This window comes from Labrus bergylta, chromosome 7 (assembly GCF_963930695.1).
Source record: "Labrus bergylta chromosome 7, fLabBer1.1, whole genome shotgun sequence".
NCBI lineage: Eukaryota > Metazoa > Chordata > Actinopteri > Labriformes > Labridae > Labrus > Labrus bergylta.
Window position 1 is genome coordinate 2292363 of NC_089201.1, and position 144179 is coordinate 2436541.

The following is a 144179-nucleotide window of genomic DNA, read 5'->3' on the forward strand; positions in this document are numbered from 1 at the left end:
TTAAGTAAGCATGACTGTAGTCAAACCAATCTATGTTGAACTTGTCAGGAACAATAGCCAACAGACCAGCTGGCAAGGAGAGAGAGGAGGTGAGCGTGGAAAAAAAGACTGAGTTGGGTGAGGGAGAGGTTAGGGAGGGGAGCAAGAGTGGAAATATAGGTAAAAGAGGAATGGTAAAATAGAGGGAGAAGTCAGACAATAAATGTTAATACTTATATGCAAACATCATGTCTGGTTTTTATTTAGTCTCCTTGCATCATGAAACACTTTACACAACAAAACGCAGAACCAAAGTAGTAGAAAGTCCAAATGAACATACCCTCATTAAAGAGCATCTTTTAGTAAATAGTGCTGTAGAGACATTTTGCACATGGTTTACAAGCTTATAGGCAACTTATAGTGTGGCAAACTATCAGTTTAAACTATACTCTTATACTTAGAGACCACAATCCCTCATATTTTTATTTCTAATTGTAAACAAAGCAGAACAAAACTGTGTGGAATTGTGTTTGCCTTGAAACAAGGATATGAACCTCCTGATAAAGTAGTTACACTGAGTGCCAATAATCCCTCCAGGAGATGTGGCCAATGTCAATATTTGTTCTGGATTTGATTTCACAGTATTGTTTATCTTAACTTTGCCCTTTGTTACAGGAATTGTTGGTACCGTAAAACTTCAAATAAGAGCCCCCCCCCAATTTTTACTAGACTGGTGTTTCTGCAGGTTTTGAAATATAAGGGCAAGTCTCAATTGGAGGCCCCTCTGCATTGAGTGTTGAATAGTTTATTCATAAAAAACATACGTAACATCAAATCAGTGATTTGTAATTTGAATTGTTTATCGATATTGTTTTTTATACATTTACACATTATTTCTGGTGAAAAATTACAATTTTTCAGCCTTTCCCATCTTTGCTGTGCAGGCGTTTTGTTTGAAAATAATTAAAGGCCCATCTTGTATCGACCCCTGTCCCAAATAATGGCAGGGTAATTATTTATACTGAAGTAAATAAAAGGCTATTGAGACATTATATTACGGTATATAGACTCCACTGACCTGTCTGCTCTGTCTTTTATGATAGTCTCCTGCTTTTTTAACTTAAGCAAGAAGAATAGTTTACAGAACTCAGAACAAGAATTACATTTGGGAAGCATGAAAAAGCACATCAGTTTATAAAAAGAGATATCACATATTGAAACGACATTGACCAATTTACTTAACTGAGAAAATTGCCTCTTTTGTTGAAAAATGTGGGAATTAAGAGAAAAGGATGAGACATACATGGTTCCACAGCTTTTGATTTATACCAGTCACTATTCTGGTGAATCTCCTGTGGATGCAAGGAGATAAATTATATAAATTCTCAGCTAAATGGCGACGCGAGGCGTACTTTAATTTGTTTGGACATAACAGATGGAGTGGTATCTTCTTCTTTAGACCTGATTCAGACCGTTGTCTGTATCCCAGCATCAGTTCCTGACTGTGAAGCAGAAGGAGTACATTGACAGAGTATTTTATGAAAAGCCTAAGATCTGGATTGGTTTAGCTGCAAGTGTGTGTGTGTGTGTGTGTGTGTGTGTGTGCGTGTGCGTGCGCGTGTGCGTGTGCATGTTTGCTTCTTGGTGGCATTTACCTGGGACCTTCAAAAAGACAGGAACACACACACCCTATGCTGTATCTTCGGTGACTGTAACTTTATCCTGTAATGTGATCTGACTCTGTACTTGTATAGCTTGTTAGCAGGTTGTCACCGTGACTCTGTGTAACTCTAGTCTCCTGTAGCTAAGGTGGCGTCCTCTGAAGAGTAGTGCTTCACTGTTTTGTCCTGCTCTGTGTGCTTGACTGTCATTGTGGAGTTTGACCACCCTGCTAGCTTGTGTTAAGCCTTTTCTCAGTCAGTGGAAAACTGGTTCTCTTGAGACAGTATTCTGGATGGAGGCTAATGAGGATGCCAGTTGACTGCACTCACTAGATGGCTGGCCAGAATCCTTAAGCTCCATTTGAATCAGCAGGCAGACCACAAACAGGGCATGGTCTCATTATGTTAATTCCTTTGAGGTCCAGCAAGGGGGGGAAGTAGTATCCACCATTATTGCTAATCATTTAAAGAATCAAAATATGTTATGGACCAGGAAATGACTGCGTTAATGTTTCAGACTTAAACGCCACAAAGAAAAAGAAGGTCTTGCCTGGAAGTTGTTTAACGCTAACTGCTGGCTTCACAACAATCACAAAGAAATTCACATCAGTTCCCTAAGGATTGTGACATCCATCAGAAAATGATGGACAGTGATCGCCAATTGGTTCCAAGATAAGTTGTTGTTGTTGTACTTGGTTAATGATTTAATTAGATCAGAACATCACTTGTCATCATACACATTTCACTTGGAGAAATTTGACTCTATGTATTAAAACAGCCAAAACTTCCAAAGTCTACATTTGAGCATTAGCTTTTTAGTGTAACATACCGTTATACGGGTACACACACATCTGAATTGCCTCGATAGCATGTGTGCTTGTTACAACTATGATGCCTTGCTGTGTCATCTCATCAGCATAAACACATGGCAGAATGAGTCCACTATTGAACTGCCTAGTTCATTACTCACAGTTGGTTCCATTGGCTTTTCTGTTCCCAGCTAAATGCTGATTGGTTAGTCGTAGCTGCCACATGAGGTTGTGACTGTCTTGAATGTGGATGTATTAAGTGGTGTTGACATGTTTTTACAGCACTGGCTTGCTGACAAAAGTCTTTGAGCTCTCTGCTGGTTTCTATGCCCAAGGCCATGTCAGGGCCTCAGAATGAACTGGAAAGAGATGCATATGCATCTTTCAAAGCAGGTCCAGATTTAATCAGCAGCTCTTTTGAAAACACTAAACTGTATTTTGATTCCACATGTTGCTCTCAATTAATCCATTGTTTTTTTTTCCTTTTTTCCCTCAACCAACAGCTTTAAAGGGGAAAATAGACAAAGGGCAGAAATTTACAAGATTTGAAAGGGAACGTTTAAGAAAAAGCTAAAGAGCCAGCTTGTTTATGAACACCTAAGCTGTTTGTTTGCACTTACTGACTTTGCCCCCATCAACCCTCAACGTGGCCCTCAGGTCAATTTTTACATATCAATTAATTGGAAACATGAAGAAAACATGACAAAATCTGCCATGAAATCAAAATCAAAAAACATGTCCATAATAATATTTGATCACTAGTATATGTTGAGTTAAATTAAAATGATTGATTTTAATCATTTTTGTAGCCTACAATTTGGCCCTCTGGTAGTGAGAATTAAATTAATGTGGCCCTTGCTGTGACCAAAGTTGCCCATCCCTGCTATAGATCCTTGTTTGTGTTGTACTTACTCTCTGAGATGTTCAGTGCTTTGTTTTTGTTTTTTTTTGCTCTGTTATGAGGCCTATAAAGTAGTGTAATTTCTTCTTCAGGCAGGAATTCATGCAATGAGGCCGCTCTCCTGTGATTACAGTCCTGAAGCTGTAAAAGCTGGTCTGTACAAACGAGAGGTTTGGAAGGCAGGAGGACAAAAGCTTATTGTCTTTGAAAAGTAAAAAAAAAAAAACAGCACAACCTCTTGGGGTTTTTCACAAATATTGAATTGGTCACTCATCTCCTGTTTAAAAATACATGTTCATGAATAACTATTGTTGGTTTATTGCTTATGATTTTGCTGCTTTATTCATGAGTCCTTTCATATACTGGAACATTCTGGAGGCCATAACCTAAACAAAAAATACACTATACACTACACTGTTTTTAACACTCAAAAGCTCAATTTAAGTACCTTTTATTTCCATAAATCCACAGATATTGATGTATATTTTCCTGTTCCTATACAATAAAAGGAACTTTTTGTCTTTTGTCGTAAGAGTACCTGATCAAATTTTAAAAATTTAGAAAATTAAATTGACATGTCAATGATACAATTTCAAACATGATACAGGTTTCACTGGTTTGACTTGGTAAGCTATTGTTACAGCAACTTGCTCCCCCAGCAAGAGACTTTATCACAACTTGGGATGCAATGATTCAAGGTTTGATGGTACCATTACAGTCTGAGAAATAATCATGGTTTAATGATTATCACAATTATTTTTGCATTAATTATTTTCCAAACATTCCCAATAGGGCTGCACAATTTGGGGCAAAAATTATAATCGGGATTATTTTTATCAATATTGAGATCGTGTTAATTAATCATAAACATTTAATCATTTATACTACAATATTTTTTTATTGTATATACTGTAGATCATTTTAAAAACCTTCAGTATACAGTACTTGCTTACACCTAATTGCCATGGTCCACATCAACACCATACAATGAGCCAAACATGACCCAGCAGCAGCCCCCTAAATACACTCACTGTCACACTGTTACACATTATTCATACTCAAAAGTATGTAAGAAGTGTAAGAAATGTTCGATGCCACGCGGATCAACTGTTGTCAGAACAGAACTGCATTCAAACTGCTGCTGCGGTGAGCATAGCACGCACAAATCATCAGCGCTAAGTTACTAGTTGGGAAAAAAAATACTTTTTGGATGCAGAACAGTATACTATGTATTTGTTTATTAATCAGTAGAAAACCATGTCCTTTCTTCTGCAGAGGAGGAGGAGAAGAGCAGCAAAAAAAGAAGAGTGTGTTGTAGACGTGGGCCATCAAACAATTACGATAATCATTGCGATATAATCTTTGTTAATATAAATATATTAACCCTATTACACCAAAAGACATGTGAGGCTAAAACAAGCAACACCACACACCTGTTCCACCATTTAAAACAATATCACCTGTTAGAACACACTAAAAGAAAGAAATGACCAAACATCCCCAACGAGTGTTAGTGGACCCTCAGCAAGCAGTGGGCCAGTAAGTGTTACTGCCCAGCAGCAAACTGTCACATCAGCTTTTTTATAGAGCACAGGAAAGTGGGGCACAGTTTATTGGGATCTCATATTGGATGCACTGAGATGTCGTCCCGGAGCGCTGCAGCCAAGTAAAAAAAAAAAAAAAAAAGTATCTTGCATGGATGGCAAACGCGGCCTTGAGCTCAGCTCTGTGCGGCGCAGATACTCTCTCGCTCCTGGCTACACATAGACAATGAATGGAGTCACTGCATCCTATCTGAAAGGCCCCTGAGGCTTCTGTTTGTGTTGAGAAGAAGTACGAAGGGAAGCATGTTGAGATGATAAAAGACGTAGGCTATGTAAACAAACATTAAGTTAGAGGATACACCGAACATAGTTTAAAAATGCTCATTCATTTTGAATAACTCTCTGGTCATTCTTGGTGTACATGAAATGCCCCCCTTGTTTCTTTGACAAGTCAAATCTTTGCTTTACAGCTAGCTTCTGTGTTAGCATGGTACGTTAAGCTAGTGCACTCCATGTCTTACTTTGTATTTGATCCATGCAGGTAACAAAAAATATTTTACTGCTGGCCCCTTTTTTGAGAGAGAGAAATACCCTGTGTAGCGGATTAAATATGTGTAAGCTTTAAAGCACAGTTAATAGTGTAACCGTTTAACCACTGCATCCCTAATCACAACTTTGCTGAAACACATATTTTGAATAAATTGTGGGAAAGAAGTTTGCTATTGGATGTGTCAGAATACATTTACTGATTCACTCATCCCAATTTAGTTACTCTCAATTCTGTATTGCTGTCGCTGGGATTGCCAAGTACAAATGTCATAGGGCACCAGAACACCCAAAGATCTAGAAAGCTCGAGTATATGCACTTGAGGCTGTTATTTTGTTCTGCCTGACAAACTCGCTCTCACTACTGCCGCCCAGTACTCTGCTTCTGTGTGTGAATGTGTGTAACAAAGCTGTGCAACATCTCCTGTCAAAGTAATTTCACTCTTGTCATCACACACAGATGCACTAACACACATATCTACACACTCACACGCAGAAAAGCACACACAATCTCTATCTCTGCATTGTGTGAGACCTGACTAACGATCTTTGGTTAGCGTACTTGTGTGATGAGGTGGAAGACCTAAATATAGTCAAGTAGACTCAAGTCAATAATAGATTTATCCAAACCTTTTGGTATTGTTCTGTGAAATGTTCACAGTGTGAAATAAAGAAAGCATTGATGTCATTTCAGAGGCTGCATGTGTTTTTGATGAAAGACTTGGTTTAGATCAGGTGGTAGAGCAGGTTCCCTAATAAACAGACAGTCCTCCTCACACTGGGCACAGGTTTGACTCCCGATCCTGATGCAGTTTGGTGCTTACTATCAACCAGTTTCTATCTCCACATTCCTGTTCCTCTGTTTGTCTTATCTGATAAAGGTGAAGCATGAAAAAGACGGAAGTCAAAATAAGTTTTTAAAAATGTTTAAAGTTATGGTATGCCCTGAATACACCCCACCTTAAGCCTTTTTTTTATAGTTTCAGGACAGGCTGCCCATAAATCAGAATCAGAATCAGAAATACTTTATTAATCCCAGAGGGAAATTTGATTGTTACAGTTGCTCCAAAATATAAAATATAGCAGTAGAAATATAGAATAAAAATATCAATCAAATAGAATAGGAATGTAAGTAAGATATGAATAATAGGTACAAGAAATATTTACACGAATAAGAGTCAGATGGAATATATACACACATTTCAAGTTTTTTTCAATATTGTACTTTGTTATCATGGACATATTATTCGTTATTATTATATTGCAGTTTTAATAAATAATGAGTTAATAACTTCTTTACTAGCCTGTTCACACGCAGCTCACAGTGGCACATGGAAGTGGCAGTAGAAGAGCATCTGACGCTATGATGACAGTTGTTATTTAGCGTATGAAAAATAAAATATTATTATTGAAACACCTCCAAAAGGCTGTTTTGATACCTGAATTAGCTGACTTGACATCTATGGTGATCTCACACAAAACTCCTTGAACTCTCCAATATTTTCAGATTTGCTACATGTGTGAACAAAAAAGGACAATTTTCTTCACCCTAGCTCTATTGGGAATTTTCCTACAAGCCTCGAGTAAAATTTCTGTGTGAAGTCAAGATGAGCTGTTAAGCAAGAAGTATTCAGGAAAATTCATGGCTAGCAGTTGATGGTCATGCACTTAGTTAAGCTTCTTCCCACTTATTTCTACTTGCAAACTGTTCTTTACCATTCATTTATTTATTTATTTAGTTGCTGAGGAAGAGTTCAGGGGCAGATAATCCTGACATTTCAGGAGGAAATGTGTGCTGTAGATACAGGAGTACCAACCTGTCACCTGATTGTGTCAGCCCCAGTACAGTTGGTTTAAAAACAGAATTTGTCGACCAAATCTTTTTTGTACCAGGCTGTGAACATATTTAATTCTGATGTAAAAGGTATGCATTATACATCATGGCCTTATGGGGGCTGACTCCTTTTAGAGCCACCCTGCAGAAGCCCTCAAAGATGATCACAACTAAAAGTGAGAGAAATCTGACTTTTATCTATCTGCATGTACTGCACGCTAAACTAGTATGTTGGTCTAACATCAGTTGCCATAAAGCTACCAACATTGCCATGTGTTAAAAAATATTGAAACCCTACTACAGTAAAGAAGAGAGAGAGGAAGGAGAATACTTTTAGTTAACTAAAGGACATTAGAAGGAACATCCTCGTCTTAAATGTCAGTTCAATGTCACATTGAAGTTAACTGGTGAAGAATCTGGTGTTTCCTGTTGTATGCGTGCATCACACACACAGAGACACACACACAGACATACAGCCACACACAGTTGTATTTACCCTGTGTGACAGGAGGGCCTGCAGGGTTTAGGGCTGGCCTATAGCTGTTGACACTAATCCAAACAGGCTAAGCCAAATGAGGAGGAACGGTAAACTAACACACACACACGCCCCTCTCTCCCCCCTCACTTTGTCTCTCTCTCTCTTTCTCTCTCTTTGTTTGTGTATGAGTTTCTCTCTGTTAATGTTTGACCCCTCTTCTCAGCCTCAAAGGTTCACATCGCATTCTGGCATTTCCTGTTCTCACAGGCCGGTCCCAGTATTTGAACCTTGTGAAGGTTTTGGTGATGATGGAAAAGTAAATATCAAGGTGTCCCACTTTGCAAAACAATGACAGCTTTCCTTCAATGTTTGACAAGCATGTTCATGTAATAATTAACATGTAGACACCCCAGAGCCTCAGCTCGTGTGTTAATGAGTCAATCTGAAGGAATGTTTGTGGCATGAGTTTTGTTTAGTCCAATGCTAACTTTTTACCACTGATGATAGCATTTGGCATTTGCTTTGATGTGTGATGTAGTTCATCATTAACATTAGGGCCTGACTGGTGATAGGACAGTGGATAGAGTGGGAAATCAGGGAGAGAGAGAGTGGGGAATAACATGCGGGGAAAGGAGCCACAGGTCGGATTTGAACCTGGGCCGCCCGCTTGGAGGACAACAGCCTCCATACATAGGGCGCACGCATTAACCACTGCACCACCAGAGCCCCCCTAATGTTGGATTTTTGGGACCGATATCGATGTTAGGGAGAAAAAACATGCGATACCGATATATTGGCCGATATCCTTCTTAGATGTATCTTCGATCCTTAGAGATATGCACTTTTATTGCACACACTTAAAACTTCTGGGTTAAAAAAACAACAACTGGGATCCCAACGCTGGGTCAAATTTGGACCGACCCAGCGCTGGGTTGTTAAGGTTTGTCCCAGCACGTTGGGTTATATTTTCTACCCAAAAATGGGTCAAAATTACTATTTTGTTGGGTTACAGCTACCAAAAAATGGGTAAAAAAATGTACAACTAAATTAGGGTTTATCAGTTTCACATGGTTAAATTACTTATTGTAAACTCCTGGATTCAGAAATATTGACAAAATTAAGTTGCTATGAAATGAAGAAAAAAGCACATAATGTCCCAGACAATCATTTACTGCTACAAGCAAAAAATATAAATGTTCCAATACATAAAATAATGAAATACAATTGTTTTTCAATAATGTTAATGGAATAAAGATAAAAGATCAACTACACCAATACTGCAGTGATCCCTCAAATGCAGTTATCAAGCAAAACTGGAATGTAACTGCGCATGTACATGAAGCACTGCTTGACACTCTTGAGAGTGATAATAATGTTTGTTGTTATCCATGAAATAGCAGACTTTTCTGGTGACAGTCAGAAAGAGAACTGCTAGTGTTGCAACGATACTCAAATGAAATTTGACTGGTAAAAAAAAAAATCTACAAATATTGGTGCATATCTGCGATAAAATTAGCCGATACCGATATTCACTTGATAAGCTAATATCAGCCGATATTATCGGGCTCTAATCAATAGAGGTGGGGAAAAAATCGTGATATTTTGTGTGGTGATATTATATTGTCTCATGGTCGCCAAGTATCGATATTTTTATTATACTGTATTTATAGCAAATGTACTTTTTTTCTGCAATGTTTAATTGCTGAAGGGGTTGCATTGTTATAAATTCATCTTCAAATGTGATTAGACTGAAATACCAACAGTTCAGATTGTGAGGTGCATGCAGCCTTTTACAGAGTTTGACTTTGATCACAGTGTTGGTCAGTCTGTGGGCTCGACTCCTATCGTGTAGCAATAAAAAGACTGAAGTGAGATGAAGAGACTAAGAATTTTTTCTTATTTGACTAAACAGTTCTTGATTTAGTTCAACTTTGAGGACAAAATCTGCAGTTTTAAAAGCTTAATCGCAATTATATTGTTTTGGAATTCTCAGCATATCACAAAATGTTTTAAAATCTCAATAATATCGTGTCTCTGGTGATTCCCGGCCGTATTATTTAACATATATAATGTATGCATAACCAGATGTCTCAGAGAGATTATGTATGTATGCAACAGGCTGGAATAATGCCCTCAACCTTCTGTTCCTGTCAGGCAAGTTAGAAAACAAACTGCAGACAAATAACTGCAGATCTCGACTGTTACTGCCTCACTGCCTCCCTTCTCTACATTTCCTTGTTTGTCAAAATCAACAATGCACTGGTGGATGAACCCACCTTTTATATACGCAAGAAAAAGGAGAAAAATCTTGACATGCTTATTTATGCTGGTTCTGTTATTTGACTGAATTTACCATATTATGAATTAAATGATAAAAGACAAATACATCAAACAATGGCTTAAAGAATCCATATTAACTAAAACTCTTATATATATCTATATACTATCTATTACTGGTCTTCTTCATGTGTTTTGTCAACTTCTTTGTTTGTTGTTTGATAGTGATTCAGTTACAAGCAGGTTTCTGCCGCCTGGATTAGGCTGTGAATACTGCTATGTGTGATTGCCTTTTATCTCCACTTAGACATATCGTGTGACTGCAATGCACCAAACTTACAGTTAAGAGACATAACAACTATACAGGCATAGTTGATACTAGTCAAATTACAGTATGCTAAATTGATGTGGCTAACTTTTTGAGTTCATGCGCTCTAAACCAGGCTTGTTAGTTATCCTGCTGCTGAATAGATTATTGTCTTTATCTCAGACAAAGAGAGAACTATTTTCAGTGTGCTTTGTTCCAGTTGGCCTTACTTATAAGTAAAGTTCATTCCTTATTGCCTTCTTTGATTCATTGTTTAATTTCTGCCTCTGAGAAACGTTTATGAAACAAAACTGTAATCTGTACTGCACTTTCTGCCACAACATAATCTTTAAAAGCTGTTAATAACACTGATGAGTATGTTTCACCAGCTGTGTGTGCCTGTGTTCCTCCATCCTGTTCTGATTACAGTAAGCGAGCCTGATAATAAGTAATAAGCCATGTTTATGTTAACAGTCCAGAGGCTAAGTGTCGTACATCAATCCGCTCAGTGTCAGCTCATATCAGCTCTGCTGTTTGCCTTTGTTGGAGGAGCTCTGCCTTGGGTGAAATCTCTTTTTCCACTTTCTCTTTCAAGTTTATCTCTTCTTCACTTGGTTCATTATCTTTAACTTCTTCTGACTATATCTGTCTTTCAAACAGTGTGTTAAGTTGCATCATATTATGATATAATTGAATAATTTTGAGCAGCAGTAGCTCAGTCTGTAGGGACTTGGGTTGGGAATCGGAGGGTCACCGGTTCAAGTCCCGGCACGGACCAAGTCCAGAAGTTGGTCTGGAGAGGTGCAAGTCCACCTCCTGAGCACTGCCGAGGTGCTCTTGAGCAAGGCAACAAACCCCAAAATTGCCCTGGAGTGCTCGCTCCGATTCCCAACCCAAGTCCCTACAGACATGTCTGTAGGGACTATGTTTGTGTAGCATGTTCATTAGACAGAGTGTAAAACTGAATTTCCACTCACAGGATTAATAAAGGATTAAGGATTACACCACAACACTAAGTAACTATCTTGCCATAATATACTTATAGGTTCACTTGGGCAACAGTGTTGCAAATATACACACACAGCTCTCCTCTGGTGCATCTATTGATCGTATCTGTAGGTGCCCTTAGGCAGGTTGTTCCCCTGATGATTACTATAGTCATACAGAACCTGACATTACAAAAATGTGGTAGTACTGGATACCTGCCAGGTGTGAAGGTTTGTATCCGTTAACAGCAGTAACTCTGCACACTATCCTCCAGGCTGCTGTTAAAAGTTAAAGCTTTAAGTCAACCTGAGTGTTGATGCATCAAGTCAGTTATTTGTTTTATTAGAGCACACTTTTATAAAAAGAAAGGGAAGTTACATCATAAGGAATCATTATAGGTTACAAGTAAAGTTTCACATAAACTTTTTTATCTCCTCAAAGACTTCAAGCATTAGACCTCAAGTAGTGCCATGACAGGTTCTCTTTGCCATACTGAATCAACACTCACCGTCCCACCAGTGCAGAGACTCTGTATTTGTTTTATTTACGGGATAGTATCTTTAAAAAGACGATGAGGAATTACTCCTGCACACTGTCTCGTTTTGTGCTCACATGTTTTTTTAATCCCACAACGTTTCAGTCGACCTTCATCAGGTACAGTATGATGCCTTTTTTTCAGCCATCATATCTGATGAAGGTCAAAATGGGACAGCTATGACCTGCTGTGATATAATCAGTCTTCAAATGAGCCCTTCGAAGGATACAGCCCCTAAATTTGGAAATAAGAAGTTATGTTTTTAGTCTACATTTTTATTGCAGATTTTACATTCTGCTCATTTACTGCATAATATTGACCTTGCTCTTTTAAGCATTTCAAGCAATTTTTTCAACATTTTACTGAGTGAAGGTCTGCCATTCTCTTTTTGGGGAGTGGTCGGGCATCATCCTAGCACCCGCTATTGATCAGCTGCCAATGCACTTCTGCCAACTGGGACAACAGACATGGATATTGATCTGTTCGTCTGTAATTTCATTTTTAGATCTTCCCCAAATTCTCCCGATGATTTATTATGTAATTAACATCATGCTGATTACTTTTCTGGGGTCTATTATGAGAACTGTTTTTCTAAAGCAAGATGATTTTGAAGTAATGTTTCAATGTTCACATTTCTGTTTGTTACCCTCATGATGATCATTGACTGGCAGTCATGTGTTGTTGTGTGTAATGCTTCATTAGCCTCACTCTGAGGGCAAACCAGATTACATCAGAAATGAGAGAAGTCAACTGAAGTGGGCGGAGTAGGATAACAGTAAAGGAGAAAACAATCAGATATTATATAGAGTGGGCAGAAGACACAGCCGCATGTCTTTGACAGAAGTGAGCAGAGCAGAATCAAATGCACTATCGCAGGATTAAAATAATACAGTTAAGAATACAGCAGCACAGAGAAGTGCCATGAGTGCAGCGCAGGGAGCCTCGTGAAGCCACACATCAGCCACGGTTCACAGATCACACCCTCCCTACAGTCATACACTAGAACAGATAATCTAACCAGTGTTCAAGCCCACAGATTTAGCTTTGAGATGATACTTTTTATAGCTCATAGCTCTGTGAATGTGCGTTGGTCTGCTAGTGAGCATGAGGAGTAAAGTAGCCCACTAACTGAGAAATAAATCTAACAACATAAAAGCTATGCCTTGCCTCTTACAATCGTCACAATGCAAATTCTTCAACATGCAGTCAAGCTAAAGGGTCCAAGAGCAATTTAACGCTTAAATCTTAAGAACATAAACAATGGCAGGCTGAGTCCCGTGCTGTAAACAGTGGGTAGAATCACTATCATGTTGCAAGCAGTTTAAATTCCATTTTCATGCTACCTTATCTGCTGCTATCACACTTATAATTATATAGTAGATATTTTTCCTTTTACATTACGATGGCAAATATCAGAAATGAACATAGAACTTTTTAAAATGTGTGTGAGCATCCTTCATGAGATGTTGGCTCCGCCTGGCAAAATGCACAGACCAACCAGCGAACCGATGACAGTGAGGTAGCACATACACACGCATGCTGTAAACACAGAATAGCAGAGAACTGAGTTGTAGATCAACATGGATCAGCCTATTGTCACCAATATATGATCTAACTATTTGGGTCAGCATCGGATCGATATGCGATACCAGGAAGAGATCGGTGCCATACCTATTCCCAACACACCTCAGCACTGTACAGTGGACAGACACTAATACATGAACATATTGGAGCTTTGAGCAGCAGGACACTAAACCAGATCTGCCTGGAGAGTACAAAATGATTACATATGAGTGATCTGTTAATAGCAAAAAGGTTTGCTAATATATTAGCCCTAACAATTTAAAGGTTCTATGTGTAACTTTTTCAATTTATAAATTGTTTTTTATCACCCATTAATAAGTGAACGGTTAACTGATGTGAAAAAGTAGATGTTCACTGTCTATCTGTGTTGCCTGTATAAAAAGTTTGTATTTTCTGCGAAAGCTCCAGGAAGTGACATTTTATGCACGTTCTCGACGTCCTCCTCACTCCGCTCCGCTTACAGAGATCAACAGTACAAACTCATCACACACTCCTGCTCTTCACCTCCACAGCCAGAGGCCGTCTTCCACACACTTCTATCCGCTCTAGGAGCTTTCAAAGACGAGCCCTAGTACAGATAGGACAAACATGTTCTGTAGGATTCAGTCAAAGCAACTAGTGTTGATTTCTGAAAGTCAATGTGCTTGTACTGCAGGGTTCTGGATTTAAGGATCTGTAGTTAGTAGCTTATCCTTCACATTTCAGGCGGGAGGGAAAAGTAGGTGATTGTTTAGTGTGTGTGTGTGTGTGTGTGTGTGTGTGTGTGTGTATGTGTGTGTGTGTGTGTGTGTGTGTGTGTGTGTGTGTGTGTGTGTGTGTGTGTGTGTGCATCTTTTGTTGTCATTAAGCTGCTCTGTCAACATGTAATCAAGTTTGACCTGCTTGCTTGGATGACAGGTTGTAGAGTAGTAAGTAGCCAATCTGGTTGGTCATTGTAGAGCCTGACCAATAGATCTGTTGGCTGTTTGATTCAGGTAGATACAGGCTACAGATATACCTGTATCAGGATCAGTGTGCATGTTTTCTGACATGAAAAACTTTTTCCACTAAAAGTGTTTGGGTGATTTAAAAATTGTGCTCCCACTCCACAGTTTGTGATACTCCCAGTACAATCTGCAGCACACGTAGCATCTCAGTGGTCTGCACTAGAAGATAGATAGCAGTATCCTTTCAATGTCACACAAAGGGAAAATGGATGCACTGCACAATCATTGTATGGTGATATCAAAATCAATTTATCTTTAACTTCTTGTGTTGAAATAGAGGTAAACCTCTTAGACTGCTTTCAATATTGGACAAAATATGCCCATATTGGGCAGGCTAACGTTTTCTGATGTTGGTGTGTATTCATATTATTAGAGCTTTGGGCCCTTTAACATTTCAAACTTTGAGCGTTGTGTAACAGAAATACATTTATTCTTCACTGAATGAAAACTGTGGGTTCATGTCATTTCATTGAAATGTAGGCTCTTCGTGCTGAAAATAACTATCAAGACCAACATTTCTTGCTGCATCAAAAACATTTGATCCTTCATACATTTCTTTTGTCTTATCTCAGTGAAGCTAACAGTGTTAGCACAGCAGACAGAGTGCTAGCTTCCCTTTTCACCCAGGAGAGAGCTGTCACACTGAGGTGGGAGTAGTTGTTACAGAAACAGGTCCGGCATCGTCATGTTTAGACAAACTTGTTTTTCTGGAGTATTTCTCTCTTGCTGGGAAAAGGTGTGTCTGTTTCTACATCAACTGAGACATGAACTAGAAATCATGGCGCACAGACTGTTTGATAAAACCTCAGGAGAAGATCCAGCCCTTCAGTTTGGTATGTGATAGTAATTGATCATTACTTTTCAATGAAATAATTGACATGGATATTAAGTGGATATTTATTCTAATGTAATCTACAACAGTCAGCACTGGTGAACTGTCATAGCTCTCACATTGTAATTGTTCTCTAATCCTTTGACTTCACAATAACTGCATTATAATAATATTCTGTAATAGCTGCCTTAGTATGAACCCTCATGAGTTGAACTTTAATACGCTGTCACACAGTTATGAAAACTACAAATTACATTCCATTGGAAAAATTGTTGATAAAGGCCACACAAATTAATTCAACACAACTTCAGAAAATACACATGTAGTTTCAGAAAATACACATGTACACATGTAAAAAAGAGGTAAATAAGAAAATCTTTAAAAGTTTGACAACAGATAGACAGCCTTCAAAAGCTGCAAAATGAGAAAACAAAACACAGAAACATTCTGCAAATTAAAAAAAAAGACCAGTTACGTTTTGACCCAATGTACAAGACATCTTTTGACCAGTCTGCTTTCTCTGCAAAGGGGGCAAAACTTTCTCTGCTCTCTACCCACTGGCATAAAATTAGAGAGCAACATTAATGCTTTTAACAGAGGACTCAAATAATGGCTGAAATCAAAACAGCAGTGCTCACATGAATAGCTTCTGACTGGGTTATTGTTTGATCATGCTGCCTTTGCTCAACAGTTCATCTGTATTTATTTATTCTTTTTAGGGTTAACCCTATCTTAATTGTTTTCCTTTCCAAAGCCTCATGTGGACAAGTGTTAAGAACTAGCATGCTTGCTGAAACACTTGCATCTAACACACACTTAAACAATGCATCTGGTTCGTCCAATGTATCTGTGATATCCATGCCAAATAAAGTCTATTATTATTATAAGAAGTCCTTCGATGGGCAGAAACTGCATAAGACTGGGTAAAATTAAGTACTACCATCTAATATATTAGTATAAAAAACTTAGCAGAACCTCCTGAGAGCTTCTATATTGCACATTTAAAAAAATGTGTGACAGTTCAAATGTGTTGTCAGGAAACCTTACAAATTTAACATCAAGACAAATAAAAAAAAATCTGTTCCAAAGTAAAGTTTTTCAACTTGAATTGAATCTGAGCAAAGAAAATACAAAACTATTAAGTAACAGTTTCATTAAAAAGATTGCTTATGAAAAAGTTGGATAGAGATTATTATTTCACAAGATTCTTGTGAAATAATGAAGGACATTTGGAGAACTACAAGCACACACACACACACACACACACACACGCTCTGCTTTCTCTATCTTTCACACAACACACACACATAAATAAACCTTTCCACAAGCATAGCACAGATTGTGTAATAAAGGAGACACTGGAGAGAGTTGTTTCAGTTGTGTTGTCAGCGCTGGGCTGGAACAGGACTTATCTCTATATCAGCACCTTTACATACTCAACACACAGAGTCATGAAGCAACAACGACTTCCCTGCTCACACACACTGACCGTCTCTGAAACACACACATTAAGACAAAGGCGGTGTTGTCTGGTCGAGGTCAACTGTTTGTCACGCCGCTGTTTAACAGAATCCTTCTGTCACAGTGTGTGAATGGTACCGTCACCCTCAGTCTCAACAAGAGGAACACTGAGCCATTCACATTAATAATAACACAATTAACACACAAACATATTGTGGGCAGAGAAAATGATGGGATTGAAAGCTTTGTTAGTGGAAGGTTACTGGCTGTGTTTTATACAGATTGTCAGAGTCAGCTGTCATGATGAGTTGTGGCTGTGAAAGTTAGTGCTAATGTAGATGAGCATTAGGCTGCTCAGCAGGAGGGTTTGTTCTCCCGAGGCATCAGTAGATTACATCACTGTCCTTCCCGGTGATTTCCGCATGTTGATGTGTATTCATCCGTAAGTCAGCGTGACAGCGTGACAGCGGGATGAGAGCCTTGAAGGAGAGATGACAGAGAAGGGATGGGTGCCAGGCAAAGATGGGATGACAGGAGGGAGCATGAGTGCATCGGAAATCATGAAACAAGGATGACAGGAGATGGAGGGAAAGCCAGAGGCAGCAATGATGGAGAAAAGTTGATTTTTCTTTGAGGTATTGTGAGTCTGTGTGTGTAATATGGTTTTAGTTAATCGTTGCCAGTGGTGGTGTTTTTCAAAGACACGTGCATGCATGGGTTACATGCAAATGAAGTAAAAAGTAAATACACTTAATTTGAAAAATCATCAAGAAACTTAAGAAATAACATAACCTGACATAAACTTCTCTTAGCTTCTTTTATCGACTTCAGCAGCTTAAGAAGAGAGGCGTACAGACAAGTACAGTAAAGATTTACACTTTTATAATGCGTCCCGTTTGGAACGAGGTCAGCAGAAAGCATATGCATGGCATGAGTAGAGTTGTTAGAGCCGAAACATCTCCACAGATACTTGATCGTGTTTTCTTGCAGGATGCACAGACTGCATCACAAACTTAGTTTTTAAATGTTATACAAACATTTCTCATGTTTTAGGGTAGGTTTGACAGACATTGACTGTCACTACTCATCTCTCTATCATTGTACTATTCTTATCAAACCCAAACCCCAACCACCTTTTGCTAACTTCAGTTCTTTATTTTGTTCATCACTCCTGTATCAGCCTGTGTGACTCTTGTGTTTTATCCGTACCCTCTCTATTATATCCTGTAATTGTTTCTGTTTCTTTTTAAACTTTTTGAATATTCAAAAAGAGGTGATGTAAGTTGCATATAAGCTAAATGTTTATATTTTTTCTTTTTTTTTAACAGAACATCTGTGCACCTTAGATCTGATGCTTCCCGCCATCACCATGGAAACGGAGGCCAGCCACATGCTGGAGGCAGCTCTGGAGCAGATGGATGACATCATCGCAGGTAGGAGTTATAAAGAAGCTAGAGAGAACCCTGTGCTCAACTCATTGATCGTCAAAGCAAGTTTGATCCCAGTGGGGTTACACAGGGTTTGATCCCAGTGGGGTCACACAGGGTTTGATCCCAGTGGGGTCACACAGGGTTTGATCCCAGTGGGGTCACACAGGGTTTGATCCCAGTGGGGTCACACAGGGTTTGATCCCAGTGGGGTCACACAGGGTTTGATCCCAGAGGGGTCACACAGGGTTTGATCCCAGTGGGGTCACACAGGGTTTGATCCCAGTGGGGTCACACAGGGTTTGATCCCAGTGGGGTCACACAGGGTTTGATCCCAGTGGGGTCACACAGGGTTTGATCCCAGTGGGGTCACACAGGGTTTGATCCCAGTGGGGTCACACAGGGTTTGATCCCAGAGGGGTTACACAGGGTTACAAAGTTAGGATCGGTTCTTCAGGTTATTAAGAGTGAAAGAGTGAAATTAACATTTTACTTTAATCTAATAAAGTTGTTTCCCCTCAGTTCTCATCCCCCAACCCCCCTTTACACACACACACACACACACACACACACACACACACACACACACACACACACACACACACACACACACACACATACACACACACACACACACACACACTAAACAATCACCTACTTTTCTTTTCCCTCCCGCCTGAAATGTGAAGGATAAGCTACTGCTACAGCATTTCAGCTGTTGCTAATATCGTTGAGAATTAAACCCCTGCATTTAAAGCCACCAATCCCCCAAGATCCACCATCAGAGTCAGGGGCCACGTCAGATCCTGTCCAAGCTGCCTTCAACTATTCTGTTACCAGGGATGGTCTCCATGCCACTCCAGACCTCCCTCATGTAGTTCTGATGGAGTTTTTGCTTCAGCGTCCTTTTAATTGTCTTTAGCCTACCTGATTTTCATTTTCAGGTACCCCTGTTTTTTCATCCCCTCCTCCTGATTACATCTCTTAAAAGCCCTCGTCTTGAATCCCCATATAGGCCCCTCAGGTCTTCTGTTCCCCATACTTGTTTTAAAACAAGCTGTTGCTCCCAGTCTTTGGAATGCCCTCCCACTGTCTCTGCAGTGCTTAGACTCCTGCAACACTTTTATGAAGCAGCGGAAAACGTTTTTCTTCAGACAAGCATTTGATTAAACTAATTGAACTTTTCAAATTACTGCATCAATTCTCTTGTGGCCAGTGGCATTTTCTTTGTATGCATCACTGTAGTTATTTGTTTTATTATTTTATCTGTTCTTCCCTGCGCTTTTATTGTTCTCTGCTATTTTATCTTCTTTTATTGTTTACTTGTTTTAAAGCACTTTGTGATGTTTATCTGTGAAAGGTGCAATACAAATAAACTTTCCTTACTTAGTTACTAGTCTTCATGGTGGCCTTGATGTCTTCTGTTATCTTAAAGCTTGTTATTTGAATAACAATGGACAACCTTTGCTGAGACAGTACAGTTAAGACATAACTTGACGTAGTCGATGATTTTGTCATGGACAAAGTTATTAGTTTGGTGGTGTGAACAGTCAACAGGCCCACTGTATTTATTTTGATATGACTGCCTTCTAAATGCTTGTAATGATGAGTAATGAGTCTTAAAGCTTTGAAACGAAGGAAGACAGCAGTTTAAAAAAAAAAACAGCTGTTAATTAAATGGTCAACGTGTTTATTCTACTGGTGACATTTCGTCATGATAATTTTATTTGAAATTTCCATGCTGGATCAAAAAATCGCATATAAAGCCTTTAATACTACATGCACCTGTTAGTGGTGCATCATTTTTGTGCAAAAGGGGTCATGTTTGCTGCAGCCAGTTCATCCATTGTCAGCTAAATTCAACAGTGATCTGGGTAAATGTTTAATAAAAGTGTATGAAAATCACATTTTAGTGGTAAAAGAATCTCTCTGACTCTTTAATTGAACAATGTTAGAGAAATCATGAATGGGGTTAAGTCCTCTGCTCAAACGTATAACATGCTGTGTCATCTTTCTGATTGTCTGAACATACAGTACAACCTCATCCTTTACTACACTGTTAAATATAAGAGGGTCTAAACCTAGCATTTTGGAATCTGAAGCTCATCAAGTCCCTGCTGTTTGCCGAAAACGTGCTGATCACATTCAGTGCTCTCAGTTGCTGTTCCGGCTCTCAGTGACCACAAATAGAAATGCATTAAAAATCCCATTAGCGATAACATCAGCCAATCACTGGCAAGGAAATTAGAGACACTTATCAACAGAATTCAGATATGTTGGTCATATTGCATTCCATGATCAACATGTTTTTTTAACTTCCTTTTGGTTTACATGTGAGCCCTCCACCGCTTCATGACTTTTTGATCATGTTATTTTTTAGATGTGACTTTAATAACGCTCCAAATTATTTTGTTTCAGGGAGAGGAGTAACTATCAGACTTCCTTTATATTCCAGCACTGAACCCTTCTCTTATTACAAGGTTTTCCCTTTTCGTTTTACCTGGGGAAAAATAACTTTAATGAAGAAAAGGACACATCATGAGTGAGGAAAAAGTATCTAAAACAGACGGTAAAATGTAAAGATTAAACAGACCTTTGCAGGTTAAAAAAGTGCAGAATGATACAGACATTACTGGATTGTACCAACAATGCAAAATATACCTTCTTTGATGAAATATAAAGAAACATGTTGTATTTATTCATTGGTGCTTTGATATTTTAGATTTTTCGCTCGTGTCCTTCTGTTGAAGTTTCCAGGAACAGGTCATGAAAAAACAAATTGCTCTTATCAGACCAGCACCATCCATGTGAGTGTTTTGAGTATGTGTGAATAGGGGAATGTCAGAAATTTTATTAAACTTTGTGTATTATTTATAAAGCTCCAATTCATAACAGAAGTTGTCTCAAGACAGAACAAGAGCGTAGGTGTATGGAAAGTTCTTGATGCTTAAAAAATAAACAAATGTCCAAAATTAAATTACTGTCTGATGTTCCAGTTTATTGTCACTTATGAAGCAGACAAACCGTGATGACGACATGATGAGGTATTATTGCATTGATTATACTGTTTGTTGTCGTTCTTTTGTATGTTAAATATGTTGTGTTATGGTAAGAAGAACAGAAGAACAGTATGTTCCCACTACATATGCCCCTGTTTCCTGTTCACCCGTGACATATAAACAGTCAACCAACCACCTGACCAATTAATAATAATAACTTTATTTATATAGCACCTGTTAAAATCACAGGTTTACAAAGTGCTTTGACAAACAGCAAAAACAAGAACAAAGCAAACTAAACCAAACACAGAAGAACATAAACAACAGCAAGAACATAACAAATAATATTAATAATAATAAAAAGTATATATACATATAAAACATAAATAGACAAAGTAAGTAAGATAAAAAATTACCAAGTTAAAACATAAGAGGAGTTAAGGGAAAAGAAACAGTGATACGAGATAAGAGCATAAATAAAGAGAATAAATAAAAGGACAGTAATAAGTAAAAGAAGATAAAAATAGTAAAACCAGTAAGAAAAGACATTAAGAAGACGACATCACATAAAAGCAAGTCTGTATACCATCCAGTAAACAGTCAGTCCTTTTTCTTCTCGGCTCCCATTTGAACAAATAGTAAATCATTTGAATATTTCCTTTAATATGTAACAGTTGTCTAAAACTAAAACTCATTCTCAAAAAAATAACAACCCTGTCTGGTGATGATGTAGTTTTGTGTTCTGTCTGAGTTGACAGTGTGTAAAAAATGTCTCAGTGTTCTCTGGATTAAATTCAGTGAAGTGTACATGGGAGGATGGATGGAGAGATGATGCAAGAGTGGGTTTTTGTTCTAGTTGTTTTTTTTGTTCCTCTTGAACAAGCTTGAAGTTATTTGTGGGTTTAACAGGAAGCAGTGAGTTAAGTGCACAATGTACCAAATGTCACTGTTCACACTCATTCCTATGACACTGTACTTTCATCAGATGCAAACTATCTCTCCATCCTGTAGCCTTCATATCAACTCATACAAGGGTAAATATCAGTATTGCTTATATTTCAGTGTCTGTTAAGAAAAAATGAAAGTGGCATCGCTGAAGTGAAGTCATTTAATATATCAAAACAAATGGACCAGCTTTATGAAACTACTTCTTGAAAACTCCAAGGAAATGTCAATAACCAAAGTTTACACAGAGACTCTCCATGCCACTTTGTAAGCACCAACATATATATTGGCAATAGCGGATGGTATTTAACTCTTTTGTGGTCCCTGAGTTAGGTGTAGGTAGTCATTGCTTTCTTCACTATACACATACATTAATCGGTGAATGGCTTCTTGCACTTTGTGCGCCATATTCTGGTGTTTCCCAATCCCACACTTCCAGTAGCTGGTGAGCGACGTTGAGACCTCTGATTTAGGCGATGCAGAAATAAAACTACAGTTAAAAATGATTGTGTTGTAACTTTAAACACTTCACTTACTCTCATGCTCTGTTCTACAGAGGTATTCAAGGATCTTCTTTTCATTTTATGTTTTTCATTAATTAGGACTCAATGTACTATATGTACTATTGTAAGCAGATGTTTCAATGTGACCTACTGTGTGTGTTTGTGTGCGTGTGCGTGTGCTCTTAAAGGGGTTGCCAGGGAAACGTTCCAGGTGACACATGGACAATTTGGAAAGAGGGGAATATATGGCTGTGATTACATTTTCTTTCCTAGTATTCAAAGCGCTGTGTTCTCCTGTGCTGTATCACATACTCTGCAGGTTCAAAAGCAGCAGCGTCGGAGTTCTCTAACAGCGTGTATGACCTGGGTTCTCCCGTCAGTGCTGGTCCACTGCAGGTCGTTCAGTTAGCTGAGGACCTCAAACTCGCCCTGGAGCTCCAGCCCAGCCAGCAGGGGAAAGACAGCCTCAGAGCACAGCTTCCTACAGAGACGGCTCAGGCTCTCATAGAGTGGCTTCAGACGGGAACTGTGAGTACACTGAGCGCTGCTCTTCACATTATCTCTCATCTCAACATGACATGTTGCCTTTTGTGTTGTCTTAAGATCATGTTGGCTTTCTGTTCAACTTCCAACTCCACCCACGTCCATCCGGCATGTCACACTTAATATGTCTCATATAGAGACTCAAGTCTGTTATTAACATTCAGCCAGAATAAGACTCCAGTTTGTGTCATTATTTCAGCATAGTGTCATATCTGTGACCATCCTGGGTTTTCATTTGCATGAAAAAATGACATGAAAAATGGTCCAGACAGTAGACTCCTCCTGAATCATTTTGTTATGCTTGGCTTTTCAAGCATGCACAGGTTCCCATGAAGCATTGTTTTTTTGTTTTGGAGTTATCTCTTACAGATTGTGTTATCACTCTCACTGAACCACTGTTCTATTGAAAAAGTAAACTTAAAAAAAATCCAGAAATAACTTTAGTTTTAAGGCACCGGTTTGTTAAGTCACTGTGATTAAAGTTTGATTTCAATTTGTTGCACATGCACAAGTCTGAACAGTTTTCTAACTTAATGAAGTTGTGGCCTTTTCTGCTTAATGAGGTACAGCTGCTCATTTTGTCTGTAAAACATTTTTTTCTGATATTAGCAGAGGCACTTCTCGTGGACGTGGCAGAATAACCAAGTTGTTTAAAGTACTTTGGGATTACTTGAAATCATAATTGACAAACAATGTTATTACAAGCAAAAAGAGTTGTCTATGTTGAATTTAAAATTGGATGAAGGCACTGGGCCAAATTCACCAATATTGTCTAAAGATTTTTCTTAAACATGTTCCTAAGATAGTTCCTAAGAGATGTGCTGGTATCCGGGGTTAGTGCGTGTGCCCCATGTACCGAGGCTATAGTCCAAGCTATGGCTCCTTTTCCAGCAAGTCATTCCTCTCTTTCTCAGTGTCAGACTCTCTCCACTGTCCTATCTCTACAACAAATTAAAAGTCAGATTTATGACGTGTTCTTATATCTCTTAATTCTTTAAACCTGTGTTCTTAGATTGATGAATACCATGTCACGTCATACACAATTAAGTCCATGCCAACAAAGCCCAAGTCTCCCTAGCCCTTCCAGATAGGGAGCGTGGTCAGACACAGCTCATTTACATATTTAAAGCTACAAACACAGAAACAGCCTGTTCTGAGCAGGGCTGAAATAGAGGGGTTTATAGACATGATCAAATACAGGATCAGAGTGGATTTAGAACAACAAACTTCACACACATGTTTTGAGGAGCTCTGAAACTTATTTAAACTAGTTGAAGAGGAGGATAATATGTGACCTTTAAAGGCTTTATATGTGATTTTTTGATCCAGCAGATGTCGCCCTTAAGCAGCAGCATGAAACCAAAACAACTCACGCTGCATTGTTGTGTTAGCATGCTAATGCTAACAATCTTTATTATGCTCGTATCTTCACACTGCATGTAAATTTGCCTGAAATGAGCGTGATCTAGAAACACAGTTAAGCAGTGAGTACAGTATGTTATTCTTAATAATAAATTAAATAATAATAAATTAGATTTATATATTTATATATTTTCTAAATACTTAAAGACGCTTTGACAGGAAACAAAAAAACAAACAAAAAAAAAAAACTAAGAGAACAATACAAAATAGAAATAATGTCAAGGGAAGAGGATGAGAGTCAGTGGTTGTAGGCGGTGATGAAAAGATGAGTTTTGAGGGATTTCTTGTAGGAAGTGAGTGTGGGGGAGTCTCTGATGTCTTTAGGGAGTGAGTTCCAGAGGGTGGGAGCAGCAACAGAGAAGGCCCTGTCCCCCCAGGACTGATAGTTGGTCCTGCAGGGGGGGACAGGAGGTTTGCATCTGCAGACCTAAGAGTGCGGGTGGGAGTCTGTCGGTGGAGGAGGTGAGACAGGTAGGGGGAGCCAGGTTGTGAAGGGCTTTGTAAGTGAGGATGAGGAGTTTGAAGTTGATATGCTGAGGGATGAGGAGCCAGTGGAGGTCATGAAGAACGAGGGGTGATGTGGTCTCTGGTGCGGGAGTGTGTGAGGAGACGAGCAGCGGAGTTCTGGATGTATTGAAGTTTCTTGAGTGATTTGGATGGTGAACCACAGAGGAGACTGTTGCAGTAGTCTAATCTGGAGGGGATGAATGTGTGGGTGAGGGTCTTGGCAGCTGAGAATGAGAGTGATGGGCGGAGGCGGGCGATGTTTCTGAGGTGGAAAAAGGCTGTTTTGGTGATGTGTTTGATGTGTTTGTCGTAGGAGAGGGTTTGGTCCAAGATGACACCAAGGTTACGGATGTGGGGGTTAGGCTTGGGAGGGCGGTAGACAACAGCCATGACCAGCTGTGTGGTGCCAGAATGTTTAAAATCCAGTGATTCAAATGAGGGAGCAGGAGGAAGGGAGATGAGGCTAGTTTTTATGTCCTGTCTGTGTATGACTGCAATGCCGCCACCTCGATGTATGTGTATCCATTAGGTGTGGTCAGGTTGAGTGAGAGATAATCCAGGGACTGTTGCCAAGTTTCAGTGAGACAGAGGAAGTCCAGTTTATTGTCCAGTATGAATTCATTGAGAATGTCACTTTTGTTGTTAAGAGACCGGGTGTTAAACAGAGTGAATTTCATCTGGGTTTGCTTGGTGTTTGTGTCCAGGGTAGCTCGAGGCAGGGCTCGTAGACAGGGAGAGCGCGTCTGCTCATTGTTGTGATGATGACGTAGTGGGGGTGTGACAGTCTGCTCAGCTGACCAGAGTGATGGGATGGAGTGGCCATGCTGGCTAGACCAGGAGTAAACAAACTTGCGCCGGGAGCTTCTGAGGATGTGTCTGGGTCGTCGTAGTAGTCCAAAGGTTTTGATGGCGGAGATGCATGCAGGAGTGGAGTTATTGTTGAGTTTGAGCAGTTGGGAGATGGAGTACTTCACTGCCATGCAAGCCTGGGATGTTGGTTTGCTAATCCTGGAGTTGGTAGCCGGTAGCCGCAGGCTTGTCAACCAGAGTAACAGGCAGTGGGGCTGAAGTGGTGCCGAGTGAAGGATGTCCAGACGGAATGTAGAGGATGACTGGGTGGAGGCGGAAAGTAGAAGACGGGAGGCAGCCGAGTCGGTTGCTAACGATAGCTGCATTAGCCTCAGTGACCGGAGCGAAGGCTTCTTTTCTCTAGTCCCTCAATTAAACAACTTTTATACACGAGGGGAGGAGTCAGCCGGCAGTCCTGGCGATGTAAACAAAGTGAAGATAAGACTCTGAAAACTCTGAAAACATCACAGACAGTGGGACTCGGGTGTTACACCCATTGTAGACAGTCATGACTCACAGAGTTATTTTCAGAGGATATACTTGATTTATATTACATTTAAGAGTGAAAAATCACATAGAAAGCCTTGAAGTAAGTGCATGCACAAAGGGTTTGCTGTAACATGTTCACATATTGAAATGTCATTTGCCAGAGATGTATAGATCTGATCAATTTTAATTTGTGTTAAAACTTTCACTATCCTTAGAAATCACACAGCTGGGTACGATATTGCACCGTGTTCTCAGTAAACATGTCTCTGTGAATAACAGGAGTGTTCACCAGCACTCTGAACAGAATGTAACTCTTGGTGTTGCATAAGTGAGTTCAGTGTATTAATTGTGATGTTCTGGAAGTTGATGGAGAAAATGAGGCAAACATGCAACATACTGACCAAAAGAACCAGCTGTTTGATGTTGAAAGGCTTCTTTCAGATGGCATTTTTTTTCAGTTTATGGTGTAATGTGTTTTTCTTTTAACTCACATTTCAAGGTTTAGAGTGATTCCTAACAAATGAGACAAGGCGAACTGGGTCCATCTGTTCATTCAGTAATGGTAAGACAAGGCTAGTTACTGAGGAGTGATGGTCAAGCATCAAAAATAAAAATATGTTATTTTTATATACTATTGAAATATCTTATTCATTTGTTTCTCTTCAATTTTCATGCCAATCGTCGTCTCCAGATTACAGATTGCACACCAGGCTTTTGTGACTTCAGACATTTAATCATAAAGCACAAAGGTGGTCAAAGACATACTACTCTTGTTTTTACAAGAAGTCTTCATTTACTGATTTTAATCTGGAGATAAATACAAGGCTCACAGAGTAGCAGTGACAAACAAGCTTGTAAGATAAATATGAAACACTAAGTGATTTTTGCATTGAAGAAAGAGATCTAAAGCACTTCTCTGTTATCACAATCTATCGTCAGTGTTTTCTTCAGAAACAGTATCAGCAGGGTCAGCAGGGGGGGTCAGAGGGAGAGGAGAGGAATTTAGCTGCTGTGCTACAGAAGTGTTATTCTGTGCTGCACTGGCATTGCATATCACTGTGAAGATGACCTCAGGAAGCAGGTTGTCTCTCAACAGCTTCTTTCTTTATTTATTTATTGTGCTGTGTAAAAACAATAATATAAAAAAAGACAAAACAAAAAATAAATAAATAATGACAAAAAAAATAAGTTAAATGAAAATGTATTGAGTTTAATGATCAGCAGGAGTTTCTTGATTATTTAAGAGTGACAAAACAAACAAAAAAGCAAACAAAATGAGTATGTCATGACATAGTGTCAAACAAATATGTTGTATTAAATTAGAAAACAGATGTATTCATCAATTGATGGGAAAAGAAAAAAGGATGGGGTGGGGATGGATGTTCTTTTTTTCCTTTTAAATGCACAGTATGTAAATTCTGCTGTCAGGGGGCTCTCAATCAAAACAAGACAAATGATGACTTCAAGGCTGGCAGGGAATCATGGGAGTGTTCCTGTTCCCTTCTTCACCCCGCCCCTGATGATGAACTCCGAGTTGACTGTAGTCAAAATGAACTGGAGAAACAGACCTGAGAAAGGAAATGTGTTTTCTGACAAGCTAATGTATCCAAGTATAATCTACATGACGTTTTAATCATAACAGCACATACAGCAACAGTACGGCATCGTTCAGTAGCAGTTCCTGCTTCCTTATGTAGCAGTCTTTGACGTACCATCCAGTGTAACCACGGCAACGATAAACATGTCCGTCATGGCGGCCCCCAAAGACAAGGGAGACGTCAACAATAAAATCAAAGATTTCTCTGGTTTTGAGAAGTGTTTAAAATATTTCAGGTAATGTAAGTACTCAACAACAAATATATAACAGGTTTAGTCCATATTTAATTCATTCAGATATTTAATTTAAATAACCTCATCATTGCATGTTATTCACATAGAATAGGAAAAATAACTTAGCTTGCTTTCTGTAGTTTTCTCAATCTGCTTCTCTCCAATGAGCCTCATTAGAGGCCCGTTGACTTCGTATTAGGAGACATTCTGTGCGATCAGTGTTTTTTTGTGCTTGCATTTAGACAATGATGCTCATGGGGAGCAGCAGGTCTGCATGGGTAATAGCTCTTCTAGGCGTTGTATTAGTTGCCCTGTTAGTAATCCAGCTTGATTGTAGCTACAGGGGCTTCATGCAAAGGCTCTTAATGTGCCACTTGTGCAGAGCTGCAAACATGCCTGTTGTTATTATTATACTGAAATGGTATATTGTTGATTTGATCATGCACTAAGGACTAAGTTCTTTACACACAAAACTTTGAAGAAATTGGATCAGTCGACACATCGTGTATTCATTTCCATCCTTGTTGTATGACATGAAGCCTGTTGCATGCAGTGTTCCTCTTAGCAGGGTAAGGAGGGAAGAAAACAACAGAAGGGGTTTGGGACAGGTTCCAAAGGTTTCCTCCAGAGACACCATTACAACGGGACTATAATCAACTTCCTGTGCTGAACTCGTTCCCTCACACCCTCTGTCTGTCCTGCATGTCCGATCAGACTCTCTTACTTTTCTGTTTACTATTATACCTCTTTCTTTCTCATATCTTTCACTTCATACGGCTTGTCTGCATGTTTGGACATCCTCTTGACTTGAGTCTGTTTTTAAATGGGGTACTTGTGCAGCAGTGGACACACAAGGCTCTGGCAGGAGGAATGCATAGCTCAGGACTGTTAAGGTAAGATTGAAAAGAACATTCAAAGTGAAAGACATTACTTAGTCAGAAGGTTTATTTATTGTTTGCAAACCCATTGTTGAGATGTTTGTTTTCTACTCATCCACTTGTGGTTGCTGTATCTGAGTGTTGTCCTGCAGAGGCTGCTGTTTTCTGCTCAGGCGGTGTTTTACTCATGTACTCTGACCGTTAAAGCTGAAAAGGGAAAGTGAATGTTGGATCCATTTCAGCAGCTTTTAGAGCTCCTTCATTGTTTCAACAGCAGATGTCTCACATGTTGCACACTTTTAGTTGCCAAGAGAGAAACCCTCCCCTCCCCCCATCTCTACATTTATTTGGATTTTCTCTCTCTCCCCCCTTTCTTTCTCTTACCCCTCTGTTATTTACTCCTCACTTCCTCCACCATCATGTCCAGGTTTGTCTCCCCAGGTTCAGTTCTCTTGTGCTGCAGTCATAAAGATGCAGTATGTTGAATTTTTATTTTAAACCTGCTGAATGTTTTAAAGTGAGGCCATTCAGTGCTCATGTTTTTTTGTTTTTTTTTAAAGATTTATTTTGGGCTTTTTCGTGCCTTTAATGCAGAGAGAGAGGACAGTGGATAGAGTTGGAAACTAGGGAGAGAGAGCGGGGAATGACATGTGGAAAGAGGCCAAGGGTGGCCTGGGCCTACCACTCGAGACGAGAGTCTCAATACATGGGATGCGCGCCCTAACCATTGCGCCACCAGCGCGCCCCAGTGCTCATGTTTTTTCTCCTTAAAGCAACATTTCAAATGTAGTGAAACCTTCAAATACATAAACCTCTGAACTTTTTGTTTGATGATATAAGTGGGGCGGTCAGTGTTGACGCGTTAATCATGATGCAGTTAATTTCAGAAATTAACAAATTATTTTCTCTCTTTTTATAAATATTTGTGGGCTTTTTATGCTTTTATTTTTAAGATAGGACATTGGATAGTCGGAGATCAGAGAGAGAGAGTGAGTGGGGAATGACCTGATGGAAAGGAGCCACAGGTCAGATTTGAACCAGCCCGCTTCAAGGACTACAGCCTCTGTAACTGGGGCACGCTGCAGTTAAGCCATAGCAGAGTCCTCCTGCTGCAGTGTTGGAAACATTAATGACATCACTTTTTAAAGGCTCCTTCCACTTTAATAAATTCCCAGAGGCCCCAGTTCTAAATTCAAAAGTAATATGCAGCTTGTGTCGACCGAATTAAAAAATTACAGGAGTACTCGGACGTCCACATCACCAGAGCGCCATTTATGAAGTGTGCCAATCACCACAGACCTGTACATAAAACTAAATTGAAGAAGTTAATTACAGAATGGGCGGCAACAGACTGCAGCATTGTGGAAGACTCAGGTCTAAGGAGCGTCTTCAGGTTGGCTCGTTATGACCAGTTATACGCCTTTCCATTGGGGGGATAATTGGACGTCAGTGAGTCATTTTGTACATGCACTCCTACTTGTGTGTGTCTAACAGTGTTATCCTTTCAGAATGATGCACTGTGTTTCATGGAATGAGCACTTCGAAACTCTCTCTTTTTCATGGTTTTTGACCAAACTGGTGAATCTGGCTTTATCTGCATACTGGTAGTATAATGTTAGGTTAAATGTTGGCTTAGAGTTTTTTCCACCCTGGTGGTACGGCCTAAGTGCTTATCATGTTCTCTACATGCACAAGTCGTGTTTTCTGCAAAACACCTAAAGTGTCTCATCTGATACTGACCCAGTGACAGCAATTACAGGCATTAATGACTAAATTAAACAAATGAATCTAGTCGATGATGGTCTTATTTGCTTTTGTGTGCTATATAGAGACATCAGTGTCAATTTCAGTCTGTTTCATTACCAGTTAAAAATACCTTGCAGGGGCTTTTAGGTAATGGAAATGGTAAATAATGCATGGTTATGGTGAGGGAAAATAAAAGACATCTTCAGACCTTAAGTTTACTATTAATGTAAGTGTACGAGGATTGATCAGGGAGTTTGGAAAATCTCAACTGTGTCGTTTCCCAACTGAGACACGGTCCTGTATTGTATCCAGTTTTCAAAGATCTTTTTCTTTCAGTGCCTGTGAAATCTTTTCATGTGGTCTGTGATTTCTGTAGCAGATGTTCAAAAGCCTGGCAGACTATCAAGGAAGTTTATATGTAAGGTTGGCTGCTCCCACTTTTCCTCTTCTTGTCCACCTTCTCCTTCTTCCTGCTCCTCCCTGCTGACCTAGAGGAATTAGTCTGCACCCTGTGGGCTTCTCTCCAGGGATACTACGTTTTGAAAAAGACTCACAGTCACAGATACGCACATGTAAACACAGGAAGCATCATTAGTGTAACACTGGCAGGAAGTTGTTCTCATTACTGCTAAGTCGTGAGTGCATCGTCATATAATTATCTATTATTTCTAACTGACCATTTTAAGGTTCAGAATTTTCTCAAAACTAGTAAAAGAGAAGGTTAGAAACAGAAAAGAAGGACTTTACAGGACGTTTTTATGGAAACAAGCTACATAGTTACACTGAAGGGTCTGCCAAGTGAGGCGGTTTTAAATCTTACAAATATTGGCAACATTTTTCATGTAAATATATCTTCTTTTTTTAAACTATTTATTGTCTTTTTCAGACAAAGTTCATTGATAGAGCACAACAAAACTCCCAATAAACATCAACACACACACACATGTACAGTACAAATGTCATTTAAATATATCTTAAGGTAACTACACACAGCTGCTGTCTCTCTGCCTTTTCAGCTAGCTTCAGATCTTTTAGAGGCCTTGAACGAGCAAACTAACAGCCTTAACTGTATGTGTTTCAAACAGCTTATGAGAAAAATATCTGGTTCTAAGCTATAAAATTCATGAATATTTAACACTTATTATTTACAGTAACTAAACTTTTTTCAGTCTTGAAAGCTAAAGCTGTGCAGGTATTTCTCATATTCAGATTCAGATTAATAGAATCAAGGGAAACTGCAAAGGGAGGGGGGATCACTTCGAGGCATCTCATTCACATATCCTGTGATTATTTGATCAGTTGTTTATATAAACATAGTTATTCAATGTATGTAAAAAAAAAACATTTCAAAGATATATATTTCTAGTAGATATTTTATAGATTAGCTGAGATTTCAGTGACATGCAGACGTTGAATAAAATGTCTTAATTGGTTTAATAAGTATGTTAAAAGGCGACTTACTGCCAGGAGTGGAAATAACATTTACTCATAATTACTTTAATTAAGAAGCTTTTAGTGTACTTGTACTTTTTGAGTAGTTTTTCAAATAAGTATTTTTTTCTGTTGTGGGGAAAACATTCTTTGCTTATTTTTAAATAGCATTAGTTACTCATTATAAATAAAGGAACAAAAGGAGTCAGTCAATTGTGTGAAACCTGCCAGTTCGGTCGTAATAATTGGCTCACATGCACCACATGACGGTCAGTAGCGCAGAGCCGAAGAAGAGACCTCCTAATGCTCAAATAGTAAGAAGGATGAGTCAGGCCAAAAGTTAACCCAGATAAAAGCCAAAGTAATGTTGAGGAGGAAACCAAAGGAAATGAAGTGAATCCCTCACCACATTTAAGCTGCCTGTTCGCCTTTAAGTGCGTTATTTCTAATGGCTGTCTGAAAAGATCATCTTTCTTGAGTCGGGTATGGCTGCATCCTGGCGCTCTCTCGTCTGTGTGCTCTCGTCTCGTGCTCTGGCGCCCCGCTCCTCCAGAAATTTACAACGGCAAGTGCGCTGGGTCAAGAAGCAGTTTTACGAACTCGCGCATTAATTAATATTTACAGTGTATGATTACGTCAAGTCAAGTCAACTTTATTTATATAGCACATGTATAACAGCCGAGGCAGACCAAAGTGCTGTACAGTAAATTAAGCAAAATACATTACATCCAAAACATCATAAAGACACGTAAAAGCAAAAATGAAAAGTAATTAAAACACAAAACAATAGTAAAAGTTCTAGTCGACACTGCTGCTGGGATAAAACACTCAACTAGAAAGAAAAGCCAAGGAAATCCAATAATTCAAACATTACCATCGCGCCAAAAGAAGATAAGAGTGTAGAAGACGGTGAAGAAGATGGAGTCACTCGCCCGAGGTTTACAAGAAGCCCAAATGAATGAATGAATGAAAAGACATTCAAATGAGTCACACAGAGGGAGAGAGTTAGAGCGACGTTTGTTTCAACAGCTGAACCGGCGCTGCTGATTGAGCTGTGTGATTATATATAACTCAAAAAGCACATATACATATAGAATGGCGAAATTGCTTATTTTTTATTTAGTCTTTAGCACCTAGTGTGTTTGTAATATATCACATGTACACTACAGATATTTACGGAGCTTTATGTTGCAAATGAGAAGCTTCCAGGCGAGAGCACACAGACGAGAGAGCGCCAGGCTGCAGACATACAGTCTTGTCTTTCTTTACTTGAATTTCAACTGAAGAGCAATAATCCACATGTTGGCCTTCTTTGGAGTAAGATCATATTGAAGTAGAGCTCATACATGTTTTTCTTTATGCTAAGGATTATGGCGAGAGTGATGATTTCACAATACATCCCAAATAATCTGTTGCAGGCGTTCCTCTAGTTAAACAATCTGGTTGGAGATTCTTATCCTCTTCTTGTTTTTTACACTACGGAGGACAGATATCATATTTTGCTTTTCAATCCCACATCCAGGTATAAAAGTACAAACTCAGTAAGTAGACGTGTACATATATAGGTTCACGTTGACCTTTATCCATGTGCTGTGTGTGTGTGTGTGTGTGTGTGTGTGTGTGTGTGTGTGTGTGTGTGTGTGTGTGTGTGTGTGTGTGTGTGTGTGTGTGTGTGTGTGTGTGTGTGTGTGTGTGAAAGAGAGGGAGAGAGAGAGTAAGAGAGAACACAGGCCAAGACTCAGACATAAACAGATGACAGAGAAAGAAGAGAAACCTCCCACCACCCACCTCTTTTCTGGGCTCGGCCATTTGGCTGTCAGACCGGCCATAGCAAGAAGAGAGAAGAAAAGAGGGGGAGCAACTGAGAAGTAAAGAAGAGAGGAAGGGAGAGAGTCGAGAAAAGAGAGAAGTGATAGGAGTTAAAAGAGGAGAAAGAGAGAAAAGAATGTAACAACTCAACTCTGAACACAGAGAGAGAGAGAGGAGGTACAGAGAAACAAGAGAGTGTCTGAGTGAAGAAAAAAAAAAGAGGGTGAAAGTGAGGAAACATAAAGAGGAGAAAGAGTAGGAGAAGGAGAAGCACAAAGCAGCGACAGAAAAGGAAGGAGAGGAGTACTGTAGGAGGAGGGGGGACAATCCAGGGGGAGTTGTCTAACTTAGAAGGCAGGCATCGTAAAACGCCCTCCTCCACAGCTGTTACCATCGCAGTCACACACACACACACACACACAATCACACTCAGACTTTCATTACAGTGCTCACATGCTACAGCAGTCTGCAAACCAAAGACTCTCACTTTGCCCGGTGTTTGGGCCGTGCTCACACATCCTCACATGCACAGGGTGTGAGTGAGTCAGAAACACAGAGAGAGGCAGGGCAGCAATGGGCTGGGACCATGGAGACTCCCATTGACTTCTACCGGCACTTTTCTTGGCTTAAAAAGGTGAGCACATGTGACATTTTCACTCCTTTTTAATTATTTTTCATCACTCTCCTTGCATAACATTGATGCGGTTGGATTGGAGTACTGCTCTGATTGAGGAGGGGAACTCCTCTGTCCCTGTGAGAACTATCTCACCAGCACAGACTCATGTTATTGTCCTCTTCTTATTGTGTTTCTTCCTACCAGCAGACTGTTGAAAGCTGCTTTTTCCTTTAACTCAAGAGCTGGGCTGCATCCTCAACTTTTTGCGGTGTTGTTAGGCCATGTTGTGTGTGTGTTCGTGTGTGTGGAGGCATGCATCACAAGGACTGTGTTATCACATAAGAAGTTTTATCCATCGGCTGATTGTTGTTGACAAAGCAGTGTCTGATACTGCTAGATTCAATCAAAGACAGACTCTGTGCTGCTGTTTAGACCTGAACTTTTCAGGATTAAGAGGCTTCTGGCCGTGTTGTTGTGTTGTCTGGAGTCATGTAGGCAGACTGATGTAGATATAAATCAGTGCCTTCCTGTATATGTCTTTTTGTGAGTTTACTTTATACTTGGCTTAATACTTAACTTGAAGACCTTAGAAGATATATCGATGTAATTTTTATCTAATTATTTAATGGAATTTGCACAGTGACCTTTGAACTGAGCTTGACTGTATATTCAAATTGATGATGAAAAAAAAAAGTACTCTGAGCTCCAAATCTAACGTTAAAAATGCAATGGAGTCACCTTGATGCATCTTTGTGTTCTTATAGTTTGAACTTTCACTTGTGTTTAGAGAGTTGTTCATGTAGTGTGCAAAACCTTAATGACATAATGCAGGTGTGGGCTTGCACGATATTAGGAACATTGCCATATGCAATCACATATGTAGTGTATATTGACTGAGTCTTATGTGAAGTCAATATTGATCTCAATCTTTTATATGGATCTGGTTACTGTTTTACTCTCAATGTTTGCAAGAAACATAACTTCTAGACTATTGCGATGTTATTTTTTAAAATGCATCTAAATCTGACCTTTCTCACCGTATCACTGCTTATACTGTAAGGGACAACCAAGAACCATAGAGTTAGATTAGATTAGAAAAAGAGTTGTCCTTGGTTGTTGCTTCTTTTTTGGTTACATTTTGATGTCATGTCATTTTGATGTCATGTTGACCCCTTGAAAAAGAGATGGTACATCTCAAGGGGTTTATCCTAGTAAATGCATTTTTCAAAAATAACCAAAAACTTAAAAGTGCACACTAAAGCCATTACTCACAGTTTCTCTGTCTATGCCCTTCTTCATGTTTGTTAAATGTCCATGTGTGAACATCATGGTCCCTCTGAATTAAAAAAAAAACTCAACAAGCATTTTTTTTACAACACTACACGAGCATCAATTACCCTGAAGGAAGCAGATCGCTAGCTTAAGCTTTATTTGACTGCATGAAAAGGGTGTGAAAGCATGGTCATTATACCAACCCTCCATCAAATGGGTAGAATGTGCACATGTACTGAGAAAGCATTGCTTGTTTACATACAATTATTAGGCTTTTTTATCAGGATAAATACAGACTCTTATTGCGATAACAATGAAATTGCGATTAATTGTGCAGCCTAATGCAAACTTAGCAAAACTTTTTCTCTTAGCCATGTCAAGACGCATTTAAGATACTTACCAGCTGTGGCTCAGAAGGTAGAGTCAGTTGTCTCTCATCTGGAAGGTCAGGGGTTCAATTCCCAGCTCCTGCACCAACATGTCCGATGTCTCCTTCTGATGGTCACTTTACATAGCAGCCTCTACCATCAGTGTGTGAATGTGTAGGTGTGACCTGCGCTGTAAAAGAGCTTTCAGTGGTCAGAAGAATAGAAAATCGCTATACAAGCTCAAGTCCATTAAATTCATTAACCATTTCCAAAGATTCTTCTCTACTTCAGGTACATGGATGAAGTTGATAAACACGTGTGAGTATAGGAATAGTTGTGCTTGTAACAAAGGGACTAGAGGTCAGATAAAGTCATTCTTGGTGTCCCAGTGACTCAGTAGCAGTTCAGATGATGTTGAAGAGAGAATGTAAAATCTGTTCTGCATTCCTGCTTCAAGCAAGTTTCCTGTCCCGTGTTTTATTGTATCCAGCTCATCTTTAATCAGCAAATGATGTTTTATCATGTGATATCTGAGAGCTGAAAATCCTCTGTGTGGGCCTGTGCTTTCAAAAGCTTCTTGATCCCTGCTACTAAAAGCCTTAGTTTTTCTTGTAGTTAAAGCATACTGTAGGGAAGGGCAATATGGATAAAACATAATATTTTTTGAAAATAAAGACTTTTGACAAACATTTGCTGTGGTATTGGCTTACAAAATTTACAAACACATTTACAAAATTGCTAACAGAATCCTTCATGCATGCATCACATCAAATCCAGAGCCACCAATTACTCACAAATCTAAACAAACTCCTGCACACTGTGTCATTTGCAGTCAAGTCAGAAACATTTTGTTACAAATTTTTTTTTGCAATTCAGACATTGCTCACCCTCTTTCTCTTGTATCGGCTTTGGTTTAAAAATATGACTGAAGATCTGAAGGTTTTTTTAAGCTTTGGTACTTTTTGATACTATGGATCATTAAACCTTAAGATGTAGGATCAAAAAATATATAAGAACACGACACATTTTATAAGTTCTTGATGAAAAACAATTGATTAGATTTTTAGATATTTGTATCCCGGAGGATACAACGTCCAGATAGGGGTAAAAAAGTGGTACATTTTGTCACATTTATACTTTTTACTATTATTATATTATAAATAATACAAAAGTTTTAAATATTGATTACTCTTAATTTTACTTTAATTGTGTTTTACTGGTTAGTTAACTGATGTTTAATGGATGGACTCTGTCACTGGTCAAAATGTAATAAGTATACGGTCACCACATGGGTGGTAATATAAAAACAGAAAGATATTTAATTTAATTAATTTAATTTAATTTTAATTTTCTAATTTTTTTAAATTCAAAGATTAGATTTGTAACTACTGTTTACAACAATATATTTGAATAACCACAGTTCAGTTTTTTTCAGTTTGTTTTTATTTTATTTTATATGCAAAAATTGATTAAAAGATGCAAATAAATTATTTATAAAATGTTTTCAAAGTTGGTACATGAACTTTTAAACGAAGAGGGGGAAGTGTTGAAATGGTTCCCTCAACAGAAAATGTATCCTGGGAGGTGGAGAGAAAACAAACATGAAACTGTGTTCTTTCAGCCCAGATACAATAGAGAACAGAAATTCATTCATTTCACAAAATATTTAACCGTGTCTGCCCATTTAAGGGATAACAATATCAGGAATAATATTTCACTATCTAATTTCAAACCTGCACATACAGCTGATTGAAATTCGGTAATAATGTGGTAACTCTTATGTTACAAATAACTAAACATATTCAATGTAATGTGAAACAGATAGCAATTTTAAAATCCAAGTTTTGTAAAACTGTCATAGTCTAACATAACACACTAACAATATGCATTACTTTAACTTTGTGTGCAATCCTGTCAGTGGAGTCTGCATTTATAATTGTCAAAGTCCATGTGAGACCATCATTGCACTGTATGTGCAGGCTGAGAAAATGATAAAAGGAATTAACATTTTCCTATAATATCAAGACAATTAAACCATGTGTAGTTTAAGTATTTATTCTCAATCGAAAAAAATAATATGGCAGTATTGCACCCCTTAGAAATCCATACCACCAATCTTCCTTGGAATGCACTCTCCCAGTTCACAGGACTTGTTCATTGTCAAGCTGTGTTCAGTCAGTAATCTCTATGGCAGCGTCTTTAGATTCGATTTAGAGACACAGTGGTGTGACTCGAGAGAGACGAGCTAATGTGTTCCACACGCTCCAGGACCAAATCAAACTGACACACAGCGCTAAATAAGCACCAATGAATGTAACAATATGTTGTTTTCTACCACAGAACATGTTTGAGTGCCTCACTCACAACAAGAAATTCAGGTTGCAGAGAAATATTATAACAGAGATAGAAGGGGTTCGGCATAGTTACTGGATATAAGAATCTGATACAGTATATGATATCCTAAGTACTGCACATTTACAATAGAGAACGTGTTTGTGAGTCATTAAAAGTAGGCGCTGTCCTGTATGTTGTCATGGATTTATAGACAGTTGGATCATGAACAGTCGTGTATGTCATCAGGATCCCTCCCACTCCACTGGACTGAGCTCCAACACTTAAAAAACTGCCCGGCTTCAGAGACCTAAAAAATCCCCCCGTCCAGATGGCTTCTCTTAGAAAAAATGTTTACAGCTTCAACTTCTGCACTCTCATTATACCTTCTATAGCTGCAGGATGTCGACATTGTTGAAGAAAGAAGTTAATATTGTTTGACTCTAATTGTATGGTCATCAGTCTTTAAAAAATGTCCACAGCAGTGATTATCTGACCTGTGTTCTATCCGACTACATCTCATGGACTGTATGTAACAATATGTGTATAGTTTACACACTGTCTCCTTCCTCCCTGACCCGGGCAATCCACCAGACGATGACAGACAGATAGAACCAGCCTGGTCCCTTTTATCAACTCTTTTAAGTACCCTGCTTCTCTACAGTCTGATGGGAATATCTGTGATTACAACATATTTTCAAATACTTCTCTCTTCTCTTCTCCCACTGGAGTAACAAACTGAAAACCAGTGTAGCCATATTGCCAAAATAAATAATATGAGTTGAAGTTAACTTTCAGACAAACACTGCTCTTTTTGGTACATTTAGTGACAGCTAATCCAAACAGGATTAACTCTCTTTTAATCTCACACTTTCCTTCTCTCCTTCCCTCTCATTTTTACTTCAAGTGTACAGAATGTTAATATGTACAATGTGCCCATATGGTCTTTGTCTGCAGTATACAAACTCTGAACTTAATGACCCCAGCTATAGACAGAACATCAAGGATAACATGCTGACATGAATTTCAGGTCTTCTGTCTGTGTTCCTGGATAAACAGTTCTCAGTTAGTGTTACATTGTTCTTATACTTTGGGCTGACAAGCTAAGGTTGAAACTTCTACAAGAACATTGATAATTGCTTTTTGGTTATGTGTAATACTTTTAACCATGGCCACTGCGGTTGGTGTCTGACAGAGTGAGTTACGTCATGCTGCAGAAACAGCCTTTTGTTTTTATTTTCCACTGCAAATATTCACAGTGAGTGATATATTTACTGTAAAAAGACAGCACTATTAGTTGTTTAAGGCGTTGCTTTGTCCACAGGGGGTTGCCAGAATCTAAGCAAACTGAAAGTTCCTCACAGTAGCTTCAACATGGTATTCATAAAGTTGGTTGTCCACTTATTGTAAAATCTGCATTTCTATCCTATACTTCTTCATTTTGCATGTAAAAGTATTTTTGACCAAATTGCTCCCAAAGACAAGTCCTATAGTGTTTGAAGTTATGATGGTGCCTTATGAGGCATGTCAGAAGTGAATGAATAGTTAGCACCATGTAAGAGCAGTCCATTCTGTATTAACTTTTACTGTTCTTTCTAAATAAGATATGAGGAAAGGAAATATTTGTGAAATATCGCTTTAGGTGGTCTTGAACCTTGAACTTGAATCTTGCTCTACAATCTCCGCAGTTTTTTTTCTATGGTAAGCATCAGATAAGACTTTGAGTTAAAAGCTTTGAATACAGATGTTTACATTCTTGCTTTCAAAACTGGGTCATCATCTTGACAACAGGAAGGGCCTCTTATTCACACTTTGCAAATAGCACATGGACATGTTATCCTTTTCTGGACTCTCATAACCATAAACGCTGTGGGGTTCAGTGTCTTGCCCAAGGACACTTCAACATGGACTACAGGAGCTGGGGATCAAACCATGTGTTTATTTTTTCTGGACTCTGTTATTGTAATGCTCTTGATTCTGGCATTAGCAAGCGTAACATCTAAAGTCTGCAAAGAATTCAAAACACTGCTGCCAGGCTTTCAGCGCCTCGCAAGAGAACTGACCACATTACACCGTCCTTGCTTCCCTTTGCTGGCTACCTGTGAGGTTTGTTTGTTTTTGAAGCTTTAAATGGCCAGGCCTCACCCTATATCTGGGATTTGCAAACTCACTTTGAGCCTGACCGCTGCCTTGATCTTCCAGCACGACCATTCTAATGAAAATGTTCAACTTTTTTGAAGCCGAAAATTTTTCATGAAAATTTTCAACTTTTTTGAAGCAGAATTGTTTTCAACTTTTTTGAAGCCGAAAATTTTTCATGAAAATTTTCAACTTTTTTGAAGCCGAAAATTTTCTACTTTAAACTCGACTGGTCTCAACAAGTGACCAAGCCTTGCAGTTTGAGTCCCTCACCTCAGGGACTCCTTGCCTTGAGATGTCAGGCAGGCAGTGTCCTTTTTAAAATGTCTTCTTCAAACAAATGTCTTCTTCAAACTGATGTTCGGGTCTTATCTGTTTGATTTCCTTTATTTATTGGTAATTGGTAATATTGTTTTCACTATTTTGCCTTGTTTAAATTGTAAAGCACTTTGTAACTTGTTCTACTTGTTCAAGTCTATATACATATGGTTATTATTATTGTAACATGTTGATCAGGGTTATTCACTTTACCTGTCAGTGGTCACAATGTTATGGCTGATATGGTGTAACCCCATGACTCACTTCCATCAGTTCTGGTCTGATTTTTCAACACTTCCTGAGGGACACATCTGCCTTTTAAACTGCTAAATGCTCCACTTTGTTCACAAGCAAATCATTGACACAGCTGGGGGCAGAGCTGGTGGCATATAAAAGGTTATCAGAGCTTCCTTGGAAACAGCTTTTTGAAAACAAGGTGGATTCTCGAGAAAGATTCAACCGGAACAGTGAAGTTGCAGGCTGTAAAACCAATGAGCTGAAACATTTTCAAAGAGCTAATTTGAACTGCAGAGTTAGAGGATGACTTTAAGGGAGTCTTAATGGGCAACAGCTTTCAACAACTACAGTATATGCACATAGAGTATTTAGATCTGTTTTGCATGAGAACATAGAAACATGTGTTCATCTTAAAATATTCTTAAAATGTAAAAAAAAAAACGTGTTAAGATCTTCTTGACAATATGACTGTAATAAATGTGTCAACTGTATTCTGTTCCTTAAGGAAAGAAAACAAATGTCTTGGCCAAATCATCAGTCCAAGGAAGCCAGTCTGTTTGTCTGATGAATATTTAAGTTCTTAAGACTTGTATTTTTTTTTCATTTTATAATATGATGAACTACGCTTTGACTTAATGCATGTTGCACTGGAGATTTGTTGGTTTCTGATTTATGTGGCGACTGTTGAGCTTTTCGTCTGCTCTGCAGCTGAGAGAAGCAGAAACTATCCTCCTATAATGTCCAGGCTTCTCGACCAGATAATGTCTTCCTCTCTCTCTCTCTCTCAGTTTCCTTGTTAACAGCAGCAGCAGGCCGAGGAGTCAGCAGTTTTGGACACACACACACACACACTCAAAGACAGGATAATCTGACTCTGAAGAGAGAAATGGAAACTCAATTTACTACATCATCTAAGCTTAACATCATTTAAAGTAGTCTTGCTTGTTTTTTTTATTTTTTGCATCCTGAGCTGCAGTACACATTTTTCTGCCATATTCTTAAAAGCTGTATGAACCCCCAAACTGGCAAAATTACATCTGACCATCTGACCAAAAGAAATCAGTGCTTTGTCGTGCTGGTGCAATTTTATATAACATGAGGTTGCTATTCCTAGACAGAGCCTGACACAGCTCTTTCTCTTTCACTAGGACGTCTGGCTTTTAAAAAAGTTTCCATTTCAGCTTTTTTTTAGACATTTTTGTTGCCACTGTAGTGGACACAGTTGTTTGGTTTTGTGAAAATCATTTCACAAGCTGTGGAGAACATGTTGCCATTTCATGCTGTGGTAACAGTGGATAAGTGAGAGTCAGTAAAGTCAGATGATCGCTGATAACCCTTCATCATGTGCTTTCAGAGGAATCTCTCTATGTGAACAGCAGCATCTCTGTTCCTTAGTTGTGCAGGAGGAGTGTGTTAGCATTTTGTGCCCAGATTGGTCCTGCACATCAGTGGACCAACATCACATCTGCCTGTATAAATGTATTACACTCTATAACTGTATAACAGAAAAACAGGCAACGTCAGCTTGGACTACAATTGTCTTCCTTTGCATCCTGTACTTTGCAAAATGGCTACATAACCATTTTCTGAAAGGCTTCTAAGTGGCATTCAGTCATATTGGATTGGTGGATGCTACACATTAGGGATTGATTTTCTTCACACAACATGGCTTAAATTCCCTTTACAAATAGTAACACTCAGTTGTTTTAACTCATTTTCATTTCTGTGCCTTTAACCAGGTGAACCTCTGCACTCCGGCCAACAATGAGACCTACCAAGAAAGACTGCTTCGCCTAGAGGGAGACAAGGAGTCTCTGGTGCTACAGGTGTGTGTGTGTGTGTGTGTGTGTGTGTCATTGTTTTTGAGGCTGTTGCTGCTTCTTTCACAGTTTGTTTCTCTGAAGTGTAAATCATTAGTGCATGAATCGGTTCGAACAAGTTCTCTTTACTTAGATAGTCGCAGAAAATCAAAGCCCACATTCAAATTAAATGATAAATGATGACTTTATAGCGCATTTCTAAATTTCCCTCTACTCGAAGTGCTTTTACACCGCAGGTCACACCTACACATTCACACACTGATGGTAGAGGCTGCTTTATAAAGTGTCCATCAGTATTAACTCATCCATTCATACACCACCAATGAAGCAGTGTGAGCTGCTTTGTGTTAAGTGTCTTGCCCAAGGACACATCAGACATGTAGCTGCAGGAGCTGGGGATTGAACCCCAAACCTTATGATTGAGAAACATACAACTCTACCACCTGAGCCACCAAAGACAGTTTTCTAACATCAGAATCAGATGGCCAAGTATGGCCCACAAGGAATTTAACTTTGGTGAACTGTGCTCTCTTATGTACAGGTACAACATTAAATATCAACAGTAAACATAATAAGAAAAGACTAATATTTACATGACTAAATATGAAACAGTACAGTGGTGAATAGTGCAAAAGATGATGAAGTAACATGATAAGTAAAATGCAGTTATGTGACAGATGAGTCAATTAAGATGTCAATTACAGTATTTACATAAATAAGTGTGTGTACCGTATTTTCCGCACTATAAGGCGCACTTAAAAGCCTTTAATTTTCTCAAAAAACGACAGTGCGCCTTATAATCCGGAGCGCCTTATATATGGATCAGTTGGTTAATTGGTTGATCCATACTGGTTGTACACGGCGCTCAGCGACACTGACTCGGATAATGACGAGAGGGAGCCGGGCATGTTGGATGCCGTACTCGCCCAACTGTTCAATTCGGACACTGAAGAAGAAGAATTCGAGGGATTCGTGGACGGGGAATGAACTGAAAAAGTGAGCTTTACGTGTTATACGTAACTGAACATTGTTGAGTTATGCACTAACGTTTGAATTAGCGGTATCAGACTGTGTTTCTTTTACGTGTTTACAACTGAACAAGGCTGGGAGATATTGTGAATATGCACATTAACGTTTGAACAACGTTGAGTTATTGTGAATGCACTACGTATAAAACGTAGTTTTATACGTATTTATATTTATATATTCACAATATCTCCCAGCCTTGTTCAGTTGTAAACACGTTCTATTCTATGCGCCTTATAATCCGGTGCGCCCTATATATGAAAACAGTTCTAAAATAGGCCATTCATTGAAGGTGCGCCTTATAATCCGGTGCGCCTTATAGTGCGGAAAATACGGTATATTATCATTTAAATTAAATAATATATATATACATATATGTATATTCACAGTGATGGTTGGTTTAGAGTCATTGTCATACAAAACCAGTATCAGTGAATGCCTCTGTTAGAAACCTAAAACGCAGCATTGCATATGAGCTTGTACAGCCACCTGTGCATGACCTTTAATGTCCCTGGTTCACTTGTAACTGGGAACTTGTGATCATTTTTATTCCAATGTTTGTTGTCAACCTCATTTGTTATGGGTTTAAATAAAGGTAAAAAAAAGACAACTGTTTGAATTTAAAACAGCAGAGTTGTTTTTGTCTGGTTCCACTCCTGCCAAAACCAAGTGTAAACATCACAATCAACTGGAATCACATCTTCAATCACTTATGTTCAGTTAGTTGTGTTCTAAGATTATTTCTGTGTATTTTGACAATGTCATTTTCCATCCTTTCTGTGTGTAAATAAGCTCGTTACCTATCTCTTATCTTCGTACTTTTTCATGTTATTTCAAAACAAAACATGCCCCGACACCTCAGACTGTCTTTGCATGCGTTCACTGACGGCATATTGAGTAACTATCACCAACAGCTCTGCTGTGGAAAGCAGAAGATTATAACCCTGTACCCTGCATGGTGTCAACAGGCTCTCTGTGCTCTTAGATCATTTTAATAACTGCTTCATACAGCTGTGATTTCCACAATCAGCCTTCACATTCCTCCTCCTTCAAACACTGTTTTTAAACTGTCCCTCAGGCTCTCATCACCTGTGTGTTTGTGTGTTTGTTTTCCACTCTCAGTCTATGTGAGTTTATCTTACTTAAATGTTTAAGTGCATCACCCACCTGGTGGACGCTTTTTATGAAGTTGACAAAGAGTCCATATTTTATGTCTAACCTCCTCCAATGCTCACACACGCCTACTTGTTACACATTCCTCAACGGAGACCTGCTGTGATTGGCTGATATATAAGGTGACCGGGGCTTATTTTTCCTGACAGAAGATTTGACTGGTTGTTGAAAGGTTCCCATCTTCAAGTTTCTTTGCTTGCTATTTTCTCTCCACCTTTCAGAACTTGTTATTTAAGTTGTTAGCATGTGCTCACTCTGTCACGCAGTAAGGAACTTTCACTTTTTTTTGTGTGTGTGAAACTCAGTAGCAGAGCACAGAGAGGTAAGGGTATTTGTTTACAACAAAGTGAATTCCTACTGTTTAAAAGTCATGCATTGTCTTTAATGTTTGTGGTAGTACACCCTTATATAGCGTATTAGTAGTTTACTTTTTTTTTTCTGATGAAGCATTCTTACAGTTAATGTTACTCATTCATTTACTTGTTCATGGATCAGAGAGTCATTGCAAGGAATCTCTTGACACACTCTTCCTGATCATTCTCTTGTCTCCTCCCTGTGACCACACACGTCTCTGTTTTCTTTGAAATCTGGATCTTGATACATGTTGAGCCCTACACTTTAGAGGAGGTGCTTTATTGCCTGAGCACGGTGAGACAGGATGTGGCTACAAGGGTAAAAGTCGGGGAAGCTGAAGTGACAGAAAATCAGCTGCTGTCAAAGGGAGTTGGCAAAGTTTAGGAGAACAGGAGAACATCAAAAGCTGTTTGTGTGCGTGTGTTGAGAGAGAAAGTGAGAGAAAAGTTGTTTCACTTGACTTTGAGTGTGTTGTTAGGGAGATTTTAGTAAATGTGTAACACATTCCCGAGTGACATGCTGCTGAAAACAGTGTGTGCTTTAGAGTTTAGGTATGCCAGCATCATGAATGTGTTTGTGCTCAGTGTGAAGCAGAGCAGAGACATGATGATGATGATGATGCAGGAATAAAGTGACATTTGAATTTGTGTCTGTGTGAAGTTTGGTATTTGACAAAAGATAAATGATCCTGTATGTGTGAGTGTGTGTGTTCATTCATGCATGTGTGCGTTGGCTTCAGTATGTGATAACAATGGGGTGTTATTTTTGCTGTTGGACAGTTTAGCTCTGCTCAAGCAGTGTGTGACTTGATGATAATGAATGTGTCTCCCATTAGGTGAGCGTTCTGACTGACCAGGTGGAAGCTCAGGGAGAGAAGATCAGAGACCTGGAAAGTTCTCTGGAGGAGCACCGACAAAAACTGGCCTCCACAGAGGAGATGCTTCAACAGGTAATGCACACACACGCACGCACGCACGCACGCACACACACACACACACACACAAACCCTTATATATCGGTAAACCTGATGGTGTTGAACAACAACAGAAGCCTTTTAACAATTTCGACTCAAACTTAAGATGGCAGTATATTACTGGTTCTGTTAAATAAAACATGCATGGGATCATTCACAGACCTCCTGGTGATATAAAACATTCCTGATACTTTCTTGCTGCTTAAAAACAAATCCTGTTAAACTTTGACCATCATTTATTTTTATTTTTTTATTGCACAAAAAAACATAAACATAATAGATCAATGGAAAAACAGACAGTACATAATGATTAGTTAATTAACAAAATATACATTTTGAAAGAAATGTGCTGGAGGAGCCAAATAAACCCAGAGGGGCTTGTCGAGTGGCCCTCCTAATTTGAGAAGTACAGTCCACTTTGTGCTCAGTATTCAAGTTTGAAAGCACCATGAAAAGGAAACAGCGATGTACAAACCAAAAAACTAGTGTGTGGAAAAATAATGCTGGAAATACAAAGTAACTAAGACAGAGACCAAATATAGGAATCATTGTTTATTTGACAATGCATTGTTCTTGTATTTCTTAGACATTTTAATCAACAAAATCTGTATTTATCATTCACCAGTATTCAACTTATGTTGTTTCTGCCCTTTGTAAAGATGTCAGCAAAAATGCCAAGTTTCAGAAATATTTAACTCACCACTTGATGGTTGATTTCACAGGGACTCTTTGTCCTGAACACCCTTAAACGCGGCATTACTTTGTGAAATTATGTGATGAACAGAAATCAAAGAAGACAGAAATGATGCAGCAGCAGATATTTGGATGGTGCATATAGTATTATCCATCTGTCAGATGAGCAGGGGTCACTTTTATTTTATTATGCAGGTTCTGTTAAGACTGAAATTTAAGCAAATTGTTTGTTCAGGTAATTCACTAGACTCTCAGGTTCAAGTTTTAGATGCTTTTTTGGCATGAATGGTGACAACCGTTATTGCCAAAGACCTTTTGTCTCATAAAGTAACAACCAGTAAAGAGCTGCTAAATGTATACATTGTGGCTCTTATGCTAATCAAAGTCTCATTAGATCCTTGTGTGGCTCTGCTGCTGTCACCTGGCACAGGGAGCTTCATGCAGCGGGCAGATGAGGACAAAGTGGACCTCTATTTCTACTTGTTTTACAAATTCTTTCTTCTATAGGTTTCCAATTTTCTAGTTTATGATCGCCTCTCTCACACTGTGGACAAAACAACTTCATCTGGTGGTTTTTCTAGCCAACCCTAAAATTAGTCGGAGGTTTTAAACTGGGGGGGAAGAAATCAGGCCCAATCAAAAAAGTGCCTTTCCATCTTTACAAGAGATCACAGACTAATCAGGGCTCAGTTCACTGATCACAGTTTAGACTCAGTTTGAGTGGTTATTTAAACAACTAAACAATTTAATGTTTCCCATAATAATACAAACACATGTTCTGAAATGTTCCTCATTGAAAAACAATAAAAAAAGTTTAGAAGTCAAGAACTATATTTCCAGAGGTCAGACCCTCCCGTTTTGCATAAGGCATAGCATCTGATGGTCAAAGCCTGAACACAGCAGTTACCAACAGCGGCTTTACTTCTGAGGTCAATGAATGAGTTAATTTAACATTAAAGTAACAAGTTAAGATCAGAAAGGAACCAATCACACTACACACACTAACAGAGTGAGATGAGAGGAAGAACTACAAAACCTGAAGAAGAGGGACAAACAATAAATACATACATCCTCCGAAACACACACACCAACAAATAGTGCCTGTAGCACAGCAGCTATAAAAGTTAAATGTTGCTTCAGACATGATGTGATATATGTTCCTGTAACGGCATGAGCATGTTTCCTTTTTGTCAGCAGTCAGACAGGATGCACACAGTGTGACACAGACGAGCTGGTAGAAGTAAGGTGCTGCTGGAAATGAATAAATAAAGGAGTGGCCATGTTTAGGGCTCTCCTGTTTGACTTTATAATGTCGACCTGCTTTGAGTCCTCACCTGTCCTGATATGTCATGGGCTTTACACCAACAACAACAAATAGTAGCTGTAGGTCACAACACTACAACACACCGTCCTCTCTGGTCAAAACAGGATTAGACAAAAGTCTGTGATGGTCCCTTTTTCATCCAGTTCATGGTCATTCAAAGCTTGAGCCACAAGGAAACTAGACTTAGTTCAAGTTCTTGAAGAGGTTTCATTTGTAATCCAAAAGGTTTCTTCAGGTCCAGCCCATACGTCCAGCCTGACTGGAGGAGCCTCTGTGGGTCATTATTCTGCTAATGGTTGGAACAAATGGACATTTTTCATTTTAGTGCTTTTAAGCAAACTAGCTCAAACACTAAACTAAAAGTAAACTTTGGAAAAGGTGATACTATTAGCATTTAAATATCAACCTTTAAAATAACAGCATATGGTCTCCTCAGTTCCCAGAATGCATACAGTGTTGATACAGGAAGAGGTGATGCAACAGAGTTTGATACACGACACTGTCCAGACTCTTTTTGAAACGTTATGCTAGCATCAAATTTAGGATTGAAATATCATTTTCGAAAAAAAGAATCACATTTCTCAGTTTCAACAATAGATAAGTTGTATTTCTATGCTTTGAAAATCATCACACTGTGTTTTATTTACATTTTACACAACTTCCCAACTTTTTTTGGAACAGGGTTGTACTAAAGGGTTTAATAACAGCCTCACGCACAGGAGTGTTTTGAGCAAATCAACACCTTTTTAACTTGAGAACAAACTTGAACTTACTTGCAGGTTTAAGGAATTGAAAGTTTGAACATCTTCAAGACATTGGAGCTGTTTTACTTGATGTCAGTAATGAGGTCATGAGATCTGCCAGGCTGGGAACAACAAGAGCACATCTCTGTGTATCACAGAATCAACCCTCTGTTTGGACTCCTCAAAAGGCTCTTTGTACTCCCTGTTGTCAAGACATAAGGGGATAAAAGGCCAAAGACCCAAAATAAGTTTTACACCAGGATTGTGACGTTTATCTTCAGCTTTTGTAATCCACTAATCCATGATGTCTGTTCTGAACAAGAACGGCCATGAAAAGAAAATGCAGGAGTCACAAGTGGCTCTTGTTTATTTCTTTATTTATTGCACAATCCTGCTCTCTGTTTGTACCAGTTGTTACTGTAAAACATGATATATATATATATATATACCATGCTGCAGTTACAGTGAAATAGATGCAGTTTCCTTCCTTAATTTTTGCAATCATTGTTGTTTTCTCTGTATGCCACTTTAAACTGAAAGTAGATCTCCACTTTCCACTAAACCTGACCCTCCTTATGGTGACTGGAGGTCTGACTCTCTCTCAATCAATCAGTCTTTATTTGTTTAACTCCAATTCATAAGAAGTGTTATCTCCAGATGCTTTACAAAAGAGCAGGTAAAAGACCATGCTCTTTGTTAAGAAAAATGTGATAGGAGGAGACGGAATAAGACACAGGTAGGATTTCTCCTTTGAATTCCTCACGTTCCCATTGTCCACACTTCCTCGCCGCTGAGGTGGATGTCGGAGCAGGCCGTGCATGAATAAGGACGGCGGTGGTTTAGGGGATGAAACAGTCTGATGGTGGTGGCTGGGAGTCAGGGACGTTGGATGGTAGTGCCAGATCACTTCACTGATGGTCGGGGGAGCTCCGTCTACTGGAGAGTCCAGCCTATGATGGTTTGACCTCCTGGGCTTCTAAAAAAACAGACACAGAAAGGGGTGGGGGGGGGGGGTCCATAGCAGCAGGCTGCCCCTACCAACAATCCATCCATTCTGAAGGTTTTATTGGACTTATCTTTAGCTGTTGTCTCAGTTTGTGTTAGTGTGTGTGTGGGTGGGTGTCTTTCTGTCTGCTTGTTCCCTTTCAAAGCGAATGACAGCTGTCCAAATAACCGAGGTGATATGAGATGTTTGCTGACAGGGATGAAGGTACGATTGCTTTTTTACACATTTGTTATCTCCCAAATCTGCTACTCTTAATTATCCTCAATATAAAGAAAGGAAGTTTGAAGGATTTAAAAGGTGACATCATGTTAACGGCTTGATGCCCTCCGTCTGTGTCACTGTCACTTTCTAGTGTGTGTTTGATTGAGAGCGAAGGGGAAAAGAGAGATAGCTATGTAACGTCGTGTTCTTGTGCCGCAAGGCTACTACATGCTGTGGGAACCACAACTAATCTAATAAGAAATAGCCCTTAGTCAGCACTCTGTCTCTCTCTCTCTTTCTCTCTCTCTCTCTCTCTCTCTTCCTCTGTCTCTCTCTCTCTTTCTCTCTCTCTCTCTCTCTCTCTTCCTCTGTCTCGCTCTCTCTTTCTCTCTCTCTCTCTCTCTCTCTCTCTCTCTCTTCCTCTGTCTCTCTCTCTCTCTCTTCCTCTGTCTCTCTGTCTCTCTGTCTCTCTCTCTCTCTCTCTCTCTCTCTCTCCCTCTCTCTCTCTCTGTGTTCTCATGCTAGAGGGGATCCACCCACACATAAAGTCATACTCTGACTACATGTCCTCTTGGGACAGGCACAGAAGAAATGAATGTATAGATGCATAACGTTTTCTTCTTTTTGATTTCAATCATCAAAAAGAACCATTCATGTTACCATTAAATCAGGGCTGAACCTTTAACTCTTAACATTAGAAGACTGTCATCAAAATTAACTTTCTGAAAGACTTTCAGTCTCCAAAACTATGTATTATACATGTGTTCATTATTTTCCCAGCTGGCATTAGAAAACAGTTTGTATCTGCATATGCTATCTGATTAGCAAACAAATCTAGAAAAAAATCTTTAAGGATACCTTACTACGCCTCTTCCTGATAGCAAAGGCAACAGGTTAAGCTGTACCTTGTTTGACCTGATCATGAATATGCTAGGATTGAAAGAAAACAAAATTACTCGGAGAATTGCTGACCCTGATTTAATGGTAACATGAATGGTAAATAGACTGCACTGACTCCTTACCACTCAAAGTGATTTTTACACTCCATGTCACGTTCACCCATTCACACACTGATGGCAGGGGGCCGCTAATCAGAGGCCATCATTACTAACTAACCCCATTAACACACATTCAAACACTGCTGGCTGTGCCAAGAGGAGCAGTTAACGGTTCAGTGTCGTGCCCAAGGATACTTCAACATTTGTACTGCAGGAGCTGTGACAGAACCCCCCAACACTGATTTATAGACAAACGACTTCCACTGAGCCAAAGCTGCCCGGAGAAGTGAGAAAGGTTTCCAGAGTTCAGTTTCACAAATGGCTGCAGCCTCTTTAAAGAGATCTATAAATGCTCTGGAGAGGATGATAATTTGTCACATGCTGCTTCTCATGATTAAAGTAAAGCAGATGTCAGGCAGCTGAGCTGTGGGCCTTGGCCACAGAGTTCTGATAAATTACCTCTAAAGACTGCAGCTTATCCTGCTGTAAGTGACACTGGTGTTAGATTGCAAACTGACAGTCATCTGCCTTAACTAAGCAGATTGTGTGTGTGTGTGTGTGTGTGTGTGTGTGTGTGTGTGTGTGTATATGTGTTGGGCTGCTGAGCTGGAGTAATTATGGGGTTTTAGCTGTCTGTCTGTGGCTGTGGTGTTGACATATGTTATCTTTTCTTTAGTATGCTATACGTCTGTGGTCAAAAGGAGATGTCAGTGATATAATAAATGTGACACCTATAAACCTATTAACATACACTTCCTTCAGACAGAAAGATTTTAAAACAACAGGGATGGAAAATACTCATCAGTACAAGACAATACCAAACAAAAGTGTGTTCATATATTAGAATAATAAAAATGATTTAATTATAGTTTAAGATTAAAGCTATACACACATGGGGCCTAAAGGATGAATCTGAACTTTGGTGATCCACTTCATCATCAAGTCAAAATTTTAAACAAGTCAATTTCTTTAGTTCATGACCAAATAATGAAATCATACCTGAACACATCGAGTGTGAATCAGCATCTTCACAGAACCTGTTATCATGAATATACACACCTGTCTGTTTTATGAATCATAAAAAAGTGTCTGAAGCGATTTCATCTTTGTTATTCTATTATTCATGTTGATATATACCTCAGGGGGGGAAAAGATACAGGAAGTGTTTAAACTGTCACTGTATCAATCAAATGAAAAAGGACTTACATTTCTGGTTTGTTTCAAATACCAACAAGAAGAATGGATCATAGTCTCTCTGTACCACATAGATCTGGTTTATCTCACTCAGGGGAGACTATTCACAGGCTCAAGTTTTTCCCCCGTTTCCTTCTGACAAGTTTCATCTCAACAAGAATGATTTAAAACAGAAGGGTGTCAGAGGCTTAAAGAACAATCCAATGCAACTTAAGTTTTTCATTCAGAGTAGAGGAAGTGGGATTAGCTGCTCAGATGAGGAAATGAAAGCAACAGTGACGCTGAGGGTTGGCTAAGAGTTGTGTGTTTACTATGAGTCAGAGAGAAACACTTCTTCATGTTCGATGGCCTGTCTGTCTCTCTCTCTCTCTTTTAGATAGACTCTTTTTCCTCTCTCCCATACCAAAGAAGCACAGTGATATATTAATAGAGTCCCTGGTTCGCCTGTGTGAGTGTGTATATTTAGCTTTGAGGGGTCTGGGCCCCCAGCCTGGCCTGTTCTGTTAGTGTGGGAAGAACATTGTATGGAGTGGAGTTGTACGCTGACTTCTCGTTGACTTAACCTCTGATGTTTGTATTTTCTACAGTTGTGGTTTTCTAAAAGTGTTGTTTTTACTGTAAATAACCGAGTTGTGTGTGTGTGTGTGTTTCTTCCAAGGAGCTGATGAGCAGGACCTGTCTAGAGACTCAGAAGCTGGATCTCATGGATGAGGTGTCGTACCTCAAACTGAAGCTCGTCAGCATGGAGGAGACAAATACACAGACAAAAGAGCCCGCAGAGACAGAGCAGAATAAGGCTGAGGTATGGGAATTCAATAAACCTGTGTGTGTGTGTGTGTGTGTGTGTGTGTGTGTCTTTATATTAAACATGCATATACTGCTCAACTTACTGAGCAATAGCACGACTGAGGTTACTTGACCTGAATGGAAGTAAGCAGAAACATGCATACAGTATATAGTAGGCTCCACACTGAGAGGTAGGCAGAGAGAGAGAGAGAGAGAGAGAGAGAGCAAGAGTGATCAGCATGAATGGGTTTCTAGTTGAAAGCACTTGTTGCTTTGAAGTCTGTTTTTATTAGTGGTCTTTCATGAACTTAAGCAACACTATGTAGGAATAACTAATGATCATAAACGACAACATTTTTAATGCAGGAATCAGTCACATGGAAAAACTAAATCATCAAACCTTTGGGATGTAAACCAAGTTTTATAGAAGAGATTACAAACAACATTTATGCATGTATTACGATTCTGACTAAATACACTGAAGAATTGTTTAAAGGCCTTAAATGTGATTTTTCACACTTAAATATAATATAAATCAAGTATATCCTCTGAAAATAACTCTGTGAGTCATGACTGTCATGACAATGGGTGTGACACCCGAGTCCCACTGTCTGTGATGTTTTCAGAGTTTTCAGAGTCCTATCTATACTTTGTTTACATCGTCGGGACAGCCGGCTGACTCCTCCCCTCGTGTATAAAAGTTGTTTAATTGAGGGACTAGAGAAAAGAAGAATAACATACTGTACTCACTGCTTAACTGTGTTTCTAGATCACGCTCATTTCAGGTAAATTTACATGCAGTGTGAAGATACCAGCATAATAAAGATTGCTAGCATTAGCATGCTAACACAACAATGCAGCGCGAGTTGTTTTAGTTTCATGCTGGTGCTCAAGGGCGACATCTGCTGGATCAAAAAATCGCATATAAAGTCTTTAAGGGTAATATCGTCTGACCCTACAGAACTATACGTAACACTATACTCATGTTGTTTAACATTTTCTGTGAGAGAAGAATTGAACAGCATAGATGTAGGTTTAGTTCTGATCAGTCTGATGTTGTGTTTATCTCTTTTGTTCATAACCAGTCTATCTTGAATATGAAACATTGTGCCTCCATGAAATTTCCTGTCAAAATAGAAGTCAAATTTATCTTAATAAAATATATATGTGGTCTCTAGATAGCGTTTTAATGGATTGTCAGGAATGTTATACTTTAATCTTGTTCCTGGTGGTTTGCTTGTTTGGCATATCAATGGCATTAACACATTTGTCACTAAAAGTTTAGTCTCCAAAGAGAAGTTGATCCCCCCTACAATGCACGACTTTAAGAGGTGATTTATCATTTGTTATTTAAAAAAGCCTCAGTCCATTCCAAACACAGATTCTGAAGAAGATACTGCTTTCATATTTAGAGAAAATAAATCAAGGGATTATTTAGGGTCAAGTTGAGCTACTCTTATATCTCTTAGACATGCTGTTTGTCATTTGTTTGTCTGGTGTCAAAGTTTTCCCCCCGTCTCTGAGCCAAACCAAATATTAACAACATTGAACACAAGCTGCTGTGGTCAACAAATCCACAAGATGAATTTTTCCACTCTTTGCCAGCACAGGGTAAAAAAAAAATTAAATGACATCCAAAATCCAACAATTTGATGGAAGGTTGTCTTAACACTATATCTTAGTCAGATCTGTCACTATAGATAAACAAATTGTAAACAAATAGTAAGATCACACACCCCATTCAACTCCCCTGGCAGAGGAAAAGAATGAAATGTGTTTGGATGAGATTCAAGCTCCAGCGCTAAGTCTCTGAAACAAGCCAGATCACATCAACTGGCCTCTCCAGACAGTTACAACCCTGCAGCGAGCTGCCTGCCACATAAACAGCTTTCATAAAACAATAAAGTCAACACCTCAAAAAGTAACCATCCTCCTAAAAGTTATGCAGACATTTATAGAATAATGCTGAGTCAAATCTAATTTGCCTTGAAATTGAATATTGTCTCTAAAATGTCCTGAAAACAAGTCTGTTGTCTTCCTACATAAACACAATATTTACTTTATTGCTAAAGTAATGTGGTTTACTCTTTGAACCACATTTGAGTCAGGTCTGATGACAGTAGGGGGGCTGGTTGTTATTTAGACCTGATCAAGCCACATCCATTCACTCCAGATTAGGCCTGTTTGCCTCAATGGGAAAAATTGTCTCACATTGCATTAAAGCGTTCTCCACCAGAAGACAAACTACCACAGAGTGAAATAAATAAATGTAGCAACCCTGACCCATTGATTGGATGTCTGCTGTTGGGTGTTTTGGCTGTCAGCATCATGCCTCTGTAATGATCATATTTGAAAAAAAGGCAGAGATGGAGAAGATCCTGAGCTTTGCAATCATGAAGTTAGGAGCTAATACTAGTGCTAGCTTGGTTGGCAAGGTCCCTCTGTTATTTAAAGCCACACTGTCAGTCAATCAATCAATCAATCAATCAATCAATCAATCAATCAATCAATCAATCAATCAATCAATCAACTGTGATACTCTTTAAGTTTAATTGGCCAGCCCAAATCAGACTTCAAACTAATTTAATTATCAAAAAGTGGTGACCATATAAAGTTTATTTTGTACAACCAAACACAATGAAGAAGGCATTCAGCAGATTTGGCTTCATTTTTCAGGGGTGAGTCTGCATCCACTTCATATTTACATGTGAGTGTGTGCTCAGTGCATGTTGTTGTGATGCTGTGAATGTCAGAGCTATTTTATAATGTAATGCTTGGTGCTGCATCTTACTTAGAGTACAAACAGCTACATACATATATGTTTCTCGCTAACTTCACACACACACAAACACACACACACACACACACAGACACACACAGACACACACACACACACACACACACAGACACACACACACACACACACACACACACACACACACACACACACACACACACACACACAGACACACACACACACACACACAGACACACACACACACACAGACACACACACACACACACACACACACACACACACACACACACACACACACACACACACAAACACACACTTAAGAATGCTGCACACAAGCAGTAGACAGACAATGGTTGATTTGCCATGCTTGTCTTCAGTAGTTTCTTTGTGTAGACTTTGTTCATTGTTGTACCCAGCTGCTCCACACTGGCACCACAAGTTACAAACTCGACTTTAGTTTTATCCCTCTTTATTAGTGCATTTGTATGTGTGTGGTTTTTATTTTCTGACAGCATCCAGGACCAATGGTCTTCCTTTGATTAAAAAAAAAATCACATACAGTACACACAGAGGCCTATTTTCTGCACCCATCAGTGAAACGCACACACACACACACATAGATGGAGCGTGATAAGCATCAGCGGATGTAGACAGAGAGGGAGAGGTGGTGACAAGAAGGCTCGACATGCGGGAGAGGACCGAGGGGTGTGGGGAGAAATGGAAGAGAGGGAACGGTGGGACATGTTGAGAGACAATGATGGACACATGAAAAGATAAGGAATGACAGGATGTTTTGTGGAAATATTGTTGTCTGTCCTGCAAGGCACACCACACAAAGTGAACATGCAGGACATTCACACTACAAATCCTGCAGGATGGAACTGTCAGGGACAACCGCCTCTGAAATCCTTAATGTGATCCGTCTCCTCGTGTAACATTTTCTGCCACTGCAAAGCCAACATGCAACCAAGATTCTGATCCAAACAGAAAAGGGAAGATTGTTTTATTTTAAGTACTTTTTGTCCAGGACTCTATTAAAAGAAATAGGTTGTAATGGGTAAAGTCCTTGAATTGATCATTTTTAGTGTCTTGTTTCTGTAGGAAACTACAAATATTTGTAGTGCTGTTGTTTTGGCTTCCATGACCATAAATGTTGTACACACACACACACACACACACACACACACACACACACACACACACACACACACACACACACACACACACACTAAAACCTAAACACTAAAACCTAGTATAGTATAGCGTGGTGTTGTTGTCAAGACCAACTAAACCAAGTCCAGAGAGTATAGAGACCAAGACAGAACCAGGACTTTGAGGAATAGAGTCTCAGTCAAAGACAAAGGATGGGAGAAAATAAGTCAGTCCAACCACCCCTATTCACACACTGGATGACATGTGAAACTGTGAAACATGCCAACAATAGGCCCTCCTTATATTGTTCTGAAGGATTGATGTTCTAATAAAAATATCAAAGGAAATCATCAAAAATACATTTAAAAAAACACCAGGATTGAATTTACTTTCTGGACATTGAACCACATTAAGCAGTTGATTGCCTTACCATAATACAATTGGCTTCTGAAACAAACCAGTGGGAGGAGCTAACAGAGCTGGAAACCAACAAGCACTGGCATCTGATGACTTGTAATAAAGTCATTATTACCAGTCTTGAGGTAACGTACTGTTGCTGTCATGGCCAGGCAGAGCAACTTTTTTTTTTTTTTTTGCCAATTGTCTGTTCTTTTTTGCGACGAAGTAAGGTAGTGAGAGCATGACGAAAACACCAAACCATCAGAAAACATTATATTTGCATGTGCAGGTTCAGATCAGCAAAGAGATAAGACTGACTGCTCTTTAGCAACCAGTGAGACTAGTTTAACACAAACCAGAACTTCCATACAAGAACTTTAAAAAGGCAGCCATTAAAATGTAGAAATAAGTCGAGTTAACAGTTGAACTGATGCTTTAAATCAGACAATGCAGTGGCAGTTTAGTGCTTTCACTCTCTTTGTTTTGACTGGTCTCAAAATAAAATCCAGAGCTGTCTTTGTTGGAGACTGAGTAGAAAATGGGTCTTGAAAATGGTGTAGTGGTAGTGGTTAGTGAGCGCACCTCATATATGGAGGCAGTGGCCCTCAAGGTGGAGCGTCCTGGGTTCTGGTCCTACCTGTGGCTTCTTTCCCCTCTCTCTCTCTCTCCCTGGTTTCCTGCTCTGTCCACTGCCCTGTCTCTACAGTGAAGGCACAAAAGGCCCAAAAATAAAATCTAAAAAAGTAAAAAGGCTATTGTACCAAGACCTACAGTATCTTGTGTACTTCAACTTCTAACAGTAATGATAACTAACATCAGCATGCTATCAGTCTCACAATGATAAGCAGCTGCTAGGTTGATATGTTCTTCTTAGTAAAGTGTTGCCATGCTAGAATTTGCTAATGGGCATGAGAGACAAAGTTGTTAGTTTTTCAGGCTTCTCCTTTACTGACCAACAAACATTAGCCTCCCCAAGGCCTGAGCATGATGTCAGCCAGCCACTGTCTTTAATTGTTACCATACTGTAGGCGTCCATGCTAAAGTGGAGGATCAAGTGCAACAGGTAAAGTTTGAAAACAAATTAGGGATGATATTTGGTTACATTTCTTTTTAGGTGTGAATTTACAATATTCATTTTTTTGTGTACTCTTCTTCATAGTCAGACTTTGACAGATCTTTTACAACTCAAGGGAACTTCCAAACTGGTCTGATCCTCACATATTCTTTACCTTTTGTCTGATTGTCAGCTGTTCTCTGGGCCTGTATATCTTTGTCGATGGCCTCAACAACTAAAACTCAAAATCAGTTGTGCCTCTGGTGTCTAACAGAGCTGTTTAAACCTTGACAAGTTGATGCTAAGTTGGTGTAGTAATAAGATACAGTGTGTTATGCACATGCATCGTACCTAAATCCAAAATATCCGCTGTACTGATTTACAGAGGTAGTGTTTTTCTTGGTTACGATGGCAACTTGAGTGTGTGTGTGAGTGCGTGTGTGAGTGTGTGTGTGTGTGAGTGTGTGTGTGTGTGTGTGTGTGTGTGTGTGTGTGTGTGTGTGTGTGTGTGTGTGTGTGTGTGAGTGTGTGTGTGTGTGTGTGTGTGTGTGTGTGTGTGTGTGTGAGTGCGTGCGTGCGTGCGTGCGTGTGTGTGTGGTGAGTAACAGCTGCAAGGCTCCGGTCGGCTGGCAGGAGGAATGACAAGCATCCATGCTGAGCATTCCTGAGAGCCAAACACTTTCACCTCAGGAAACCAGTCCAAGACCAAACACATACTCACTGCTGTCTGCTGAACTCTTTGAATCACTAAAACAACAGCTTTTCAGGAACAAGGTGTTTCAATGGCTGACCGTGCACTTTGTCATTTATTTCACAAGCTGTAAGAAGGTTTCATAATAAGCCCTGGAAAGCTCCTAGGTTACAGACATGATGGTATGTTTCACATACACAAACACATTTAAAGTGTGTTCTTCTGTCACTTGATGTCTGTGTTTACTCTCTTTTTCAATGATCCACTGAAAGACGGGTCACATCAGTGAATGTTCTTTGTAAAAGAATAATGATAACAACAACAATAGTGCACCGTTCCATTCAAAAGAGTTTGTGTAGTTTTTTTTAAACTGACAGATGTTGATCTGTGTGCTTCTGAGTGTGACAAACAACAAGCCCCATAAAACTTTAGCTCCATCTCCACAAAACTAATCACAGAAGGTGTGATACTGTACAAGCTGCGAGGTGTGACAAAGCATTGAGAAAACATAAGATGCCGTGTTCAGTCAAAAACACATGCTGAGTTTTACGCTGCAGCTTGTCTCTCCTGCACCTCTGCATGTCGGGTCATCACTCACAATGCCCTACCTATATCTCTTTGTTGACATAATGCGCAGGACAAAAAGTGTATGTTTGTTATTAGGGGGAAGCAGACTTTTGATTCCTCAGAAGTGTTGTAACTGCAACATGTTTTTCCTCTTAATATAAGATTATTCTAACCCCTCCTCATCCACAAATTCAATAATGTCTTGAAAACACCATTTTCTCTCCTGGAATCATTTTTGCAATTGATTACGATAAAATCTGTTGATCACATTTTTGTTTGTTTTCTTTATTGTTTAGTCAGTTAGTCGTCCCGAATACTGACTAGCTTAACAGAGAACTTTATGTCTGTTCCTCCTCTCCTCTCCTCTCCTCTCCTCTCCTCTCCTCTCCTCTCCTCTTCTTACAACTTATTGTATGTCTTCCTCTTCTTTTCTCATTCTCACCACTTCATCTCCTTCACTGCCCTTCATTTGTCCTCCATGGTTCCATCCCTTCCAGTGTGTGGTTAACTTCATCAGTGAGCTCCAGGAGCAGATGTGCAAGTTTCAGGAGGAGATCAGCACGCGTATCCAGGAGAAACGAGCCTTGGAGGAGAGGGGGTCCCAGCAGGGGGAGCCCAGTGGCAGCCAAGCCCGGGGCCACAGCCCACAGGTCGGGTCAGCCGGCTCAGACCGGAGCCCGTCTGGCTCTGATGTCCGGATCCACAATGGAGGACAGACTGTACACGTAGGGAGACTTGATGGATGAACTCTTCCCCTCCCTCCCCCATCATTACTTCTCTCCTTCCCTTCTCCTCTTTTAACCAGTCCACAAACCACCCGGTATTTGGATCTTTCCACAGAATCAAACTAACAGCCTCTCTTGTAGTGTTTCTGAGTGTTTACTGCAGGAGTCTGGGGTCTTGCACTACTCTGGTTCTTGCAGATATGGAGACTTTTGAGTGGTGTTCCAAATACTTCAATGTCTTTGAGGGGTCAGTGTTATTAAAGCCGAGTGAGTAATAAGAAGAAGGAATATGGCCTACGATTCTGTAGATGCTGGAGTATAGCTACTTAGAAACAGCTTTCTATCTTAACCCCTCAAGTGTTTGAAGTATTTGTGAAAACACATTTCAGCCTCGATCAGAATTATCTCTTCATGAATCCTCTCAAATTGTATTCTGAGCAGGCTTTTGGGTTTATATTTGATCTGATGTGGTTTACTTGCATGACAATGGTTCCTCCCTCAACTAACAATGTTTACCTTTGTCTGTTTCCTCCCACACTGACCAGGTGGATGGGTCATGTAACTGTAATCATATGTAATGCTGTGGACTATGGAGAAGTGCGGCTTGCAGAAGTACAGCTTGTACGGCTGTCACTCTTGATCTGGGTCCTGAGGTTCATCCTTTTCCTAGTTGTTGATAACTGCACGCAGTTTCAGGAGGATGGTGTTTCTGATATTAACCACTGCTCTGTCCAGCCCTGCAGACCTTTATAACTGCACTGAATGTGAACCTCCATGTTTGAATACTCTCCCATATACAGTATACAAAGCATGTGTGCAGTGGGGTGATGTTGACAACTCTTTTGTTGGGATTTAGGTTATACCAATATTAATGGTTTTCCAGTAGGTGAACTCAACCACTTGACTGTTTGACCACTAAAGAGAGGCTGTGTTTTGTTTTGCTGCAGGATTTGATACAAGAAGTGAGGCAACTGAAGAGCAAAGTGGGGGAGCTGGAGGGAGAGAAGGGCCAGTATGAGAGGAAACTGAGAGGCACAAAGGTATCTCTATCAACTGGATGCACATACAAAATGTAACATGTAAATGATAAATTGTGTGTTTTACAACTAGCCTCTGTTGGAAAATAACTACAGTATAGTATTACTGTAATCTATGTTAGAGATTCCCACCCTGTGTGAATGGAAAAGTGACAGAGTTTGTAATGTGCAATGTACTGAGCATATCCAAAGAAAAGAAAAGAAATACAGCTGAAGGTAAACATGGTCTCATTATATTAGATCATTCTCACAGCTCACAGAGTCCTGTAAGCATAAATGACATCGCTACAGTCTTTGTCACTACATGCTGCATTAAATAACAAATTGTGTGCTTCACTCAAGCACTCAATCAAGCAGTCTTTATTTGTGTAATGTCGATTCATAACAAATGTTATCTCAAGACACTTTGAATGCATTTATGTCTGGACTGTACTCTTTATTATATTCTTTAAAATGCCACCATGAGCACAGCACTAAGCAACATTTAGCTAAGAAACAAACTGTGTTGTGTAACATACATGTAGTCAATGGTGGCTCAAACACTCATTCCATTGACCTTCAGCTGAAACACAAAGCTCAGAAGAAATGTCATGACTGGAGGGATAAACTGAGTAATTACAGGAACATAAAGTGAGGCAATACTACAGTATAATACTATGCAGTCATATTGCATAATGCCATACTGTTCATTTGTCATATAGATTTTTGGAACATTAAAAAAAGTCATGAATAGGAAAAGGACAAGCACGCGTTAAAGATCCTTTGATAAACAAAGAATTGCTTCTGACATAATATTTGTCATTGGTTGATTTAAAGGAGGTCAAACTGCCATTGCTTTCTCTGCTTACAGTGCTTCCTTCCTCCTCTCCCTCCTTCACTCTGAATCTGTATCCCCTCCGCTTCCTCTCCACTAACCCTTCTCTGCATCTCGCTCTCTTCACCTTTTTTCCGCTCATCTCCAAATCCCCCCCTGTCATTACTCTCTTCCTGTGTCTCTGCTCTCTCTAGCTCTCCATCTCTTATTCTCTCCATGTGTGTTACCAGTCACTCATGACCCAGCTGTCCAGCCTCAAGCTGACTGTGGAGCACACACAGCTGGAGAAGCAGCACTGGGAGGAGCGCTGGCGCGGCGCACAGGTGCCTCCTCTTTCTCTGTCTCATCCTTATCTGCTGCCTCTTGTCGCTCGTTTTTCTCTGCGTTTGTTCCCAGTCACTGAATAGATACTTAGTCTCTTTGCTAATGCTCTGCCTCCCTCTGCCCCTCCTTCCCCAACATTGTTGTCCTGTTGCCTCTTCGCCTTCTCCTTTCTTTTTTTCTTTTGCTGTGCTTGCAGTTTTTATTTCCTCACTGCTCCTGATCCTTTGTGTTTTGGTTCTGTTTGTCATATGACAGCTAAACAATTTATTTAAATCACTTCCTGTGAAAAAGTACCTGTATATACATCAAAATTTCATCATTTTGGTGTACCATGACTTTTTTCAGGTCCTCAAATCACAATGAATCTAAAAACTGCATTTCCCAGGGAGCACTATATGTGTGAAACATTCTAACCTGTTTGCTATTTCATCAGGAACTGTCTAAAAACATTAATTTACTACAATTTGGGCCTGGGTCCAAACACCAATTTAGGACGCCCCTGTGTCTACCAGTTATCAGGTCAACAGGTGTTGCAGCGATGGAAGCGAACTTGTATCTGATTCTACGTGACCTAAAAAGCCTCTGCATGTTTCTAATAAGCTCCACGAGCAGAAACACTGTAAAACTAGGATCAGTTTTGGAGATGCTTTTGAAAAATGGAGAGAGGTTAGAACACAGAGAGATCTGAAGACAGATGCAGAGTTGGCTAAACACTGAAGCTTCAGTTAACCCACATGTGCACAGACTCTATGGAAGAGGAGGGGGAGGGGGGGGACAGATCTCTACACATTTTTTTATTTGCACTACAGTACCAATTTTAAACGTTTCCTGTCAGAGTTACATATTGCTCCTTTAACTACACTGCTAGCTGGGATCATTTACTCTCACTTATTCATTGTTGAAGTTCAAAATTTAGGCTAATACTTGCTACATGTGTGAACACAAACAGACAGATTTTGCAATCCCATTTCACCCAGGATTTTTTCTGAAAGCCAACTAGGAAATTTTCCACACTTAGTCGGGTGAGCAAATGTACATCAGGAAAAAATCACCGCAAACAATTGGGAGGGGGTGATGACGTTTATATCCTGCAACAGGGGCATGACCATAGACTGTTTAGTGTGCAAACAATGCAATCTTGGACATAATGAAACTGCTCCGTTATGTTTTCTCTCTCTCAACAGGATGTTCTTCTCCACTCTTTTGTTGACATTATTAATAGGTCAAACTCTCAAAAAACTCTCATCAGTGTTGGACTCTGTTGCTTCGTACATGACCTCTGCATTGTTCTTTTTATGTTATGTCAGGAAGATTTCAGGAGCAGCCTGCCTGAATTTTTCTAGATGTGAAAACCTTACTAGATATAGTTTTTACTGCTCTCTCTTCAAGTCTGCTCCCAAACTGAATCATCACAGTGACAACCCAAACAGGCAGTAAAGTGCTACCATTAACAAATTCAAATATTTAATTTAGGTTATATTAAAATCTAATATGGATTCGATAACTCTTCACTCATCCCACTTATCTACTCTTTTTTGTTGTCAAGGCGACTTCAGCACACAGACTTTTATTGTGAGGCGGCTGCAGGAAGTGTTAAGTTTGAATTTATAGTCACCTGTTGTTTGACACCTGTTGTGTGCAAGTTGCAACTGTGCTACTTCACTAGCTGTGTCTCTTTATTTATTATGAATGTTTGTATCAACAACGGAGATTAGGTTGGTTGTCCAAAATAAATCTAGCCCTCTGTTTTCCAAAACTCAAAGAAGGCAATTTGTACAATATCCTTCTTACAACATGCTAGTAATGTGAAGCTCAACAAGCTGAGTTTTTACACGATGACCTAGCCCTCCTTGTTTGGGTGATGGACATCAGCTCCACGTGATCCTGGTGTACAGGTCTATGGTTTTGAAATATACACTTCCAATCGTCAACAGCTTCCAAAACCCTCTAAATCAAAACAAATGGTTTAACTACATTTTCCACCTCTTTTATTTTTAAGTGTACATGTGGCATGCAACATCAACATGCATACAAAGTCTACATTCTGAGACCCATCATCCAGTAAACCAGAACTAATATTCTGCTTATCTAGAGAACTCTGCCAGTCCCCTAAACCCCTTTTCCACTTGTAGATATCCAGTGACCTGGAAGACTGACATATCAGATGTATCCTCTGTCTTCCTCCACAGGCAGAAATCGCAGAGCTCCAGCAGATCCTTTCATCCAAAGACACTGAAATCGAATGCCTGCAGACCCAGCTGCTGACCAGAGGTGGCACAGCCAATGACAACGCAGAGAGAGGTACACGAAGCTGACAGTCAGACCAGTCACTTTGGATTTAAATGTGTCAGTGCGGATGTGTGCGAGCCAGCGATATGCATGTCTGTCAACTCTGATTACTGTAACATCTAATCAACATGTCCCTCTCTCCTCTGCTGAATACTTAACTCCTTTGACTCTCTGCTGGCCTCTGCTGTAGAGGAGGTGTATATCAAGCATCTGATTAACAAATGTAAGGCATGGTGGGCTGTCCTTTTGGGTCCAATTTTCAACCAAACTTCCCTGCTCTTAATATTTAAATATAGAAATATATTCTTCTGTTTTCTTGTCTCAAGATGTGTAACTCTGATTCTCTGATTCTGTCTTAAATCTTAACAAATCTGCAGCATCAAAACTGTAAGTGCTAACTTCGTTTGTTAAAGATAATGGGTCTCTCTTCTTTGGGAAGCAGATTGTTTGGTTTAAAATCGGACTACAGCGTCGCTTTCAGTTTGTGTTGGTTGTATGTAACATTCCAGCTTCACTTGACAAAAGTGTCATAAGACTCAACATCCTTTCAAAACTTCTGGCTAGCAGAGCAACATGTAATATAAATACTTAAAGGGTATTATTGTGATTATACCATAGCCACTTGAAACCATGATTACCATGATGTGAAATAAAATCAAGTCATTCTGTTCTTAAAAAGCTCATTTTATGTTTTGCATCAAGTATTAAAAAAACCAGGATTTTTGGAATCTGTAGAAAAACAAATGTAGCATTTGGCTCTTCATAATCAAACAGCTCCACATCCTTTCATCGATGTTATTGAAATGTTGTCTCCAGGTGAGATAATGTTGCTACTCTCTCTCACTCAGGCAGCATCCCTCTGTTACAGACACATTAAAAAAACAGTCGGACGCTCTATAATCCTCTCTACCTTACCAGCTGTAGTGTAGCTAACTTCATTTAGAAATCCTCTCATGCTTTTATATTAACAGGTTGTTTTTAGGTATACATGCTGCACTAGCTCCAAGCTTTGTAGCCAAAGCGATGCTGTCTTTATCTGCATTTTTATAATGCTGCAACATGCAAATATAAACCTGCGTCATACATTAGGTGTTGAGTTAAACTTCCTGGTTATTATTACTTTTAGCCAGTCAGAATTAAGAATTCTCAGTGGCTGTGATATCAGCTTGTTTAAACCTCTATGTATGTCAGTGCTGGCAAACATTTTAGCTTTTTTTCATGATTGCAATAAGTCAGACATCTTAAATGGTTTTCTAGCAATTGAAAAAAGGGATTTCTTAAAGCGTAACGGTGGACTTTACAGAGATAGAGTTAAGATTATGGACGCTTCACAAGCCAACATATCCTGACATTAAGTCCTAAAATATTGGTCAAGCTAAAGAAATACTGCTACCTAACATTTCCCACAATGCATCAAATATCATCCTTTGGTCTTTCCTACCTGATAAAATGTTTTTAGTTTTTTCTTTGAACTATTGTAATCTATGCTTTGGCTATAATAACATAAATGACAAGACAAGTACATAATTGATTTATTGTTCCAGACCTAGAGAAGCTCTCTTTTTACAGCTTGTATTATAATTTTAAAAAGTTTTCTTTGACCTTCATGTGTAAAATGAGTAGATTTACCCTTTAAGATAAGTATTTGTGTTTGAAAGGATATTGAATGATATCTGGTATAGGTTTGTGTTGTGTTTGTTTGTTAAAGTCTTATCTGTATACATTTGGTATTTGATGTACATAAGAAGATGTTGATTGTTTTATTTAACACAGTTCGAAGCATGATGAGCTGCAGGTGATGGTGTCTGCACAGCCACGCTGTCAGTGTGTGTTTGTTTTGCTTGTTTATTCATATTAGCATGGATGTCATGACTGTCGCCAACATTACATCAGGCAACCATCAGATTCCCTAAATGAACAAGACATGAAGTTACTGTGAGTCCAAGTGAATACTTTTCATAACTTTCTTTTTGCTTTCTTAGACCAAGAATACCAGAGGTTGAAGGTCGGGATGGAGTCTTTGTTAGCTTCAAATGATGAAAAGGTAAATTAAAGTTTCCTTTACTGTCCAGCTGGAGATCTGTTCAGATAGAAATAGGTACCTTGTTTTTATTTGTTTTATGTTTTCCTGCAAACAGGACCGACGTATTGAGGAGCTGACCGTTCTGCTTGGTCAGTACAGAAAGATGAGGGATGTCATGGCACTCACACAGGGTAAGAATGACATCCTTTTCTTTGTCTGTGTCGGTTCTCGGTCATCCAGGTTATGGTACATTTGAAGGTTGATCCAAAGGCAACAGGACGTGGATGAAGATCTTGAAGATGTTTCACCTCTCCTTCAAGATCTTCAACCAAGTCCAGTTGCCATTGGATCAAGCTTCCAATTTCCTGAAATTAGTTTTTTAGTTCGGAGGAAAGACCGGTCCAGTCACCTTTTTGTCCCTGTTCTGTTTTTTCTACCAACCAGGGAGTAGTGAAGAGGAGCTGAGTGGCAGTTTGGGACTCAGAGCCATCACACACAAAGCACACTCTGATATCCTCAGGTCAGAGGTAAGATGATAAAGTGTGAAATCTCTTTTTTTTTACAACAATCCTCACACCAGATTCAGTCCCAGAAATCTCTTTCCCAAAAACACGCAGAGTCATCACCTAAAGAACTTTAAAAAAACAAATGTGTTTTTTCTATTCACAGATATCATCCAGAGGATCTTCTCCACTTATGTTATCCTCGTCTCCGTACCAGAGAGAGCTGGACTTTAGGTATTCTCATTTGAAAGCACAGGAACATACACACAAACACATGTTATGACTTGATCACGTAACCCTTTGTTTGTGTTGTAGTATGCAGAACCCTTTGGACATATCCCTGGTGTCTGCTGGGGATCCAAGCTTCTTTAATGGCTCGTGGTAAATACATGTTTTTGTTTTGGTGACTTCAGTTGCATTAAAGTGTGAGCTGTCCTCAACACGGTGCAGACTCTATGAGGGCAGAGCCTTTCCTCTTTTTGTAACTCTACACTTCTTTATTCCTCAGGCATCAGCGCAGGTTGCTCTCCAGCAGTCTGGAAGAGCTGCAGAGTGGATCCTTACAAAAGGTTTGTTGATGTAAATATCATATCTGTTGTTTTTCTTATTACTGCCATCTAATACAAATATAATCCATACATGTCATTCAAAATGCTTCATCTGCTGTTGCTGATTAGCATGCATGCTAACTTTGTTTTCCCCCCAAATAAACTCTGATGTTCTTTAATCTGGTGAGTGAGTGCTAACCTGCTAATTCTGGGATGTATGTGTGTGTGTTTGTATGTGTGTGTTTGTTCTCTCTTCTCTCCGTTGTCTGTCTCGGCTATAGGCTGTACAGATCCAGCCAGTAGAAACAGAATCAGACGTAGGGGCAGAGGTACTGATCTTCTCTATAACCTAATACAACCTAACCTTTCCCTAATCCCCCCCAAAAAAACACAAAAACTTTCTACACTTGTGCATTATTGTTCTCAAGTTAGAAGGGGAGGGGTCCACTTGTTTTGAATTCAGTGTTCAGTATTCTGTTTTTCTTCTGTTACTTTAGCAAAGCTTGCATTCATGCATGTGGTATGCAAGGATTAATGGGACATTATTTGGCTTATTTAATTGCAGTTAAAATATTCAGTTATACAAAAAAAATAAATGAGCAGAGGGAGATTTACATTTATTGTATTCACTTTGTGCATATTAGGAATTATCTCAAAAATCTCTCCCTTTTCTTGTAAAAAAAATATTCTGGATGGAAAGAAATCTTCCTCTCGTTATTTGTCTTATGCTGGCCCCTGACACTACTCAATCATTTTGGGGGCCCAAGCTTGACGGTAACACTTAAATATGGCTCTTGTAACATGTTGTAAGCCTTTCTGTTGTATACAAGTCAAACTGATGTCATGCTCCGGGTGCACTTTGAGCTCCCGTTCTCTGTGTGACATCAAAGTTCACAGCTTGATTTTTCCCTCTGAGGAAAAAAAAAAAGAAAAAAGACTCCTACGCGTTCATAGACATGCACTTATCCACACACATATTCTTAGCTCGACAGATCATGCTGCACACATAGACACACACATAGTCATACTGTGTTTATACACACACACACACACACACACACACACACACACACACATACACACACACATAAAGGGCCAAGACCCACCTGAAGTGGCTGTCAGAAGTGCTCTGCGTCATGGATTCCTCCCAGCTGTTTCCTTCTGCTGGCCTTTCTCCTCTTATTTCTTGGGAGCCCCGGTGACTTTGATGCCTGCTCAGATATCAGACTCTCCAAAGGACACGTGTTACGTAACAGAGTAGAGGAGCAAACTCTCTCATCTAACCTTATGTAGATAAAGATGATGCTTTATTTACATGCAGATAAAACATGAAATACTACAATATACATCTCTAAAAGCACTCATTTTCAGTGTATTTAAGCTCTGAGTTCCCATATGGAGAACAATGTGTCCCACTTGAATTAAAGGAATAAATCTTGGTAGTTTTACTGGAAGTTTTGAGGAGAACACACAGAAAAAGTAACAGATAGTCTTGATTTCATACATTGTTCAGAGTCTGCACACCACTCACAAAAAGGTTACAGTTGTTTTGATTTGATGTACTCTGCAGAGTCCACACATGGAGCTGAGTAAGTACCAGACTCTGCCTGGGAAGCTGAGCAAAAGGAGCAAGCTGAGGGCTGAGCTGAACGGTGACGGAGAGGAGGACGGAGAGGAGGACGATCAGTATTTATCACCCGTCCGTCTCTCTCCTGTCCCTAACCACGACCAGGAACACAGACTCGGTGAGTTTCTACAGCACTTTAAACCTGATGTATATCATCTGCTGCTTCATCACTGCCTACAACCACTGACCCTCATCCTCTTCCCTCGACACTACTTCTATGTTGTATTGTTCTCTTAGTTTTTGCTTTGTTTTTTGAGTATTTAGAAAAGTGCTATATAAATCTAATTTATTATCATTATTATTATTATTATTATTGTTAATAATAAGTGTGAGCACATTCATTTTTAAGTGGCACTTTCAGTGTATTAAAGAAAACTTGTTGAGTTCAACAAATTTTATTAAAGAAGTCAAATGTCTTACTCTAAATTAACTTGGGTTGCAATGCAGGTCTACTCTTTATCATGTTAGAGAACACAGGAAACAGAAATCTATTCATGGATAATGAACAGCTGAGATGAATGTGGAAAATGGTGAGGTACATTAACTTTATTTGTGCTTTATGTACATTTGATTACACTGAGTGAGTCGACCTCCTTTTACATACAAACGACAGGACAGGACAAAACATGATAAAATTACAGCGGTGCTCAATACTAAAGAGAAGGGGCATTCAATTCTCCAAATCATCATCTGGCCAGTTTCTATTTGCATTTGTCAATATAAGGCTTCTGTGTGTGTCAGTGGGAGTTTTCTCAGGCCATTCCCAGACTGCAAGAATTTGATCATCTCTGAGTTAGCATGCTGCTCAAACCAGTAATGTTGTCATGTTAAGGTGATGGTTCACACACTTTACAACTGATCTCAGACCAGGTGAACTGAGTATAAAATTCATTTAGTTCATGACCTCATTGAAATAACATTAAATGTATAACCAGGAGATCTTCTGAAAGTAACAGTTGAACAGATTCCTGCCACCAGACAATAAGACATGTTTCATGTTTTATGTACACATAACGTTAGTTGGATTATTTATTAGTGTTGTCTATGTATTGTGTTTTTCCAGCTGCAGGCAAATTTCCCTATGGGGACATACCATTGACCTTTGACCTTTGAAAAATAAAGAGTTATAATAATAAAACCCAGTATGTTGGGTACTCTTGTTTGTGTTTTGACAAACTTTAATTAGAAGTCAATCTTTGTTGTGAATGACATTTAAAAAGGGCAGAACATGCAGATTTTGTTTGTGGTAAGAGTACATTTTGACACCAGCTGAATAATAAATCAGTTAAATAACCCCAAATCCTAACAAAACTTATCCTATAACATCTAACATAAAGTGCAGGTCTAGATCATACTCTTTTGATAGGATTTACAGAGACCCAACATTCATCCACAGGCACTTAAGCAGGACCAGAGTCATGTGTGAGCCATCTGCCCAACCAAGTTTGCAGAGAAAGGGGAATATAGAGGGATCATTTACCTCCCAGAAAACGTCTAAAATCAAATTAGAAAGTTGTAGGGTAACAAATATGAATATATGCACGAGACCACAAAGACACAGTCCTTTGCTGCTGTTTCCCTTATAAATGAACTTCCACTCACTTCTGGCATTTAGACTCAAACTGAAACTGTTTGCATGAAAATGTAATGTATGTCTCTAAGTGAACCTTTAATGAAGCTAACAACCCAATGCAATAATAATCATTTTCCATCTAACTTTGCTTCAACTGCTTGGTTCTCTGTGCCCTTCCTCCCTCTCTCTCTCCCCCTCTCGTCTGCTTTGCTGCCGGATTGCTCTTTTCTCTGTTTGTGCTCTGGCTGCAGTTCGCTGCAGGAGTGCCAGTGCTCCGGCTTTAGGTACTGTATGCTCACACAGAAATCCAAATGTCATCACATACCCTTTCAGAAGGACTGAGTCACTTTGCTTATGTTGTTTTGCTCCGACTCTAAGGTCACATAAACAAGTTTCTTCTGACAAACACAATATTCACAGCAGCTTTCCTGCAAATAAAACACGAGTGTCCCTGTCACTGCCCAAACCTCCGAGGTGAGCAGAGTCAGTGTGAGTAACTGTTTTGACCAAGGATCAAGCTACTCCAAAGCTGGGATTATTGGGACTCCCTCATGACTCAGAGAGCTGTCAAAAGATAATGCCTGACTTTCTCGCATCAGCACTCCCTGATACTCACAAACTCTTAAAGCAAACAGGCATATAAGCACACAGCCACCCATGTATCATCCCACACTTATCCAGAGCTTAAAGCAGGAGGCCTATCAGAGACTGAGAGGGCGAGGAGTGCAAGCTTAAGGATGTGTGCGCTTCAACGAGCTTAGACATCAAAAGTAAACAAACAAGGATGCAACCTGACACCCCCCCCCCCCTTTTGGCTCTCATTGCCTTCTGCAGCACTTGCTCTCTGACTATCTGAGGCTCAGCACATGCAGCTGAGAAAGATGAAGAAGAGCAAGTGTTCAAAGCACAGGTGTCAAATGATGCTCTTGATAATACAGAATTATTTACATGTGATGAGGTGTTTGTTCTGGCACCGCCTTGGTTAAACTTCAGTCTAGCCGGGTCCTTAAAGAGGGTGTTTCAGGTTTAAGAAGAAAAAAAGAAAATGGGTGTGGGATGACCTCATTCAGGTGACTTCTTCTCATATGTAGCTTGTAAAGGCTAACAAAGAGCCACTTAGTCTTGATATCTGTTGACAATGTTTGAACAAAGCAGACTTAATCCTGTCTAAGTTTCTCCACCAGCCTGAGGCTTGTTAATATGCATGTTGCAACTTTACACATTTGACATGTATAAAACACTTCATTTAGAGACACAGAGGCTGTAACTAACACCTGCTTCTGCTCTCTGTCTGCCTGGCTCTCTTCTCACTTCACTAACCTCCTCTGCCTCAGGATCACCTGGGAAACACGACCTCTATGATGTTGGTGGGTATCGGGTCTGAAGCACAGTGTGTAACTCTGCTACCATCCTGTCTCGATCAGCGAGCGTGGCATGAGATGTGTAAATAATAGAACTTACCCCGTGTGTAAAGGCAGCAGATGATTCCTTGTAGTCTTTATTATAGTTTTTAATGTATGATTTATTGTAGTTTAAATGCTTCGAGAATGAAAACTGTTTGCTCTAAATGTGTTTAAGTATAATTCTACGACACTATGAGACTGGGACAGGTCAGCAGTTGCTTCTTAAAATGTATTTTTACTGATCTGATACTCAATAAGGAAATTGTTGAATCTGCACTTACTGATTTATTCAGACAATAAGCAGATGAAAAAAGAAAAGACATACTCTATTCTCATATTAACAGGTCCATCGCACATTAGCAACATCAGCATTCATCAAATGTTTTCCTTTCCAGCTCATAGATGCATGTCCAATATTTATATTTTCCCACTCGGATTTGTCTCCAACAACTCATGAGGAGTATATCTTAAACTTCTTGTCTTTAATGTTGACTGTCTGCTGTTTGGGGGCTGACAAGTATTGAGCAGAGTTAAGGTCATCTCACTAGAAGAGCAAAACATTAACCTAAAAGTCTGAAAAGTTTAATAAAGCTGAGGACACCTGGAGAAAAGGTTGATCAAACTTTATCAATCTGTCTTAACAAGACCCCTTTTTACAATGGAAAATATGTTTGATTCACTGTTTAGTGCAGCTTTAAAATCATAGAAGCTATATATTCATGATTAGCCTTGTACAACATATGTGTTCAGAAACACGTCTAAATCTAAAAACCTGATCTAAAGGGCTGCTTCTTACTTTGATTTGGTGTCACACACACAGATTTACTCGGCTCTATCATTTCTCCACACTTAGCTGAACTTGTGCATCAGTGAAAGTCTTCCTCTCTTTGTTTCAATCAGAGCATTCAGAGAAGCTCGGGGAGAGTGTTCTCTCAGACCAGTCCCCTCTGTCCTCTGGAGTGGACTCAGGACAGCAGTCCCCGGTCTCACCAGAACACCGCAAGAATCACAGAGGCATTAAGAAACTCTGGGGAAAGTAAGATTTAAAGATCAACATTTGGAAACGTGCTGCACATAATTCTAACATTAACAACATGAACTTCATCCTTCAGTGTTGTGTCTGTCCACAGGATCCGTCGCAGCCAGTCAGGTAGTCCTTCCCAGGGTCATGACCCCGAGCTCGGAGAGTTCAAGAGGGGAGGCTTCAGAGCGACAGCTGGACCGAGACTGGCCCGTTCAGGACACACACGGTATAAAGAGACAGCTATACTCACACACATACTTCATATTTTCACATCCTGGTGTGCAAAAAAATCTCAAAGGGCCAGGCAGATAGACACTCTCCAAAAGATATGTTTCAGATTCCTGCTAAGCTCTTATTCTAGCAACTGAATGGCCAAACCAACGGCTCTGATCTTATATCCCTTTAAATCACAATGAGAATGTGAAGAGCTTTGACAGCCTAAACTGTGCACTTCCCTTCATGTGATGTAATGTGGATTGTGATACCTTGTACATAGAGCTCAACCCTGTAAGAATGAATAGTTTTTGGCAGAATCTTGTTTTAGTTGAAGCAAAACCATAACATGGGAGTCCCCACGATACGATATTATCGGGATACTCGAAACACGATACAATTCTTAACATTTTGCAATATACTGAGAATTGCCATACAATATATTGCTATTAAGCTTTTTAACTGCATATTATGTCCACTACACTAAACGAAATCAAGAACTGTTTTGTCAGTTCATCTCACTTCAGTCTTTTTATTTGTATTTCAGTCTAACTGAACTTTAACATGAATTCTTAAGGTCTTTCTATGTGATTTTTCACACTTAAATATAATATAAATCAAGTATATCCTCTGAAAATAACTCTGTGAGTCATGACTGTCTACAATGGGTGTAACACCCGAGTCCCACTGTCTGTGATGTTTTCAGAGTTTTCAGAGTCCTATCTTCACTTTGTTTACATCGCCGGGACGGCCGGCTGACTCCTCCCCTCGTGTATAAAAGTTGTTTAATTGAGGGACTAGAGAAAAGAAGAATAACATACTGTACTCACTGCTTAACTGTGTTTCTAGATCACGCTCATTTCAGGTAAATTTACATGCAGTGTGAAGATAGGAGCATCATAAAGATCGCTAGCATTAGCATGCTAACACAACAATGCACCGCGAGTTGTTTTGGTTTCATGCTGGTGCTCAAGGGCGACATCTGCTGGATCAAAAAAATCACATATAAAGCCTTTAAGAATGCAACTTGTTCAAAATGAATTGTGCAACCCCTTGAGCAGTTAAAATATCATATCTAAAATATCATATCTAAAATATCATATAAAAAATATCGATACTTGGCCGCCATGAGACAATATACTGTAGTATCGCCACTCAAAATATCTTGATACTATACTGTATCGATTTTTTACAACACCTCTAATAACATGTATAACTTACATACATTAAATGATTGTATAGATATGAATAATTTAAGGCTCCTCTGAGGAACTTTCGGTTTCTATTTTGGCGCCCAGTGTGGACAAAGTAGTACCTCTAGTCGCTGATTTGTTTCCTGTACATGTGCAAGAGGTGTTAACTGATGAAGTCTGAGTTAATCCACTCATGTGATACCTTCACCGCAGCCATCATTAAATGCATTGAAAATAAGTATATAGAAGTAATTCAACTTTAGTGCTGATGCCTAGCGGTTATGTCCTGCCCCATGTACAGAGGCTGCGGCTGTGGGTTTCAATCTGACCTTGGGCTTTTGCTGCATGTCATCCCCTACGCTCTCCTCCCAACATTTCTCTCCTCATCTAATTAATGCAAAAAGGCCCAAACAATAAGTTAAAATAATAATAATAACAATAGTTACACTTTTTAATTTGTTTTTGTATATTTGTATTTCAGTATGTTTCATAACCAGCTTCAAACTTTGAACAGGAGCTTCAAAGAAACCTCAGGAAAATACTTTATAAGCAAACAAAACATCTAGACACTGAGGGACCACAGCCACATTTTCACATGTTTAACAGTAACAGAACCAAATGTTGGCTTTTTCTTTTACACATGACTTCAAAATGATCCAGAGCCCACCTTTATAAAATCAAACTGTACGTGATTACACTCTCATTTAAAACATTTTTCTTTCTCTCTTTTTTTAGAGACATTAAGATTCCTTTTTCCAAATGGAGCACAGAGCAGGTGTGTGACTGGCTGGAGGAAATGGGACTCGGCCAGTACAGCATACTCGCTCACCACTGGGTCACCAGTGGTCAGACTCTGCAGTCTGCCAGCCTGCCGGACCTGGAGAGGGTACACACACACACACACACACACACACACACACACACAGACACACAGACACACAGACACACACACACACACACACACACAGACACACAGACACACACACACACACACACACACACACACAGACACACACACACACACACACACACACAGACACACACACACACACACACACACACACACACAGACACACAGACACACACACACACACACACACACACACACACACACAGACACACACACAGACACACACACACACACACACACACACACACACACACACACACATAGACACTAACTACTCTGTATGAAGAATGTTTCATAGATGATGCAGGTTAGGTTTTTATCTTTTTATCGGTTTTACCTGACATGATAATATTCCATTGATGTTCTTCAGTTCCACCTGTCTGTTCGGTGTAGCTGTGTGTCTGTCTATTTGGTATTCAGCAACGCCTGTCATGACTTCTCAACCTGCTTGTTAGTTTTGCCTTCCACACTGTGACAAACCTTTTCTGTCCCTCATCATCAGTGTGTAGCTCACTCTCAGGTGAACCTGTAATGTCATCTGTAAGATGAGAGAATCTTTTTTTTCAAATAAAGCAAGTCTGTTCTCTCACTTTGACTTCTTCAGGAGCTGGCAATGAAGAACACGCTCCACAGGAAGAAGCTTCAGCTCGCCATCAAGACGCTCAGCAGCAAGCATCCTGAGAAGTCTGCAGAGCTAGACTACATCTGGGTCACTCGTACGTTCTGAAAGAGAAACCTTAACAGACAGAGCTTTAATCCTGTATAAAATCTGTATTTTTTTTCTGTTCCAAAGGTTGGCTGGATGACATCGGCCTCCCTCAGTACAAGGACCAGTTTAATGATGGGAGGGTGGATGGGCAGATGCTGCAGTATCTGACTGTGGTGAGTAATAATCGATGATGTGTTTTAAAGGTCATATAGGGTTTATTCAACGCCAGACAAGTAAAGCAATAAGGAAGCTACTTTTCAGGATAAATATTCTAATTGAAAGGACTAAATATGCAGACACTTTCTTTATGTCATGGCCCTCACCTCTCTGTCTTCCCCACATCTCAGAATGACTTGTTAGTCCTAAAAGTAACCAGCCAGCTGCATCACCTCAGCATCAAGTGTGCCATTCATGTTCTCCATGTCAACAAGTTCCACCCTAACTGCCTCAAACGCAGGCCCAACAATGAGGTAAGCACAGGAGATGTGGGTGCGAGTTTATCTACTTTTGCTCTTCCACACAAAATGAAAATCTGTATTTATTTTTTAAGAAACATTCTGTTGGTGTATAATCCATCATGTCTTCATACTAAGACACAATAAAAAACATTTTCCGAATTCCAAACATGTTCCAAACTATCCGATGGTTTAAGTGTGTGTGTGTGTGCATGTGTGTGTGTATGCACCTCTTTTCCAGAACCAGTTCTCTCCCAGCGAGGTGGTCCAGTGGTCCAACCACAGAGTCATGGAGTGGCTGAGATCTGTGGATCTGGCAGAGTACGCACCAAACCTGAGAGGCAGTGGTGTTCATGGAGGGCTGATAGTGAGTAGAAAATTTCCATGGCACAACAGTATTAGTTTGAACATTTAATGTGAATTGTAAGATATATTGACAGATGTATGTGTATGAGAGGGGTGTAGGTGTGAGATGGCCATCGTCTTTCAGGCTGGTCTGGGAGGTTGATCGGGCGAGCGAGAGACTCATAGTAGGGGGTTCAGTCTTCAGAGGGAGAGGCGTATGTCGAGATGGATGGGAAGGGATGAGGAATGAGGGAAGGGGGGAGGGAAGGGATGAGGAAGGAGTGTGAATGGATGAGGAAGGAGGGAAGGGATGAGGAAGGAGGGAAGGCATGAGGAAGGAGTGTGATTGGATAAGGAAGGAGGGAAGGGATGAGGAAGGAGGGTGATTGGATAAGGAAGGAGGGAAGGGATGAGGGGGGAGGGAGGGAAGGGATGAGGAAGGAGGGTGAATGGATGAGAAGGAGGGAAGGGAGGGTGGGTAGAAGGATCTGAGACAAACGGGGTGTGGTCAGGTGACCAGGTGTTAAGTAGGCTGTCAGGTAAATGGAGGTGTGGTTTTACTTTATGACGTTAACTTAAAGATCTTTAGGTTTCTGGATTGATTAACAATAAAAAGAATCTGCAGGTTTAATAAAAACAATAAAGAAAGCATCTTGTGTTTCTGCATAGATACTGGAGCCTCGGTTCAACTCGGACACGATGGCCATGCTGCTGAACATCCCTACTCAGAAAACACTGCTGAGACGTCATTTAGCCACCAACTTCAACAACCTGGTGGGAGTACAAGCTCAGCAGGAGAAGAGGGAGTACATGGAGGCACCGGGGTACACACCACTCAGTATAACAGCTAAAGTCAAGGTAAGACGTTACAAGCACATGCATCAATATGCAGGTTCAGATAGAAAAGGAAGAACTCACAGGCAACAATGCTGCAAAGAGGAAACATACAGCTACAGTGCTGCGGCGTGCATATAGATGAGAGAAAGCACCTTAATCTGAGGTGAAACCCCGGTGTGTCAGCTCACTTTAAGCTCTGAGCCTTTCTGTGTTTAATAATGTGAGAGCAGAGAAAACCCAGACAGCTCTGGTCCTCCTCACAGAGGCAGCCCCGCTCTAAGTCCCTCTGTGCTTTGAGGATGAGAAATGGAAGAATAATCCATCCTGAATCACACTGCACACTCTCTAATGACCGATTCATGACCTTGGACTCTTCTTAGGGCTGTATTTTCTGAAGCTACTCTGTGACTTGTTCATACATTTGTGGATGATTGTGAGGAAAAGAAATTCAAGGAAGTCTTAAAAAAACTGTGGATCTTAAAGATATTCTCTCGGTGACTTTGTGAGTATGGTAAAGTGCTTTGTGATAACCTCACAGTGGCTTTACTCAGCAGGAGCAAACATGCTGTGGACACATTTCTATAAGCTGCTTTCTGGCTGTTGCCTGGTATCACTTACTCAAATGCATTGAGAGCAACACTAAAGCATCTATACTACATAAAACAAATGTGATGTTTAGAAGAGACAACAAACCAACTTCTTTCAACTGCAATAAAAAATATATATATATACATATATATATATATATATATATATATATATATATATATGTGTGAAGTTCAAGCTACATTTATTTTAAAAATTATATTGCATCAAGTTCTTAGCACAACATTCACTTATTCTACCCTGTTTATCATTGTTCGGGGAAACAGATGGCTACATACACTCTGGGCAGGAACTGAGCAACATGCTGTCCACCTAATGAACTATTCTCCAACATTGAGAGAAGAGAATCATCTCACTCTAAAGTAGTGTTGTAGTACTTAGCCCAGGACTTTGACTCGAGTCATGATTCCACGTTGACTCACACATTGATGACTCGGACTTGGACTTGGGACAACATCATTTATAATAAATGATAGTTTGGCTCTGTGATTAATAAAATCAGCCTCCACACACACATACCTAGCTACATATAAACAAGAATTCTTACAGATAATGTAGGATTAAAGCTCAGCTTGGAAGAATTTAACATAATTCAATACTCCACCCCCTTGCTCCCTATCCCTCTTCCTGCATTTTATCCCTGCTTTTTGTAACATAACAATGAGTAAGGTCTTTTACCTGCTTTTTGTAAAGTGTTTCAAGATAACACTTGTTTTGAGTTGACGCTATACAAATAAAAATTGATTGAATAAATTAATGAATGTGCCAAAGTGGAGAAGTGAAGCTTATCTTTTAACGGCTCAGATTCATTCTTAAGGATTCGACTCGTAGTGGGACTCAGGTAATGGGCACTCCACTCCGACTCTGATTCTTCTTCGATGACTCGGACTCAACTTGGACTTGAGCACTGGGAACTCAAGGCTTGAATGAGACTTGAGGTCTGGTGACTCGACCACAACACTGTTCTAAAGCTGATCAAAGCTCCACTATGCCACAACACCAGTGAGTGCAGTCAGTCCACAAGACTGAGCAAGTAAACAGCAAAGATGTGGGACCAAGAACAGTTGATCATTTCTTTTCAATCCAGTGAGATGTGTTTCTATTTATCATTTTAACAAGTCACACCCTTCCCTTTTTTATTTCTTATCATTGCAGCCGAAGAAGTTGGGTCTGTCTAACTTGACTCACCTCAGGAGGAGAAGGCCGGATGAGTCCACAGACTATGTTTGTCCCATCCAGACGTCCTCGCCACAGTCAGGACAGTCTGCGGCTAACGGTGTACAGGTTCGGCCGTACGCTGGCTTTAGAGGCCTGAGTCCCATTCTGGACCGAGAGCCCGACCGCCCCAGAGACCAGGTGGGGCACGATGACAGCAGAGCTGATCCATCTCCATGACAACAGCTTCAAGAACATTATGGCAATACTGTGTTGCCACGCTTCCCATAAGCCAATGGGCTCTGCTACTACTCTGCTTCCTTTGCTTGTGACCCATAATGCCTCATCCTCTCCCTGCTCCTCTAAACCCCGCCCATCAGCCCCACCCCGTGCCTTATGAGTGAAAAGATTCAGAGACGCCTCCATAACCCTTCTGTCAGTCATAGCTGCTGGTCATGAAGGGTGTACTGAGAACGTGAATCTAAACACTTGAAGTATTTAAATTGTGATTTCCTGTCAGATGTTTAACTGACCCGACCTCAAACCTGTGCCATGATCTAAGTTATCATGAGAGAACACAGCCTCTCTCTGGACTCCACTTCCTGTGACATCACTTCCTGTGATCCATACAGTCAAATATGGATACCTGTTTGTACAGTATTAAATATTTGTTCTAACATTTGTGCAAAATCATTAGAGGATTTTATATGCGTGTCAGTCTTTGATTTTCCATTTTAAGAGTTCTGTCTCATGGTTGAGATGAACTTGTGCAATATCTACATCTTATTAAGGAGGGTTTTTATTTAATATTTATGTTATTGCAGAAGAAAAGATGATATAGCATGTCAAGTTTGAACATGAGGTGATGATTTTGTACTGTTATTTTCATATTTACAGTATTGCTGTAATAGTATTTTTATAGTTAAGAAAACCCTGCTCTTCAGGAAGCTTTGTGCTCTTGATAATGTAAAAAAAAGATTTATCAAAACATTTAATAAACAAAATCATATGTGTGTTAAATGGATTTCTTCTTTATACTCTAAAGGCAGAAATGCCAAAGCAGAAGTCGACATGTAAAGCTTTAACATAACTTTATGTTTTCATACATTTATTTTGATATATTTTTTAAAAACAGCGAATAGGAGCCATGTCTTTTACTCATGGAGCGTCGTGTATATTTTTAAATAAACTCTCTTCCAAATCCCAAAGGTAAAGAACATGTGGTTACAATCTTTCTTTTCACTTTTGAACAAAAGATATGGAAAATATAAAGAAATAAACTTTGCTGTGTGGAGCCACAGTGGAGAGCATGCCTGAGTAATCCTCATCAACCACTAACCTGCTTTCATCTTTCATCATCATCATCCTCACCATCTTGGACGCCGCTGTCATGGCTCTTTATGACACCAGCTTCACCTTCCAGCAGACCAAGATGGCTGCCGACCATTACCATGGAAACCCGCATTAAGTTTCCTCATGGAGGGTGACTTCATGCCAGTAGAAAGTTCTCCTCTGCATACTTTCAAGATTGCAAATTGTACTAATTGCTATACAGCACAGCTTTAAAACTCATGGTTCCACTAAACGCATGTCTGTAATCGATCTTTTAATGGGTTCATTAGACTGTGTGTGTCGTGTGTGTTGCAGATGGCGATCACAGAGGGTACCATGTTGCAAATAGAAGCTCTGTCTGAAAGCATCAACAACCTTACAGTAAGCACCAACACACAAGCTGCTGCTAATGATGTGTGTAGCTGATTTGCTCAGCAAGTAACTGCTCCTTCTTGCTTGTAAAAGAAGTTTGGGTCAGTCAGATGGAAAGCTGCAGATATTATCTGAGGGAGAAACGACAGTTAAACCCCACGGGTCTTAAATAAAGTGACAGCATGACTTCTATAGAGAGCCTGCTCTCTGCAGCTACATGACTTTCTGTCATCAGGCAGATGCAGTCGAGGTTCTATAACTTCTGTTTGCTGAAGTCAATCATGTAATTAAACCCTGAGGCTTCTGATAACAGACGTAAAACCACCTCAAGCAACATCTCCATTAAACCAGTTGAGCGGAGATATCTATATTAAAATAAAACTCATGTTTACTGTGCAGGAAATTTCTTTAAACTGCAGTATTCAGCTCTTAAATTTTGAGTTATTTTTCAAGTTCTAAAACCAAATTTTGAAGACCTAACGTTGACTGTTGTGAATTCACTAATCCATTATTACAGCAACAGGTACAACGTTTCCTATCGTGCACCATTAAAGTCACACAAAAAGGAAAAATAGACCAGTAATACTTCATTTTAATGTCTATAACATTCAGATTACTAAGCAGGTACAATAAAATCTAAATCTAAATCCTGAGTTTTGTGGAGGATTAGTTGTTAGAGTCCTGTTTTGTACGTACTGATCCTACTGACACAATAATTAAATACATATATTGATCGACTTACTGTATATTGTTACGGGTTGAATGACATCAATACTGCGGCTATAAGGTTAACATGTAACTGGAACCAGCAGAGCATAGCTTGGCTATTAGCTTAGCATTGAAACAGGAAATATGCCTTGTTTACCATGTTATTGTCCAGTTTGATTTTATACACAGAAAAACAATACAAATTGTTATGAACTGGACAAAACGTCTCAGGATTGGTCAGTTACCTTGTTGGGTCTTATTGACTGAGATTAGGATTGATTAGGATTGTTGACAGCAAAGGCTAGCAGATTTCTTTTACCTTTGGACAGACAAGAAGAGTGCTAGGCTAATTGAAAAGGTTCAGCTAAATATTTATCATAAACGTATCAGAGTACCTTTTATCCTTTTATCAAAGCCAAAGTAATAAATTGAATTGTACCTTTAACTATAGAAAATACAAAGTCTTTCACGCAAATATAACAAAAAAAATAGTTTTAAAACTTTCTAGTAACATGAATTCAGTTGATACGAGCAATTACTTTGTTATCAATGTTACAACACACATTCTATTAAAAAAAAACAATATATAAGCATCCCTTTAAAATAGATTAGGCTATCTTTTATTTTTGCTTCTACATAGAGTTAGAGAGAAGAGGAAGGGAGGGAGGTGGGGGGAGAAAGTAAAAAAAAACAAGTGGAAGTATTGGAATTTCATACTTAATATGTTGAGCAAACCACATATATCAAAATGTCAAGAAACAGGAAATGTAAACACAATGAATATTTTTGTAATGAAAATGTAAAACCTAATCAAAATGCTGATTACAAAGCAGAATAATGGAAAAACATAAAATAATGTTGGAACAGTAAAGTATTTATAATAGTTGATCAATAAGATAAAAATGATATCCAGTAACAAAAGTTGGCAAATAATTTCCTCTAAAATATTATGGGATCAAATTATAAAGAGGTAGAAAAAAAACATTTGTTTCTGTCAAATACTTTCAGCTTCTGATAGCTACTTCAACTATCGTCTGTGGAAAAGGCTTCCACTTATTTAACTTTGCAGTGAATCTGGTTCTGCTCTGACCTGGGATAAGTTAACTTTCTCTTCCATTCAAAACAACTAACAGACATATTGAATAGCTTCTCTAGTTGTTTTCTCCTAAAGGACAGTGTTTCATAAACTTTGTCATATGCCTAAGGTGAACTCCAAAATCAAAGTTGTTTTATCTTTATTTTATCCATGCAGCAACATGACATAAAAAGAGTCTGTGGCGGTCTAATTGCTATATTTTTATATATTTACTATGTCTCAATACCAGAGTTAAAAACTTTGATACGATAATAGTTAAACACACAATGTCAGCACCTGTTTCAATACCACAGCAACAAAATTGGAAGTCCTAGCCACACAATATTGGGATTTGTTTTTTCATTTTATTACCAAAAAAATGTAAGCATAACCTGCACACTGTCTAAATTGCTCAAATACATTGGAAATACATTTGGTACAAAAACATTCCCAATGTATTTGAGCAATTTAGACAGTGTTTTAGATTCTACTGATCAAATAATTCAAATAACTGAGATTGTATCAGTTTAAAAGCTTTCTATGTGATTTTTCACACTTAAATATAATATAAATGAAGTATATCCTCTGAAAATAACTCTGTGAGTCATGACTGTCTACAATGGGTGTAACACCCGAGTCCCACTGTCTGTGATGTTTTCAGAGTTTTCAGAGTCCTATCTTCAGTTTGTTTACATCGCCCGGACGGCCGGCTGACTCCTCCCCTCATGTATAAAAGTTGTTTAATTGAGGGACTAGAGAAAAGAAGAATAACATACTGTACTCACTGCTTAACTGTGTTTCTAGATCACGCTCATTTCAGAAAAATTTACATGCAGTGTGAAGATACGAGCATAATAAAGATCACTAGCATTAGCATGCTAACACAACAATGCAGCGCAAGTTGTTTTGGTTTCATGCTGGTGCTCAAGAGCGACATCTGCTGGATTATAAAATCACATTTAAAGCCTTTAAATCTATCTAAAGGTAGAAAAGGTTGGAAACACCCAAACTGATCCCAGCTCAGTGGCAAACACCAAGTCCCAACCGCTCTAACCCATAACCAATCCCATGATGCTTTGCTTCCAGTACCTGCTCAGCCGAGACGAGCTGCGGAAGGAGATGAGACGGTCTCAGACAACGCTTATTTAAAGGACAATGATCCGGCGCTTCTTGCTTACTAATGCTGTCCATAAGTCTGACACCTGTACCGTACCTCGACCCCAGGCCTAACACTGCAGTGAGGCGGCCACGCCCACTTCTATAAGGCTCTGATACCTCATCTAAGAACTTCAGACCCTCTGAAGTCACACTGCAGATACAGTGGACCAAGAGACACATGGGGACATGCACAATGTGGAAAACAATCATCAAGGGTCCCTTGAAAACCTTTTCTACAATAATGAACTAAACTGTACCTAAAGCTCTGTGTGGCTTTTTTTTACTGCTTTACTTGTTTCCCTATGCAATGTATCCTAAAGATGACCAATGTGTTCTCTATACTCTGTGCTGGTTTATCAAAGAGGAGAACAGGCACACCTTAGCCATCTGTTGTCAAATGGTAATCATGAACAGCGTGTAATTTGTTTCATGGAGTCTGTGATGGAATAACACATGATGTTAGCCCAAACAGAGCCAGGTGAAAACACACTTTTACACTCTGAGAATTGTGTTGAGCCAAGTATATCAGCCTCACCATTTTACATTAAGACACACAAGAAATGCTACAACAAAGTGGTTATTTTGTCACATGAAGGGTCTCAGAGGCGGCATGATATCAAAGGGCTGAGTAGGACAAATACTCAGCCCTGACCACTGTTGCCTTGAAAGAAATTGTATTACATCAGTGGGGAAAGTTTTTTCCAGTCCAAGTCTCCAATAAAGCACTACCATACAATAAAAGCCCTTGAAATATCAGGGATTGAATGGACTTCCTCTGGTACAGTGATGGTGGTGGTAAAATGCCATCAGTGTCCTTCACAAAGTTTACTGAAAGCAAAGTGGTTTTTTTAAACAGGGAAATGTATCCTATAATTCTATATCAATGGTTTCAATATTTGACATATTAAAAAAGGGAGTTGAATTAAGTTACATTCTGTGGAACTGTGGGAGTAGGAGTCTGTAGTAACCAAATCATCCTACTCTGCTTTTAAGCATCTATTAGCTTATTGTTTTGTTTTTTTATTCCTGCAACTTTACTGATTTTGGGTTGCTTTCACCTCTCACAACATCCATGTTCCGGCAGCAGCAGCAGTTTGTTGTTGTGTGTGGTTTTGTGAAAAGTTGTATTAGAAGCACTCAAACCTTGAGCGTACAGCAGCCAAATGGAACTCCACTGAACGCTGATGTTAGTCCATGTCGGCTTGTCCTGGGCACATTTAAAGTTGACTGTGAGCCAACAATAATCATATGGTATTCGCTTTAAATGGTAAACAGTAGATGGACTTGGACTTTCTAGTCGTCTGACCCCTCAAAACACTTTTACAAAACATGTCTCTTTTACCCATTCACTCCACATTCACACACTGAAGGTGTGTGACGCTAACAGTACTATTCCATTCACACACACACTCAGACTGAATCTACCAAGGGGCAGCTGTGGCTCAGTTTGTTTGTAGACTCTCAACCAAAAGGTCAGGGGTTCGATCCCCAGCTCCTGCAGCTACAGTACATGTCCGATGTGTCCTTGGACAAGACAATTAACCCCAATGTGCTCCAGCTGCTTCAGCAGTGTGTGAATGTGTATGTATGGGATTAGTTACTTCTGATGGTATCTTTACATAGAAACTTCTGCCATCAGTGTGTGAACAGGTAGGTTGTAGGTGTGACCTACATTTACGTTTTACAAATGGTGACAATATGTCAACATGATTATTTTTAGTTGTTTCACTGCACCCAAGTTGTCATAAACATCAGCTAATGCTGCTTTAAGAATTTGTTTTGAAAATATACTGAACAAGCTGTGTGACTTATTCATTTGGAATAATTAACACTAACTGACGACAGGTTTTATTCTAAGCAGCTTCAAAAGGAGTTGTGTTGGTCAGATCTAATTTCTATAAACATGACAAGAAAAAGTGTCAGGTATCAGCTTAAGTTATTATGGTTCATTGTTTTTTTTCCCTTATTGTACTTAAATACAGTGCTGTGTTGGCAAAGGTGTAAAACTCTAACTTAATCTGACAAAATATAGAAATTACCAAACAAATGACCTCAGAAGCTAACTTTTGGTTGACATAATAAAAAAGAAGTTTAAATAAAGACTAGGCCCCCTGAGTTGTAAACAGCTTGAGGATCAGGAAGGACACTCACATACCAATAGATACAGTATGACTGCTTTTAGAAAACAATCAATGCCTTATGTATCTCCTTAAAACCATCCCCTTCTCCAACCCTACACTAAAAACAACAGTGACATTTAAAACTACTCATTTCACCTAATGTGACTTCTCAACAGTGTGCCAAACTCAAAGCTCCTGACCCTGACTCACATGTCCTCATTTGCGCTTCATAATAAAAGGAAGACAGTTAAGCATTTTGTTTACCCATCAAACCCTTCAGGCTTACCCCGGTCCTCAAGCTACTGTTCCTGCTGCTGCTGCTGCTGCCAGTAAACTTGTAAGATGAGTCTTTTGTTGACTTTCCTTAAATTTGACAAGTTCCAAACACCACACCCATGCTATGCGTGTCGGCAGAAACTCCCCCACCAAACCTGGGACAGGAAATTCTCTTTATTCTACTGAAAGTTCTGTACATATCAGGAGACTGAGCTTCATATAGAGCAGCACACACACACACACACACACACATGCACACACTTTGTATCTCAGCAGGACAGGAGACAGGAGCAGAGGGTGAATAGTGGACTCACTACAGAAACCTCCAGACACATCCTGGTGAGTATCTTGACATATTTGTAAAGCTTGTTTTTGAGAAGAAGACACAATTGTGGGGTTTGAAATGTGCCTCATGAACAAATCCTCCTTTAGTCATTGATAAAAGAAAGACTGGACAGTAGCAGTGTTTCTATGTTGTGGTATTAAGCTGCTCTTCTCTAACACTGTATGTTGATTTCAAGTATTGTTCTGTAATGTAACGATAGAAATGTATCTTTCCAGTGTATAAGAGAGACCAATCTCTGACCTCCGCCCCCCAACATCAGTCCACCATGGGCCAGACCATCCGCAAACACACTCCTAACCGCTTCCCGTCCTTTAAGCGTAGCTCTCAAAGACAAACGTCACATGCTCAAAACTTATCACCTCGACCGAGTATCTTCTCCACGTTAAGAAGGGCCCCTGTCCCCAAACCCAGTGATTTCATTCCACTGTTCAACGATTGCATCTCTGCCGCCTCATCCAGAACTCAAGAGTGCCTCCTCTTCAAAGACCCAGAGGACAAGTTCCGACTGATCCCCGAGGTGCTCACTCAGGTAGGTCACTTTGTGCAATCCAAATCCTGAAAAGTTCAGATGTTGTGTTAAATGTAAATTTGGACAAAATGTGATGATTTTCAAAAAATTTCCTTAAGCCTCCTTAATTTTTTAAAAAATAGCACCAACACAGCACATCAAAAGGTTGAAAATGAGAAGTGTCATGGAAAATGATATGTCCATTTTGAATTTGATCCCAGCAGTGTGTTTCAAACAAGTTGGGACAGGTTCATGGATTACCACTCTTTATTTTAACAACACTTTGTAAGCTTATTGGGAACTGAGGAGACCAATGTGATGGGGCCAGCTCCCTCTGCTTTGTCAGCGGCGTATGAATGTGTATAAATGGGATTAGTTACTGCTGATGGTCTGATGGTTCTGATAGAAGCCTCTACCATCAGTGTGTGAATGTGTAGGTGTGACCTGCGGTGTAAAAGTGCAAAGTGTACTAAGTGCTTTGAGTCGTCAGAAGACTAGAAAAGTGCTATACAAGTTGGATGCCATTCACCATTTATACATTCAGAGTGGGGTTTTGCAGGGTGGACCCTCTCCTCTTTTGCCAAGAGAATCCAGATCAAATCTAATCTCATCTGTTTAAATGCAAAACTGTGTGAGGACCCTAAGACCATGGCTATGGAAGATAGGTTTTTGGCCTTGTCCACCTCATACATAGATGTATTTAGATTTCAATAATATAACATACTGTAGACTGTGAAATCCCATGATTGTTTTTTACACTTTACACAACATCAGAACTTTTTTGGGAGATTGGGTTGTTCTCAAGAAAACATGAAGACAGCACCCGTCTAAAACGTTATGGTTTTTTTACCTTTTCTCCCATAGGTCTTCCTGATGACCTACATCTCTCAGAGTGTCTGCCTTAACTTGACAGACACCTTCAACTGCACAGCCATGACCCCTGAGCAGCGCATTCTCCTGGGGGCCGACTGGGTCTGGGCCCTGCTGGAGAAGCCCACCAAGAACCCTCAGATTCAGATTGCTGTGCAGGTCATACACCTGCCCGACAGGGAGGACTGCAAGGACAACTCCGCAGATGTCAGTGAGACGGTCCTGATTGCGCAGAAAGAGTCCAGCAACAAAACCATGTGTGAGAGGTTGGTGGACTTCTGCACCTCCATTGGAAAGGACTGCTACGCCCTCTTCTTGTTCATGGGGAAGAAAAATGACCCCGGAAATATTTACGGAGTTCTCAGCAACAACTTTGAGGCGGCCATCGGGAAGTGCAACAAGATTGACAGAGTTTTAATCGAGAACTTCTTCAAAGGCTCGAGGTACCTCCACACACCCACAGGAATGATGCAGGCTATCGTCACCAAGAAAAAGGGAGACCCTCTCACGCTCATGATTAAATTCAGCTGAACCAAAGGGACTCAAAATAACTGATGGCTAATAACATGTTCAATGTGATAGAAAGATACTAACTTTAACAACACAGAAGATCTTTAGAGAACACTCAGGTTCTTTTCAACCTGTTGATGATGTTACATTTAGTGAGTCAGTTCACTTTTCTCATGTTTACTTAAAGTCCTGTTTTCTTACAAACTAGCAAACTAAACAAGACTAAACATACTGCACTTATGTGTCTCTTCAAGAGCTTTAGGAGTTACTTTACCATTTAAGTTCACCCACTTCTCAACAACAGAGTAAGGGTAACTGGGAAGTTTTAATGATAGACAAAAACACGCTCAACTCCTTTTCAAAGACATGTGACATGTTTTTACCTTCTTTTTTTGGTGTTTCTGAAATAAATTGAGTGTGTATTTGATGCTATGGCTTTTTTCACTGTAATATTCAGTACACATAATTGTTATAATTGTACAACAAAGGAAATGTATTCCCAAAGTTGAATGTAGGCCGAACTATCACTAACTTTATCCTTTCATTTCCAACCTCAAGAAAAAATGTTTGGCCAAGGTTCGCCACTGAACGGAATGTGCTGGGGTGTGTTTTTTTTTTTTTTTTTGCATTTTTGCCTTTATTGGACATCTGACCAATCTCACCCCCCCCCCCCCCCCCCCATTACAATGTGCTGCTCTATTCAAGTGTCCCTGTAGGTCATGACAGCATGGAAATGAGACCGTGCAAAACGACCCTTAGGCTGAAGCAGCTAAATGAATGTAAATAAGTGAAGAATGTGTAAATAATGATATAGATGATAGCTTGATTCCATTGATGTGTTTACTCCTAGGATCACGTCATTGCAATTGGTGTGTTTCTTTTATGATTTGAAGCTACAACTTAAGGTAACAGTGTCATCATTATTGTTCGTAGTCACACCTTTCCTGCTCTGAAAAGTCAAACAATAAAAAGTCTGTGCTGTAAGACGTAGAGGACTTCATGTGTGCTGTAAGCTAACATGAGTGAATGTTAGAGTGTTACATGTGTGTCTGTGAAGAACCTGAAAATCAAAGCCTATATGAGTTGTCATCCATCCTGACACTAAAGAAAGCTCCAAACTCAGCTGGAAATTGAAGTTCAATCAGACCAGGTTCCTCTCTGACACATCACATACAAACAGTGGGAGTCTTGGTCAGTCTTCTCCATAAACAAATGATCATGTTCTTTAAATCTGCAAGGCACACAACAATGAACATAAATGTACACACTAGCAACAGAACACATGTTAGAAACCAGTTTTTGTGTTGTTTTCTATTTTACCATAAACTACAGGGTTTAGCACAACCTATGTTACAGTTAAGGTTTAGAAATGACTAGTTTAAACTGAAGAGAACTTTCTTGATTCTAATTAACAATTATCTCTCCTTGATTCTAAATAATTACTGTTTAATTGAAGGAAGAATGAACAGTTTCTACAGTGACTTTCTAGCGTGTTTGGTTCTATGTGTAGCTGCTCACAGACCACTTGATGAAGGTGACAGACGTGTCTTTTTCTTTTATCAGAGACTCTACCATGCATAAGGTATTACACACTTAAGGTGACGAGGGTAACTAAAGATCTTATATGTTCTCTTGCATATTAAAAAAGTCTTTGAATGCTAACATTGTATCATTATGCAGCCAGCAGGGATATAACATACTGTATTATATAGAATAGTTATAAAACTTAATTGTAACATGATTTTGTATATCTGCAGAAAATGTTTGTTAATTAACACAGATGTTTAAAATATTATAAATTGCTCTATATGTCACACAATACTTTTAAATTAAATACTAACATGCATCAAAATAGTGTATGTCGGGTTTCATTGCTGTGATCATCATTATATATATTATATACTATGCATTGATTTACTGCTGGGTCTCTAAGAATTTGAAATGAGAAATGCCAACTAAACTATCTGTTGACGTCATTGGTTAATGTTAACAGTCGTACCTACAGCAGGGCTGGGAATCTTTGGCCGTCGCACGATTCGTCTCAGAATCTATTTCTGATTCAAAGTCTATTTGTGAATTAGTCCATACTTCAGGATAAACTCCAGTCATCTGTGAGACTGGCTGAACTTCTTGCTGCTTCATTGTAATGAGTTAAAGAGCTAGCTTTAGCACTTAACAGGAAGTGACTGATGATGAGCGAAAAAAAAGATCCATTTTGTAAGTTATGAATCTATTTAAAATCTCAGAAGATAAGAATCTCCATTTTTACATAAATGTGTTTTTCCCCACCTCTATCACATCCTTGGAGAACAGAATAGACAAAATGTTTTGAGCCTCTGTACAAAAAATAGATTTCAAAGATCATGCCTGTTGTTTCTGGTTTATGCGCCTGTCTGTGTCTGTCTGTCTGTGTGTGTACCATCTGTGTGTACTGTCACTTATGTACCCGCAAAACACATCCAAACACACAACAGAAACAGTTACAGGTGGACCTGCAGAGACCAGAGAATCATGCTTAAGAGTACAGCAACAGATTAATACAAGATACTAAGACTCATAATGAGAAGAAAATACTAATAAAACATATTGTTATTGTACGACAGTGAAGGCAGTGAGTGATCAGGGCAGTGTATCTCAAACCTATGTTTTGTTTTCAAATTAAACTTAAAGCCCATCCAGGTCTACACTCCCTCCCGCCCACTACGCTCTGCCAATGAAAGGTGTCTGATCCAACCTGCACAACAGGGTCCTAAGTCTCTGACTAGACTCTTCTCCTCTGTCGCCCCCCGGTGGTGGAATGAACTTCCAAACTCCATTCGATCTGCAGAGTCCCTCTGCACTTTTAAGAAAAAGCTAAAGACCCAGCTCTTTCATGAATACCTACTAACTTAATGATGATGGTCTCCATATTATTGATGATGATGATGGTAATGACAATGGTTTTTGTTTGATGACGACGTATGTGTATGTATGTTAAGTCACTATCTTCTGTAATACAGGTTTGAAAAACTAAGTAAGATGTTCTAACTATAACTTAGATAGAACAACTGATTTTCAAGACACTCAGGTAGAATTTACTAGCACCCTTGGCAGATATTTTGACTCATTGGTATGCAGGCTTTATTACTTGAGTTTCATATCCTTGAAAGAAGACGTTTATCTGGACTTGTTGGAGGAATGTGGCTTAGAATATTAATTAAAAACTAGACAAACACGCTTGCTTAGATTTGAGTTTTTGCAGTGTTTGAAAACAGATTTAACAGACTTAACGCACAACAGACGATTCAGAGTATTTTACTATTAGGGGGTAAGACTCAGTTTGACCCTATGAGCACAATGACCTCTCCATAATCAAAGCAAAAGGCGTTAACAGTAGACGACAAAGAAGCAGAGCTGTGCTCATCAGGTAACTAACAAAAAAACAAATCCCTTCTCGATGCATTCAAATTCCATCTTAAGTAAAGCCTTATGAAGTGCTAAAGATAAGATCTATTTATTTTACTATAAAACCACTTACACATATCCAGGCATCCAATATGAAGGCACATTAACATTACAGTAAAAACACATTTTGTTTCTTGCATTACTAACTAGAGCTTTACTCAAGTACAAAAACACACAGTATAAAAGACAAAAAGGGACATCAACACGTTTGTTGACAACACTGTTGATGGACAGGAAAGTTTCACAGAAAAAAAAAAACAATGACTAAAGAATGAAGGCAGATTCCATCATAGTTCCTCCTTCTTGTTGGTTTCTTCTTTGTGGCTCTGACGCTCACACGTGCACACAGCAGTGGGGTCGTCTGGCTGAGGCACCAGCTCCATGTCCACATGGCGTGTAGGCTGTCCCGCCTGCCGCTCCGAGTACATGTGCAGCACTCTGTAGTAGTAACAGTACAGTCTGCCCGGCTGCAGCAGCTCTCTCGCTGCCGCCTGACCGGCTCGGGCGATCTTTTGTGCTTCAGCATCGTTCTCTTTGGCCCACTGGATTTTTTCCAAAAGGTCTGACAAGTTTCTCTTCACAGGAACGTAGTGACTTCCTGCTTTTAGGTGTGTGTAGAAATATTCATAATACTGAGAATCCTGCTTCAGAACCACACTGTTACCCAGCATCAGGTAAGGGAAGCGGTACGCTGCCACTGTTCCGTCCACATTCACCTGATACTTGTACTAGAGGAGGGAGAAATGTATCATTAACTAGGTCTTCATCATTTTGTGTTTCATTAGTTTTCTTAAGCTAAGGCTACATGTGACTGTAATTAAGGATTCACATCACAGTTACACACATAACCTGAATTATGATGAAATGTTCATGTATTTATCTTGTTCACTCACCTTGAAGAAGTCAAAGAATCCAACAAGCGGGGCTTTGCCTACATGCTTCTCCCTGTCCCTGAAGAAGAACCATCCAGTGATGCCGGCGTCCAGCAGCTCAGGGTTCTTCTTGGACAGAGAGGCCAGGTGAAGACGCTCCTCTCGACTGTCCCGACCACGGAAAAAGGCTTGATCTGTTTTGTTTATCCACGGAGGACCTGGAAGGTTAAAGTGATGAAAATGTCAACCACCCCCCCCAAAAAAACATTAACATTCAAACACGTTTGTTTACAAATGTTTTTATACATTTGAATATTTTATTCAGTTTTGCAGCTATATTTAAAAACTCAGAAAACAACTGAATCCTGTCACTGAACTAATCTGAGGATCTCAGGAATGAATTGCCACTTTACAAAAGATAAGGAGAAATATTACAGTCGTATATACATGTGAACCTTTAATGGTACATAGGTTTATGTTATGGCCCTGGAAGAGCTTAAATCCCCCTCACTCTCGGGTTACCTGCCACAGTGCCCGCCCTTAAATAAGAAAACAACTACAGACCATTCTCATACAAACATCAGGATCACAGGTGTTCATTGAAATGTAAACATTAACGGCCATTTGTATCATTTTAGTTTGAACCCAAGTGTTGATATTTTAAGCAACTCTCCCTGATTCTGTCAAACTTTTTTGAATTAGTCTCAAGGTGGCCTCATTTTTTTTTGTTTTTGTTGTTGTTGTTGTTGTTGTTGTTGTTGTTGTTGTTGTAATAACGTAAAAAGCTAAATCCATCACTTGTCAGTCTGTTCTTTAAAAGTTGCAGTCCATGTTATTAAAAGCCTTAAAATAATCACTGAAAAAGTGCTGCAGCCCTATTTTGACAACAAATAATATTCTTCATGACCAACAGGGAAACCCTGTGCACAGCCAACCTAAGTCCAGGTGCCGCTCAGTCTCAGGAACATACAATGAAAAAGAAATCAATTATCTGTGGCTCATTAAAAATGACTTTGTTATTGTGAGCAAACAACGTGTTTGGCCTCTAGCTTCCTCAGGTTTGACTGATTTATTATTGACGTAATATTCTTCACGATTTAGGAAGCCATCAATATATCTTATACTGTATCTTCTTTTTCATCTCAGACTAGAGATTAAAAAACAGTTATTTTTTTCAGTTTTGGAATTTGTCAGTCCCAGTGACTATGATGTGAAGATGACGGCTGACTTCCTCCATTACAGACCTATTTCCTGAAAGGTTTGGATGTTGTGTGAAATGTAAATTAGAACAGAGTCTAAAGATTGCAAAACATTGAACCCATATGTTTAATATGTATAGGGGTTCAATGTTATGCAAATCACAGCATTCTGTTTTGATTTACATATAACACAATGTCCCTACTCTTTAGTAAATGAAACACAGCTTCAGTGTCACTAGTGCGTGTGTGTGTGTGCGTGTGTGTGTGTGCGTGTGCCTCTGAGTGTTACCTGTGTTCCCCTGGACAGACAGCAGGTCAATGGTGACACCTCTCATGGACTCCAGCGTGGAGTGTGTCACCTCGTAGGTCGGGAGGACAACGTCGCGTGTTTCTGTAGAGCCGCACCACGACAGGATGGGAACAGCATCCGTCCTCTTCGTCTCTAATGGCCAGTCACCGACATTGATGTAAAACTCCACATCCGGCAACCTCACCTTCAAATAAGATAAGATAATCCTTTATTCATCCCACAACGGGGAAATGTACATTGTTACAGCAGCAAAGAGCAAAGATTGCAAACAAAAAGTGAACACAGTACAATTTAAAGAAAAAAAGAAAAATTAAGAATGTACAAAAAAAATAGATATCACAATATAGAATTTTAAAAATAGATTTAAAAAAAAGATCAGTTGAGAGCTGCAGTTTTGACAAAAATGGAGTCAGAATATTCAGTGTAACACAGACAGACATAAAGTGTAACATGTTATTGCACAAAGTGGTTTTGTAATTTGTTACGATAACATTAATATAACATTATTATTGCACAAGGTAACAAGTGTGTCAGAAGTGGGAAATAAAGTAAAGTAAGCATCAAAACAGACTGACATCACATGACGCCTTTGCAGTCTGTTTGCAGTTGTAACAAGATAATGAATAAAAAAAGACCTCACCTTTCTCATTAGAGAGAGCAGCATTTCATCAGAGAACATCTTGAAGTCGGTGTATTTTCCCAGAGTGCGGCGGTGCAGCTGGTTGTTGATGATGGCGTAGTGGATGAGACCTCCTCTGTTGCTGAATCTCTGAGGGACTTCCTGTCTGAGACGCTGCAGGTCGATCGTTGGAAACGACTTGAAGTCTGCTAGGATCTGAGGCTCCTCAGCAGGACACTGCATGATGCTCTGCCATACAGGGGCATCAGACTTTGGACAGTCACAGTACTCATGATAGATCGGACCTGAGCGGTACAGATAATACTCAGGGTTAAAGGAGGGAGGCAGACGACAGTCAAAGCAAGATTACATTTCTTGCATAGATCCTGTATCAAATGTTACTGCTTCCTCACTGGTCCATAACACTGGTCTGAAGCAATCAAGTTAATTTTGATAAACATCAAAGTAATGTGAATGCTGAAACTGTTCTTTATGTGTTACATTAACGCCCACTGGACTTTAAAAATGTATTTTCCTTCCATGCACTCTGTGAGTAGTTACATACACTAAGATTTGTTTTTCATAGTCCACTACACAGCTCCTACATTGCACTTTTTGTACATTTTATGTTTTTTATTTTAATTTTTTATATTTTACATTTATAAATTCTATTTTCTATATTGTAATATCTTCTTATACTGTATTATTGCAGTTGTTGCTAGTTCTGCGTTATTTCCTGTTCATGTGTAAATGTACTTGGCAATAAACAATGATTCTTAAGTTATTTTTGATATACTGTTTATGAATATGTATGCACAGTTGTCCACTTGTACGCGCTGTCACCACAGAAGAAGAAGGCTCCTGTTCTGATTCCCTACTGGACATTGCCTTTCTTAGTCGAGTTAGCATGTTCTCCCTGTGCATGTGTGGGTTCTCTCCGGGTGCTCCGTCTTCCTTCCACAGTCCAAAGACGTGCTCGTTAGGTTAAGTGGTGACTCTAAATTGTCAGTAGGTGTGAATTTGAGTGGGACTAGTTGTGTATCTGTGTGTGAGCTCTGTGGACCAGGCCTTTTAATGACAGGGCTCTTTATTGTATGTGTGCATGTTGGGAAGTCCCCACCCTCCTGTCTTGCTGTTATAAACCTGCTAAAGGGCATTAACAGGGAAATCTTTCCAAATAAGTATCACAGGTCAATAGGAACCAATGTCTGGTGTTTACAAATGCATGTCTGGACACAAACCTTGGAGGGTATAAGGTGACTTGGCGACAGCAGCATCTTGGTGTAGGACTTCAATCTGAAGGCCTTTGAGCACAGTGCCATAGAGCCGGTACCTGAGCAGGAAGGAGCCGTCTCCTCTGTCCAGAGGTGGAGGGACGTGGATCCGGATGTGCTCCTTCTTGTCCAGTGGACTTATCTTCACCTTGAATGTATCTTTACCTAAACAGCCATGTAAAGAACATTTCAGTGCCTTGTATAAATTGATTTAATCTTGCATGCGCCGGGTCCTAATCATAGACTGTAAAAATAAGAAAACACATATATATATATATATATATATAAGAAATAAATAACAAAATTAATTAATTAATTAATAAGAAAAAAAAAAAATATAAGAAATAAATAAGAAAATAAATGAATAAATAAGAAAAAAAAAAAAAAAAAAAAAAAAAAAATATATATATATATATATATATATATATAAGAAATAAATACATAAATAAGAATATATATATATATATATATATATATATATATATATATGAAATATAAGAAATAAATTAGAAAAAAATATATATATATATTAAATATAATAAATAAATAAGAAAAAAAAAAAATATATATATATAAGAAATATAATAAATAAATAAGAAAAAAAAGAAATATATATATATATAAATATATATATATATATATTAAATATAATAAATAAATAACTAAATATATAAATAAGAAATTATATATATAATATGCAAATGTAATAAAATAAGTCCTAATACATGCACCAGCTTTACGGTAGTTGACCAGAGACCTTTTGTTGCAGGAAGTGAGACATGAATTAGGCTACCCTGTGGTTATTAAACTGAATGTGTTTTATAGTCACAAGTCGTCGACACGAACAAAACACTCAAGAAGATAGTGACTTACTCTTTTAGAACATAGCGTCACATAATAAAGACTACAAAGTCAAATGTGTTAACATGATGCACCCTTAGCTTGCTAACAGCCGCTCTGTCGTTTCCTTGATGCCACATATTGCCCCTAATGACACTGAAATGACAAAGTGAGCTTGTGTTCAGCTCACCTGGAGACAGTGTCAGGTTGTCTCCCTTTGAATCCACCGCCTGAACAAAGAAGTGTCGGACTGGTAACACTGTGTCGGGGTTCAGCCCTGGACCCCAGATCATACATCTCCCTGAGTTGATTCCTTCACAGACAGAAACCGGGAAGTTCGTGCTGATAAATACCACGAATACAATTAATTTACAAAACGATCCACTCACAAAGGGTACACACAGATGCAGGCTGCGCTCAGACACCATATTCATCACACTGCTAACCTCTACACGTCTGAATGTTTTAATAATCACTGTAAAGTTTGACAGAAACTCCTATGCCGACATGTTGGTGAAAAAAAAACACGCCCATTATCCTGTGATGCCTTCATGAAATGTGGGGAATGTTAGCTGCCAGATTTGCAGTTCGTTGTGGTGTGACGCTCAAACAAAGAGGTCTGAACTTTGTAGGCTACTCATCATCAGTCCTGGATCTTTTGACTCTGTAATTAAATGCTGCAGTTAATGATGGAGATAAATGCAGGCTCTACTAACGTGTTTTAAAGACATGTATATGGTAGACTTCCTGATAATAATGAGTTTATTAGCTACTATAGATTGCTGGTAGGAAGGTCGGATAACTACGGAAGAGGATTAGGGCCACTGAACAAAAAAAATGTTGGTTCTGATTTTTTTTTTATACTGACTTTAGTCTCAGAATTCTTTTTTGTTTTGTTTTACTTTTTAGTGGCCCTAATCCTCTTCTGTATATAAGCTATATAAAATATAAATAATGGCCCACAGTATTTGTTGCCATGTTGTTCAGCAGCATATTGAAGCAAAAACAAACAAACCACAAAATAAAACAAGAGGCATGTGTTCCAAATTGATTGCTAATGTTTGTTCCAGTTTTTTTTTTTTTTTTTTGAAGGCCTACGTCTTGAGTGTCAGGGAATGTTTGAATTTTACAAGTGAAGTTCAAGACCTATAGTCCAGTGATGACCAGTAGGACTACTAGGCCTTAGTATAGAAAGTGTATTAAACATCATGCCATATGATCAGCCTTAACAAGAACTTATTTGGCTGAAAAGTGAGATTCATTTGAAAAGTTCTGTCTTGTATAAAAGGTAATCACATAGAATTATGATGATATAGCTTTCTCAATGTTAAAATCAAAATTAGTCCCTGTCATTTAAAAAAAAATGTTTTGGTCTGCCAATTTTATACAGGATGCAAAATTCTTTATTGTACTTGTGTTGTCACAGAGATGAAAAAGAAAAGGCTTACAGGTAAGACTATCAACAGTGTTCACATTTATTGTTTACAGATCTAAATAGTACAGGTCATAAACCATCAGAACTCTAGTATGCAAAAATGTTTTCTGTTTTGTGCCCCAGCTTGTCCAGATTTGGCAGACAGGCATACTGGATCATCGGCGGTGGACCACACAGGACAACAAGGACATCGCTGGACGGAGCGGGGAGGTGGTCCTTGATCATGTCATAGGTCACAAACCCTGAACTATAGTTCCAATCTAAAAGACAAAACAAGAGAGAGAGAGGAGAAAAGATCAGCCTTTAACTTTGGAGGAATGGATTCCTAAAAATGTGCAGCTTGATGTTTAAAGCTGTTCACAATATAACCATCATCCTTTAAAGAAAAACAGTTGTTTGGCATATTAACATCTGAATATGACAGGACTCCCATCCTGCTCCTGTGACAGCACAATGGGCAGGATTTACCCAACTGCTTCTGTTGACAAGGATAAACTGCGACCATGTGAGAGTTATAAGTGCCATTCCTCTTTTCACGTCAACTTCAACTGTGAAATATAAAAAAACACCCTGTTTATACCATTTAAAAAACATCTTTATTCCAGCAGTAGGATGCCTGATGGTGAAACAGGATCTTTTAATCTTGAGGCTAAGAGGTGAAACATTTAAAGAAATAATTAAATATGAAATTAAGTCAATTAAACAAATCATGAAAAACTTTATTTAACTTGAGCTTTCATCCATCATTTTTCTTTTCAACACGTAATGACACTTTTTACGAACAGCAGGAACACCTCCCCTACTGAATAACGATGTTTCTATTCTGTGTGAAACTAATGATATACAAGAAGGAATATGAGCAGCGTCCAAGGCCTTCACAACAGAGATTATGTAACAATATTATGCTCATTAATTTCCTCTCGCTTTAAGGATTATGCAAAGGGAGACATGAGTGTTTTGCTAAGCTACTGTAACACCTTGTTGGAAGTATCTCGCTCCTCGTCCTGCAGGGATTCTCCTTCAGCTGAGGAGTCTTTGTTTGGTTTCACTCTCTGAATATTCAGCAGGGAGCCAAAGGGCCGGGCTTTTAATCTGATTTATTCAGCTCCATTTAGTCATACTGCACTAATAACACTGACAATATTCTCTACACAATGTCCTCTATAATCCCACTTGATGAGAAGTAAGCATGATCACATTTATACTTTGTAGTGTTTTGTTCTATTTCTATTCCAAAATGATTTTAATCAGCACTGATGACACATGTAAATGTCATTTCAAGGACAGAAATCAATTGCAGTTTGAAGTTTTCTCTCTATGATAATAATAGCCTGGATGTGCAATAGTGACCCGGGATTTCCTAACCCTAAATAATGATAACGTCATTTTGTCTTTGAGACTTGAGGCCACATATCATACTGGTATCGTGTTATTTGGTTTATATGTTTGTAGTTTAAGCTCCTGTGAGGGTTTTTGTGTTGTGTCGATTTTGGCGCCCCCTGTAGACAAAGCAGGATGATTTATCACTTTGCAGTGGCTGTGGGTCAGTGGATAGGGTCGGTTGTCTCTCATTTGGAAGGTCGAGGGTTTGATCCCCAGCTCCTACAGCAACATGTCCGATGCATCCTTTGGCAAGACACCCAACCCTGAATTGCTTCCACTGCTTTGTCGGTGGCGTATGATTGTGTATGAATGGATGAGTTAATACTGATGGACTCTTTACAAAGCAGTCTCTACCATCAGTGTGTGAATGTGTAGGTGTGACATGTGGTGTAAAAGCACTTTGAGTAGTCAGAAGACTAGAAAAGCAAAATACAAGCTCAAGTTGGTCCATTTATCTTGTTTTGAATATACTTAAGTAGTATTATATGAAGAAAAAAAGTTGCAGACAAGGCAGCGGGAGCCACTTTGTGTTAAGTGTCTTGCCCCAGGACAAATCTAGCATGTTGCTGCAGGAGCTGGGGATCGAACCCCCAGTCTTCTGTTTGAGAGACGACCGACTCTACCAACTGAGCCTCAGCCGCCCCAGGCTGCTTCTGCATCAAGCTTTTAAATTCTACATTTTAAATTCCCACTCTTTATAGATGTGACAGACATGTACAATATCTATAAAGAAAGATCCATCTTGTCTTTGTTGGTCTCTTTTGCTCTTGTGTGTCATAAAGAGGCATCAGCATTCATTTCATTCTGTTTAATTAGCAGCCTCTCCTCTCTTTGACTTTCAGCTTTGACATGAATAATGCTATTGCTACAGTCTGCTGTGATGTGTTAACTGTTCATGTTTTACACTCTTGGTCCTGAAAGGTCCAGTGATCTCTTAAAGCTAGATTAATCCGCTGGTATTTAATGCCTATAGTGGGCAGAACTGCAGTTTGACAAAAACAACAATTGGCTAAGCAGTCAGCGAGCAATGAGCTTTCTCAAATTAAAGACATCCAGCAGCTAGAGAGCAAACTTAGCTCATATTTACAGTTTTGTTTTTTTGGTAATCTGATGAGTCAAAGCTCAAAGGTCTCCGGACTTTCTTTACAGACGGTGTCTTGTTCATGTGTAGGAGTTTTCTGACTTTAAATCTCATCCTGTTCACTTTTATCAATAAAATGTTTCACCCACTGTGAATATTTACTGTGTGATATTTAAAAAACCAAAGAAACAGTTCCTTCAGTGTGCTGTCATTGTAGCTGCAGTTGCAGGCATTAAACCATACAATATATAAATAGTTAATCTTAGTGCTATTACTTTAGAGACATAGGTCTTCATTTGAGTCTGTATCATAACCAGTTAAATTCTCCTCACAGGGGCATTAATTTTTTTGAAATCTTTTGTAAATTGAAGAAATGTCCTCCTTACCCTGCGGAGGTTTGTCCAGCGTGAACCAGATTTGAACTCTGTCAGGATGGTTCTTCTGCACCTCCTCCAGCTCCTCCCTCAGCAGGATATCCTTCTCAGTCTGAGAGGGAGTAGGGACAATGGATTTGATTTCTTTTGAGAATTTTATTAATGTACAATCATACACCGCAACAATAAGATTTCCCCACGGCATTATGCCACAAAGAACAAACCTGGTTGGCAAATATGAGGGAGCACTTGGTGTTGTCAGTGGGGTCTGCTGTGATGCTGCGGATTAACTGCAGCATAGGAGTGATACCTGTGATGGAAAAAGACAGTGAGGGTGGTCTCAGAGGATGGTTCTTGTCTTGAGTGGATTATTAAAATTAAAATAATATTCTCACATGACAACTATGGGTGCCATTTACATGATATCCTAAGTCATATAGTCAAACAATTGTATTATTTTACACAGTCTAGTTATACAGCAGGTACTGTGTGGTGTAAGGTATCAAGATTTATGGGTTGACTTAAAGAATGACCTCTATTCTCCCTCATAAGAGTTTTACTTCTGCTGAGATTTCAGCCTGCTGAGCTTCTGTGATGTTCCCCTGAATATGCACAAATGTACATTTGAGTGATTTAAAAGATAACAGAACCTGTTCCACCAGCAATCATCCCGAGGTGCTTGAATTTCCGAGCGTTTGGCTCTGACTTCTTGTCTGGTCGGATGGAAAACTGGCCTGATGAAGAGAGAGTGAATGTCAGTCAGAGTTATTGAAGCTAACACAACTCAGCTTATTTTGTACCACAGTGACATCTGCTGGCAAACGTCTTTCTTATTGGTTCAGACACAAACAACATACTATTCCCCTTATACACCAGCAGTCCATTGGGTCCTCTGAAGTTAATAGTTTCCCCTATAGCCATGTTGTCCAGGTACTGAGACATCTTTCCTCCCTCTGGGTAGGAGGGGTGGCTGTTCTTGTAGTACACCTGGAGGAGATAAAACCATTTTCTCTCTTATTTGATTGTTATTGCCTCAACTGCACCACCTTTTTCCCAGTAAGGAAATAAGGGACACTGACTTATTATCATAATATAACATGTCATAAGCCAATGTGTTGGCATATAGTGAAGAAACAGAGCATCATTGAATTTCAATTAGAGTCATGCTTCCTGGTTTTCATCAGTACAACTCTGGGGAAAATGATCTGGCTCTTTAGATACTAAATGCTCCAAGATGTTCACCGGCTGGTGTCTGCATTTGACTGTCTGCTGTTAAATACTCTGTAGGTGGATTTTAAACTCTAGTATTTATCTTTGAATGTCATGCACTTGAATCTACTCAATCAAGTTAGTCACAAGACATTGCAAAGTGTCTGGCTCACATGTGTGTTATGAATGATTATTAACATTTGTCCAGACAGATGTGATGGCCTTTTGGAAAGAAAGAAATTCATTACATTTTTATAAAGAAGTACAATACCATGAAGGAGTATTTGTAGTGACTGACATCTAACCTGTGAAGTTTAAGTGAAAGACTTATTAGCACTTTTTATAAACTCTCCCTGAATAGTTAATACCGATCTACAGCCTACAGCAACGTAAACATACAAAATAACCAATATGTATTTATGTGCTGTTTTTTCATGTTTATTATGATTAATGTTTATGTGTATTAAAAAAGAAAGAAAAAGTATGGAGCCCCTGAAGTTCCAAAAAGTGAAAAAGAAAAAAAGTCTTGTGTGCTAAACATAGTCACTTGTGGTAACAAGACTTCTTTTTTTTACTTTCAGGGACTTCAGGGGCTCCGTAAAAAAGTGTAATCTATTACTGACACATTCAAATGTTTTAATTTATGTGCTTTGAAAGGATGGAGATTATTTGTTTTCATGTGTTTTTGATGCTAATTACTTGTGATCAGATGGGTTTTTTTAATTACAGTATTTAATATACATTAATTTGATGTGTTTTTTGTGCTTCTGGTCAGTATTGTGAATTACCTTGACCACAAGGTCTACATAACCCTGGTCATCATCACAGGACACTGGGGTGTAGGCTCTGACCACCAGACTGCCGTTCACCTTGGCTGACAGGTACACATGCTGACCTGGTGCAGAGGACAGGGGAGAAAAGAGGTCGCGGGGTTGATTCAAGGAAATAAGAGAATGAAAAAATAAAGTGTGTAAGCATGAACAATAAGATACTGTGGAGTCAAATTATGGAACACACATCTTTATTTACTTAATGATTTTTTGTTTTTTTCAACATACAAATTGAGACTCAGAAATGCGTTGATGTCAGAAAGACTTTTAGTGAATAGTGAATTGTCCTGATTTTGTTATATTGTCTACATGTCCTGCTTTGCTCTATTTGTATGTTTTCAATGTTTATATGTAACTTTCAATTGGGAAATTTTTATTTGTGAAAGAAAATATTCATACTTTGTTATTTTTACTGTATTTTATTTTAACTGTTTAATCTCTTAAGGTGAGGTTTTGAGATAAGCCCTCATGTGTTTCTACCTCACCTGCACATGTGTTTTATTTTTTATTTGTTATAATTTTCTGTTTGACTCTTCTTTCAAAAATTTTTAAACTAAAATAAACTAAACTAAACTAAACTAAACTATGATAGATAACAAGCTGTAGATCTTTCACCACTTAAGTGGAGGAGCTTGAATTACTACTGAAGGGGAAGTTTGGGAATGACTCTCTGACAAACCAGCATCTGCTATATCTGGAGAAGAGGAATTGTAATTGCTCCGTTTCTTAGTTGTAGATGAATGAATGGATTTTTTAACAAATAGTATAGCGAGTAATCTCATCTCTCATTCCCATTTATTGCTTTACAACATCCTAAACATCATGGATAGGGTTAAGTCAGGTCAACACAAGGCCTGAGCGGCTGGTGATTCATCAGCGGTACAAAGTCACAAAAAAACTGCTGCTCATGCATAAGTTTGTAAATGAGTGCGTCACACCCATATACTTTTAAACACCTTAAAACACTAGAGAAAAGTCTTTCTAGATTGAACATATTTTATTGTGGAAGAAAAGAATAGAGATTGAAGATGTTTCATTACCTACTGGTAGTCCGAGGATACAATTTGCAGATGGAAGTCCAAACCGAAATTTCTTTGTGTCATGGCTGATTTCCTGAACATAAACAAGACATTTTCTTTTAGAATGGATTAATTATCTTCTGTGATAAAAAAAAACATCAACATACTCTAACTTGATGAAGTTTCAAGCTGGAGTGAGACTCTCCATACAGTGCAGCCCTGCAGGGTGTTAGAAACTAGATTAAAGGAACATTTGTAATTAATTGAGTTGGTTTTATTCAAGCAGTTTAAACAACACTATGCAAACATTTAATGAATGACTGTGTTCTTTGGATCATGTGTATCAGCAGAGACTATGTTTCTGTTGAGAGACGCTTGAGTTTGAATTAATCAATCGAAATGTGTTGCAGATCTCACTGCCCCTTTAAGCCTCCTCCTGACTTTAACTTGTCAGGCCACACATGAGCAATTAAGAGGCCTGCAGCATGCCATGCTCACCCCCTTTGTTTGCTGTAATATGCTGAGCTGCAGGACAGGTAACTGACAACTCAGAGTGTTGACTGTAGGGTGCATTTTTAGCTTTAAGTTTTGAACCTGTTTCCACACACACTTTCTACAAAATGTCATCAAACATTCAATGAAATCCAGTTCAGTTCACCTCTCCTGAACCTGCTGTAAACGCCAGATAAGACAAGAGGACATTCAGAGAAAGAGGATATAATATATGGGCTTCAGTGGTTAATGTGTCCAATGCTAAATGGTTCCTGTTGCTTTATTTGTCCACAATAACAGTAAAACGAATAGGGTTGAACTGTTAAACTTTTCATCATTTCAGTACAGGGTAAAAACACAAACATGACAACAGATGATGTCAGATCTCCTTTAGTCCAGCCCAATGTGTAGCATTGTTACTTTTGCAGCATTGTAACATATTGGTTGAATATGATGTTTGTTAACAGATTAAAATGTTAATGTGACTGCAAAACAAAAGGCTTTGTCAAGTGTGTGTCCTTATGCTGTGTACCTTTTTGTGTATGAGCGGCAGGGGATATTTGACAGTAGAATCCTGCAAAGTGACGGGCAGCTTCTTCTTCTTCTCTCCTGTAGCGCCTCGTAGCAGGAAGTACAGTGCAGACACAACCACCACAGAAACAGCTGCCACCACCGGGATCACCTGTAACACAAATACCATGTTCAGCTTGGACATTAAGAATATAAAAAGCAATAATTTATTATGAATTACTTATAATACATGACAGTTATACTACTTACTGAATACAAACTGTGTAGTGGAAATATTTAACAAGGAAGTCAATTCAAAGTTAATTCTTACCAAGCTCTGATCCATAGTTGTAGCATGTAACCACCACTACCTCAATAGACCAGAGTCCACACATGCAGTCCCTCTCTCTCTCTCTCTCCAACTCACACAGGGCCTCCAATAGGGGCGTGGCTTTCAGCTAGTGGAAAGGGGACACAAGGTCCGAAGCACCAATAGAAAGACAGGTCCTGTTATGACGCTGCATAGTACAGAGGTGGTGTTCATGCAGTGAGGAGCAGAGCACTGACATCACACCACTGAGAGAGGGGAGGGGAGATACAGCAGCAGTTAGATTACATAACAATTACAAAACATTGGCGCTGCAGGGCTCCTCCAAGAAAGACAATATTTGATTCATCAAATAGAATAGAAGAGAAAAATTGACAAGAGAGCATTCTCAAAATCCTGTTTGCATTTTAAAACATATTCTGTAATTATGTTTCTATTTCATTGTATATACGTTTTTTTGGTTTCTTTTTTGGGGTGTGTGGAGGTGGAAACAGTTGTAAGAGTGTTACAAGTATTACAGAACAATGTTGACGTCTAAAGAACTCAACCCATACACTGAAGAGATGAATTGGGGGTGACTGAGGTGGAGTTTTAATGACTAAATTTATGGTGTGAAACGTACTTCCTGCTTGAATTTGCACTGAGCTTCATTTTAAGTTAAAATCAGGCAACAGCCAAGATTGCTAACTCCTTCAAATACCTTGGTGTGACTATTACTTGGTCTATCTCTTCCTAACAGGCTTAAGAGCTGGAGCTGAGATCACAGTGGACAACTTTTCAAAAGCAGTTTTTTTCTGCTAAATGCAAGAGTTTTGATGAAATTGTCTCACATCAGCCACTCCATTGGACTTGAGCAAGTCAGCCCATATACTGCCACCCTCTGGCCAGCAGGTGTAAGTGTAGCAAACATTTTCAAGGAAAATCACAAAAGCCATGTCATTCAGTAAAGTCTTGCGAATCCTGTTATTCTAGAAAAGTCTTGCCTTGGTTACCTGTTCTCTAAATTGGACATAATGTATTGCTGGCTATAATAATAATAATTATAATCATAATTAAGCCTAATACTGAGACTTTGCTGATCTTAAAGATGCAAATCAAAGACCGTGCACAGTCCGCCATGTGTCATGTACACAACAGCTGTGCTGAAGCATGCTACATGCTCTATATCGCCAGAAGGATTTTTTGCTGTTCTTCCATAAATATAAACCATTTTAAGATTCAACCACCACAGCAACCACAATATAATCATCTATTAGACCAGCAACAAACAAACAAACAATTATAGAAGCAGGGCCGCCCCTGACCAAATTGGGGCCCTAAGCAGAATTTTATTTTGAGGCCCCCCCCCATTACAAAATGACTGTATCACGAAATGCCATTTAGGTTTACACCCTTTATTAGTAGGAACAAATCAAATGAACAGCCTCTATCAACAACGGAACAAGCCTTTTACAGATGCACACGTCTGCATTTTCTGGATGCAAAGTCATCAATGAGGTCGTCACATGACAGCTCCTGTGCCACTTCTGAGTTGATGCTTATGATAGCCAGGCCACTCAAGCGTTCTTGCGCCATTGATGAGCGGAGGTGTGTTTTGATGAGTGACGGGTGACGTGCTGGGTGAGGCTGCTTCAGTAGACGTGGTGCTTGATGGCCCTTGTGACGTACTGGGCGCTGGCTCCGTGTCACCCTTAGTAACAAACTTTAGCATTGACCCTGTTATGACAAGAAATCCATCATACAAGCAGATTATTAAGATTTGTTTTGGTCTTAATGGTAAATTACACAATGAAATGAATGTAAATACTAGCCTCACAAAGATTGAAATGCAATTAATGCAACTACAACTACAACTAATAATAATATTCATTATGATTTGATTTGATGATATTTCTATATTTAAATATTTTTATATACTTATTTTTACATTTTGTATTTAGGGTCTATAGTCCTACACTGCTGTTTGCTGCTGCAACGCTTTAAATGTCTCCATTGTGGGTCAAATAAAATATTATCTTAATTTATCTGATTTTATCTAATCTTATATGACTGTTATGAATTAAATTCATCGAGATGGCGACATTTTACCGCCATAAAAATAGCCCAAAACTTCGATTGATATCATAGATTGATAGGCTATAAACCTGAGCCAACATACGACCACCAACTGGTCAATGAACCACTCCTTTTTCAACAGAGGTAAATGTATATGCAGTTAACAAGACATTCAATAAATGATAATCAGGGCCGCTGGAACATTTAGTCTCCAGTCCACATCTAGACAGAATGATCCTCTCTTCTGTCTCATGATTAGCAGAATAGCAGCTGGGGTGTTGCCACAAAGTTTTCCTTTTTTATTTCAACAACATACCTTCAAGTGAAGCACGAGCCTCCTCTGGTTTTGACTTTTTCTTTCTTTTGCTTGCTCCCGATTCATATTGCCGTTTGGAGGCCATCTCTCCACCTGCATCCAACTGCCTGTTGGCGCATCTGACTGCCGATTGTCAGATGCTGCGTGCTGTCAATCATTGCGGCAACGCGTGCGGTGTCAGATTACTCGTCTCTTTTTTTTCTCTCCTGCCTACGGGCTGACTTTGTGCTCTACGCGCGCCTCACGGCAGCGATGCGCATCCTTTGCCCATTTGCAGAGAATGCGTCCCCTTGCGCAAAATGCCGCCCCCAATGAATGTTCTGCGTGTAGGGAGGGGCGGCGCTGTATAGAAGTGACGCAACTTACTTTCTGAAGTTGTAGTATAAATCTCTGATGATAATATCCCAATAGAAACGGTGCTGCTTTATCAGCAAGGGTCCACATTATTTAAATTCAGTGAAAAAAGTAGTCCAAACACATGATTACATCCATAAAAGTCCACAAGTTGCTGTAATATAATTTCATATATGTCGCGTCAGTTCACAATATTCCACGGTATTATCTGTAATACTTTACATATACAAGCGAAAATATGCTATTGTGATGTAGCAAACTGGAGACTGAAGTCTGACCTTTCGATTGACACCTCATTTAGCAAATAACAACCTTCCATTCAGTGCCTAGCCCCCTCAATAGCCAGAGGGCCGGGGTCAAAGAGAGGTACCTACCTCTCTTCTCATGTATACAGCCCCAGCCAATTACAAGCGATTATGCAAATAATTGACCAGTCTTGTAGCCAATAAAATTACGAAAAAGATAATATGCGGCTTCCATGGATAGCTCAGAAAACAAAACATATACCAACGTGCGCAAGTCGTGTTGTGTTTTATGCGCTCTCCGTGCGTATTAGTAGTTCTAGCGTCAGAAAGTCGGTTGTTGAATACTTTGAAGGATTTCGGGAAGAAATATGGCGAAAAGTAAGGAAAAAACTAAGTTTACACTATCACAGGCTGTGGAGGAATGCACTAGATGCCGTGATGAGTCAGGGGAAAAATGGTCAGAGGACAGCATTATCTCCGTTGATGACGCAGAAGCAATGTTTCTGGAAGGAGAAGACGTTACTCTGGACAAGTGAGTATCTTATTATATACAACTTACATGTCTTTAACTTTTGTAATTGTTGTAGTTATGTCAGGTTTAGTTTTTTTTTATTTGTATTTAGTATGATTTTGGATTTTTTTTATGGTTGTTTATTCCGTTGCACAGAGCTGTGTATTTATTTGCAATTTTGCCAAAGGCAAATTCCCCCTGGGGACAACAAAGTATCCTACAATTAATTTAACAGACACTTTTGTCCAAAGTGAGGTACATCTGAGAATATCTAATGTCATAATAGATTTATAAAATATCTATATAGTTTTAGCGTTTGAATTGTGAATACGCATTAGATTTTTTTTCACTGTGTACGTGCAGAGTCTTCCGAGCTATTTGAGGGAGGGAGTTGTTTGTGCCTCTTTCTCTCCTTTGAGTGTCTCAAGGTGTGATACTGTTGATCTGTGGGGGAGGGGTGTGTATCCTAAGTTGTTACCTTTGGTCCCTTACACTGGTCATCTGTACCGTGCTGTACATAACGTCGTAATACAACACATGCACGCTTTATGTATGGAGCGTGCTCAGTTTACAAACAGGCGGAGAGAGAGAGAGAGAGAGAGAAAGAGACGCGTCTGCATATCAGAGAAAAACACAGAAGATGACAGCTACTTTTCTGACTTTACAGCTTATTTTAAGCCATGTTAAGCCATTTTAATCAGACACAGCAATAAATAAATTAAAAAATAAAACAGACGCGCGGCCGAGTCCACAGGCGAGTCCGCAGCCGCACATCGGAGAACAACACAGAACATGACAGCTACTTTACTGACTTCACAGCTTATTTTAAGCCATTTTAATCAGACACAGCAGTAAATAAATTAATTGTTCTCCGATGTGCGGGCGTCCAAGCGGACTCACGCACGGACTTGGCTACGCGGACGCCCGCACATCGGAAAACAACACAGAACATGACAGCTACTTTGTGTCTTATACTGAGTCATGTTAGTCAGATACAGCCATGAAACTCTGGATTTCTCCATAATGAAGGCTGTCAGCGTTGTGTATCCGCGTGCTTGTGCTCGTCCATGAAGTGTACCGTGCCGAAGCACACCTCTCCGAAGTGTGCCAAAGCCAAGGAAGTGTGCCGTGGTCACACTGGCCAAACGAACTGGACTTTAGTGTTGAAGCGTGCTTGGGCACCGTACGGATGGCCAGTGAGACCGCACCCTAAGGGCACACTGGCCATCCATACCGTGCCCCCACTGCTGCACCAGCGTGGGAATGGTGCAGCAGGGGGGCAATCGTGCTTGAGTACAGCACGGTACAGATGACCAGTGTGACCGCGCCCTCAGGGAGGGGTGTGTATCTGGGTGACTCTGGGGTAACACAAAAAGTATGTGAAAGTTTGTCCAATTTTGTAATTACTAACTGTTATCTATTCATTTTCACAAGGGAGACACAAGGCTGTTTGAAAAATAAAAATCCTAAAGTCCTATAGATAATCATGTTTTGGTATATATTGCTCACAAAGTCCTCAACAGAATCCATAAGTGGTATAAAACCTTCTTTTCACATTTCATGGACATTGCAATTGTGAATGCCGTCTTCCTTCACAAGGAGATTGCAAAGGGTAAAGGAGGTACCTTTGCACCAAAAAGCATTCAGAGAGACCCTTGCAGTGGAGCTGGCAAAAGTGGGGTCTAGCTCCACAGCCAGAACCATACAAACTCCTCCTCCAAGTGGAACACACAATAGGCCAGTGCACATCAGCAGGGACCACAACATTGGTCGGCGAAAGTGCAAGTATTGTCACAAAAAGACCCCTTTGAAATGTGCCTCTTGTGATGACCCCTTGTGCCTTGTCCCTAAAAGAGACTGCTGTCATGGCTGGCATGTTGCCAATGACTTGTAAAATGGTACACACTAAAGATAGTGTGTAGCCTGTGTAAATAATGTAAATATGTGTGTTTTATAAAGTTTGCTGAGTTTTACTTTTTATATAAATAGTTTTCCACAATAATACTTGTTTCTACTCATTTTTTAAGCAGAACGGTAATGCACAAAGCTAGAAAAATGCACTTTAAATGTGTTTATGCTTCTGTAAATCTGTGTCAGTAATACTGATAGTGATTCTGGGTATTGTTACCTTTCCATAGAGCCCAGAATGATGCATGTACGTCAAAGCGCTCAGGAGTAGCAGCCTTTTTATCCCAGATATGTCATCATTTGTTACCAAGGGTCCTTTTGGAGTCTCCAAATGGCACAGTTTGGAAACGCCTTGACATACCCATAGAAAAACAGCTCTAAAACATTCATTTTTGTGCTTTTGTTATCAAATTTGGACTGGAACTAGGTAAGGCTTTATGACACAGCTTACACTGGCTTCAATTCAAGCTGATAGCGCCCAGCTGTAGTCATCTGCTGGTTTTTGTTTAGAGCTTTAAAAATGAAGTTACAGGGCGCGCTGGTGGCGCAATGGTTAGGGCCGCATATTGAGGCTGTCGTCTCAAGCGGGCAGCCCGGGTTCACATCCCACCTGTGGCGTCTTTCCTGCATGTCGTCTCTCTCCCTAGTTTACAACTCTATCCACTGTCTTGTCTCTCCATTAAAGGCACAAAAAGCCCCCCCAAAAAAAATCTTTAAAAAAAAAAATAATAATAATGAAGTTACAATATATCCGTAACCTCTGTAACAAAAATCAGAACATGATCAAATCTGATATTTACCTTTTTGCATGACTGTATACATCTAAGAAGAAAAGAGACAAAGGTTAAATATGACCAACACTTGCTCAACACTTACTCAACAAGTAACTAAACTAACTAAAGAACTTTTGGATGTATCGCAAGCAAAGCTGCAGTGCTACAAAGGGAATAAAATTCTTGGTTTCCTTTGTAATTTCGCCATCTTTAAATAAAGTTAATGTACGCAAATACAATCTTAATTTTTTGCTTCCTGCATGGCAATATGTCCAGTTAAATATCAGTGTTAAGAACTTTTGGGAAATATCTTTGATGATACTCCACTGTCCTAAAGAGAAGAAAAAAATGAAGTTACAATATATCCGGAACCTTGGTAACTAAAATCAAAACATGATGAAATCTGATATTTACCTTTTTACATGACAGTTTACATCTAAGGAGAAAAGAGACAAAGGTTAAATAAGACCAACACTTGCTCAATGAGTAACTAAAGTAATCCAAAAATGAAATGTGAAATTTGAATATTCACCTTTTTCAGAAGGAAATCTTCCTAAAATATGGCTTCAAAGTAAATTTCATCAGATGGCGCGCAAAAGAACTTTTGGATGTATTGCAAGCAACGCTGCAGTGCTGCAAAGAAAATAAAATTCTTGGTTTCATTTGTAATTTCGCCATCTTCAAATAAAGTTAATGTACGCAAATACAATCTTAATTTTTCGCATCCTGCATGGCAATATGTCCAGTTAAAAATCAGTGTTAAGAACTTTTGGTAAATATCTTTGATGATACTCCACTGTCCTAAAGAGAAGAAAAAAATGAAGTTACAATATATCCGTTACCTCGGTAACTAAAATCAAAACATGATGAAACCTGATATTTACCTTTTTACTTGACAGTTTACATCTAAGGAGAAAAGAGACAAAGGTTAAATAAGACCAACACTTGCTCAACAAGTAACTAAAGTAATCCAAAAATGAAATGTGAAATTTGAATATTCACCTTTTTCAGAAGGAAATCTTCCTGAAATACTGCTAAAAGGTAAATTTCATCAGATGGAGCGCAAAAGAACTTTTGGATGTATCGCAAGCAATGCTGCAGTGCTACAAAGGGAATCAAATTCTTGGTTTCATTTGTAATTTCGCCATCTTCAAATAAAGTTAATGTACCCAAACACAATCTTAATTTTTTGCATCCTGCATGGCAATATGTCCAGTTAAAAATCAGTGTTAAGAACTTTTGGTAAATATCTTTGATGATACTCCACTGTCCTAAAGAGAAGAAAAAAATGAAGTTACAATGTATCCGTAACCTCAGTAACTAAAATCAAAACATGATGAAATCTGATATTTACCTTTTTACTTGACAGTTTACATCTAAGGAGAAAAGAGACAAAGGTTAAATATGACCAACACTTGCTCAACAAGTAACTGAAGTAATCCAAAAATGAAATGTGAAATTTGAATATTCACCTTTTTCAGAAGGAAATCTTCCTGAAATACTGCTAAAAGGTAAATTTCATCAGATGGCGCGCAAAAGAACTTTTGGATGTATCGCAAGCAACGCTGCAGTGCTACAAAGGGAATAAAATTCTTGGTTTCATTTGTAATTTCGCCATCTTCAAATGATGTTAATGTACGCAAATACAATCTTAATTTTTCGCATCCTGCATGGCAATATGGCCAGTTAAAAATCAGTGTTAAGAACTTTTGGGAAATATCTTTGATGATACTCCACTGTCCTAAAGAGAAGAAAAAAATGAAGTTACAATATATCCGTAACCTCTGTAACAAAAATCAGAACATGATCAAATCTGATATTTACCTTTTTGCATGACTGTATACATCTAAGAAGAAAAGAGACAAAGGTTAAATATGACCAACACTTGCTCAACACTTACTCAACAAGTAACTAAACTAACTAAAGAACTTTTGGATGTATCGCAAGCAAAGCTGCAGTGCTACAAAGGGAATAAAATTCTTGGTTTCCTTTGTAATTTCGCCATCTTTAAATAAAGTTAATGTACGCAAATACAATCTTAATTTTTTGCTTCCTGCATGGCAATATGTCCAGTTAAATATCAGTGTTAAGAACTTTTGGGAAATATCTTTGATGATACTCCACTGTCCTAAAGAGAAGAAAAAAATGAAGTTACAATATATCCGGAACCTTGGTAACTAAAATCAAAACATGATGAAATCTGATATTTACCTTTTTACATGACAGTTTACATCTAAGGAGAAAAGAGACAAAGGTTAAATAAGACCAACACTTGCTCAATGAGTAACTAAAGTAATCCAAAAATGAAATGTGAAATTTGAATATTCACCTTTTTCAGAAGGAAATCTTCCTAAAATATGGCTTCAAAGTAAATTTCATCAGATGGCGCGCAAAAGAACTTTTGGATGTATTGCAAGCAACGCTGCAGTGCTGCAAAGAAAATAAAATTCTTGGTTTCATTTGTAATTTCGCCATCTTCAAATAAAGTTAATGTACGCAAATACAATCTTAATTTTTCGCATCCTGCATGGCAATATGTCCAGTTAAAAATCAGTGTTAAGAACTTTTGGTAAATATCTTTGATGATACTCCACTGTCCTAAAGAGAAGAAAAAAATGAAGTTACAATATATCCGTTACCTCGGTAACTAAAATCAAAACATGATGAAACCTGATATTTACCTTTTTACTTGACAGTTTACATCTAAGGAGAAAAGAGACAAAGGTTAAATAAGACCAACACTTGCTCAACAAGTAACTAAAGTAATCCAAAAATGAAATGTGAAATTTGAATATTCACCTTTTTCAGAAGGAAATCTTCCTGAAATACTGCTAAAAGGTAAATTTCATCAGATGGAGCGCAAAAGAACTTTTGGATGTATCGCAAGCAATGCTGCAGTGCTACAAAGGGAATCAAATTCTTGGTTTCATTTGTAATTTCGCCATCTTCAAATAAAGTTAATGTACCCAAACACAATCTTAATTTTTTGCATCCTGCATGGCAATATGTCCAGTTAAAAATCAGTGTTAAGAACTTTTGGTAAATATCTTTGATGATACTCCACTGTCCTAAAGAGAAGAAAAAAATGAAGTTACAATGTATCCGTAACCTCAGTAACTAAAATCAAAACATGATGAAATCTGATATTTACCTTTTTACTTGACAGTTTACATCTAAGGAGAAAAGAGACAAAGGTTAAATATGACCAACACTTGCTCAACAAGTAACTGAAGTAATCCAAAAATGAAATGTGAAATTTGAATATTCACCTTTTTCAGAAGGAAATCTTCCTGAAATACTGCTAAAAGGTAAATTTCATCAGATGGCGCGCAAAAGAACTTTTGGATGTATCGCAAGCAACGCTGCAGTGCTACAAAGGGAATAAAATTCTTGGTTTCATTTGTAATTTCGCCATCTTCAAATGATGTTAATGTACGCAAATACAATCTTAATTTTTCGCATCCTGCATGGCAATATGGCCAGTTAAAAATCAGTGTTAAGAACTTTTGGGAAATATCTTTGATGATACTCCACTGTCCTAAAGAGAAGAAAAAAATGAAGTTACAATATATCCGTAACCTCTGTAACAAAAATCAGAACATGATCAAATCTGATATTTACCTTTTTGCTTGACTGTATACATCTAAGAAGAAAAGAGACAAAGGTTAAATAAGACCAACACTTGCTCAACAAGTAACTAAAGTAATCCAAAAATGAAATGTGAAATTTGAATATTCACCTTTTTCAGAAGGAAATCTTCCTGAAATATGGCTGAAAAGCACATTTCATCAGATGGCGCGCAAAAGAACTTTTGGATGTATTGCAAGCAACGCTGCAGTGCTGCAAAGTGAATAAAATTCTTGGTTTCAATTGTAATTTCGCCATCTTCAAATAAAGTTAATGTACCCAAACACAATCTTAATTTTTCGCATCCTGCATGGCAATATGTCCAGTTAAAAATCAGTGTTAAGAACTTTTGGTAAATATCTTTGATGATACTCCACTGTCCTAAAGAGAAGAAAAAAATGAAGTTACAATATATCCGTAACCTCGGTAACTAAAATCAAAACATGATGAAATCTGATATTTACCTTTTTACTTGACAGTTTACATCTAAGGAGAAAAGAGACAAAGGTTAAATAAGACCAACACTTGCTCAACAAGTAACTAAAGTAATCCAGAAATGAAATGTGAAATTTGAATATTCACCTTTTTCAGAAGGAAATCTTCCTGAAATACTGCTAAAAGGTAAATTTCATCAGATGGCGCGCAAAAGAACTTTTGGATGTATCGCAAGCAACGCTGCAGTGCTACAAAGGGAATCAAATTCTTGGTTTCATTTGTAATTTCGCCATCTTCAAATGATGTTAATGTACGCAAATACAATGTTAATTTTTTCGCATCCTGCATGGCAATATGTCCAGTTAAATATCAGTGTTAAGAACTTTTGGGAAATATCTTTGATGATACTCCACTGTCCTAAAGAGAAGAAAAAAATGAAGTTACAATATATCCGTAACCTCGGTAACAAAAACTAAAACATGATGAAATCTGATATTTACCTTTTTACTTGACAGTTTACATCTAAGGAGAAAAGAGACAAAGGTTAAATATGACCAACACTTGCTCAACAAGTAACTGAAGTAATCCAAAAATGAAATGTGAAATTTGAATATTCACCTTTTTCAGAAGGAAATCTTCCTGAAATATGGCTGAAAAGTAAATTTCATCAGATGGCGCGCAAAAGAACTTTTGGATATATTGCAAGCAACGCTGCAGTGCTGCAAAGTGATTAAAATTCTTGGTTTCATTTGTAATTTCGCCATCTTCAAATAAAGTTAATGTACCCAAACACAGTCTTAATTTTTCGCATCCTGCATGGCAATATGGCCAGTTAAAAATCAGTGTTAAGAACTTTTGGTGAATATCTTTGATGATACTCCACTGTCCTAAAGAGAAGAAAAAAATGAAGTTACAATATATCCGTAACCTCGGTAACTAAAATCAAAACATGATGAAATCTGATATTTACCTTTTTACTTGACAGTTTACATCTCAGGAGAAAAGAGACAAAGGTTAAATATGACCAACACTTGCTCAACAAGTAACTGAAGTAATCCAAAAATGAAATGTGAAATTTGAATATTCACCTTTTTCAGAAGGAAATCTTCCTGAAATACTGCTAAAAGGTAAATTTCATCAGATGGCGCGCAAAATAACTTTTGGATGTATCGCAAGCAACGCTGCAGTGTTACAAAGGGAATAAAATTCTTGGTTTCATTTGTAATTTCGCCATCTTCAAATAAAGTTAATGTACCCAAACACAGTCTTAATTTTTCGCATCCTGCATGGCAATATGTCCAGTTAAAAATCAGTGTTAAGAACTTTTGGTAAATATCTTTGATGATACTCCACTGTCCTAAAGAGAAGAAAAAAATGAAGTTACAATATATCCGTAACCTCGGTAACGAAAATCAAAACATGATGAAATCTGATATTTACCTTTTTACTTGACAGTTTACATCTAAGGAGAAAAGAGACAAAGGTTAAATATGACCAACACTTGCTCAACAAGTAACTGAAGTAATCCAAAAATGAAATGTGAAATTTGAATATTCACCTTTTTCAGAAGGAAATCTTCCTGAAATACTGCTAAAAGGTAAATTTCATCAGATGGCGCGCAAAAGAACTTTTGGATGTATCGCAAGCAACGCTGCAGTGCTACAAAGGGAATAAAATTCTTGGTTTCATTTGTAATTTCGCCATCTTCAAATAAAGTTAATGTACCCAAACACAATCTTAATTTTTCGCATCCTGCATGGCAATATGGCCAGTTAAAAATCAGTGTTAAGAACTTTTGGTAAATATCTTTGATGATACTCCACTGTCCTAAAGAGAAGAAAAAAATGAAGTTACAATATATCCGTAACCTCGGTAACTAAAATCAAAACATGATGAAATCTGATATTTACCTTTTTACTTGACAGTTTACATCTAAGGAGAAAAGAGACAAAGGTTAAATATGACCAACGCTTGCTCAACAAGTAACTGAAGTAATCCAAAAATGAAATGTGAAATTTGAATATTCACCTTTTTCAGAAGGAAATCTTCCTGAAATATGGCTGAAAAGTAAATTTCATCAGATGGCGCGCAAAATAACTTTTGGATGTATCGCAAGCAACGCTGCAGTGCTACAAAGGGAATAAAATTCTTGGTTTCATTTGTAATTTCGCCATCTTCAAACGATGTTAATGTACGCAAATACAATCTTAATTTTTCGCATCCTGCATGGCAATATGGCCAGTTAAAAATCAGTGTTAAGAACTTTTGGGAAATATCTTTGATGATACTCCACTGTCCTAAAGAGAAGAAAAAAATGAAGTTACAATATATCCGTAACCTCTGTAACAAAAATCAGAACATGATCAAATCTGATATTTACCTTTTTGCATGACTGTATACATCTAAGAAGAAAGGAGACAAAGGTTAAATAAGACCAACACTTGCTCAACAAGTAACTAAAGTAATCCAAAAATGAAATGTGAAATTTGAATATTCACCTTTTTCAGAAGGAAATCTTCCTGAAATATGGCTGAAAAGCACATTTCATCAGATGGCGCGCAAAATAACTTTTGGATGTATTGCAAGCAACGCTGCAGTGCTGCAAAGTGAATAAAATTCTTGGTTTCAATTGTAATTTCGCCATCTTCAAATAAAGTTAATGTACCCAAACACAATCTTAATTTTTCGCATCCTGCATGGCAATATGTCCAGTTAAAAATCAGTGTTAAGAACTTTTGGGAAATATCTTTGATGATACTCCACTGTCCTAAAGAGAAGAAAAAAATGAAGTTACAATATATCCGTAACCTCGGTAACAAAAACTAAAACATGATGAAATCTGATATTTACCTTTTTACTTGACAGTTTACATCTAAGGAGAAAAGAGACAAAGGTTAAATATGACCAACACTTGCTCAACAAGTAACTGAAGTAATCCAAAAATGAAATGTGAAATTTGAATATTCACCTTTTTCAGAAGGAAATCTTCCTGAAATATGGCTGAAAAGTAAATTTCATCAGATGGCGCGCAAAAGAACTTTTGGATATATTGCAAGCAACGCTGCAGTGCTGCAAAGTGATTAAAATTCTTGGTTTCATTTGTAATTTCGCCATCTTCAAATAAAGTTAATGTACCCAAACACAATCTTAATTTTTCGCATCATGCATGGCAATATGGCCAGTTAAAAATCAGTGTTAAGAACTTTTGGTAAATATCTTTGATGATACTCCACTGTCCTAAAGAGAAGAAAAAAATGAAGTTACAATATATCCGTAACCTCGGTAACTAAAATCAAAACATGATGAAATCTGATATTTACCTTTTTACTTGACAGTTTACATCTAAGGAGAAAAGAGACAAAGGTTAAATATGACCAACACTTGCTCAACAAGTAACTGAAGTAATCCAAAAATGAAATGTGAAATTTGAATATTCACCTTTTTCAGAAGGAAATCTTCCTGAAATACTGCTAAAAGGTAAATTTCATCAGATGGCGCGCAAAAGAACTTTTGGATGTATCGCAAGCAACGCTGCAGTGTTACAAAGGGAATAAAATTCTTGGTTTCATTTGTAATTTCGCCATCTTCAAACGATGTTAATGTACGCAAATACAATCTTAATTTTTCGCATCCTGCATGGCAATATGTCCAGTTAAAAATCAGTGTTAAGAACTTTTGGGAAATATCTTTGATGATACTCCACTGTCCTAAAGAGAAGAAAAAAATGAAGTTACAATATATCCGTAACCTCTGTAACAAAAATCAGAACATGATCAAATCTGATATTTACCTTTTTGCATGACTGTATACATCTAAGAAGAAAGGAGACAAAGGTTAAATAAGACCAACACTTGCTCAACAAGTAACTAAAGTAATCCAAAAATGAAATGTGAAATTTGAATATTCACCTTTTTCAGAAGGAAATCTTCCTGAAATATGGCTGAAAAGCACATTTCATCAGATGGCGCGCAAAATAACTTTTGGATGTATCGCAAGCAACGCTGCAGTGCTACAAAGGGAATAAAATTCTTGGTTTCATTTGTAATTTCGCCATCTTCAAATGATGTTAATGTACGCAAATACAATGTTAATTTTTTCGCATCCTGCATGGCAATATGTCCAGTTAAATATCAGTGTTAAGAACTTTTGGGAAATATCTTTGATGATACTCCACTGTCCTAAAGAGAAGAAAAAAATGAAGTTACAATATATCCGTAACCTCGGTAACAAAAACTAAAACATGATGAAATCTGATATTTACCTTTTTACTTGACAGTTTACATCTAAGGAGAAAAGAGACAAAGGTTAAATATGACCAACACTTGCTCAACAAGTAACTGAAGTAATCCAAAAATGAAATGTGAAATTTGAATATTCACCTTTTTCAGAAGGAAATCTTCCTGAAATATGGCTGAAAAGTAAATTTCATCAGATGGCGCGCAAAATAACTTTTGGATGTATCGCAAGCAACGCTGCAGTGCTACAAAGGGAATAAAATTCTTGGTTTCATTTGTAATTTCGCCATCTTCAAATGATGTTAATGTACGCAAATACAATCTTAATTTTTCGCATCCTGCATGGCAATATGGCCAGTTAAAAATCAGTGTTAAGAACTTTTGGGAAATATCTTTGATGATACTCCACTGTCCTAAAGAGAAGAAAAAAATGAAGTTACAATATATCCGTAACCTCTGTAACAAAAATCAGAACATGATCAAATCTGATATTTACCTTTTTGCATGACTGTATACATCTAAGAAGAAAAGAGACAAAGGTTAAATAAGACCAACACTTGCTCAACAAGTAACTAAAGTAATCCAAAAATGAAATGTGAAATTTGAATATTCACCTTTTTCAGAAGGAAATCTTCCTGAAATATGGCTGAAAAGCACATTTCATCAGATGGCGCGCAAAAGAACTTTTGGATGTATTGCAAGCAACGCTGCAGTGCTGCAAAGTGAATAAAATTCTTGGTTTCAATTGTAATTTCGCCATCTTCAAATAAAGTTAATGTACCCAAACACAATCTTAATTTTTCGCATCCTGCATGGCAATATGTCCAGTTAAAAATCAGTGTTAAGAACTTTTGGTAAATATCTTTGATGATACTCCACTGTCCTAAAGAGAAGAAAAAAATGAAGTTACAATATATCCGTAACCTCGGTAACTAAAATCAAAACATGATGAAATCTGATATTTACCTTTTTACTTGACAGTTTACATCTAAGGAGAAAAGAGACAAAGGTTAAATAAGACCAACACTTGCTCAACAAGTAACTAAAGTAATCCAGAAATGAAATGTGAAATTTGAATATTCACCTTTTTCAGAAGGAAATCTTCCTGAAATACTGCTAAAAGGTAAATTTCATCAGATGGCGCGCAAAAGAACTTTTGGATGTATCGCAAGCAACGCTGCAGTGCTACAAAGGGAATCAAATTCTTGGTTTCATTTGTAATTTCGCCATCTTCAAATGATGTTAATGTACGCAAATACAATGTTAATTTTTTCGCATCCTGCATGGCAATATGTCCAGTTAAATATCAGTGTTAAGAACTTTTGGGAAATATCTTTGATGATACTCCACTGTCCTAAAGAGAAGAAAAAAATGAAGTTACAATATATCCGTAACCTCGGTAACAAAAACTAAAACATGATGAAATCTGATATTTACCTTTTTACTTGACAGTTTACATCTAAGGAGAAAAGAGACAAAGGTTAAATATGACCAACACTTGCTCAACAAGTAACTGAAGTAATCCAAAAATGAAATGTGAAATTTGAATATTCACCTTTTTCAGAAGGAAATCTTCCTGAAATATGGCTGAAAAGTAAATTTCATCAGATGGCGCGCAAAATAACTTTTGGATGTATCGCAAGCAACGCTGCAGTGCTACAAAGGGAATAAAATTCTTGGTTTCATTTGTAATTTCGCCATCTTCAAATGATGTTAATGTACGCAAATACAATCTTAATTTTTCGCATCCTGCATGGCAATATGGCCAGTTAAAAATCAGTGTTAAGAACTTTTGGTAAATATCTTTGATGATACTCCACTGTCCTAAAGAGAAGAAAAAAATGAAGTTACAATATATCCGTAACCTCGGTAACTAAAATCAAAACATGATGAAATCTGATATTTACCTTTTTACTTGACAGTTTACATCTAAGGAGAAAAGAGACAAAGGTTAAATATGACCAACACTTGCTCAACAAGTAACTGAAGTAATCCAAAAATGAAATGTGAAATTTGAATATTCACCTTTTTCAGAAGGAAATCTTCCTGAAATATGGCTGAAAAGTAAATTTCATCAGATGGCGCGCAAAATAACTTTTGGATGTATCGCAAGCAACGCTGCAGTGCTACAAAGGGAATAAAATTCTTGGTTTCATTTGTAATTTCGCCATCTTCAAATAAAGTTAATGTACCCAAACACAATCTTAATTTTTTGCATCCTGCATGGCAATATGTCCAGTTAAAAATCAGTGTTAAAAACTTTTGGGAAATATCTTTGATGATACTCCACTGTCCTAAAAAGAAGAAAAAAATGAAGTTACAATATATCCGTAACCTCGGTAACTAAAATCAAAACATGATGAAATCTGATATTTACCTTTTTACTTGACAGTTTACATCTAAGGAGAAAAGAGACAAAGGTTAAATAAGACCAACACTTGCTCAACAAGTAACTAAAGTAATCCAAAAATGAAATGTGAAATTTGAATATTCACCTTTTTCAGAAGGAAATCTTCCTGAAATACTGCTAAAAGGTAAATTTCATCAGATGGCGCGCAAAAGAACTTTTGGATGTATCGCAAGCAACGCTGCAGTGCTACAAAGGGAATAAAATTCTTGGTTTCATTTGTAATTTCGCCATCTTCAAACGATGTTAATGTACGCAAATACAATCTTAATTTTTCGCATCCTGCATGGCAATATGTCCAGTTAAAAATCAGTGTTAAGAACTTTTGGGAAATATCTTTGATGATACTCCACTGTCCTAAAGAGAAGAAAAAAATGAAGTTACAATATATCCGTAACCTCTGTAACAAAAATCAGAACATGATCAAATCTGATATTTACCTTTTTGCATGACTGTATACATCTAAGGAGAAAAGAGACAAAGGTTAAATATGACCAACACTTGCTCAACAAGTAACTGAAGTAATCCAAAAATGAAATGTGAAATTTGAATATTCACCTTTTTCAGAAGGAAATCTTCCTGAAATATGGCTGAAAAGTAAATTTCATCAGATGGCGCGCAAAAGAACTTTTGGATGTATCGCAAGCAACGCTGCAGTGCTACAAAGGGAATAAAATTCTTGGTTTCATTTGTAATTTCGCCATCTTCAAATGATGTTAATGTACGCAAATACAATCTTAATTTTTCGCATCCTGCATGGCAATATGGCCAGTTAAAAATCAGTGTTAAGAACTTTTGGGAAATATCTTTGATGATACTCCACTGTCCTAAAGAGAAGAAAAAAATGAAGTTACAATATATCCGTAACCTCTGTAACAAAAATCAGAACATGATCAAATCTGATATTTACCTTTTTGCATGACTGTATACATCTAAGAAGAAAAGAGACAAAGGTTAAATAAGACCAACACTTGCTCAACAAGTAACTAAAGTAATACAAAAATGAAATGTGAAATTTGAATATTCACCTTTTTCAGAAGGAAATCTTCCTGAAATATGGCTGAAAAGCACATTTCATCAGATGGCGCGCAAAAGAACTTTTGGATGTATTGCAAGCAACGCTGCAGTGCTGCAAAGTGAATAAAATTCTTGGTTTCAATTGTAATTTCGCCATCTTCAAATGAAGTTAATGTACCCAAACACAATCTTAATTTTTCGAGTCCTGCATGGCAATATGTCCAGTTAAAAATCAGTGTTAAGAACTTTTGGGAAATATCTTTGATGATACTCCACTGTCCTAAAGAGAAGAAAAAAATGAAGTTACAATATATCCGTAACCTCTGTAACAAAAATCAGAACATGATCAAATCTGATATTTACCTTTTTGCATGACTGTATACATCTAAGAAGAAAGGAGACAAAGGTTAAATAAGACCAACACTTGCTCAACAAGTAACTAAAGTAATCCAAAAATGAAATGTGAAATTTGAATATTCACCTTTTTCAGAAGGAAATCTTCCTGAAATATGGCTGAAAAGCACATTTCATCAGATGGCGCGCAAAATAACTTTTGGATGTATCGCAAGCAACGCTGCAGTGCTACAAAGGGAATAAAATTCTTGGTTTCATTTGTAATTTCGCCATCTTCAAATGATGTTAATGTACGCAAATACAATGTTAATTTTTTCGCATCCTGCATGGCAATATGTCCAGTTAAATATCAGTGTTAAGAACTTTTGGGAAATATCTTTGATGATACTCCACTGTCCTAAAGAGAAGAAAAAAATGAAGTTACAATATATCCGTAACCTCGGTAACAAAAACTAAAACATGATGAAATCTGATATTTACCTTTTTACTTGACAGTTTACATCTAAGGAGAAAAGAGACAAAGGTTAAATATGACCAACACTTGCTCAACAAGTAACTGAAGTAATCCAAAAATGAAATGTGAAATTTGAATATTCACCTTTTTCAGAAGGAAATCTTCCTGAAATATGGCTGAAAAGTAAATTTCATCAGATGGCGCGCAAAATAACTTTTGGATGTATCGCAAGCAACGCTGCAGTGCTACAAAGGGAATAAAATTCTTGGTTTCATTTGTAATTTCGCCATCTTCAAATGATGTTAATGTACGCAAATACAATCTTAATTTTTCGCATCCTGCATGGCAATATGGCCAGTTAAAAATCAGTGTTAAGAACTTTTGGGAAATATCTTTGATGATACTCCACTGTCCTAAAGAGAAGAAAAAAATGAAGTTACAATATATCCGTAACCTCTGTAACAAAAATCAGAACATGATCAAATCTGATATTTACCTTTTTGCATGACTGTATACATCTAAGAAGAAAAGAGACAAAGGTTAAATAAGACCAACACTTGCTCAACAAGTAACTAAAGTAATACAAAAATGAAATGTGAAATTTGAATATTCACCTTTTTCAGAAGGAAATCTTCCTGAAATATGGCTGAAAAGCACATTTCATCAGATGGCGCGCAAAAGAACTTTTGGATGTATTGCAAGCAACGCTGCAGTGCTGCAAAGTGAATAAAATTCTTGGTTTCAATTGTAATTTCGCCATCTTCAAATGAAGTTAATGTACCCAAACACAATCTTAATTTTTCGAGTCCTGCATGGCAATATGTCCAGTTAAAAATCAGTGTTAAGAACTTTTGGTAAATATCTTTGATGATACTCCACTGTCCTAAAGAGAAGAAAAAAATGAAGTTACAATATATCCGTAACCTCGGTAACTAAAATCAAAACATGATGAAATCTGATATTTACCTTTTTACTTGACAGTTTACATCTAAGGAGAAAAGAGACAAAGGTTAAATAAGACCAACACTTGCTCAACAAGTAACTAAAGTAATCCAGAAATGAAATGTGAAATTTGAATATTCACCTTTTTCAGAAGGAAATCTTCCTGAAATACTGCTAAAAGGTAAATTTCATCAGATGGCGCGCAAAAGAACTTTTGGATGTATCGCAAGCAACGCTGCAGTGCTACAAAGGGAATCAAATTCTTGGTTTCATTTGTAATTTCGCCATCTTCAAATGATGTTAATGTACGCAAATACAATGTTAATTTTTTCGCATCCTGCATGGCAATATGTCCAGTTAAATATCAGTGTTAAGAACTTTTGGGAAATATCTTTGATGATACTCCACTGTCCTAAAGAGAAGAAAAAAATGAAGTTACAATATATCCGTAACCTCGGTAACAAAAACTAAAACATGATGAAATCTGATATTTACCTTTTTACTTGACAGTTTACATCTAAGGAGAAAAGAGACAAAGGTTAAATATGACCAACACTTGCTCAACAAGTAACTGAAGTAATCCAAAAATGAAATGTGAAATTTGAATATTCACCTTTTTCAGAAGGAAATCTTCCTGAAATATGGCTGAAAAGTAAATTTCATCAGATGGCGCGCAAAAGAACTTTTGGATATATTGCAAGCAACGCTGCAGTGCTGCAAAGTGATTAAAATTCTTGGTTTCATTTGTAATTTCGCCATCTTCAAATAAAGTTAATGTACCCAAACACAATCTTAATTTTTCGCATCCTGCATGGCAATATGTCCAGTTAAATATCAGTGTTAAGAACTTTTGGTAAATATCTTTGATGATACTCCACTGTCCTAAAGAGAAGAAAAAAATGAAGTTACAATATATCCGTAACCTCGGTAACTAAAATCAAAACATGATGAAATCTGATATTTACCTTTTTACTTGACAGTTTACATCTAAGGAGAAAAGAGACAAAGGTTAAATAAGACCAACACTTGCTCAACAAGTAACTAAAGTAATCCAAAAATGAAATGTGAAATTTGAATATTCACCTTTTTCAGAAGGAAATCTTCCTGAAATACTGCTAAAAGGTAAATTTCATCAGATGGCGCGCAAAATAACTTTTGGATGTATCGCAAGCAACGCTGCAGTGTTACAAAGGGAATCCAATTCTTGGTTTCATTTGTAATTTCGCCATCTTCAAATAAAGTTAATGTACCCAAACACAGTCTTAATTTTTCGCATCCTGCATGGCAATATGTCCAGTTAAAAATCAGTGTTAAGAACTTTTGGTAAATATCTTTGATGATACTCCACTGTCCTAAAGAGAAGAAAAAAATGAAGTTACAATATATCCGTAACCTCGGTAACGAAAATCAAAACATGATGAAATCTGATATTTACCTTTTTACTTGACAGTTTACATCTAAGGAGAAAAGAGACAAAGGTTAAATATGACCAACACTTGCTCAACAAGTAACTGAAGTAATCCAAAAATGAAATGTGAAATTTGAATATTCACCTTTTTCAGAAGGAAATCTTCCTGAAATACTGCTAAAAGGTAAATTTCATCAGATGGCGCGCAAAAGAACTTTTGGATGTATCGCAAGCAACGCTGCAGTGCTACAAAGGGAATAAAATTCTTGGTTTCATTTGTAATTTCGCCATCTTCAAATAAAGTTAATGTACCCAAACACAATCTTAATTTTTCGCATCCTGCATGGCAATATGGCCAGTTAAAAATCAGTGTTAAGAACTTTTGGTAAATATCTTTGATGATACTCCACTGTCCTAAAGAGAAGAAAAAAATGAAGTTACAATATATCCGTAACCTCGGTAACAAAAACTAAAACATGATGAAATCTGATATTTACCTTTTTACTTGACAGTTTACATCTAAGGAGAAAAGAGACAAAGGTTAAATATGACCAACACTTGCTCAACAAGTAACTGAAGTAATCCAAAAATGAAATGTGAAATTTGAATATTCACCTTTTTCAGAAGGAAATCTTCCTGAAATATGGCTGAAAAGTAAATTTCATCAGATGGCGCGCAAAAGAACTTTTGGATATATTGCAAGCAACGCTGCAGTGCTGCAAAGTGATTAAAATTCTTGGTTTCATTTGTAATTTCGCCATCTTCAAATAAAGTTAATGTACCCAAACACAATCTTAATTTTTCGCATCCTGCATGGCAATATGTCCAGTTAAATATCAGTGTTAAGAACTTTTGGTAAATATCTTTGATGATACTCCACTGTCCTAAAGAGAAGAAAAAAATGAAGTTACAATATATCCGTAACCTCGGTAACTAAAATCAAAACATGATGAAATCTGATATTTACCTTTTTACTTGACAGTTTACATCTAAGGAGAAAAGAGACAAAGGTTAAATAAGACCAACACTTGCTCAACAAGTAACTAAAGTAATCCAAAAATGAAATGTGAAATTTGAATATTCACCTTTTTCAGAAGGAAATCTTCCTGAAATACTGCTAAAAGGTAAATTTCATCAGATGGCGCGCAAAATAACTTTTGGATGTATCGCAAGCAACGCTGCAGTGTTACAAAGGGAATCCAATTCTTGGTTTCATTTGTAATTTCGCCATCTTCAAATAAAGTTAATGTACCCAAACACAGTCTTAATTTTTCGCATCCTGCATGGCAATATGTCCAGTTAAAAATCAGTGTTAAGAACTTTTGGTAAATATCTTTGATGATACTCCACTGTCCTAAAGAGAAGAAAAAAATGAAGTTACAATATATCCGTAACCTCGGTAACGAAAATCAAAACATGATGAAATCTGATATTTACCTTTTTACTTGACAGTTTACATCTAAGGAGAAAAGAGACAAAGGTTAAATATGACCAACACTTGCTCAACAAGTAACTGAAGTAATCCAAAAATGAAATGTGAAATTTGAATATTCACCTTTTTCAGAAGGAAATCTTCCTGAAATACTGCTAAAAGGTAAATTTCATCAGATGGCGCGCAAAAGAACTTTTGGATGTATCGCAAGCAACGCTGCAGTGCTACAAAGGGAATAAAATTCTTGGTTTCATTTGTAATTTCGCCATCTTCAAATAAAGTTAATGTACCCAAACACAATCTTAATTTTTCGCATCCTGCATGGCAATATGGCCAGTTAAAAATCAGTGTTAAGAACTTTTGGTAAATATCTTTGATGATACTCCACTGTCCTAAAGAGAAGAAAAAAATGAAGTTACAATATATCCGTAACCTCGGTAACTAAAATCAAAACATGATGAAATCTGATATTTACCTTTTTACTTGACAGTTTACATCTAAGGAGAAAAGAGACAAAGGTTAAATATGACCAACACTTGCTCAACAAGTAACTGAAGTAATCCAAAAATGAAATGTGAAATTTGAATATTCACCTTTTTCAGAAGGAAATCTTCCTGAAATATGGCTGAAAAGTAAATTTCATCAGATGGCGCGCAAAAGAACTTTTGGATGTATCGCAAGCAACGCTGCAGTGCTACAAAGGGAATAAAATTCTTGGTTTCATTTGTAATTTCGCCATCTTCAAATAAAGTTAATGTACCCAAACACAATCTTAATTTTTTGCATCCTGCATGGCAATATGTCCAGTTAAAAATCAGTGTTAAAAACTTTTGGGAAATATCTTTGATGATACTCCACTGTCCTAAAGAGAAGAAAAAAATGAAGTTACAATATATCCGTAACCTCGGTAACTAAAATCAAAACATGATGAAATCTGATATTTACCTTTTTACTTGACAGTTTACATCTAAGGAGAAAAGAGACAAAGGTTAAATAAGACCAACACTTGCTCAACAAGTAACTAAAGTAATCCAAAAATGAAATGTGAAATTTGAATATTCACCTTTTTCAGAAGGAAATCTTCCTGAAATACTGCTAAAAGGTAAATTTCATCAGATGGCGCGCAAAAGAACTTTTGGATGTATCGCAAGCAACGCTGCAGTCCTACAAAGGGAATAAAATTCTTGGTTTCATTTGTAATTTCGCCATCTTCAAATAAAGTTAATGTACCCAAACACAGTCTTAATTTTTCGCATCCTGCATGGCAATATGGCCAGTTAAAAATCAGTGTTAAGAACTTTTGGGAAATATCTTTGATGATACTCCACTGTCCTAAAGAGAAGAAAAAAATGAAGTTACAATATATCCGTAACCTCGGTAACTAAAATCAAAACATGATGAAATCTGATATTTACCTTTTTACTTGACAGTTTACATCTAAGGAGAAAAGAGACAAAGGTTAAATATGACCAACACTTGCTCAACAAGTAACTGAAGTAATCCAAAAATGAAATGTGAAATTTGAATATTCACCTTTTTCAGAAGGAAATCTTCCTGAAATACTGCTAAAAGGTAAATTTCATCAGATGGCGCGCAAAAGAACTTTTGGATGTATCGCAAGCAACGCTGCAGTGCTACAAAGGGAATAAAATTCTTGGTTTCATTTGTAATTTCGCCATCTTCAAATAAAGTTAATGTACCCAAACACAATCTTAATTTTTTGCATCCTGCATGGCAATATGTCCAGTTAAAAATCAGTGTTAAAAACTTTTGGGAAATATCTTTGATGATACTCCACTGTCCTAAAGAGAAGAAAAAAATGAAGTTACAATATATCCGTAACCTCGGTAACTAAAATCAAAACATGATGAAATCTGATATTTACCTTTTTACTTGACAGTTTACATCTAAGGAGAAAAGAGACAAAGGTTAAATAAGACCAACACTTGCTCAACAAGTAACTAAAGTAATCCAAAAATGAAATGTGAAATTTGAATATTCACCTTTTTCAGAAGGAAATCTTCCTGAAATACTGCTAAAAGGTAAATTTCATCAGATGGCGCGCAAAAGAACTTTTGGATGTATCGCAAGCAACGCTGCAGTGCTACAAAGGGAATAAAATTCTTGGTTTCATTTGTAATTTCGCCATCTTCAAATAAAGTTAATGTACCCAAACACAGTCTTAATTTTTCGCATCCTGCATGGCAATATGGCCAGTTAAAAATCAGTGTTAAGAACTTTTGGGAAATATCTTTGATGATACTCCACTGTCCTAAAGAGAAGAAAAAAATGAAGTTACAATATATCCGTAACCTCGGTAACTAAAATCAAAACATGATGAAATCTGATATTTACCTTTTTACTTGACAGTTTACATCTAAGGAGAAAAGAGACAAAGGTTAAATATGACCAACACTTGCTCAACAAGTAACTGAAGTAATCCAAAAATGAAATGTGAAATTTGAATATTCACCTTTTTCAGAAGGAAATCTTCCTGAAATACTGCTAAAAGGTAAATTTCATCAGATGGCGCGCAAAAGAACTTTTGGATGTATCGCAAGCAACGCTGCAGTGCTACAAAGGGAATAAAATTCTTGGTTTCATTTGTAATTTCGCCATCTTCAAACGATGTTAATGTACGCAAATACAATCTTAATTTTTCGCATCCTGCATGGCAATATGGCCAGTTAAAAATCAGTGTTAAGAACTTTTGGGAAATATCTTTGATGATACTCCACTGTCCTAAAGAGAAGAAAAAAATGAAGTTACAATATATCCGTAACCTCTGTAACAAAAATCAGAACATGATCAAATCTGATATTTACCTTTTTGCATGACTGTATACATCTAAGAAGAAAGGAGACAAAGGTTAAATAAGACCAACACTTGCTCAACAAGTAACTAAAGTAATCCAAAAATGAAATGTGAAATTTGAATATTCACCTTTTTCAGAAGGAAATCTTCCTGAAATATGGCTGAAAAGCACATTTCATCAGATGGCGCGCAAAAGAACTTTTGGATGTATTGCAAGCAACGCTGCAGTGCTGCAAAGTGAATAAAATTCTTGGTTTCAATTGTAATTTCGCCATCTTCAAATAAAGTTAATGTACCCAAACACAATCTTAATTTTTCGCATCCTGCATGGCAATATGTCCAGTTAAAAATCAGTGTTAAGAACTTTTGGTAAATATCTTTGATGATACTCCACTGTCCTAAAGAGAAGAAAAAAATGAAGTTACAATATATCCGTGACCTCGGTAACTAAAATCAAAACATGATGAAATCTGATATTTACCTTTTTACTTGACAGTTTACATCTAAGGAGAAAAGAGACAAAGGTTAAATAAGACCAACACTTGCTCAACAAGTAACTAAAGTAATCCAGAAATGAAATGTGAAATTTGAATATTCACCTTTTTCAGAAGGAAATCTTCCTGAAATACTGCTAAAAGGTAAATTTCATCAGATGGCGCGCAAAAGAACTTTTGGATGTATCGCAAGCAACGCTGCAGTGCTACAAAGGGAATAAAATTCTTGGTTTCATTTGTAATTTCGCCATCTTCAAATGATGTTAATGTACGCAAATACAATGTTAATTTTTTCGCATCCTGCATGGCAATATGTCCAGTTAAATATCAGTGTTAAGAACTTTTGGGAAATATCTTTGATGATACTCCACTGTCCTAAAGAGAAGAAAAAAATGAAGTTACAATATATCCGTAACCTCGGTAACTAAAATCAAAACATGATGAAATCTGATATTTACCTTTTTACTTGACAGTTTACATCTAAGGAGAAAAGAGACAAAGGTTAAATAAGACCAACACTTGCTCAACAAGTAACTAAAGTAATCCAAAAATGAAATGTGAAATTTGAATATTCACCTTTTTCAGAAGGAAATCTTCCTGAAATATTGCTAAAAGGTAAATTTCATCAGATGGCGCGCAAAAGAACTTTTGGATGTATCGCAAGCAACGCTGCAGTGCTACAAAGGGAATAAAATTCTTGGTTTCATTTGTAATTTCGCCATCTTCAAATAAAGTTAATGTACCCAAACACAGTCTTAATTTTTCGCATCCTGCATGGCAATATGGCCAGTTAAAAATCAGTGTTAAGAACTTTTGGTAAATATCTTTGATGATACTCCACTGTCCTAAAGAGAAGAAAAAAATGAAGTTACAATATATCCGTAACCTCGGTAACTAAAATCAAAACATGATGAAATCTGATATTTACCTTTTTACTTGACAGTTTACATCTAAGGAGAAAAGAGACAAAGGTTAAATATGACCAACACTTGCTCAACAAGTAACTGAAGTAATCCAAAAATGAAATGTGAAATTTGAATATTCACCTTTTTCAGAAGGAAATCTTCCTGAAATACTGCTAAAAGGTAAATTTCATCAGATGGCGCGCAAAAGAACTTTTGGATGTATCGCAAGCAACGCTGCAGTGCTACAAAGGGAATCAAATTCTTGGTTTCATTTGTAATTTCGCCATCTTCAAATGATGTTAATGTACGCAAATACAATCTTAATTTTTCGCATCCTGCATGGCAATATGGCCAGTTAAAAATCAGTGTTAAGAACTTTTGGGAAATATCTTTGATGATACTCCACTGTCCTAAAGAGAAGAAAAAAATGAAGTTACAATATATCCGTAACCTCTGTAACAAAAATCAGAACATGATCAAATCTGATATTTACCTTTTTGCATGACTGTATACATCTAAGAAGAAAAGAGACAAAGGTTAAATAAGACCAACACTTGCTCAACAAGTAACTAAAGTAATCCAAAAATGAAATGTGAAATTTGAATATTCACCTTTTTCAGAAGGAAATCTTCCTGAAATACTGCTAAAAGGTAAATTTCATCAGATGGCGCGCAAAAGAACTTTTGGATGTATCGCAAGCAATGCTGCAGTGCTACAAAGGGAATAAAATTCTTGGTTTCATTTGTAATTTCGCCATCTTCAAATAAAGTTAATGTACCCAAACACAGTCTTAATTTTTCGCATCCTGCATGGCAATATGGCCAGTTAAAAATCAGTGTTAAGAACTTTTGGGAAATATCTTTGATGATACTCCACTGTCCTAAAGAGAAGAAAAAAATGAAGTTACAATATATCCGTAACCTCGGTAACTAAAATCAAAACATGATGAAATCTGATATTTACCTTTTTACTTGACAGTTTACATCTAAGGAGAAAAGAGACAAAGGTTAAATATGACCAACACTTGCTCAACAAGTAACTGAAGTAATCCAAAAATGAAATGTGAAATTTGAATATTCACCTTTTTCAGAAGGAAATCTTCCTGAAATACTGCTAAAAGGTAAATTTCATCAGATGGCGCGCAAAAGAACTTTTGGATGTATCGCAAGCAACGCTGCAGTGCTACAAAGGGAATAAAATTCTTGGTTTCATTTGTAATTTCGCCATCTTCAAACGATGTTAATGTACGCAAATACAATCTTAATTTTTCGCATCCTGCATGGCAATATGGCCAGTTAAAAATCAGTGTTAAGAACTTTTGGGAAATATCTTTGATGATACTCCACTGTCCTAAAGAGAAGAAAAAAATGAAGTTACAATATATCCGTAACCTCTGTAACAAAAATCAGAACATGATCAAATCTGATATTTACCTTTTTGCATCACTGTATACATCTAAGAAGAAAGGAGACAAAGGTTAAATAAGACCAACACTTGCTCAACAAGTAACTAAAGTAATCCAAAAATGAAATGTGAAATTTGAATATTCACCTTTTTCAGAAGGAAATCTTCCTGAAATATGGCTGAAAAGCACATTTCATCAGATGGCGCGCAAAAGAACTTTTGGATGTATTGCAAGCAACGCTGCAGTGCTGCAAAGTGAATAAAATTCTTGGTTTCAATTGTAATTTCGCCATCTTCAAATAAAGTTAATGTACCCAAACACAATCTTAATTTTTCGCATCCTGCATGGCAATATGTCCAGTTAAAAATCAGTGTTAAGAACTTTTGGTAAATATCTTTGATGATACTCCACTGTCCTAAAGAGAAGAAAAAAATGAAGTTACAATATATCCGTGACCTCGGTAACTAAAATCAAAACATGATGAAATCTGATATTTACCTTTTTACTTGACAGTTTACATCTAAGGAGAAAAGAGACAAAGGTTAAATAAGACCAACACTTGCTCAACAAGTAACTAAAGTAATCCAGAAATGAAATGTGAAATTTGAATATTCACCTTTTTCAGAAGGAAATCTTCCTGAAATACTGCTAAAAGGTAAATTTCATCAGATGGCGCGCAAAAGAACTTTTGGATGTATCGCAAGCAACGCTGCAGTGCTACAAAGGGAATCAAATTCTTGGTTTCATTTGTAATTTCGCCATCTTCAAATGATGTTAATGTACGCAAATACAATGTTAATTTTTTCGCATCCTGCATGGCAATATGTCCAGTTAAATATCAGTGTTAAGAACTTTTGGGAAATATCTTTGATGATACTCCACTGTCCTAAAGAGAAGAAAAAAATGAAGTTACAATATATCCGTAACCTCGGTAACAAAAACTAAAACATGATGAAATCTGATATTTACCTTTTTACTTGACAGTTTACATCTAAGGAGAAAAGAGACAAAGGTTAAATATGACCAACACTTGCTCAACAAGTAACTGAAGTAATCCAAAAATGAAATGTGAAATTTGAATATTCACCTTTTTCAGAAGGAAATCTTCCTGAAATATGGCTGAAAAGTAAATTTCATCAGATGGCGCGCAAAATAACTTTTGGATGTATCGCAAGCAACGCTGCAGTGCTACAAAGGGAATAAAATTCTTGGTTTCATTTGTAATTTCGCCATCTTCAAATAAAGTTAATGTACCCAAACATAATCTTAATTTTTTGCATCCTGCATGGCAATATGTCCAGTTAAAAATCAGTGTTAAAAACTTTTGGGAAATATCTTTGATGATACTCCACTGTCCTAAAGAGAAGAAAAAAATGAAGTTACAATATATCCGTAACCTCGGTAACTAAAATCAAAACATGATGAAATCTGATATTTACCTTTTTACTTGACAGTTTACATCTAAGGAGAAAAGAGACAAAGGTTAAATAAGACCAACACTTGCTCAACAAGTAACTAAAGTAATCCAAAAATGAAATGTGAAATTTGAATATTCACCTTTTTCAGAAGGAAATCTTCCTGAAATATTGCTAAAAGGTAAATTTCATCAGATGGCGCGCAAAAGAACTTTTGGATGTATCGCAAGCAACGCTGCAGTGCTACAAAGGGAATAAAATTCTTGGTTTCATTTGTAATTTCGCCATCTTCAAATAAAGTTAATGTACCCAAACACAGTCTTAATTTTTCGCATCCTGCATGGCAATATGGCCAGTTAAAAATCAGTGTTAAGAACTTTTGGGAAATATCTTTGATGATACTCCACTGTCCTAAAGAGAAGAAAAAAATGAAGTTACAATATATCCGTAACCTCGGTAACTAAAATCAAAACATGATGAAATCTGATATTTACCTTTTTACTTGACAGTTTACATCTAAGGAGAAAAGAGACAAAGGTTAAATATGACCAACACTTGCTCAACAAGTAACTGAAGTAATCCAAAAATGAAATGTGAAATTTGAATATTCACCTTTTTCAGAAGGAAATCTTCCTGAAATACTGCTAAAAGGTAAATTTCATCAGATGGCGCGCAAAAGAACTTTTGGATGTATCGCAAGCAACGCTGCAGTGCTACAAAGGGAATAAAATTCTTGGTTTCATTTGTAATTTCGCCATCTTCAAACGATGTTAATGTACGCAAATACAATCTTAATTTTTCGCATCCTGCATGGCAATATGGCCAGTTAAAAATCAGTGTTAAGAACTTTTGGGAAATATCTTTGATGATACTCCACTGTCCTAAAGAGAAGAAAAAAATGAAGTTACAATATATCCGTAACCTCTGTAACAAAAATCAGAACATGATCAAATCTGATATTTACCTTTTTGCATGACTGTATACATCTAAGAAGAAAGGAGACAAAGGTTAAATAAGACCAACACTTGCTCAACAAGTAACTAAAGTAATCCAAAAATGAAATGTGAAATTTGAATATTCACCTTTTTCAGAAGGAAATCTTCCTGAAATATGGCTGAAAAGCACATTTCATCAGATGGCGCGCAAAAGAACTTTTGGATGTATTGCAAGCAACGCTGCAGTGCTGCAAAGTGAATAAAATTCTTGGTTTCAATTGTAATTTCGCCATCTTCAAATAAAGTTAATGTACCCAAACACAATCTTAATTTTTCGCATCCTGCATGGCAATATGTCCAGTTAAAAATCAGTGTTAAGAACTTTTGGTAAATATCTTTGATGATACTCCACTGTCCTAAAGAGAAGAAAAAAATGAAGTTACAATATATCCGTGACCTCGGTAACTAAAATCAAAACATGATGAAATCTGATATTTACCTTTTTACTTGACAGTTTACATCTAAGGAGAAAAGAGACAAAGGTTAAATAAGACCAACACTTGCTCAACAAGTAACTAAAGTAATCCAGAAATGAAATGTGAAATTTGAATATTCACCTTTTTCAGAAGGAAATCTTCCTGAAATACTGCTAAAAGGTAAATTTCATCAGATGGCGCGCAAAAGAACTTTTGGATGTATCGCAAGCAACGCTGCAGTGCTACAAAGGGAATAAAATTCTTGGTTTCATTTGTAATTTCGCCATCTTCAAATGATGTTAATGTACGCAAATACAATGTTAATTTTTTCGCATCCTGCATGGCAATATGTCCAGTTAAATATCAGTGTTAAGAACTTTTGGGAAATATCTTTGATGATACTCCACTGTCCTAAAGAGAAGAAAAAAATGAAGTTACAATATATCCGTAACCTCGGTAACAAAAACTAAAACATGATGAAATCTGATATTTACCTTTTTACTTGACAGTTTACATCTAAGGAGAAAAGAGACAAAGGTTAAATATGACCAACACTTGCTCAACAAGTAACTGAAGTAATCCAAAAATGAAATGTGAAATTTGAATATTCACCTTTTTCAGAAGGAAATCTTCCTGAAATATGGCTGAAAAGTAAATTTCATCAGATGGCGCGCAAAATAACTTTTGGATGTATCGCAAGCAACGCTGCAGTGCTACAAAGGGAATAAAATTCTTGGTTTCATTTGTAATTTCGCCATCTTCAAATAAAGTTAATGTACCCAAACATAATCTTAATTTTTTGCATCCTGCATGGCAATATGTCCAGTTAAAAATCAGTGTTAAAAACTTTTGGGAAATATCTTTGATGATACTCCACTGTCCTAAAGAGAAGAAAAAAATGAAGTTACAATATATCCGTAACCTCGGTAACTAAAATCAAAACATGATGAAATCTGATATTTACCTTTTTACTTGACAGTTTACATCTAAGGAGAAAAGAGACAAAGGTTAAATAAGACCAACACTTGCTCAACAAGTAACTAAAGTAATCCAAAAATGAAATGTGAAATTTGAATATTCACCTTTTTCAGAAGGAAATCTTCCTGAAATATTGCTAAAAGGTAAATTTCATCAGATGGCGCGCAAAAGAACTTTTGGATGTATCGCAAGCAACGCTGCAGTGCTACAAAGGGAATAAAATTCTTGGTTTCATTTGTAATTTCGCCATCTTCAAATAAAGTTAATGTACCCAAACACAGTCTTAATTTTTCGCATCCTGCATGGCAATATGGCCAGTTAAAAATCAGTGTTAAGAACTTTTGGGAAATATCTTTGATGATACTCCACTGTCCTAAAGAGAAGAAAAAAATGAAGTTACAATATATCCGTAACCTCGGTAACTAAAATCAAAACATGATGAAATCTGATATTTACCTTTTTACTTGACAGTTTACATCTAAGGAGAAAAGAGACAAAGGTTAAATATGACCAACACTTGCTCAACAAGTAACTGAAGTAATCCAAAAATGAAATGTGAAATTTGAATATTCACCTTTTTCAGAAGGAAATCTTCCTGAAATACTGCTAAAAGGTAAATTTCATCAGATGGCGCGCAAAAGAACTTTTGGATGTATCGCAAGCAACGCTGCAGTGCTACAAAGGGAATCAAATTCTTGGTTTCATTTGTAATTTCGCCATCTTCAAATGATGTTAATGTACGCAAATACAATCTTAATTTTTCGCATCCTGCATGGCAATATGGCCAGTTAAAAATCAGTGTTAAGAACTTTTGGTAAATATCTTTGATGATACTCCACTGTCCTAAAGAGAAGAAAAAAATGAAGTTACAATATATCCGTAACCTCTGTAACAAAAATCAGAACATGATCAAATCTGATATTTACCTTTTTGCATGACTGTATACATCTAAGAAGAAAAGAGACAAAGGTTAAATAAGACCAACACTTGCTCAACAAGTAACTAAAGTAATCCAAAAATGAAATGTGAAATTTGAATATTCACCTTTTTCAGAAGGAAATCTTCCTGAAATACTGCTAAAAGGTAAATTTCATCAGATGGCGCGCAAAAGAACTTTTGGATGTATCGCAAGCAACGCTGCAGTGCTACAAAGGGAATAAAATTCTTGGTTTCATTTGTAATTTCGCCATCTTCAAATAAAGTTAATGTACCCAAACACAATCTTAATTTTTCGCATCCTGCATGGCAATATGTCCAGTTAAATATCAGTGTTAAGAACTTTTGGTAAATATCTTTGATGATACTCCACTGTCCTAAAGAGAAGAAAAAAATGAAGTTACAATATATCCGTAACCTCGGTAACTAAAATCAAAACATGATGAAATCTGATATTTACCTTTTTACTTGACAGTTTACATCTAAGGAGAAAAGAGACAAAGGTTAAATAAGACCAACACTTGCTCAACAAGTAACTAAAGTAATCCAAAAATGAAATGTGAAATTTGAATATTCACCTTTTTCAGAAGGAAATCTTCCTGAAATACTGCTAAAAGGTAAATTTCATCAGATGGCGCGCAAAATAACTTTTGGATGTATCGCAAGCAACGCTGCAGTGCTACAAAGGGAATAAAATTCTTGGTTTCATTTGTAATTTCGCCATCCTCAAATAAAGTTAATGTACCCAAACACAATCTTAATTTTTCGCATCCTGCATGGCAATATGGCCAGTTAAAAATCAGTGTTAAGAACTTTTGGTAAATATCTTTGATGATACTCCACTGTCCTAAAGAGAAGAAAAAAATGAAGTTACAATATATCCGTAACCTCGGTAACTAAAATCAAAACATGATGAAATCTGATATTTACCTTTTTACTTGACAGTTTACATCTAAGGAGAAAAGAGACAAAGGTTAAATATGACCAACACTTGCTCAACAAGTAACTGAAGTAATCCAAAAATGAAATGTGAAATTTGAATATTCACCTTTTTCAGAAGGAAATCTTCCTGAAATACTGCTAAAAGGTAAATTTCATCAGATGGCGCGCAAAAGAACTTTTGGATGTATCGCAAGCAACGCTGCAGTGCTACAAAGGGAATCAAATTCTTGGTTTCATTTGTAATTTCGCCATCTTCAAATGATGTTAATGTACGCAAATACAATCTTAATTTTTCGCATCCTGCATGGCAATATGGCCAGTTAAAAATCAGTGTTAAGAACTTTTGGTAAATATCTTTGATGATACTCCACTGTCCTAAAGAGAAGAAAAAAATGAAGTTACAATATATCCGTAACCTCTGTAACAAAAATCAGAACATGATCAAATCTGATATTTACCTTTTTGCATGACTGTATACATCTAAGAAGAAAAGAGACAAAGGTTAAATAAGACCAACACTTGCTCAACAAGTAACTAAAGTAATCCAAAAATGAAATGTGAAATTTGAATATTCACCTTTTTCAGAAGGAAATCTTCCTGAAATACTGCTAAAAGGTAAATTTCATCAGATGGCGCGCAAAAGAACTTTTGGATGTATCGCAAGCAACGCTGCAGTGCTACAAAGGGAATAAAATTCTTGGTTTCATTTGTAATTTCGCCATCTTCAAATAAAGTTAATGTACCCAAACACAATCTTAATTTTTCGCATCCTGCATGGCAATATGTCCAGTTAAATATCAGTGTTAAGAACTTTTGGTAAATATCTTTGATGATACTCCACTGTCCTAAAGAGAAGAAAAAAATGAAGTTACAATATATCCGTAACCTCGGTAACTAAAATCAAAACATGATGAAATCTGATATTTACCTTTTTACTTGACAGTTTACATCTAAGGAGAAAAGAGACAAAGGTTAAATAAGACCAACACTTGCTCAACAAGTAACTAAAGTAATCCAAAAATGAAATGTGAAATTTGAATATTCACCTTTTTCAGAAGGAAATCTTCCTGAAATACTGCTAAAAGGTAAATTTCATCAGATGGCGCGCAAAATAACTTTTGGATGTATCGCAAGCAACGCTGCAGTGTTACAAAGGGAATAAAATTCTTGGTTTCATTTGTAATTTCGCCATCTTCAAATAAAGTTAATGTACCCAAACACAGTCTTAATTTTTCGCATCCTGCATGGCAATATGTCCAGTTAAAAATCAGTGTTAAGAACTTTTGGTAAATATCTTTGATGATACTCCACTGTCCTAAAGAGAAGAAAAAAATGAAGTTACAATATATCCGTAACCTCGGTAACGAAAATCAAAACATGATGAAATCTGATATTTACCTTTTTACTTGACAGTTTACATCTAAGGAGAAAAGAGACAAAGGTTAAATATGACCAACACTTGCTCAACAAGTAACTGAAGTAATCCAAAAATGAAATGTGAAATTTGAATATTCACCTTTTTCAGAAGGAAATCTTCCTGAAATACTGCTAAAAGGTAAATTTCATCAGATGGCGCGCAAAATAACTTTTGGATGTATCGCAAGCAACGCTGCAGTGCTACAAAGGGAATAAAATTCTTGGTTTCATTTGTAATTTCGCCATCCTCAAATAAAGTTAATGTACCCAAACACAATCTTAATTTTTCGCATCCTGCATGGCAATATGGCCAGTTAAAAATCAGTGTTAAGAACTTTTGGTAAATATCTTTGATGATACTCCACTGTCCTAAAGAGAAGAAAAAAATGAAGTTACAATATATCCGTAACCTCGGTAACTAAAATCAAAACATGATGAAATCTGATATTTACCTTTTTACTTGACAGTTTACATCTAAGGAGAAAAGAGACAAAGGTTAAATAAGACCAACACTTGCTCAACAAGTAACTGAAGTAATCCAAAAATGAAATGTGAAATTTGAATATTCACCTTTTTCAGAAGGAAATCTTCCTGAAATATGGCTGAAAAGTAAATTTCATCAGATGGCGCGCAAAATAACTTTTGGATGTATCGCAAGCAACGCTGCAGTGCTACAAAGGGAATAAAATTCTTGGTTTCATTTGTAATTTCGCCATCTTCAAATAAAGTTAATGTACCCAAACACAATCTTAATTTTTTGCATCCTGCATGGCAATATGTCCAGTTAAAAATCAGTGTTAAAAACTTTTGGGAAATATCTTTGATGATACTCCACTGTCCTAAAGAGAAGAAAAAAATGAAGTTACAATATATCCGTAACCTCGGTAACTAAAATCAAAACATGATGAAATCTGATATTTACTTTTTACTTGACAGTTTACATCTAAGGAGAAAAGAGACAAAGGTTAAATAAGACCAACACTTGCTCAACAAGTAACTAAAGTAATCCAAAAATGAAATGTGAAATTTGAATATTCACCTTTTTCAGAAGGAAATCTTCCTGAAATATTGCTAAAAGGTAAATTTCATCAGAGGGCGCGCAAAAGAACTTTTGGATGTATCGCAAGCAACGCTGCAGTGCTACAAAGGGAATAAAATTCTTGGTTTCATTTGTAATTTCGCCATCTTCAAATAAAGTTAATGTACCCAAACACAGTCTTAATTTTTCGCATCCTGCATGGCAATATGGCCAGTTAAAAATCAGTGTTAAGAACTTTTGGGAAATATCTTTGATGATACTCCACTGTCCTAAAGAGAAGAAAAAAATGAAGTTACAATATATCCGTAACCTCGGTAACTAAAATCAAAACATGATGAAATCTGATATTTACCTTTTTACTTGACAGTTTACATCTAAGGAGAAAAGAGACAAAGGTTAAATATGACCAACACTTGCTCAACAAGTAACTGAAGTAATCCAAAAATGAAATGTGAAATTTGAATATTCACCTTTTTCAGAAGGAAATCTTCCTGAAATACTGCTAAAAGGTAAATTTCATCAGATGGCGCGCAAAAGAACTTTTGGATGTATCGCAAGCAACGCTGCAGTGCTACAAAGGGAATCAAATTCTTGGTTTCATTTGTAATTTCGCCATCTTCAAATGATGTTAATGTACGCAAATACAATCTTAATTTTTCGCATCCTGCATGGCAATATGGCCAGTTAAATATCAGTGTTAAGAACTTTTGGTAAATATCTTTGATGATACTCCACTGTCCTAAAGAGAAGAAAAAAATGAAGTTACAATATATCCGTAACCTCGGTAACTAAAATCAAAACATGATGAAATCTGATATTTACCTTTTTACTTGACAGTTTACATCTAAGGAG

The 144179-nt window shown here is 38.0% G+C and overlaps 4 protein-coding genes across 5 annotated transcripts; 2 read left to right on the forward strand and 2 right to left on the reverse strand.

Moving 5' to 3' along the window:
• Positions 1 to 15191: 15191 nt before the first annotated feature.
• Positions 15192 to 85318, forward strand: ppfibp2b (PPFIA binding protein 2b). Of its 2 annotated transcripts, XM_065956500.1 has the most exons (31): positions 15192 to 15261; positions 18050 to 18154; positions 22915 to 23123; positions 43120 to 43206; positions 46589 to 46702; positions 53544 to 53687; positions 60790 to 61017; positions 61965 to 62057; positions 63063 to 63191; positions 65382 to 65493; positions 67464 to 67525; positions 67620 to 67695; positions 67949 to 68031; positions 68174 to 68241; positions 68323 to 68388; positions 68516 to 68576; positions 68837 to 68884; positions 70126 to 70300; positions 72007 to 72039; positions 73090 to 73122; positions 74059 to 74194; positions 74271 to 74408; positions 76324 to 76474; positions 77103 to 77214; positions 77292 to 77380; positions 77555 to 77677; positions 77904 to 78029; positions 78677 to 78865; positions 80606 to 80806; positions 82253 to 82318; positions 85179 to 85318. In XM_065956500.1, exons 1-31 carry the CDS (start codon positions 15207 to 15209, stop codon positions 85239 to 85241), a joined length of 3375 nt encoding a protein of 1124 aa, XP_065812572.1. In that variant the 5' UTR covers positions 15192 to 15206; the 3' UTR covers positions 85242 to 85318. The 2 variants fall into 2 exon arrangements, with proteins under 2 accessions (XP_065812572.1, XP_065812573.1); XM_065956501.1 differs by lacking the exons at positions 82253 to 82318; positions 85179 to 85318 and having other exon boundaries at positions 80606 to 81625.
• Positions 85319 to 87842: 2524 nt separating this feature from the next.
• On the forward strand, positions 87843 to 91732 carry rep15 (RAB15 effector protein). Its single transcript, XM_020645524.2, has 3 exons — positions 87843 to 87985; positions 88208 to 88521; positions 89365 to 91732. Exons 2-3 carry the CDS (start codon positions 88258 to 88260, stop codon positions 89899 to 89901), a joined length of 801 nt encoding a protein of 266 aa, XP_020501180.1. The 5' UTR covers positions 87843 to 87985; positions 88208 to 88257; the 3' UTR covers positions 89902 to 91732.
• Positions 91733 to 93096: 1364 nt separating this feature from the next.
• poglut3 (protein O-glucosyltransferase 3) lies at positions 93097 to 98971 on the reverse strand. The gene is made up of 6 exons (XM_065956503.1): positions 98629 to 98971; positions 97566 to 97763; positions 96341 to 96629; positions 95685 to 95884; positions 94218 to 94414; positions 93097 to 94052 (listed from the first exon to the last, which is right to left on the reverse strand). The coding sequence occupies exons 1-6, from the start codon at positions 98870 to 98872 to the stop codon at positions 93612 to 93614; spliced, it is 1569 nt and encodes a 522-aa protein (XP_065812575.1). The 5' UTR covers positions 98873 to 98971; the 3' UTR covers positions 93097 to 93611.
• Positions 98972 to 99892: 921 nt separating this feature from the next.
• cyb5r2 (cytochrome b5 reductase 2) lies at positions 99893 to 107247 on the reverse strand. The gene is made up of 9 exons (XM_020645495.2): positions 107103 to 107247; positions 106794 to 106943; positions 105791 to 105863; positions 104709 to 104815; positions 103569 to 103698; positions 103362 to 103445; positions 102936 to 103021; positions 102724 to 102823; positions 99893 to 100133 (listed from the first exon to the last, which is right to left on the reverse strand). Exons 1-9 carry the CDS (start codon positions 107115 to 107117, stop codon positions 99961 to 99963), a joined length of 918 nt encoding a protein of 305 aa, XP_020501151.1. The 5' UTR covers positions 107118 to 107247; the 3' UTR covers positions 99893 to 99960.
• Between the last annotated feature and the right edge of the window lie 36932 nt (positions 107248 to 144179).

Bases quoted from the DNA above. Each gene is read 5' to 3' on its own strand.
- ppfibp2b (XM_065956500.1), top strand. From the start codon at position 15,207: ATGGCGCACAGACTGTTTGATAAAACCTCAGGAGAAGATCCAGCCCTT. The intron at 18,155-22,914 runs GTAGGAGTTATA...CATACTCTGCAG, and splicing joins GATGGATGACATCATCGCAG to GTTCAAAAGCAGCAGCGTCG. The intron at 43,207-46,588 runs GTGTGTGTGTGT...GTCTCCCATTAG, and splicing joins AGGAGTCTCTGGTGCTACAG to GTGAGCGTTCTGACTGACCA.
- rep15 (XM_020645524.2), top strand. From the start codon at position 88,258: ATGGGCCAGACCATCCGCAAACACACTCCTAACCGCTTCCCGTCCTTT. The intron at 88,522-89,364 runs GTAGGTCACTTT...TTTCTCCCATAG, and splicing joins TCCCCGAGGTGCTCACTCAG to GTCTTCCTGATGACCTACAT.
- poglut3 (XM_065956503.1), bottom strand. From the start codon at position 98,872: ATGAATATGGTGTCTGAGCGCAGCCTGCATCTGTGTGTACCCTTTGTG. The intron at 95,885-96,340 runs GTCTTTTTTTAT...TTTGAAGGTGAG, and splicing joins TCTCTAATGAGAAAGGTGAG to GTTGCCGGATGTGGAGTTTT. The intron at 94,415-95,684 runs GTAACACTCAGA...TTAACCTTCCAG, and splicing joins GTCTGTCCAGGGGAACACAG to GTCCTCCGTGGATAAACAAA.
- cyb5r2 (XM_020645495.2), bottom strand. The intron at 103,446-103,568 runs GTATGTTGTTTG...TCTCTTCATCAG, and splicing joins GCTGGTGTATAAGGGGAATA to GCCAGTTTTCCATCCGACCA. The intron at 100,134-102,723 runs GTAAGGAGGACA...TTTGTCTTTTAG, and splicing joins GCTGGACAAACCTCCGCAGG to ATTGGAACTATAGTTCAGGG.